General features: G+C 36.5%; 8 protein-coding genes across 8 annotated transcripts; 5 read left to right on the top strand and 3 right to left on the bottom strand.

Moving 5' to 3' along the window:
- Positions 1-1313: 1313 nt before the first annotated feature.
- On the top strand, positions 1314-55212 carry LOC6502351 (irregular chiasm C-roughest protein). Its single transcript, XM_001967513.3, has 6 exons — positions 1314-2323; positions 47804-48836; positions 49144-49246; positions 49380-49507; positions 49571-50666; positions 50905-55212. Exons 2-6 carry the CDS (start codon positions 47835-47837, stop codon positions 51462-51464), a joined length of 2889 nt encoding a protein of 962 aa, XP_001967549.1. The 5' UTR covers positions 1314-2323; positions 47804-47834; the 3' UTR covers positions 51465-55212.
- Positions 17336-22569, top strand: LOC123257680. Its single transcript, XM_044717505.1, has 2 exons — positions 17336-21981; positions 22077-22569. Exons 1-2 carry the CDS (start codon positions 17336-17338, stop codon positions 22567-22569), a joined length of 5139 nt encoding a protein of 1712 aa, XP_044573440.1.
- Positions 55213-55799: 587 nt separating the features above from the next.
- On the top strand, positions 55800-93557 carry LOC6502352 (neurogenic locus Notch protein). The gene is given in 8 exon segments (XM_032451944.2): positions 55800-55968; positions 70977-71067; positions 79894-80156; positions 80229-80433; positions 83081-83211; positions 87138-93053; positions 93056-93355; positions 93415-93557. Coding segments are annotated over 7 exon segments (6945 nt in total). The 5' UTR covers positions 55800-55811; the 3' UTR covers positions 93238-93355; positions 93415-93557.
- On the top strand, positions 93239-95215 carry LOC116655046 (neurogenic locus Notch protein-like). The gene is made up of 4 exons (XM_032452023.1): positions 93239-93355; positions 93415-93727; positions 93793-94050; positions 94869-95215. The coding sequence occupies exons 1-4, from the start codon at positions 93239-93241 to the stop codon at positions 95213-95215; spliced, it is 1035 nt and encodes a 344-aa protein (XP_032307914.1).
- Positions 95216-98533: 3318 nt separating this feature from the next.
- Positions 98534-99516, bottom strand: LOC6502370 (UPF0729 protein GD16342). Its single transcript, XM_001967511.4, has 2 exons — positions 99371-99516; positions 98534-99315 (listed from the first exon to the last, which is right to left on the bottom strand). The coding sequence occupies exon 2, from the start codon at positions 99236-99238 to the stop codon at positions 98918-98920; it is 321 nt and encodes a 106-aa protein (XP_001967547.1). The 5' UTR covers positions 99239-99315; positions 99371-99516; the 3' UTR covers positions 98534-98917.
- Positions 99517-99666: 150 nt separating this feature from the next.
- Positions 99667-101168, bottom strand: LOC6502369 (follicle cell protein 3C-1). The gene is made up of 3 exons (XM_001967510.4): positions 101110-101168; positions 100150-100790; positions 99667-99887 (listed from the first exon to the last, which is right to left on the bottom strand). The coding sequence occupies exons 1-3, from the start codon at positions 101111-101113 to the stop codon at positions 99702-99704; spliced, it is 831 nt and encodes a 276-aa protein (XP_001967546.1). The 5' UTR covers positions 101114-101168; the 3' UTR covers positions 99667-99701.
- A 240-nt stretch (positions 101169-101408) lies between these two features.
- Positions 101409-102471, bottom strand: LOC6502367. The gene is made up of 3 exons (XM_001967509.4): positions 102344-102471; positions 101854-102288; positions 101409-101754 (listed from the first exon to the last, which is right to left on the bottom strand). The coding sequence occupies exons 1-3, from the start codon at positions 102359-102361 to the stop codon at positions 101458-101460; spliced, it is 750 nt and encodes a 249-aa protein (XP_001967545.1). The 5' UTR covers positions 102362-102471; the 3' UTR covers positions 101409-101457.
- Positions 102472-102552: 81 nt separating this feature from the next.
- On the top strand, positions 102553-103735 carry LOC6502353 (thioredoxin domain-containing protein 17). Its single transcript, XM_001967508.4, has 2 exons — positions 102553-103207; positions 103439-103735. The coding sequence occupies exons 1-2, from the start codon at positions 103063-103065 to the stop codon at positions 103690-103692; spliced, it is 399 nt and encodes a 132-aa protein (XP_001967544.1). The 5' UTR covers positions 102553-103062; the 3' UTR covers positions 103693-103735.
- The last annotated feature ends 7264 nt before the right edge of the window (positions 103736-110999 follow it).

The following is a 110999-nucleotide window of genomic DNA, read 5'->3' on the forward strand; positions in this document are numbered from 1 at the left end:
CTTCAAGATCGCATGACTAAACGGAGAATGAGTCTGGGGAACAGTGAGTGCTAGGAGTTTGATATTTTTTTTCTTATTTATTTAAAAAATAATTATTATTTTTGGCTAAAAACTATTTTTAAAAAATATCTACGAAAAATACTATAATAAAAAATATCTACGAAAAATACTATAATAAAAAAATACTAAAATAATAATACTAGTCATATAACTTGTTTCTTTTAAACTTATTTTATTCTATTTTGGTAATTATTTTAATTATTTATTCTTTTTATATTTTAATACTTTCTTATATAGAATTTATTGTTTGTTTATTGGTTTTATTTATTTTAAAATATTATCCGAAACTAAGAAACTCCAAGCTTCTCTCTTAATTAATTTAATTTAAATGTTATTTTCCCCATTTTTTTGCTACCCACTGTGGGTGGAAATGGAAATGACTCTGCTGTGGGCCAGTGGCATGGCCCAGTGGCATTACCTCCGCCTCTGGAAGGGGTATTCTTTATGCCAGTTTGTCTTATCAATGTCAAGAGTTCGCTTTCCCATATAACACTTTTTCCCTGCCCCCCTCCCCCGATCGAACTGACACATACATGTCTCTCTATATATATATATATATATTATATATATTTTTATTCCGATGTGGGGCACATGCCGCCTCTCCTGTCACTTTTGTGTGGCACTTCCGCCGTTCTTCTGTTTTTCTGTTTTCTGTTCCCTGTTTTGTCGGGATTCCTGGGATATATCCAGTGGATATATGTCTCGTTCTTCGTTCTTCGATTTCTTGCATCTGCCGGCCACCAATCAAGATTTTAATGCGTCGAACCCGATGGCTAATTTATGCCGGGAACGGGGCTATAATATCACTTAAGCCCCAAAGGCCCTCCACTTCCAGACCCTTCGCCCATTCTACTCCCACTCTGCTACTGTTAGCAGAGTTCTGTTATGTCCTTAACATGAGACCCGAACGGGAGATACGACCTGGTTTTTGGGGGAAAAGCCGACTTCATCGTCGGTTCTCGGGTATTTGGGAAGTTCGGCTGATAATTTTAGACCAACTGGGGGGCGCATGGATATCCCGAAGATGGATATTATTTTTAGCAGAGGAGGCACGCGAACGCGAACAACAGTTTTGGGAACAGTTTTTGGTTCGTGGCCTCGGCTGTTGTGTCGTCCCCCTTTTCTGGGGATACTTTTTCAGTTTTATTTTTATTTTTTTTTTTCTGTTTTTTTTTTTTTTTGCATATAATGCGCGTGCCTCTGTTAACAGTGACGTCGACTGAGGCAGCAGCCGAGGCAGAAGCCGAAGTGGCAGCAGCACCAGAGGCAGCAGCAGCAGAAGCAGCAGCAGCAGAGGTACGAGACCATCAGCAGTTTTCCTATAACAAGTTTTTAGTACGTTTTCCGCCGTGTCAGCAGACAGTCGTGTAATTCTTGCAGCGTGCCGCTACCTAGCTCGCTCCCACGTCTCAGCTGTCTCTTTCCCACAACAACAACAACAACAAAAATACGACAACTAAACAACAACAAAAAATATAAAATAAAAAAAATATATACAAGCCACAAATAATATTTAAAAATTAAGAAAGAAATTAACAAAAATTCAACAAGAAATTCTACGAAAATTCTAAGCAAAAAATTGTATAAAAATTCTACATAAATTTCCTGGAAAATTGCATCTAAAATTTCCTTTAAAAATTTCCTTCAAAACTTTCCAAAATTTCTTGACAAAACTTCAAGCCAAGAAGAAAAAAAATAAACCCAAAAATCCTCTTGGAAAACTTGTAATTTTTTTTAAAAGTGCTTTGTGTTTTTTTGGTTCCTAAAAAAAATAAAATACATAATGAAATATAAAAAATAAAATGCAGTGAACCTTGCCTTACAAAAAAAAAATCAATTAAGAATTTAAATCAATTTAATTTATTTTTGTTTGTGTGCCTCTTCGAACGTGTTACTGTGCGAGCCACTTCCTGTGCAACCGGTCCAAAGGAAAAAAGAAATCAAGATATATATATCTATATATATATATATATGAGAATCTCATTCATTCAGCATCCGATACCGCAAGAAGTTGCACCTGCAACACATAACAACAACAACAACAACTACCAACAACAACAAAAGCAGTTGCCGTAAACCCGTTTTTTTTCCTTCAAAAAAAAAAAAATAGGAAAAGCATTGCCTCCAAGGCCAAACACACACATTAACACTCACACACACACACAACCACACACAGGACTTGCAAGAAAAAAAACCAACAATAAAAAAAAAAATATTTAAAGAATTTTCTTAAAACATTTTCCGGAAGACATATTTCTTTATGGTAAGTTGTAACATATTTTTGTCGCCTTTTTTTCGGGGGGAGCTTGGAGCTGAAAGCTTCTTACTTACCTCCTTACTTACCTCCTTACTTACTTTACCTTACAGTACCTTCTTTTTCCTTAAAAAACAATAAAACTTGCTAATTTCTTTGGCCATTTTAAGTGCTGCCTTCTGTTGAAGGAAATCATTAAGTGCCTGGCTCTACATTTTTGTTAAAAAAACTGAAAATACCTCACTTGTAGTTCTCGCCAAGGATCCGTCACTCCTTCCTCCATAAAATCTATAGTTTTTTTTTTATCAGAAACCACTCTCACTTTAGTTATTAAGTAATTTAGTTTACACTTTTTCATAAAAACCTTAGACTGCAGTCCTTTTCTTTTTGACATTTAAGTTATCGATAATAAAGTGACCACAAGAGGCCATAAAAAAGATATGGAATTAAATCCTGGCTGCTTTTTGGAGGTAATTAGTGTTGGAAAGTGATTAGTTTTTGGAGTTTGGAGTGACTAATTTCGGTTGTTTTGTTTACTTAAGATTTTTTAAACAAGTCATGGCTCAATCTTTATTGAAATTCTAAACAAGCTTTGATAAAGTTTCTTTGGAATGAAAAAAAGATAGAGATTTTAATTTTAGATAACTTTTAACACTAAAAAAGTGTTGTAAAAGTGATCAGTTTGATAATAAGTGATTAATACTATTATGAAGTGTTGTAAAAGTACAACTGTAATAAAGCTAAAAATAAATAGTATGAATTTTTAGCCTTCATTTCTTCAAGCAACCTTTGCTATTCCCAATAATTACTTTAAAAACTGATATTAAACTCTGACTTTCAACACTTTTAAAGAGTGTTGTATAGGTTTGAAAGCATTTAAAAGCCTTAATAGCTTTTCAAGCCACAAAAAACTCTCCAAACACCAAACTCTGTTTATTATTTCTTTAAAAACCTCTGTTATCTTTATATTTCGAAAACTGAAAAAGAAAACATAATTTTTATTCAAGTTTCCACCTCAAACACGCCACTGGTGGTTAGCTCTGCTACTTCTACTGCTCCTGGCTGACTGCTAGCTGGTCTCTGCAACTTTTGTGATCCATTAAACTTAAAAAAAGGCCCCGAGAAATGTTTGTTTTGCATTCAAAGAGCAAACTAAGCCGACATGCAAGGGGTTAAGAGCCAAAAACCAGTGGTGGATTGAGAGTGGGGGGTTGGGGGACTAAGCTACTAGCTTGAGGACTTTTTACGTTTTCATATTTCATGCAGCTAAGTATGCTATGCTTTTTTTACGACAGACTTCTAGCTCTGGCTCCTATTTTGTCTTGCATTTAGTTTAGTCCTGAGTGCAAATGAAATCCAAGCCTGACCAATCCGTCAATCCATCCATCAATCAATCAATCAATGCAAAATGACTTGAAACTTTTCGTTTCTTGGCGAAAAAAAAAAAAAAAAAAAAAAAATGTTGCAAGTCAATTAGAGGAGAGGAAGAGAGCGAGAGGAACCGCCCACGTCATAAATGGTCTAAGGGGCAGGGGCAGGAGGTCCTTAGAGGAGGTCAGAGGTCGTATTCCGCTTCCGGTCTTCGGCTAATGGAATCGCCAACCGCCCTCGGTGGCCTCAACTTTCACAAACTAAACACAATTTCACTTTGATGTCCGATCCGACATATATTTTTATTCATTTAATGCCAAAAGTTGGCTCCTAAGGTTTACGGGGGCTTTTTCGCAAATTATTTCATCAATTAATTATGAATTTGTTCAACTTTGTAATTGCATTTTTTGGAATTAAGGCCGGGGGGTTAAGTGAAAATCATGCCAATTAATAAATCATAAAGATTAATTGTTTCTTGTTGGATTTTTGTTTAAAATTTCAAGTGGGATAAGGAAATAGTTTTGGATCGAAAATAATAAGTTTTTTACAAGAACTATATATCCTATAAGAAAAAATACTATTTCTTCCAAGACTCTATCTAGTTTCTTTAGCAGATTCTTTAAAACTTTATTCTTTAAAGCCTTTTATGACCAAATTCCCCTTTAATTTCCCTATTCTCAACTCCAAGACTTTAGTCATAAGCCAACTATTACTTTTTCTTCCCAAAATCCCCAGAACTTCTCAAGCAAACTCTTTAAAATCTTTATTCTTTAAAGCCTTTTTTGACCAAATTCCCCTTTTAAATTCCCTATAAATAAAATCCCCATGAAAAAAATCCCCCCATACTAATGCCAATTAAAAGTGAAAACTTAGCTTTAAAAATTCTTGTGGCTTTTTTTTGATTTTTTTCTCAAGCCAGCTGAAGCTCAAGAATTTGAAGAATATTCTGAGGAACTAGCTTGTGGGTTTTCAGCTCTTTTAGATTCAGATTTTATTTGGTTTAGATTTGGAGTCTCTTTTCCAATTTAATTGTAGTTTCCAAAGCGACCAATCTACCCCATCTACCCCAGCACCACTCCATTAACTTTTAGCAAATTTCCCAAAAACAAAAAAAAAAATGTCAAAAATAAATCAAATTTTTCAAGTGAATACCACAACAAAGCGGCTCTGACGAGAGCCAGAACGGGTAATAGACAGAACCAGAAAATAAAGTGAGAAAAGTAAGAAGGAAAAATACCAAAAAGGGGGTGGGCGAGAAACCTCAACAAAAAAAATATTTCTCTCCATTATTTTAATTTTTCTTCATTTTTTTTTTTGCCTTCAAGTCATAAAATTTTTCGAATTTCAACTCGAAAAAGTTTTCTAATCAAATTAAGAGGTAGAATGTAGGGGGCGTTGCGGTAGGCAGTGGTATAGGGGGCGCTCCAGTGCGAGATGTGCTGTGAAAGTGAAAATTATCCAAGTCTATTTAGAGGCGTTGGAGAGGCGTTACAGCGCAGGTCATGAGGGTTATTTAATACCAATAAAAAAACATAATAAAAAATACTACAAATATTATTCATAAAGATTGGAGTTTCTAGAAAGAGTTTCAAGAATTACTTTGTAGATTACCCCTTAAATATAAACTCCATAAATCCCCCAAAAACAAAGTACTACCCACTATATATGCCAGAGACTTCTCAACTGTGATCTGGCCAGTGATTTAACGACATGAAACGCACAGTACTCGCCCATAAAAATGTTCATCATCATTTGTTGCTTTTCGCCCCAACTGCAAATGGGAAAAAGTTTACACATCTCAATGACCTTGGGTATGGAAACACACACACACACACACACCCTCTATACACCCACATCTACCCACTCTACCTCCTCTTTATTCTTTTTCTAAAAAAAAAAACATATTTATTTATAAATGCGATACGAAAATGGCGAAAAAGCGAAGCAAGATGCCAGAAAGCGTGGTGTGGAAAAAAAAAACAAAAAAATAGAAAAGTTTGGTGCATAAAACTGAATTACCGGAAATTGGCCAACAAAATAAAAGGAAAATAAACGGCAATGCGAAAAAATGTTTTGGAAGCTCAAGCTTTTTGGGCCAAAAAGTAGGTGGCCCAGAGACTGCTTCCCGGCCAGGCCAAAAACGACCAAGAAAACGAAATAAAACTTTTTCACCTACTTTGGATCTCTTTTTTCCATTTTTTTTTTTTATTGTTGTTGTTCAGCTTCTGTTTTCCGTTTTCCACAAGGAGTAGAGTCAAAAAAAATGTTAAATAAAAAAAATATAAATATAAGAATATAGGACTTGGAGTATAAATAAAATGGAATAAATTTAAATAAAACAGAAATCTAGCAGAAAAGTGTGGTATTCCTCTGAAGGACATGAAAGGAGGAGGCTAACTTGGCTAGTTTTTAATTTTAATATTTTTAAACTAAAAACAAATAATTAAATATATTATATTAATTAATTTCTTACTCCTAATTAATTAGTTCACCCCTTAACTATTTAATTAAATCCCCTTCTGGCCTTAATACAAATTACAAAAATATGTGCCCAAAAAAGTATGCTATATATTTGATTTTTTTTTCTTTTGCCCTTTTTGTTGCCAACTCCTGCCGCCTTTTTGTTGTAATTGCAAATGCGCCACTTGCTTTTGACACCTGCTTTCTCCTCCTCGGCCAGGTCCTGGGTCCTGGAGTTGGGGGCCAGTCATTTATTATGGCCAGCTTCTTGGCTTTTACCTCCCCCCCTCCCCTACTCACTCCTCTATCCACCCAACAAAGCCACTGCCTCGCTTTTTTTTCCTCCGCCGTGTTTCTTGCATTTGTTGCTGTTGGCTGTCGCCGTTTGTAATTGACATGAAAATTTAATGCCATAATTTTATTTTGCACTTGGCCTACACTCCACTCGGCTTTAGACCAAAAAGCACCTCTCCTCTCCCCCATCCCTACCCCAACCCCTTCTGCCTTCTGCTCTGTGCACTTTTTTTTTATTTTTTTTTAGATTAGAAAACTTTTGTTCTTGCTTGTAATTTTTTTTATTATTATTTTTATTTTATGTTCTTTTTTTCCTTTTGGCCACTTTTAGTCAGAAACCAGTTTTAAACAAGTTTTTGGTCAAGTCTTTGGCCAAAAATTAAAATATTAAAAATGAAAAAAAATTCTATTTCATTTAAAGATAATTTTTTCTTTTTTCTTCACTTTTTTCCAATCAAGTTATTTTTATTATTTAATTATTATATAAAAAATACTATTTATAATCTGTTCAATTAAATTAGTCTCTATTTCAAAGTTTTTGGGGCAGTTTTTCAAAGGTTGTTGCTTTTTTTATAGTTTTATGAATATTTTTTTCGTGATATTTTTTTTATATTATTTTTACATAAAAAAACATTAAACTTTAAATCAAAAAAAAAATGTAATATGCTTAGAAACTCTCTAAATAGTTCCTAAATAGTCTGTATAGTATTTTTATTATCCTCCCACCATTATCTGGTATTTTTTCTATCTCCACTAACTTATTTTCCTCCAAAACTTAATTCCACTTTATTTATTTAATTTAAAGCCCACTCCCCCCATCGCATACTCCCTTTTCATGAAAAACTGGTCCTTCCATTCAGTTGCAATCGAGTTGAGTTCTTCTCACTTTGCTTAATTTTCATTTATTTGCTGGAGGAGCCTTTTTTATTTTGTATTTTTTTACCCTGATCCCGATAAAATGTTGCTCTTTTTTCATTCAAATGTGACCAGAGTTGGCTTTTTTTTCATTTTATATATTTATTTTTATATTTTTTGTGGTAAAAATAATTTGTATACCCTTGTAGCTAGTTTTTGTTATATAATTTGCTAATTAATTAAATTAAATCCTCCAAAAAGTTGAAACTTTCGTAGAAAAAAACATATTCTCTTGTCTGTTTAACCTTATTTCCTTGTTCCCTAGTATTTTTTTCAACTGTACCCCTATTTTAGGGCATAGAATCTTCGTCTTGCCACCAAAATGTATCCTTCCTGCCTTGTTTTTCATTTTTGGAATCTTTTTTGTTAAGTTTGTGCCTCCATTTGAGCAGAAAATCGCGTCGCTGGCTGGCAGCTCCCCCAGCCACTGCCACTGGCTGCTTTCTGCATTTGAATGACCTGCCACGCCCCCTCGTCCTGGCAGCGAGAGAGCTTGCTTAATAATTCAATTCATAGGCTCAGTCACGAGAAGGAGTCACGGCATAAAAAAAATTTATATATATATATATATATATATAAACATATAAAAATAAAAATAAAAGAAAAAAAATAAAAAAAGGACGAGAGCGAAAAAAGAAGTCATCGTAGTCGCAGTCGTCCTTCGTTATCCCTGAAGGGGCATCCTTAAACAGAGTGACACCGTCCAGGAAGTGGCTTCTGCCCTTGTACACTCCACCTGACCCCCGCTTTGGTCCCTGTTGCCCCTTGGCCCGCACCTGTGACCTCCGCCTTCCTCTACCTCTGGATATTAGAAGCAAACACCAAAAATATATATATATTTTTTTTCTTGCTGCCTGTCTGTTTCTGTTGTTTGCCTTCATTTGCATATAAAATTTGTATACAACCTGCGAGCGTTTATTCGGCCCCCTTCCGCCCCCTTCTACAGCCCCCGCCCCTGGGCTAGGCCGCCATTGACTGCCTTTCATATCCTGCCCATGTCCATGCCCATGTCCATGTCCATGTCCATTTCCACGTCCGCGTCCATGTCCGTCTTATTGCGCAACGCATTTTGTTTTAGTTTGGTGGTCATGACCGCAAGAAGAAGGAAGGATAATAGTACAGTGGGACTTCGGGATAAAGGCTATGATAGACCCACATCAGAAAAAGGTATTTTTTTAGTCTAGAGAGGCTAGTAATTTTTTAGTTCTAGTTCTAGTCTGTGAAATAATGGTATTTCTTTAGTTCTAGTTGTGGTATTTTTGTTTTAGTATTTCATGGTTCTAGTATAGTTTTATTCATATTGATTCGAGTACTTTTCTGGTAATATTGGTTCTATTATTTCACAATTCTGGTGTTTCTAATATTCAATACTTCTAAAATTTTTATAGTTCCAGTGTTTCTAGTATTTTTCTGACAGCTCTAATATTTATATAGTTCTAATGGTTCTAGTATTTCTTAAGTTCTTGTGCTTCTATTTTTATGCATAGTTCTAAAGACACTATAAGTTCTAGTATTTTTCTGATAGTTCTAGTATTTATCCAGTATTTATACTTATAGTATTTTTTTAAATAGTTCTATTGGTTCTAGTACTTTATAATTCTTGTGGCTCAAGTATTTTTTTTAGCTCTAATCCTTTCAGTATATTTTTAATATTACTACAAAATAATATTCCTTCAAAAAATAAAAAAAAAACAATAAACCTTTAAAACTTAATTAAAAAAATCTTAAAAATTAAATAAAATCTACTAAAAAAAACCTGAAAAGCCCAAGTCCAGCCTTCAAAAAAGACTAAAACATAAAATACTGCCTTTAGAACCTAGAACTCTCTCTTGCCCCAAAATTAATACCAAAACTAAATGAAATTCCTCCTTAAATCCAACTCCTAAATTTAAATTCAAGACTTCTTCTTATGCTTTGTTAATTTAGTTATATGGCCGAGTATTAAAAAGAGATTTCCGAGCTCATTGAGTCAACTTTTCTGTGTTTTTGGATTTCTGTTTATGTTTTGCGGGCCGGGCCGTGCCGAGCCGGAGAGTTTAACAAACTTTCCCACACACATGCCTACACTGTCCAAAATCTTCCCGCTTCTTTTGAGTTTATTTTAAAAGCAAAAAAATTATAGAAAAAAATACTAACCGCAAGAACCAGTCGGAAAAAACGGAACAGTCCTGCCCCAGACAGGCATCAAAATAGTTGAAATAATATATATATATAGTTTTTATGCAAAAGGTGGTTTAAAAAATTGCTAAAAAAAAAAAAAAAGAAAGGGGGTAGGGGGGTTGAACCTCCGACTATCCAATCACTTACTCCACTCATTCATTCATTTCGGACGCTCGGACTCTCGGACTCTTGGACTCTCGGGTCGACTTTGCATTTAAATCAATTTAAGCGTTTTACAGTCAGTTGAACCTTTTGTGCTTCATGTCATGTGCACACCCACACACACACACACCATCACAGGCAAAGCCAGAGGCATAGAAAAGCATATGAATGTGTGGGTGAGCCGGGGGGCGGTGGCCTAAAAGGAGGCGTGCACCATTTTCTAGTCAAAGCCAACCGCAAAAACTAGACGTGCTCCAAAAAAAAATTTAGAGGGGGGGAGTTGTAGAGATTTTTTAATAAAATATTTAAAAAAAATATATTTTAGAGTTTTTTAGTTTTAAAAACATAATTTATGGCTAAAAAAGACTAAAAAAATCAAAAATATTCAAAATAAATACTAAAAAACTAGAATATTAAAATACTAGAACTAGAATAAAGTAAGAATATAGTAAGAAAAAAAATACTAAAATAATAGAACTAGAATGTGTTAAAAATAAGCAAATAAATATAGACAAAATCCTTCCGAGCCCCTATTTTTCATAAAAAAAACATACAAACTTGATTAAAAACCCTAAATCTTTATTTTAAGCAATTTTTAATACAATTTAAACCTAAAATTCAAAAAACCAAGTAATAAGACTTTAATTCTCTCAAAAAATCCCTTCATAATCCAAATCAAATATATATCTAGATATATCCCTAACTGATCTGACTGCCTGGAAATCGTTTCTTTATTGAACAGAAAAGCTGATTGTTATGCAATAAGGCGAACCTGAGAACTTTCAGCCAAATGGCTCAGATATTCATGGAAATGTTCCTCCTTTCTTGTATTTTTTTTGTATTTTTGTGGATTTTGTGGGGAAGGACGATTGTGAGATTCACATACGATTGCCATTTTGTAATCCCATCACGTGCTCATCACTAGGAAGCGAGGACGAGACAGAGACAACCAGAGAGTGGGGGAAGAGAGACAGGCATATGGAAGTGGATAAAGAGGCATTTTCTTTTTCTGCAAACTGTGAAGCCGAAAGCAAATTATGCAGACACTTAAATATGCCATAAAATTATTCGAATTCTGCATCAATTCTTCGCATTTATATTCCATCTACCCTTTTTTCCCCTTTATCTTTATATTTATATATATTTTCTTTTTGGCTTTGTCTTTAATACAAAAATTATGTAAAAATAGAGGGTTTCTTGGTATTTTTTTTATGCAAATACAGAAGGATTCTGTATAGATATTCCCCCTCATTATCCTTATTTTTTTTTTTGCCATTTAATTATTCATTTAATTTTTATTTTCATCGCTTTGAGGCACTGACATGTGTTTAACACATAAATATACACGGAAATTCATTAAAACGAACTGCACTGCCCAGAACACAGCTAACAAAGCAAATTAAAAAGTGTTGACACACTTCTCCCATCAAAATTGCATTTGTGCTTAATTTTATTTAACTAAAGAAAAAAAAATATAAAAAAAATATATATGTATATAGGAAGCTTAATATTTTACACGAGTGTCCAGCAGATGGCCATAAAAAATTTGTTATATCATTATAAATATTTAACAATTGTGACAATTGTGTTGCCGTGTTGCCTAGGACACGGACACATTGTCCTGTGCATCCTGTGTGTCCAGTGTCCAGTGTGTCCTGTGACTCTGTATATCCCTACACACAGCTGCACTTTTCACACGCTTGTTTGGATTCAACAAAAGCATAGCCCCTTGGTCAAAAAAAAAAAATAAAAATAAAATAAAAATAATAATAAGCAACGTGACAGTCCAGCCAACAAAGTGTATAAAAAATGTAATTTTAAATCTGTTTATCGGGCAGTTAAAATAAGAACTCAAGTTGACATTTCAGGGGATATAAAAGTGTAAAGCTCATTAGGGAAAGTGAGGTTAAAAAGGGGGGGAAATATAATATATATAATTAGTTGGGAAATAACTTCTAATAACACTCTTTTTTTTGAACTCTTTCTTCTTATTTCCCAAAAAAATACTAAAATATTTTTTGGATTAATGTGACCAGAGGGTGTGGCAGAGAAGAGTCATGTGCGGTGGGCTTCAAATTGAAAACCCAATAAAACACTCAATTTATTTAAATTGAATGCGATTGACAATCCGCACAATCGGGCACAGATGCATAACAACAACAACACACACTCGCACAACAAAAAAAATATATACATATATATATCGGGGGAAAAAAAAAAGGAAAAGCCAGCGGAAAATTCAGTGAAATTCATTTCATTTTATTCCATTTCACGGGGCTTTTCTTCCTTTTTTTTTGTCTCCAGCTCTCCAATGAGTGTGTCATTGTGTGCATTAGTCACTGTGTGTGTGAGAGTGTTATCCTGATTAGTTAAGCAGGACACGTAACGCTTGCCACAGCAAAAGTGACAACAAAAAAAAAAAAGTGACAAAGAAAGAAAGAAACACTCGAATATGAATGACAAGTCGAATAAAAAATGCAAAAAAAAAATATAAAGAAGAGAAAATAATAAAAAATAACATACAATACAAAAAAAAATATCCCCAAAGGAAAAAACAAAAATTGACAAATAAAAACGTAAGCAAATCAAAAAATTTGAGGATATCGGGAATGTCAGGTTTTTTTTGTTTTTTTTTCTTCTGAAGTGGATTTTTGGAAGAAGAAAAAAATTTAATAAAATAAAAATAAATGCTGATTGGACAAGAAAGTTATGGGTCCAAAAAGGTTAACAAAAAATTAGCAATAAGATTTAAGATAAAGGTTTTTAAAATTACAAAAATTAAATGAAATAATTAGTTTTTTCTTAAAAATAAAATAAATCAAGAAGTTCTAAGACTTGGCAGACTTTTAAACTAATTTTTAAAAAATATAAAAATAAGTAACTATTTCTAATTAATATTCATAAATATTCTTCTATTTTTTTATCAAAAATAAATGAATTTAATTTAAGGTTCCTCTAAAAGTTCAAGTTTATTCACTTTTGGTTGAAAAAACTCGAAATCTTTTCATGGAACAATATATCTCTGCAACTGCGGCAATTGGTGGGCGTGTTGGATGCCCCACCACACCCCCCACACCCCACATTACACTCCCCCTCGACCGCCCCGACTCCCTGGTAGCCCATTTGTCATAAAACATAACTCAGCAATTGCCCATGCCCCAATGAGCCCACGTACGCCCATCAATTGTCATTTTTATCAGCGTACCATGTCGCGAAATGTTGATTTTTTTTCGGCTTTGCACTGGAAGAAAAAAAGGGGGGTTTTCATTGTATTTAGTTTATAATTCTATAGGATATTAAGAGTTTAAAACAATGTATAATTATCTGGTCCAAAAATATCTTAATATTTATATTTTACTTATTTTCTCAAGGTTTATTTTTGCCTTATTTTTGATTTTCTTAGAGTGACCAGTCTCTTTAAAATAGAAATATTAAAAACTAAAAAAAATGCTATATAAATTATTTTATATATATAATTACTTATTTTTTCTTTTTAATTTTTACTATTTTTAAAGAAGATGTTTTACTATTTTTTACTTTATTATAAACTATGTAAACAACTTCCCTTAAAAATTATTTAATTTAATAATAATAAGGCCTCCCTCAAAATATTTCTCTCAGTGTCTTGTTACTGGCTTTCTTTCATTTTGCTTGCCGTCCTAAAAGTAGGCTACAAAAAGTGGGTCTCTTTTGGTCTGTGTGCCGAGCGGGTGGTCCGAGGGGGCCGGCTCCGGCTCTGGCTACAAAGTGCGTATTATTGACGCCCAGGACGACGTCCTTTCACTTCTTCTGCTTCTTCTTTTTCCTACCTCTATGCTCTCGCTCTGTTGCGTCTCTGCTACTGCGCTGCCACGGCCGCTTTTCACTTTTTTAGCAGTAGTTGTTGTTGTTGTTGTTGTTGCTTTTGGATGTCCTGTTCCTGGCTGTCCTGGCCTCGTCCTGGCTGTTTACTGCTGCCCGCTGGCAGCAATTCGCATTAAAATTTTAAAATGCGTGCGTATTTCTTTTCATTTTTTTTTCTTCTTATTTTTTTTTTTTCGTCCTTTCCCTCTCCCCTCCCCCCTTGTCCCTTCTGCTGTGGCGCAACAATTGCCTGTCCAGTGTTTTAGGTTTCCTTTTCTCTTCCTCTTGTTTGCCCGTTTTTTTAAAGGACTTTAAAAATAAAACAAAAAAACTACAAGACTCTGTACATTTATTTCAGATTCTTAAAGCAAGGATTTTGGGGGAATTTTAAGGATTTCTGACATTTAAAAAAGAAAAAAAGGACTTTATTTTAAAGGAATTAGTAAGAATATTTAATGGAAAAAACCTCCTAAAACTGAAAATAAATGTATTAAAAATACCTTTTACATTTAAGCACTTTATTTCGCATAACTTATTCATTAAAATCCCTGCCACATCATAAAATTTCCCTTTCAATTTCCAATTCATTAAAACCATTTGTTTTTTATTAGCAAAGTGCGACACTCTTTTAACTCTAACAATAAAATTGTTGGCAAAAATCTTGATTTGAAATGACAGAAATTGCTGGAGAAATGGTGGAAATGGAAATGATTACAACCTTAAATCTGTAGCCTTTTGTTAACTTGTTTTATGTTTCTGGGCTGTTGCTCTTCCTATTCCTATTCAGTTTCTATCTCAGTTGTTTTTGCTTTCGGCTTAACTTCGGCTAATCAAAAGATTATTTAAACGTGTGTATATATATTATTATATATACTGTATATTTGTGCGGAGTGTAGTATATATGGTGGAATATGTGGGCGTCTTTGTCTGCGGTTGATTCAACTTCAAAGCTGGCAGCAGCAAGCTGGAAAAGTTAAATATGCCGACTTGATACTTCTGACATGTGTGTTGTGTGTGTGGGAGTTGCTTTTGTAGCATTTTGTGGATTATTCAAATTAAAGACCAACAAGACGACCTTCACAGAAAGTTTAAAGCACCAAGCTTAGCAAATAGGTGATGAATTTCGGCTTCGATTTTAGTTTTAAATGGATTTATTTTATTTTTAAATATTATGTTTGTTTCGATAGGACAAGTTGCCTTTAAAATTATTCCAAAAACTAAAATTCAAGCCATATAATTAATATTTATTATAAAATAATTTTTTTACTCATAATATATACTAAAAAAATACTAAATAAAAATTATTAACAATTTTTAAAGGTTGATAACCTTACTTAAGACCTTCAATTCCATCCAAAAACATAAATAAATTAAAGAAAACTACTAAATATTAGTACAAAAAATACCAAATACCAACCACTATTTTTTCTAGGAATATACCAACTAAATACCAAATAAATAGCATATTAAAGTAAAGCTAAGCCCCAACTCTTTGAAATTCGAACAAGTGAGCCGAAAGTTTGGAAGAAAAGTAAATATTTTCCTTATGGTCCTGCCGGCCCTGAGGCTCAAGGATTTCCCCAAAAACCCCCTCAGATCTGGCCCCTCTAGGCTGCTCCTTGGCCAGCATATGGCTATTGTCCTGTCACGCCCCCTTAACCCGCTCCCTGGCAGGCTCATCCTCCAATTTCCCAGCCATATTTTCCAGCCACATTGCTCATTGCCTGCCTGCGTGAGGCATAAATTTCCCGGCTTCTCCCCGTCTCTTTCTGGTGGTCTGTTGCCTTCTCTGTCGTGTGGTAGCCAGCCATCCATGTTGGTCTATTTGTCAGTTCGTGAAACAATCATAACACCCCCTCTTACCCCCCCTCTTGCAGTCTTTTTTTGTTTTTCGGGAGGCGGCTTTGGATGTAACAAGCCTTCTTCTTCTTCTCCCCATGTCCTGGCTCCTGTCTCCTCTTCTCCTCTTCTCCTTAGTCCTTTACTCCTTCTCCGCTGCATACATTTGTTATGCTATTTGGCCAGGACATCCTACCCTCCTACCCCTCGTAGTCCTCTGGTCTGAAAAATTCATTGAATCATATGACAAGACAGAAAACGCATTGCCTTTTTCAGGGGGGGGTGGTGGTGGGAGGGGAGTGGGGGAGAGGGCAATGATAAGCAGGACTACACTGAGAAAAATAAGAGCGAGCTAGTGGGATTATTTATAGAATTCAATTACTTTAATTAGAATTTAAAATAGGATTTCTTTAAAAATTAAACAACAAAAAATCAAGAAAAATTTTAATAAAATTTAAAAAAAAAAAAAAGGCTAAAAAAAAAATAATAATAAAAACACACATTAAATATATCCTCAAAAATCATAAAAAAAAAAAAAAAAAAAAATTAAATACAAATCCCCTTAAAAAATAACCCCTCTCCCAGTGCCCAACAGATAGAAGCGCCAACATTTCAGCTTACATAACCAGCCACGCCCCCGACTGCCGTCCACCGTCTACCGCCTACTCCCCCCCTGCCCCCTGCGTTTTAAAGTGCGTGTTCTGTGCATTACTTTGGGGCCTGGTGCTGTCCTCCTGGCCGTAAACTGAAATATTGCGTATACGCAGCGTGTGCCCCAATGTTGTGCGAGTGTCTGTGTGTTGCTAGTGTGTGTGTGTGTGTGTGTGTGTGTGTGGGAAAAACTAACGATGCCCTAGCCACGACTTTGGACATCCTTATCAGCTGCAGCTGGGAAAGCAGAGGAGGAATCAAATGCGAGGGGGAGTTGGGGAGTAAAAGGGAGTGGGAGAGGAAGATGGGGGGGTGGTGGCAGGTCGGCAGATAGTTTTGAATTTCATGAGTCCTGTGGGAGGAGGGAGCGGGTATTGCACTAATGGTTTTTTGGGTCCTGGGCTCTATATGCAGGCAGTAATTATTAATGAGAGTGGAGATATGTGAGGAAAAAGGACAAAAAAGGACTAAACAGAAATATATACTTTAGGGATTTATTTTTTAAAAATTTTATAAAAAATTTAAAACAAATTATCAGAGTAACTAAATTATCTAGTGTCTTAACTTTTTTTTATAAATTTTTAATTCTATAAATCATATTTTTATTAAATTAAAATTTTTTATTAATTTTAATCTCTTAAATTACTTGAAATTTCCATCCTGTCTCCTTTTAATTTCCTACAATTTCAATTTCCTTTGCAATATCCTTTAATCAGATCCCCCAAAAAGTATGCTATAAAAAACCGCCATCATCCTGAAGCCTCCTTGTTGCCGCCGTAACAGAATTTTGATTTAAATTTGAATTGTTTAGAATAAGCACACATATGTAAACTTATCGATAGGTTTAGTAACGGCCAAAAGAAGGCAAAGCGTCGGCCATCGCTATGAGAAAGAAGAAGAGAAATACGGTGAAGTTAACGTGTGGATAAAACACGAAGTTTTTTAGCGCCCCTTTACACTTTTGTTTCAAGCTTTTGATTAATAAAGATTAATAAAGATTATTATTAAGGAACATTAAGTGTTTGCTAAAGAAACGTGGGGCCACACGTCCCGGAGACAACATTTCTAAAAAACTTCGTGTTTTAAAAAACTTCGAGTTCCAAAAAACTTCGTTACCTACGGATCAAAGCGTCGGATTCCCAGCAGATAACAGCTAGGTCGAGTTGATCACGTCGATTACAGGAACGAAAGGACTTTTGCGGATCAAGGCAGAGGTAAAGGCGTGGCTGCCCTAGAAAGAAAAGCTAGGTAAGCACGCAGATCGAACGAAGAAGCACACGTATACATGCAGACGCGTCAGAACACGCACGCCAGTTAGAGTGGAGCATGAACATAGAAGTGTGCCAAATTTGTGAGAACAAGAACGAGACAGCGTCAGAGAATTGGGTTCAGTGTGACGTTTGCGGAAGGTGGTACCATTTTGAGTGTGCCGGCGTAGAGGACGACATTGAGAGCAAGGACTGGAGTTGCGATTTCTGCCTTGCGGGTTGCAGCCACATAGCACCGTACGGCAGTATGCAAAGATCACCGGTACAGCCTCAAACACGCGAAGACGCAATGGCCACCCCCGAACCGCACGACAAAGCGCTGGCTGTCGATACTCTAATCGATATGGCCGGCAGCGGAGAGAACACACACGCGCAGGAAGGAAATCCGGAAAGGAATAGGAACCAATTGCTTTTAAAGATGCTAGAGGAGAAAAGGCAATCGGAGGCAAAGTTTATAGAAGAAAAGTATAAACTTCTCATGCAGATGAATCCCACTGATGTACCGGAAGCCGGGATGGTTCGAGCTACAGATTCACCAACGAGCAGTCAAATAGCGGCCCGGCAAGCTATACCAAAAGATCTTCCAACATTCAGTGGAGATCCGGAGGAGTGGCCGTTATTTATCAGCACGTTCGAACACAGCACCACAGCAGCTGGATACACCAACGTGGAAAACATGCTACGTCTGCAAAAGTCGCTTAAAGGAAAGGCTCGTGAACTGATTAGGGATAAACTTCTACTTCCGAACCTAGTTCCAGATGTCATCAGCACTTTGAAGATGTTCTTCGGCAGACCAGAGCATATCCTAGAAAGAATGGTGGAAAAGGTGCGAAGACTGGCACCACCCAAAGACAGATTGGAGGCGTTAATAGAGTACGCGCTAGCAGTTCGCAACGTCTGTGCGATTATGGAGGCATGCGATCTGAAGGCACATCTTAACAATCCAATGCTGGTTAAGGAGCTCGTAGATAAGCTTCCCAACCAACACAAGCTAAATTGGGCAATGCAACCTCGCGATGATAGGATAGCAGCAGTTAAAGCATTCAGCGATTGGTTGTACAAGATCGCAGAGGCAGCATCTTCAGTAGTGGCGCCATCGTTTTACAAATCAGGCGCAGTTAACACTCACAACAGTCGCGCAACGCAAGGACAAGCACGATCGAACGCGAGCCAAACGGAAGCAGCTCAGCAGCAAGTTCAATCGGGGTGCGTGGCGTGCGGCGACATCAGTCACCGCCCACCACAATGTCAGGTGTTCTTGAACCTCGACACGCAGCACAGGTGGCAGATAATCACATCGAGTAAAGCATGTTTCTGCTGCCTCAAAGTACATCGCAATAGATGCCGAACCGGAAACTGTGGAATTAACGGATGTACAAGGCGGCACCATGAGCTACTTCACACGGAACAAGGCAGTACACAAAATCTCGTGAGTACGCATCAAGACGACAACTACGGAAGTCAATTCTTTCGCATCATTCCAGTTAAGCTACGCAATGGCAGCAGGATGATCGAAATCTATGCATTCCTAGACGAAGGATCATCCGTGACTTTAGTAGACGCATCTGTATTCCAAAGATTAGGAATACAAGGCCAAGCTGCGCCAATGTGTTTACAGTGGACCGCAGAAACAACTCGAATTGAGAGCGAATCCGTAAAAGCATCAGTCCAAATCTCTGAAACCAATTCCGATAGATTTTATTGGTTGAACAACGTTCAGACCGTTCAGAACCTAGCACTGCCAAAACAGACAGTCGAGATGAAAGAACTACGTAGCAGATTCCAGCATCTGAGAGACTTGCCTCTAGAGTCCTATTCTGCCCAGCCGACACTGCTAATCGGGTCGAATAATTGGAAGCTAGCAGTCCCTCGCAGGATCCGAGAAGGGAAATGGAACGAACCGATAGCATCGAAGTGTATGCTAGGATGGACCATCCAAGGATCGACGAACCCCCAACGATCTATTGTCATGCATCACTGCGACTGCGATTGGCAGGAGCTTCATGACGACATCAAGGACCATTACAACCTCGAGACGCTCGTACCACGAAAGCTATATTCAGCCGAAGATAAGCTAGCAGTCAAAATATTAGAGACCACCTGCCAAGAGAAGTCAGGAAAATACGAAGTCGGTTTTCCGTGGCGTGGTGGCATCGACAAACTGCCAGAGAGCCGCGGTAACGCTCTGAAACGCCTTACCTGCATAAAGAAAAAGGTATCTCAGGAACCTGAAATGTACGACAAGATTGACGCCCAAGTCAGGAACCTTCTAGACAAAGGATACGCGGTTAAGCTATCCAAGGAGGAAACCTGCCGTGAGAACAGCCGTACGTGGTATCTGCCGATATTCATAGCGCGAAATCCAAATAAGCCGAGTAAACTAAGGCTGGTATGGGATGCAGCCGCGAAGTCACACGGATGTGCACTGAATGACTACTTACTTAAGGGACCAGATTGCCTGAACCCACTCATAGAGGTCTTACTAGCCTTTCGTGTCAACAAGATTGCGATTTGCGGAGACATTGCGGAAATGTTTCACAGGATCAACATCCGTGAGGAGGATATGCACGCGCAACGATTTTTGTGGTATGACAGAAGCAGCGATAAAGTAGAAACCTATGTTATGCGGGCTATGACGTTTGGGATCAGTTGCGCACCATTCATCGCTCACTTCGTTCGAGATAAAAATGCAGAAGCCCATCAAGAAGATTTCCCATTGGCCTTAAACGCCATCCAAAAGGCGCACTACGTCGACGACTACATCGATAGCATGAGGAACGAACAGGAGGCCATCCAGACCACCAGACAAGTCATAGAGGTTCATCGAAGAGGCGGATTCGAGATCCGAAACTGGTCTTCTAATTCAAAAGAAGTCCTTAAGAGCTTGCAAAGCAATGGCAATGTTGGTAGCCAAGAACCTGTGGATTTTTGTTCGACTGAAAAGATACTTGGTATGTCCTGGGACCCACATAAGGATGTGTTTAAGTTTCTCTGCAGATTTGCAAGACTGAAACGCGACGTCCTGGCAGAAAACGTAGTCCCGACCAAGCGAGAAGTTCTGCAAGTCCTTATGTCGATCTTCGATCCATTAGGATTCTTGTCGTGCCACACGATTGGGCTGAAAATACTTCTCCAGCGTATATGGCGGCTAAATATCGACTGGGATCAGGAGCTGCCTGAGAAGATTCTGGAAGACTGGCGCCTTTGGAAAACTCTTTTAGGGCAAATCAGGATTTTCGAGGTGCCGAGATGCTTCTCCCCAGACACATCAGATCCCCGCCAAATGGAGCTCCACACATTCGTCGACGCCAGCGAGTATGCGTATTCTGCTGTCTGCTACTTGCGTGTAGCAATGGATGCCAAAGTCGACGTCTCTTTGGTGATAGCGAAGTCGAAGGTGGCACCTTTAAAACCACTCTCGATTCCGCGTATGGAGCTGCAGGCAGCAGTTATGGGAACACGCTTAGCCCACAAGGTGATGAGCACGCGCAACCTGCGAATCGACAACGCCACATACTGGTCAGATTCAAAGACAGTACTGCAGTGGCTAACTATGGACCCCCGTAACTTTCATCAGTTCGTGATGCACAGAGTCGCCGAAATCCTGGAAACAACGCAAGTCGAGCAATGGCGGTGGGTACCCTCGAAGCTGAACGTAGCAGACGGAGCTACAAAGATCACCGACCAAACCCAGCAGAAGACGTGGATAACGGGGCCAGGGTTCCTAAAAGCTGAATCCAGCCATTGGCCAACATCGACAAAGCAGGAGAGCATCATCGATACTTCAGAAATACGGAAGCATGTGATGACAACGTGCGCGAGATCAGTGGTTATGTTCAATGCGCACCATTTCTCGAGCTGGCGGCGGATGTATAGAGCAGTGGCGATAATATTCCTGTTCGTCGATCGGTTACGAGCGAAATGCGCCAAGCAAGACATGCCAACAGCCACGACGATGGACCATGTGAGGAAAGCGAAAATACTACTTTATAAGCAATCCCAAGCCATCGCCTTCGCCGAAGAGTTGAAAGTGCTATCCGTGGGAGCGACGCTGCGCAAAGGAAACAGATTGGTCGGATTGAACGCATATGTAGACAACGATGGAGTACTGCGGACTAGAGGCAGACTGAACTCAATTGACATAGCTGAAGACGCAATTATACTAGCTCCAGGATGCCGGATAACTAACCTAATAGTGAGGAGCTTTCACGAGAAGTACCATCATCTTGCTCACGAGACTGCAATAAACGACATCAAGGCTTCGTTTTACATCAGCCGCCTCCGAGTGTTGTATAAATCCGTGCGGAGTACATGCCAACGATGCAAGGTTGACAGTGCAGCTCCCAGACCACCCCAGATGGCACCGATTCCGAGAGCGAGAATAGGAAGCTTCCAGAGACCGTTTACTTACACAGGCGTCGATTATTTTGGCCCGTTATTGGTGAACGTCGGCAGGCGCAAAGAGAAGAGATGGATAGCTCTGTTCACCTGCCTCACGTTGCGCGCGGTGCATTTCGAGATCGCCTATAGTCTGGACACAAGTTCATGCATCATGTGCCTCTCCAATTTTATGGCACTTCGAGGGACTCCGAAGGAAATATTCTCAGACAATGGTACGAACTTCAGAGCCACGGAAAAAGCCGTGCGAGAAGAGCTGAAAAAGATCGAGCACGATAAGATCACCATTAAGTTCGATGGCATAAAGTGGCGATTCAACCCACCAGGAGCACCACACATGGGTGGAGCATGGAGAGACTCGTCCGGACAACAAAAGGAATTTTGAAAAACATTTGCCCAAGTTACTCCTTCAACGACGAGGGCCTGAGAAACGCCTTGATGGAGGCGCAATTTATCATCAACTCGCGACCGCTCACGTTCGTAAGTCTGGACACTGAGGATGACGCCGCTCTGACCCCGAACCACCTACTGTTGGGGTCAGCGAATGGATACAAGCCACTGCCAAAAGAAGGGATGAATCTGCAGCGTAGATGGATTGAGACTCAGCGCTTCGGGGACCGTTTTTGGCAGCGATGGATTAAAGAGTATGCGCCCGTATTAACCAGGCGCACCAAATGGTTTGAGAAGGTACCTCCCATAACCATCGGGAGCATCGTAGTCATCGTAGATGAGCTTCTACCCAGGAACTTGTGGCTAAAGGGACGAGTGATCGACACAATGAAGGCCAAGGATGGACAAGTTCGACGAGTGACTATAAAGACCCAGCACGGCGTTTTGGAAAGACCAGCAACGAAGATAGCGGTTTTGGACGTCGGCTTGGAGGATGGTAACTGACCACGAACCGGGATCAATTACGGGGGAGGGAATGTTGCCGCCGTAACAGAATTTTGATTTAAATTTGAATTGTTTAGAATAAGCACACATATGTAAACTTATCGATAGGTTTAGTAACGGCCAAAAGAAGGCAAAGCGTCGGCCATCGCTATGAGAAAGAAGAAGAGAAATACGGTGAAGTTAACGTGTGGATAAAACACGAAGTTTTTTAGCGCCCCTTTACACTTTTGTTTCAAGCTTTTGATTAATAAAGATTAATAAAGATTATTATTAAGGAACATTAAGTGTTTGCTAAAGAAACGTGGGGCCACACGTCCCGGAGACAACACTCCTCTCTCCCTTTATCTATCCATCTATCAAAAAATTTATATTTCACAAAAAAAATAATAAAAAAGAAAAAAAAAGTGAGAATGAATATTGTTTTTGGTTTTTTTTTTCTTTTCTTTCTTTCGATTCCTTTCTGGGCCACCAAACGACGTGACATAATTAGCCGAAAGAGAGAAGAGGCAGGGGAAGAAGGCTGGACACGCCCCCTTTGGCAGACTGGCAGTCAGGCATTAGGGCGTAAAAATATTAATTTCCACTTAAATGAAAAATTATGCTCCATTTGAGTGCCGACGCAGCAAATAAATTCTCGGACATCAATTTCCAAGCGCTAATAACAATAACAATAATAATCAGCAATAATACGAGGAGTAGGAGGAGTGTCCTTTGATATCCTGATAAGCTGATGGGGGGAGGGGGGGGGGGGGGAGGGGGCGTGGCAGCTGGCTATCGTTGAACGATTAAAATTTTGTTATTAATTAGATGCGCTTCGGTGTCGTGTAATAATTCACAGCTCATCTATGCAGGCACATATGTGTTAGTGTCCTTTCTCAGTGTCCATATCCTTTTTATATATTATACACATATGTGTGTGTGTGTGTGTGTTTCCTGTTAATGTGTTGAGAATTAGCAAGTGTGTGTGTGTTTTGTTGGCAATTAAAGTCCAAAGTCCCAAGTCCGCAGCCCAAAGCCAAAATTGCCTCTTAGATTATGAGTTTCGGCATTAAATTTCCGTAATTAAAATCAGCAAAAACGATAAACGAAAATCGATAAGCAAATTAATCGATAAATTGTAATTACTATAACATTTATTCACTTTTCTTCACTCTGTAGCTCTATATTCTCTGTTTATTCTTTAATAAATGATGCAAAAAATAATAAAATTTGTCAAACAATCAGTTATAGTAATTATTAATCGATTCGATTAATCGATAAATAACATAAATCATTCATTTTCAAAGTAATCTTTTTTATTTGTTACTTTTTTGATGATTTAATTTCTTATTGGTTATAATTTTAATCTTTTTTTAGCTTCCAAGCTTAAGAATTATTTATAAACTATTTTTAGAAAGTATCGTTTAACCGATAACTAGTTTAAATAATAAATTTTCAAGATAATCTTGGCTAGTTGGCTAGGATTTAATTTAATGGCTTAATAGTCATAATATCATGTGTTTGATTGCCTTATAAGCTAAAGAATCATAAGTTACTAGTATAACTAATCAGTAAACTATCGATAAATCGATAACTAGCTTAAAATATGTATTTTCTAAGCTAATCTTGGCTAGGAACTACTTTGATTTGATTATTAATCTTAAGAATAATTAAAATTATAAAGAAGAACTATAAGTTACTACCATAACTAATCGATAAACTATCGATAAATCGATAACTAACTAAAACCATAATAAAATAAATCACTTTTCTTTGTTTATTTGCTATAATATTCAACATTTTTTCACCTTTTAGATAAATAATTAATTTATTTTCATAAAATACCTTAAAAAATCCGCTTAATAATTAATTTTTAAGCAAAAACCTTAACATTTAAGCCCAAAAACTAAAAAAACAAACACCTGGAAGTCCCCTGGAAAGTATAATGTGTGACTAAGCCGCAAAACTGAACAGCTTTACAGCATTTTGTGGCCTAAACGGCGCCCACTCCTCACTCCTCCTCCAGAGCCCAAAAATCATAGCCAATAGCCAGAAAGGACCTGGCTCTGGTCCTGGCCCTGGCCCCCTTCCCCTTCCCCACCCAACAGTCTCCACAAGCCAGCCAGCGGGTTCTATCAATTTCAATTGCTGTTTCGGCCGCTGGCAGTGTAATCAGTTTTTCGCTTATTGCCGCTAACTTTTCCCTCCACACAAACGAGGTCAAATCAGACATGACACGCCCACTCAACCCCAACAGCCCCTGGCGGCCTAGCCCCTACACCCCCTTCTCCACTCATTGGATAATTGGGCAATGTGGAAAATCATTCAACATTTTCGCTTCTTGTTTAAGCGTTTATTCCAATTTTCTTGCTTTTATTTTTGGACAATTGTTTGCACAATTTTATTTTATTTTTTTAGTTTAGTTTTTCGAGTGAGTCTCTCTGTCTCTCTCTCTATCTCTGTCTCTTTTGAAAAAATAACAAAACACATGTCTTTTGTACATTTTCGTGTTTTTTGAATGCAAATGAAATCAATTTGAAGTTCGGGCTCTGTGCGGGTTGAGTAAATAAATGGCTGGGCACTTTAGTAAATAAAATAAAAACCACACTCAAAAATTAACAAAAATAAACCGTACTCCATTTGAAATCGTGTTTTTAACATTTTTTTCTCTTTTCATTTTCAGGTGAGTTGACTAAACAGAGATTTCTAGTGTTTTTTCGATGGAGTGAGTAAGAAAATAATGTTTTTAAAGAGGCTGTATCATATTATGAGGGATAGGTTAACTATCGATTAGTAAACTATCGATTTCAGTGATAGATATTCAAAGAAATCTTTCTTAGCTCATGATTAAAAATTATTTTAGTTGTTTATTAGTTGAAATACTATAGAATTATAGAATTTCTATCGATAATCTTTCGGTTAGACCATCGATTAATCGATAAATAATTGAAAACATATATGTTTAAAGTAACCTTTACTTTTTTATGGCTAGAAGTCATTTTAATTATTTATTTGTTATATTATTATTATGAATTCTATCGATATCTATAAGATTAGACTATCGATTAATCGATAAATCATCAAAAAATTGATATTTTAAGAAATATTTACTATTTTATGGCCAAAAATTATTTTTAATATTTATTAGTTATAATATTATTATAAATTCGATCGATATCTATAAGATGAGGCTATCGATAAATCGATAAATAATTAAAACAATAATTTTAAAAGTTTTGGCTCTATTTTATGGCTTTTTTAGCTATTTTTTTTTTAGAGATATACTAAAAAATCATACATTTCCTTAAATACCACTCAGTTCTCATTTCTCCTTTTTGAAACATAAATAATTCTTTTATTTTGCTTCCAAGACAGCTGCGGTATGAGGTGGGATTCATTTTTAATTAAAAACATGCCAGGTCCACCGCAAAAAGGAGTGCAATATATACACAGAACCAGTGATGGAAAAATATAAACCAAAAAACCTCAACCTCCTTCAGTCAAATTCATTTCGAGTAGACTTTTTTTTCCTCCACTATTTCCTCTTCCATGGTTAGTCTTCTATTTTTTTTCTGCGACAGCATTTCATTTAGTAAGGCTACCCCTTTTTTTATCCTTTCTCTAGGATCCTTTTCTATTTTTTTTTTGTTTTTTTTTTCTACCAATGAAGTAGTTTCTGGCTTAATGCCTTCCTAATTGAAAGTTGCAAAAATTACAGGTGAGGCAGAAAACTAACCGAGAGAGAGAGAAAAGTAATCAAAACTTTTCTTAAATCAAATTATCTTGATAAAAAATTATTAGAGAAATAAAAATAAATAATTTTAAGAGATGGTCACTCTACTAGGAGTTGAATACAAAAAAAAATAGTGTGCCCTTGCCTTAAAAACTCTGTCCAAAATTGGATCTTTTTTGGTATTTTTTATTAATTATCAAATAATTATCAATTTGTAATTATTTCTTCGAGTGTGTAGAGAGCAAAAGGTAGATAGCGATAGCTGGGAACTGAAAGAAAAGAGTTTTTTTTCCCGGCAAACCTCAAATAATAACAAGAAGTAGAAATACCAGCAAGGGGGAACAAAAGGGGCTACAGGACGAGAGAACCCCTAATGGTGGGGGGCAGGTGTAGGGGCTTTCAAAGCCGCTGCCAGTGAAGCTATTGACTAGAAAAAATGCCAAAGGACGTACAAAAAAGGATAAGAACTCGAGAGAAAATTATTTTTCATGCAAATATAAGTTAGATATTTTTTTAAAAAATATTAAAAATATTTTAAAGCTTTTTAATGACAGCTCCGATACTCCTAACTCTCATTACTCTTTTGTCCCCTCAACTGACACTATTTGTATGACCCTGACTGTCGAATATGTGAAGAAAGGCTAAGCTGCTTATCTGTTCTGCCAATTGCATTGGAAATCGAGTTCGATTTCGAGTTCTCAATGGGGTCAAATCCTATCCCCCTCCCACTTGGGCGGCGAGAGGGGGCCATTTAATTAAGTAGGCGTGGCAATTGATTATAATCGACGGCCCGAAAGCGGCCAGCAAACAAATCCAAATTGATTGCCAAATTGGAGAGAGGTCTGAAGGTTCAAAAAAAAATCCTTTTTTCTTCTACTTCCTATTTCCATCAATAATTTATAACCAAAATATCCAGATTTTTTCCACATTTTTGATGAAAAAAAAAAAACAACACAAATGATAATCGAAATATTCAAATAATTGGAAAATTCATTTTCACGCCCTGGAGCTGAATGAAAAACACACAAGCTGCGAAAATTTCTGCATAAATTCCACGAATCGGAAAATCAAAATCCGCATTCTAATTCAAATAAATCGGAATTAATTTCGTATGTCAGAGATGCCCGCGAGACAAGTGCTTGTCACTTTTAGTTAAAAAACTGATAATTTAATAATTTATATAATAATTTAATTAATTAAGTAATTAATTGTTAAGTTTATGTCTTGTTCTGGCTTGTTTTATCCTGTTAGGACATGTTCTTACTGGCTCTTTCTTATTTTATCCTCTTAAGACATGTTCTAACTTGCTTAGACTTGCTCTATTTCTTGTTCTAACTTGATGTTCTAACCTGCTCTATCTTGTTCTACCTTCTTCAGACATCTTCTATCTTGCTCTTTCTTGTCTTATCCCCCTTTCCTGGCCCAAAAAAACATCAAAAATTGAAAACTTCTCAAACTGTCATAATTATTCAAAATATTTCTGCCCTTTTTTCAGCCCAATTTGAATTTTAGGACTTGTTAGGACTTGGCTCTCTTTTCATTTCCCCTCTCTCTCTCTCTCTCTCTCCTTTCACCTTTCTATTTTTATGGCTTTGCTGCCATTCGAAGAATGTCTCTCTTTTTTTCCCGTCCTCCTTTAATTTTGTTCTTGGCCTTGTCTTTGATTAATGGCTCCTCTCGCAATTGACAACAATTTCCCCGTTTGCCGTTAGGATAGGGCCTGTTACGATAAAATAAGGTAAAAAAAAAAAGAAAAAAGTCCCTAGGAAGGCGCAAAAATGCTGCCAAGAATTTTTGTGGCCAGAAGAGCCGAAAAGACAAGCGACAATAAGACGAAATTGTCGCAAATTTTTCTCTTTCTTTTTTTTTCCAAAAAAAAATCTTCTTTCTTCTTTCTATTTTTTTTTTCCTCGCTTTTTTTATTGTTGCGGCCCTGCGGCATTGAAATATGCAACAGAAGAGGAGGAGCCTGGAGTCTGGGCCTGTTCCTCGGCATTCCAAAGGTAGCTGCCAATTTATTTTGCATTTTCTTGGTCGACTTTTCCTCCCAGATTGTCTTTTTTTCTTCATTTTTTTCTTCCTCGTTTTTTTGGGTTTTTTTTCAAAGGGTATTTCTTGATTTTTTCTTTAAAAAATATATATATATTCTAAAAACTTCCAAGATTCTAGTCTTCTTTTTTAGATTAAGAATTATTTAATTTTTAAGAGATTTTTAAAGTAAAATATAAAAAAAAATAAAAGAGAAATCATATATTTTTCATTAAAAAAATAATGAATAATTATATAAAATTTTACAATTTTTTTTTTTTTAATTTCTCTTTAAAAAATAATTTATTTTTATTTAACTAAAAACCAACTTTTTCTCTCAAATTTTAACTTTTAAGCTCAGATTTTTTTCTCTTCCTATTCCCCCCCTCTTTTTGGGACATTTTTGGTGCAGCAATGTCTAGAATATATATATCCTTCTATATATAGACCCCCCCTTATAAAAAAAACCTAATATCGATGCAGAAGCAAGGCATGTTGGTGGTTTTTTGGAGGAATTCCTGCATAAATCGCATTGATAAGTTTAGAGGTTCTTTTTTTCTTTTTTGGCTTTTGTTGGCCACGTTTTATGGCCACGCCCACTAGCCAGCCAGTAGCCGCCTTAACCTGCACGTGATGCGAAAGAATCGCTATCGCAGCTGAGCTCTCAGGACGTGCCAGCATTGAGGTCGTCCTTTAAGCAGGAAAGAAAAAAGGAGTCAGTCGAAGTGCAACTCCCATTCGGATCTCAGTTGGAGAGAGGCACTAGAAAAAATAAGGGGGTTACTCAGTAATATTTTAGCAAAAATACATAATAATTATTATTTTTAGAGGCTTCTGAAGGCAAAAATAATAATTAATAATAATTTAAAACAAAAAAAGGATTAAAAGACCAAGCTTTTATTGTTATCCTTTTTTTTGCGAGGATTTTGGCTAGATCCTGGTTCCCCAGGACTCTGCCTCCGCTCCTGTGACAAATGAGCCAGCAGTCAGGACTCAAGAGTGCGGAAAGAAATGAAATTTTGTGGAAACTTGAAGACAGAATTGTAGTTTCTATTTTTTATCATTTTTTCAAGAAAAAATAGCAAAAATTAAAGCCAAAAAATGGCTTTAAATGTTAAATATTTATTTTTATATAAAAATTAAATGAATTATACTTTTTGGATAGAAAGTTGAGTCGCTCTAATGCCAGAAAGGAATAATTCAGAGTTCCTGACAAACTTTTCCTGGCAAACTGCTTCTGGGCCGTTTTTTTTTCGGGTACTGGAATTTATTTTTATGACTCACGCACTTTTGCGGCTTCCGCTTGGAGCCATCAACACCTGCTTAGCGGAGAAAGTGAAAGGACCTCGCCCCTGAAACGAGAAACACACATTTATTTCCCAAAAAACTTGGCGCTCTGGCTGAGTTATGGCCGGCAAGTCGGCGAAACTCAATTTGAATAAATTGTTGAAACAAAACTTACACACATCCCATAAAAAATAAAGAAAGCTACTCCCCCCCTTAACACACACACTCTTTCCCGAAAGGCGTAGGATGGATGGGCGTGGCAGTCTATACTTTCGACTTTAAAATCAAATTTACAGCGACAGGGACCCAAGAAAAAGTACTTTTCTTTCTTCTTTTCCAATCTTTTATTTTTTATGCTTATTTTTTTCTTATTTTTTTTTAGCCTTTTTTTAGCCTGGCAATTGCCAACAGTTTGAAATGTAAAGTGTACTGGGGACTCCGACTCGGCATGTGTGAGGAATCAAGACGCATAAATTCCCAGAACAAGCAAACAATCGGTACAGTGCGGCTGCGATATGAGGGATATTTTTTTGGGGAATTTTCAAATTCAGTTTGAGGAAATTAAAAGGCATTTTTTAAGAAAAAATGGCCAGAATCAACAAATAATTTATAAAAAATAATATAAGAATATAAGAAAGCCAAAGATTATTTTAAGCGTATATTTAAGATGAGAATTAAATTAAAAATTTAAGGGAATTTAAATTAAATTTTCTTAAGAAATTTTTAAGGGAAAAATATGAACAATAAATAGATAATTAGATAATAGATAATAAATTTTTTTACGATATATTTAAGATAAAAACTTTTTGAATTAAAAAGAAATATTAAAATATAAAATAAAGCCTAAAAAATTATATTCATAATTTTTATATATTTTATTTTTTTTTATCAGTTTTTATTATTTGTATTATTTTGAATAATATTTTATTATTTTTTATTATTTTTATTTCCCTTATCACCTTCCCTCTTAGCGAGTGCCTACTGTTAGTGGCAGAGCTCAGCCGGCTTTTAAGCTTATTTACTGCTTATATATTTTAACACTCCACCCCCTCCCGCCCACTCCACAATCGCCCACAATTCGAGGGATATGCCACACCCCCTATCCTACACCCCACACCCCCCCGACCCCGCGAAATGAAACCAAACAACAACAAACGATTTCCCCTCGGCCTTGCCGGCCCCCTTTCAATATATTTTATTTTTTTGGCAGTACTTCCGCACCAGTCACCTCCCCTGCCGCCCCCTCCCACCGCCCTTTCAGCATCCTGCATCAGGACCAGCATCCCCCCACCAGTCCCCCCCTCAACATGACAAATGGCTGCAAATCGTCTTCCTGTCGCGGCCACCGCGTTGACAGAAAATGGCAACGGTTTCAATTTTTTTTCCTCTCTAAGGGGGGCAGGGGGCGGGAGCTGGTTTATTTTTTATCTTTTTTTTCATGATTTATTTTTTTAGAGGTTTCTTTTTCAAAAATAGTACAAAAATTAAAGGAAATATTTAAATAAAAAAATATAAAAATGTAAATAATAATAATAATATATATAAATTATATAATAAAAATAAATAATTATAATAATGTAAAAAATAAAACTTACATGTATGTAAAATGTAAAAATCCTATGACAGTTCCATGTCCCAATCAGAATATCCGCGAAAGGCGATGAAAAGCCACAAGCGACAAAAAAAAACAGCGGAAGCTGCTACAAGAGAGTGGGCGAGAGAGCGCTCTTCAAATATCCTCTCACCTGACTCCCCAGCATCGATGTCGCTCAGTATCTTTGTCGCTTTGCCTCCCACCGCCTTCCGATTTCATTCTGAGCCAGGACTAACTGTAAACTGGCAATGCCCCCCACGCTGGCAATGACCGACGCGTCCCGACGCCAATTTAAACTTCAAATTTTTTTGCCAAATTCCGACCGAACCGAGCCCGATTTTATGATTTTTTAATTTAATTTATAGATATTTTTTATTCACAACACTTTTTTAAAGATATTTCCACTTAAAACACTTTTTTTCACAAAAAAAAATAAAAGAAAACTGGCAAAAACTTTTAATTTTCACTTCACCTTATAGCTATTTAATTTTTAAAACACTTTTTTCACTTTAAAACTCACTTTTTATCACTTTTATTATTTAATTTGAATTTTAAAAATCGGAAAGTACGGACGGATTAAAAGTGAACTGATCCAGACGAGCGATTGCGAGCGAATGGGGGAGGGAGAGTGAGAAGCGCAAGTGCAGTCGGCTTAGAATGGCGTCCTGTACTCCTGCGCCCGCTCTCCCTCTCATTCTAATAGGAGTACTCAGCAGGTTGCCAAAATCTATGAATGGCAACACCTGAGAGGGTGGGAGGCGCATTAGGAGAGCTACTTGATTCCGCAACCGTAAGTTCTGCGCTGGCAATGACTGACGCCTCCCGATGCCAATTTAAATTGCAATTATTTATGCAAAAAACTGTCCTAATCGGGTTTAATTTACTTTAATTTATAGCTATTTTTTAATTACAACACTTTTTAAGAGAAAGTTTCACTTAAAGCTCTTTTTTTTACAAAATAAAATTAAAAAATCTGACATTAACTTTTTATTTTCACTTCACTTGATCGCTATTTAATTTTTAAAACACTTTTTTAACTTTAATTCATGTTTTAAACACTTTTATTATTTAATTTGAATTTTTAAAAATCGGAAAGTACGGACGGATTAAAAGTGAACTGATCCAGACGAGCGATTGCGAGCGAATGGGGGAGGAGAGAGTGCGAAGCGCAAGTGCGGGCGGCTTAGAATGGCGTCCTATACTCCTGCGCCCGCTCTCCCTCTCATTCTAATATGAGTACTCAGCAGGTTGCCAAAATCTATGAATGGCAACACCTGAGAGGGTGGGAGGCTGTCTAAGAGAGTTATTTAATTGATTTTTGTTTAAATATAAATAGAGCAATTAAAAAGGAAAAAAATTATTAAAAATAAATTTAATTCAAACATAAATATAATTTAAATGGAAATTAATAATACTTTATATTTAATTCTTTGCACTAATTAATAGTTATTATTTTAAGTAGATAAGTGGTGCCCAGCCCCCTTGCTCCTCTCTCTTACTCCCTCTGACTCTGAGTTGAGAAGAAAAACTCTTAAAAAAAAGCCCAAAAAGCTCTTTAAAGAGAACAAATTAAGGCTGAAATGGAAATGAGGAAGATGTCTATTGAAGACGAAAATGGAAAGGGAAATGGAAATGTCCCTGTCGAGTTGGCGGGTTTGATTCGAACCGCAACCGCCCACTCTGGTTGGCCTCAATTGAACCCAAAATTAACCCCACGGGCCGAAAACCGAAAACCTTTTCCAAATTGCTAAATTTGTGCGAAATTCAAGCGTTTTGAGGTTTTGTGACCTTTCAACTTGCCTTTTGTTGTTATTATTATTATTGTTGTTGTTGTTGTTGTTGTTGTTGTTTGTTGTAACCGTGGCCCGTTGGAACGTCAAATGTCCGGGAGAACCGCAGTCTTGTCAACTTATTTAGTGCTCGGGCGCCGCAAGACCCAATCACACACACACCCACACACACACTCACACACACCCCCTATACCCCAAAAAGGGGGGGGGAGGTAATATGGAGAGTACATAAAAGTAATGCACTGGCAACACGCAAACCCAAAAACTGAACCTACACCCGAACAGAAGCTCAAAACTAAACTTTAGTTAAAGTTCAGAGGCGGAAATTTTGCAGCGACCGCAGAGCGACCAGAGAACAGAACCGAAACCGTAACCCGAAAAACGGGGGTTTCGGCATCAGAGGGTTAATAAGCGGGCAGACAAAAGGGGCAGACAGGGGGGTTAACGGAGAGGGCAGGCGCCGGCAGCAGCGACCGCCAACTAAACATTACGCATACGCCTTGTTGGCCGCAGAATTCAAGCAAACGCACACCATAACGCACTTTTCCACACAATTGTGCTGGGAATCACAAAACTACTCTTGAAATAATTATTTAAGAATTAATATTTAATGGGAATTAAGTTAAATTATTTATTAGAATTTTTTGAAATATTTTTAGCACAAAAATAAAGCTTGTTTTTTGGCAAGATAAATTCTGAAGTTGAGATTAAATATTTAAAGAAAATATTGTAAGAATATTTATTGCGATTTTTAAGTATTTTTATATGCTTTTGTCACAAAATCAAAGTTTTATTTTTAACAAATATAAAGAGACAAGAGATTATTCTCTAAAAACTTGATACAAATTGGGCTAAACTATTAAGTTAGGATTAAATATCTAATGCAAATAATTTAGAATGCATTTTTAAAGTTAAAAATATCAAATAATGTTTTCTTAAAAAATATCATAAAATAATAATGAATTCTCTAAAAACATGAAAGAAATGGTAATAATAATCCAAATGGATATATTTGTATATATTTCTTAAAATTAATATTTAAAATTTAATCAAAATACTAAATAAAAAATACTGCAAAAATTATAATCAAAATACACTGCCATTAATCCCACCTCGATTGTGAGGAATTTCTGACCATTTAAGGGACCAGACCAGTCCCAGCAGCTGCGAAAATTCTCACAAAAGAAACAAACAAAAGCGGAAGGAAGACGGAAGACGGAAGAGGAGGCACAAGAAGAAAAAAAGAGGAAAAAAAAAGAAAGTGGGCGACGACCTTTTACACGAAAATTCATTGTCAAGCCGCGTGTGTGTGACGAAAGAGAAGGCAACACAGGCGTAAGAAAGAGAGGGGGCTAGAGAGAGGTGGGTGGAAAAAGGGGGGTCAGGGGGGACCTGCACCTGACACGAAACTGTTGGCCACTTCAAACAGTTTTTCCCATTTTTTTTTTTTTCCTGTATTTTCCAGCCACCACCCCGAGGCCGTTTATTAAAACTAATTAAAATGTTTAAAACATTTATAGAACAAACGGAATGAAACGAAACGGGAACAATACACGGGCAAGGACATTCAAAGAGAACTCGGTTCTTAATTGCCGCAATTAACGTGGCCAACAACAGTAGGCCCCCGCTCCATGACCCCTGACCCCGCTTTTTACCAGAATTTCATTTTGATGGAGCAGTTTTGTGCCTTGAAAGTAAATTCTTTTGCCTTTAAATTAAATTGTTTCAACATTTCAAATACACTTGGTTGTGTAGTGTAGTTTTTTCACAAGACTGGGCACTCTAATTAAATAATACTAAAAGTCTTAAGGTCTTAGAGATGTGAGGGATAATTAAAGGAAGGTTTTAAGAGGGTTTCAAGGTCTCTAAACTCATAAAATTAAACTACAAGGCACTTCAGTGTATCTTTTTTGAAAAATAAAGGGCTTTGGGCACACTAAATAAATATTTTAAGGTTATAAATTGGTTATTTTGTATTTTATTTGAGTTTTTAGTTCCTTTAAGTCACAAAATACATCACAAACCTTCTGAAGTTAAACCTTTAGAAATTATAAGACTTTGTTTAATAAAATATACAACTTTGGGCACACTAAAAAGCTAAAAAAAAATATTCTTCATCAAATTTGTCATTAAATTTAATTTCAAGCCACTTTATATTTGTTTTAAAAACTAAAAATATATTAAAATTTAAAAAATTAATGCATAAACCAACTTAAAAAGTCTATAGCTTGTATTCCCCCCTAATATCCTTCATATTTCCCTTCAAAAAAACCCAGAAAACTCTCTTTATTCCTTCACTTTCTCTTCTATTGTTGAGAAAAATCCCTGGGCTTAGCCTAGATCCTAGAGGAAACTCGTCCACAATTCGCTTTCACTGACCTCGGATAAGTTTCGTTGGTGGATTCTCCCACTGGATTTCCGCAAAACACTCTCACACACACATATCCTTCAAAAATGACAATGAGATCTTTGTGCCATCCGGCTCTCCATCAATCTAAGTCGCGTTCACCATCTTGGTTTTGATTTTCTCAATTTTCATCGACTTTTCCACGCTTTTCCTGCTTTTCCACTTGCCCATATCCATTTCTGGGCTTTACCCAAAAAAAAAAAAAAGGAAAAGAAAAAGAAAAAGAAAAGCGAGAAAGAAAGAGTCAGAGCCAGTGATAACTTTGAGCGCGATTTTCCCTTCTTTTATGCCGCAGATTTTTCCGCTTTTCTCCCTTTCTCTGTGAAGGGTTTTCTTTCTCTTATTTTTTGGGTAATTCTTGTTTTGTTTTCAACTGTGCTGCTGCTGCTGACATCGAATTGGATGCTTTTCAAGTCCACAATTCTCTTGCAATTCCTTTTTTTCGCTTTTTTTTATCTCGATTCTCGGCTTCTTTTGTTTTCTTCGCGATTTTCATAAATTTTTTATTTTTTTGACCATTTTTTTTTTGGGTGGTGATGGTTGGTGGATATCGCAGAGCGACATTTGCATAAGCCCGCATAGATTCTTGCCCCCAATAAGTTGCTCTGAAATACACTGATAAAATAATAGGTACTTTCTTTTGCTAAATACTGTTTTTGAGTCAGAGGTTTAGGTTTTGCAGAAATATACTAAAGGTAGCCTCGAAAAATGATCAGAAATTGCTTCGAAAACCATTTTAATGGGAATATTTTAACTTTTAAGTTACTATAATTCTCAACTAGACATTTTGAAGCCTAAATTCTTAGATCTTACAGACTTTATTATGAAAAAATTATGTTTTCTTTACTAATTCTTTGCATTTTCTTAAAATTTTTTGTAGTTTTTAAATTCATGACTTCAATAACATTTAAAAATTATTTTTTCCTATAATTCTCAACTAGAAATTTATGATCTTTAAGGTATTAAGGTTTTCTTATTAAATATTCGATTCAAAAAATTAAAAAAAATTATTTTTTTACTCATTATATTTTAATCTTATAACAAAAATCATTTGGAAACCTTTTTCACAAGATTTTTTAGCTTAATTTGTTTAATTAGACTTTTAAAACCATCTCTTCATTAATTTTAAGCTCTTTTTTTCACAATTTGAAGATTACTTCTTAGTTGTTTAATTTTTTTCCAGTGCATATGCGTTATGTAATATATATATCAGCCACCTTACACCCATTGCACTTTATTATTTACTGCATTTCCAATATTGCTGCCCCCTTTCCCTATGCAGCTAGTGTCACCCATTATTGTCAGCCCCCACCTCCTTGAATGTCCTTGCCCCACCGACGTCCACTCATGCGCAAGGACAAAATGCATTTTGAAATTGATTGCGCCTTCAATCCAGCTCCAGCTAGATAACTAATCAATAGAAATATTATAGAAATATTATAGAAATATTATTGAAATATTATGCCAGGCTAAGCCAACAAAACTACCATCTACAAATCAAACTAAAATTATTAGAATTTAAGAGAGAATATTTTCTATGCTTTATAGTTTTCTAATTTATTTTTGAAATTTTATTCCTCTCTCTCTCTGGTTTATAATTTTTGTTATATTTATTTTCTTTGAACCTCCAACCGCTGAAATGTATGCAACATTTTTTGTTATTCAACTGCGCCAAATCATTTCGCAAAAATGGGAAAAAAATAAACAAAACGTTGCAAAAAAAAAATAGGAAAAAAAAATTGTAGAAAAACCAAATGCATGTCCTAATTGATGACATGGCAAACATGGGCAAGAAGAAGAGCCAATAACAACACAAAAATCGAAACTAAGCAAAACAAAGGCACTGAGAGAAAATAAGGGGTTTTACACAAAATTTAAATCTAAATAGGGCTTGAAAAACTATATTTTTTTCACAAAATAAGCAAGAAAATATAAAAGAAAAGTTTATTTTTATATAAAAAAAAGTACAAGCTTTAAAAATAAACAAATGTTGAAATTATTAAAAATATATAAGTTGAGGAAATATAATTTTTCATAGATTTTATTTATATTTTTTTTTAGTTTTCTAAGAAAAATATGAGTTTCTAGAAAGACTCTTCAAAAAATCAAATAAAATGTTAAAATAACTCTAATAATTTCTAAAAATAAATCCATAAAAGCTACTAATATTTCTAAAAAATTCTACACACTTTGTATGTTTTTTGTAAGAATTTTCCTCAGTGTCCTAACAGAAACAGAAACCGAAACAGAAGCAGAAAACGCAACGAAGTTTTGCACAATTTAGTGCACATTGTTGCCATTTATTGTTGTTATTGCTGCTGTAAAATTGACTTAACTGTACTGCAACAGCAATAATAGCAGCTCCCCCCCTTAGAGCCCCCTTTCTATTACCACGCCTCTGGTACAGAAATAAAAAAAAACATTAGAAAATCCCTCCTTAGGTCCTAAACCCTTTTTTTTTTTATTATTGTTGGCTTTGTATTGGGGTTTGAGGTTGGAAACTTTGTGCCCATTATTGATCCATTCTATGGAGGAGAGACTAGGACTAGGACTATGCCACCTTAACCGAGGGGCGTAACCTCGCTCAGCGAGCTCCCCCCCTTTAACACATGCCCTTGCCTAATACGAGTCTTTATTTAATTTTAATGCCATTTTGTGGCATTTTCTAACAATGACAAAGGGGTTGAAAAAATACAAAAACCAAAAACAAATTGTTTATAAATATATCAAGTCCCAGAAATAACTTATTATTCATAATAATAACAAAGTAAACAATAGAAATTGGGAGTTAAGGTTGGAATAATAAACAAAAGAAGCTTTTCAAGGGAATTTCATATTATTTTAGGCTATTTTGGATTAATTTCTTTGTTTTATTCTATTTTTAATATATTTTTGTTCCATTTTAGGGGAGACTATAAATATTTTTAGACTATTATTTATATAAAATCGAAATCATAGAGACTATTTATATTTTTCGACTATTATTTTTATGAATTCTAAATCAATAACTCATTTTCTTCCAAAAATATCGCATTTTTCTCTCTCTAAAATTATTTAAAAAATGTTTAAAATGTTTATAAAAATTGTTACTATTTTTTGAATATTTTTAAAGCTTTTTTATAAAACTTGAAAGCACCTTGCGTGAATGATTCATTTGACATCCACTGCAGTTGTTACTTTTCCCAGGACTAACTAGGGGTTCGACTAGGGAAGGACTCAGAGCCCCTTGGTTTAAAAAAATCAAAAAAAAAATAATACAATTTTTTTTCTCTAAAATATTTGTTTCAAAATGAATTCGCTATAAAATAGAGCTAGTAACCCCCTTTTAGAACCCCTTTGGAAGCCCCTGACTGTTATATATGTGTGTATTTTAAGTAAAAATTGTTTATTATACAGCACAAGGCGGAAAACTGATATTGCTATCTTGCTCGCCTGCATTCGCCTTCCACTTGCAACAAAAATGGGCAAAAAAAAAAATAAATAAAAGGGGGGAACACATGTCTGGCAAGACGCCTGTTCTTGCCACGCCTCCTTCCACAGCTCCCTCCCTTAAGTTAGACTCCTTGTTGCACATGAATAGACACGCACACACACACAAACTTACACACATGCAATTACCAACCCCCCCCCCTACATATGTGTGTTCTTTTTTTGTTAACATTTCTTGTGTTTTTTGTTGTTGTATTTTTGTACTTTGCTTAAACGTTTTAAATTGTTTTCCAACCTTTTACATTTTTTTTTCTATTTTTTTTCTTGCTACTTTTTGTAGGTTGTATCCCCCCCTTTTTTTGTACCTAAGCGCATTTGGGGAATTTAAGCTCATTTTGTGAGCCTTTTTGGTAAATCGCTTAGGACTACAAGCTTCTTGTCTGTAAATACTTGAAGTTTTCTATGAAGGGGGGGCTGAGGGAAAATAAATGAAAAAATATACAAGCTAAAAAAGAGGTTTATAGTAGGAAAAATATAGGTTTTAAAATATTAAAATGTAATAATTATTCAATTAATAAACAAAAAATAATTTATTTGTTGAGCTATTTTTATCAAATAATTATTAAAATCTAATAAATATTAATAGATAAAATAATATTATTTTGTTTGTTTTTCCTTTAACCCCTACCCCCCTTAATTTCTACTTGTTCAAATTAATGAATATTTTGAAAATAGCCTACCTTTGCTGGTAATTATTTAAGCAGCTTTTTAGATAGCTTTAATAAATCACTTAGCCTGGAGTTAATTACACAGTTAACTCCTTTCATTTACCGAATTCCAATTGAATCAATTTCCAATTAGAATTTGTGTATGCCGCAGCGCCATCTAGTGTCAATATTGTGCAGCTTGCAGTGGCGGGTCAAGAAAGGTCGAGAGATATTAAGGATAATTAAGGATAATTATTAAACAGGGGCGGCCTAAAGGGGGATTTTTTAGATTTAAAATTTATTTAAGATAATAATATTATTTAAAAAACTAGAACCCCTTCGACACCCCTGATAAAATTCAACCTATTGTATATTAGAGGTGCCAAAAGGGGGGTGTCTGCCTGTGCTAGGCAGGAGCGGAGTGGGTGGGTGGGTGCTTTGCTTTATTGTTATAGCGCAAACAATTTCGTGTCATCCGCAATTAGGCAGGCTTCAGGCTTCAGGCTCAGGCCCGGGCTCAGGCTCGCGTAATATCGATTTAATTGCGCCGGGACCGGGGCCGGAGCCGGGGATTCGAAAGGGGGGTTCCAGGGTGATGATGGCACCCAAGCATATATGCATGAGGTGCCCACAACAACCAACAACAATACCTAACAAAATAGCCAAAGCGAATTGAAAAAAAAAATAAAAATAAAAAGGAATGCGACACGCAAGGATTCAAAGAATGATTCGCTTTATTTAAATACCAGTCATTCAATTAATAATCCAAAAAAAAATAATTAAAAAAATATTTATGAAAGGTATATTTGTTGAGGCATTTTTTAACGATTTTTGTTGTATTTTTTTAGTGGAGAAATTTTAAAAGAAAAATATTTATTATAAGTTAGTTCAAAAATACTTCAATCTAAAATGTTATATTTTAATTTAAATTTAAATATATTAGAGGACGCGCTTCTTTAAAAAACAATACTTAAAATATTAAAATTATATTGAAATTTTGAGCTGAGTTTTTTTTTTATTAAACATAAATTCTATTAAAAAATATATTTCTAGTTCTAAGTATTAGAAATAAAGATGAAAAGTACCGGATATAAGATTCCTTTTTTTTGGTTTAGAATTCTAGAAAAAAGTCTAGAATTTCAAATTCTTTTTAAGCAAACAAATTCAAAATTAAACTGCCAAGTATTAAATTATTTTTTATAGTTATTTTTAAAATTTACTAAATAATATACCATCAATTATAATTTATAAATGATTCGCTTATAAACCTATTAATTTCAATCTCTTTCTATCTTTTCTTTACAGGTAAGCCTCAGATCTGAGCTAAATTTAAATAATACCCTAAAACACCTACCAATTAAAATTAAGATTTGGTAAGAAGTATAAAAACTTAAGTAAAAGAAATCATGAATTAAATTTTAACACACTGACTGGGAATTAAAGTGAATTTTTCGTGGGCTTCTCCCACTCAAAGGAACGAACACCAAAAAAAAAAAAAAGGACACGTTTCAGTGGGATCTTAATCCGCTATAGGATAGCCACTCCCCCCGAACCCCCACCACCTACTATCCCCCCCTTGGAAGCCCCATACACCACCCCCTACATGCATAATTGGATTTAGTGCCGTTTCCTGTCATACATTCGAATTCGCACTCCTCTTTGAACTGAATGAGGTTCCAATTTGATTGCATTAACATTTGACATCGTCAGGAGCGCAGGACTTTTGGCCAGGATATAGAGACGTGCCACAATACAAAGGCCGAAACTACACTTTCATATGCACAGTGAGAAATTATTAAAATTAAGTTTCCTCTAAGACTACTTTAAGAACTGAAGTTTGGAGTTAGAAGATTTAAAAAAAATATATTAAAAATATACTATAGGATAGTTTTTTGAAAATAATACTAATTTCTTTCAGTGGATGCTCTCATCCAGATGTGTGCATATATTAACAAAAGGTCCTTTCGCTCGTCCTTTCGACTGTTACGGTTTCTGTTTCTGGTTCTGGTCCTGGTCCTGGTCCTGGCGCTGGTAAAGTTGCTTTTGTTGTGTCGGCCTCTGTTTAATATGCAGGATTTTGTTATTAATATTCAATTAAAAGGCTTCCCAACTCAAGGATGCCAGGATGCTGGGGGCGTGGCATTTGCCAAGTGCGAAGGCGGCGCGAAAAGTTTTCCTTTAGCTCCTCCATGTTTTTGTTTTTCTTTTTTCTCCCCCCTCCTCCCCGAAAATTGATGAATTTATTGGCCTTGCCACGCCCACGCAACTCCTATGCCTCCCACACCCCCCTATATTTTTTTTGTGCCGACGCCTCTGGCTAATTTATGGCTGATACTGATGAGCCAGAAGAGAGTCCAAGAGGAGGAGGAGGAAACTGAGCAGCTGAGAAACATCAATTTGATTAGGATTTTCGGGTTGCTCCTTTTTTCGGGGGGGAGGGAAACTGGGAACAGACTTCTTCTGCAGTCTTCTGGCTCTCAGCTCTTCCCAGTTTCAAAACTTATTTATTTTTAACTTGTTTTGTAAACATTTCTTTACACTCTCTCTCGTTAATTCCCTTTGTTAAAGGTAAACTTCCGTCAGGCAAATAAAAGACAGCAGAACAAAAAAAAAAGGATAATAATCACATGACAATCCAGAAAGGACACTTTCTGCGGGTCTTTTAAACAGGGGCATGGCTTGGGGTCTTAAGGGGGGCTTAGTGCATTTTAAAAAATTAATCTAGGATTTTTTAGATATATTTTGTATTTGTAAAAACACTATTTAAAATATTTTAAATAAATTAAAGACAATATAAAACTTATATTACTTTTTTTTTTTAATTAAAATATAATTTGTAGACATTTTTTATATTTCTTAATCCTAAAATCTATATTAATATATATTTATAATTTAAAAAAATATATAAACCATATGAGAAAGAAAAAAGGTCTTAAAAATATAAATAAAATGAGAGAACTATTTATAAATATTTAATTTTAAATATAAACAATAAAAAAATAAAAGAATATTAAGAAAAACTATCTTTTAAATTTTGTATCTTTATTTTTTAGTTTTTCTTGGAAATAAAACCATTTTTTTATTAATTAAAATTTTAAAACCAACCAACATCCCTTTCCGCCTAAGCCACTGCCCCATACATGTGTGTTAATTTCAACGGATGTATGTATGTATGTGTGTGTGTGTGTGTCCCTGTGTGTGTGGCGTAGTTTTCCAAAGAAGGAAAAACTTTTGTTTACCCAATGTTGAGAATGAAAGATATTTCCAGCGAAAATCCTTCGTGAGGGATCTAATTAACATAATGTTGGGAAAGACACCCACACGCCCCCGCCACTAGCCACGCCTCCTCTTTCACTAGGATATGGTATGTGTGTGTGTGTGTGTGTGTGTGTTTGGTTGTGTGTGTCATTAGCGTTTTCGTGGCATGTGTTTTTCCGTTTTTCTCCCCCCCAACATTCCCCAACCTCCAGGTCCTGTCTTTAGCTTCACTTGTCTCTGTCGCTCTCTCGTTCTAACCCACCTATGGACTGTCTCTTTCTGGCATTCTTCTGTGGCACGTGCGTTAAAAAAAAATATAAAAAAACAAAACAACAACTAGATAGAGCTACAACAACAATAACGCTGACAGTCAGAAATTACAATAAACAATGGAGGATGGAGGAGGTCCTTGGGAAAGGTCCTTGGAGGAGGGAAGAGGCAGAGGCGGCAACAGGAAATGGGTTACTTGGAAAACACACAAAAGGAACACAGAAACTAACACAAAAAGTAAAGAGGCTGATACTGATTATGTTTATATTTTTGGGAGAAAAAAACGTACAGTCATTGCTTAAATAGCACGCCAATCGATAATTATCGATAACAAATGAGAGATTAATTATTAGAGGTGGGAAAAAATAATACCAATTTACGACAACAAATTATTAAAGCCAAAAAACCTAAAACAGACTTTAAGAAACTACCTTTAAAGTCCCTTTAAAATAAATAACAAAAAACCTATTAACCAAAACTCCATTTCCACCAAAACTCCCTATTACTGGAGGACAATTGCACTGATTATAGTAATTCATGATCCCAAGGACAATAAAAACCAAGTGACAGCGCGGACATAGCAAGTCCGAAAGTAATTTTAATGTCTCGCCTGGAACTACAATAACATAAAACTCTATGAAAAAAAAAAATATATATAAGGAGGGGAGTAGGGAAAAATAATGTAGGGGTTTGGGTAGTCTCTTTGACTATCGGGGAAGTGGTTTTTACTATCCAACGAGAATCTACCGCAACCAAAAACAAAAGTTATGTGTTCACCAAAAATCATGTCCAGTCATTTCCTGTACAACTTTCGGCCCAAGGATCCAGGACCCAAGGGTCTACAGGCAAAAAATACAACAACAAAAAAATAGAGAGGGTAGAAGGGGTAGTTGGGGAAGTAGACGGACTTTCGTTCGGTGGCCTTTTATGGTCATAAAAATTTTATTATAATTTTTAATAATTTAGGCAAGCATATTGCTTCCAGCAAAGCGAGCTATCCAAAGTTTTTACTTGGCCTTTCTTTACTTTTTTTTTTTTCAAAAAACAGTAGGGGTTAAAATATTAGGAATGGGATTTAAATAGAAATAAAAATAGGAATAGAAAATAGGAAAAGATAAATGAAAATATTGTGCAAAAATAGTAGCAAGAGAACTCCCTTATTTTTATATTTTAAATTCTTATAATTTTCTCACATATTTTTTTTAAATAAAAACCCCCAATATCTTGAACTTAGGTGTACCATAAGCCCCACCTTCACCCTCTTTCCACCTCTTATATCACCTGGCACATACGCACGCCGGGCATTTCCGGCTCTTTATATTCTCGGACTTTTCTGAACCGCACAAAGCGCACAAACACACACACACACACACACACACACACAAGCCCACAAACTGGAGTACGGACGGACAGGTTGGCGGACAAACGTACAAACGGACAAGCGGACAGACGGACGGACGGACACAAAAAAGCGGACACGGTTACGGACAAGAGGAACACAGTCGCAGTCAAAGTGCAAATGCCGTAAATCATGGCGCTGGTAAACAAGCAACAGCAAGGACCTCAAAACAAAAGACAAAGGACTTTCAAAATATACCCTAACTTTAAATAAAATTTAGGCTATAAATTACAGACAATTAAAAGATATAAACAGTTTCAGAAATATTATAATTAAACCTAAAAAAATAACATTTAAAAAATAAAATAAATAATATGGAACTCAAAATAAATATACCCTTAAACATAAAGGGTATAAAAATAGAAAAAAAACCGAAATAGCGATACGACAGAGTTATAGCCAAGACTATAGAAAAAACGGTACGGATTGGGTTTTGGGGGGATATATATTCTATATACGATACATATATCCCAGTCAGCTGTCTTTCGACGCGTTTCGTTAACTCTTCAACTGGTTTTTGTTTACTATTTTTTAACAAAAAGAAAAAAGAAAAATTAAGAAAGAAAAGGGAACTAATTTGATGAAATAGTTGGGATAACTTACGGCGAGGATTTTCGAAGTGGAAATAAAATAAAACAAAAACAGAAAAATAACACGCAAACTCACACGTGTTTAAGCGATAAGGAGTTAAAGGTAAAAATTGATAGCTGGCATTTAAGTATTAAAGAGCACCTGCTTAAATATTTTAAATAGAGAAAATTAATAGCAAGAGTAGGGGGCCATCAGAAAAAATTTCAAAAAATTCGAAGAAAAATTTCCTTCCCAGATTTTGATGCAGATCGATGGAGAATCGATTCACAAATCGATTAAGGTATTCCTTTCAAGAATCGGATGAGAATTGGCAAAGATATGGCCTTCGATCGGGGTCATATGGGGCTTTTCATGCATTTTATGAAATTTGAAGGGGACCCCCTAGAAAATTTTATAAAAAACTGAAAAAAAATTTACTTCCCAGATTTTGATGCAAATCGATGAAGAATCGATTCACAAATCGATTAAGGTATTCCTTTTAAGAATCGGATAAGAATTGGCAAAGATATGGCCTTCGATCGGGGTCATATGGGGCTTTCCATGTATTTTATGAAATTTGAAGGGGACCCCCTAGAAAATTTTATAAAAAACTGAAAAAAAATTTCCTTCCCAGATTTTGATGCAAATCGATGAAGAATCGATTCACAAATCGATTAAGGTATTCCTTTCAAGAATCGGATGAGAATTGGCAAAGATATGGCCTTCGATCGGGGTCATATGGGGCTTTCCATGCATTTTATGAAATTTGAAGGGGACCCCCTAGAAAATTTTATAAAAAACTGAAAAAAAATGTCCTTCCCAGATTTTGATGCAGATCGATGAAGAATCGATTCACAAATCGATTAAGGTATTCCTTTCAAGAATCGGATGAGAATTGGCAAAGATATGGCCTTCGGTCGGGGTCATATGGGGCTTTCCATGTATTTTATGAAATTTGAAGGGGACCCCTCAGAAAATTGAAAAAAAAATTTAAAAAATATTCCCTTCCCAGATTTTGATGCAGATCGATGGAGAATCGATATACAATTCTTTTAAGGTATTCCGCTTAAGAATCGGGTGGAAATGGACCGAGTTAGAACATTGAAACTTCGTAGAAAGTTCGCTGGGAAAGGGACTTACGGACGTGCGATTCAATCGACTCCTGAGTTGATCCCGATCAGGAATAAAAAAGTATCTTAAAGTGTGGCTGATATATCCTTAACACTTTTTGGACAGAAAAGGATTAAAAAGCGAGAATAAAAAGTGAAAAGCCCACGAAAAAAATGCGAAAAACAAACAAAAGCCACAAATGCCAAGGCCAAACACAGACTGACAAGGGAAGGAACAAGAAAATGTGGGAACGGAGGCGTAAGGGCATTGTGGGCGTTTGTTGGAAAAGTGGGCGGTAAGACGCCCCTATCGCATATGTCATACATATGTTTGGCGGCCTGTTTTCTCTGTGTGTGTGGGTGTGTGTGTGTGAGTTTCCATTCAGCCGAGAGGGAAAACGGCAAGTGGAAAAGCGAGGAAATGTACACAAGCCAGCGGAAAATGTAAAAAATAGGCGACAAAAAAACGCGTAAAAAATCGTACAAAAAAATAAGAAAAAACTACTATATAAGGGACAAAGAAAAGAATATAAAAAAAATACAAAAAAGGAAGCAGCTCAGGCGAGAGAAATTCGTGCAAAGTCGGTTGCAAATATGTTTCAATTTTGGAGAGAGTTGAATTTACAGTTTCAGGGAGTAACATCATTGAAGATTTTCCACTGATGTAGTTAAAAAAAATTAGAGGGGGTTTCTTGATACATTTTTAATTTATTTTTATAGAAGACATTAATGACATTTTTAGACCTCAAACATCGGAGTACCTCTTAATTTTATTTTAATCAAATTTTTTAAATTCCTTAAGAAATATCTTTAAAAAAAGATTTTAAAAAAATTATAAATTTAAAAATTACCTCCATGTATATATATATATTTTTACAGACATAGTTTCAATAACTTTTTAATAATTTCACTCTCTAGTTATCCCTCCCTAATTTCTCTCCGTGTAGACCATACAGCTTAACGCCAGTAGTTACGAGTTACGTTCCCAGTTACATTTATGGCATCTGCAATTGCAGTTGCAGTTTTCAGTTGCATTTGCACTTGATGGCACAAATCCAGACATCTGACAACCCAACTTTTGTGCCACACACTCTCAAAGGTTTTTTGGCTTCACAGACCCATTTTTTTCCCCACTTTTTTATTCATTTTATTTGTACATATTGCAGACACATGTTGTTTTAAACTTGACCCACAAAAAAAAACTGGAAAAAAAGGTGAAAAAGGGATTTTTAATTATTTTTGACGGCATCTGTTTTCATTTCGATTTCATTTAATTAAAAACTATTGAATTAAAAATGAAACCGGAGAGGTTGCATTTTCTGTTAATGAAATAAATTGTATTTAAATAAAGTGAAATGATTTATAATTTACTTATTTTTTAATTGGTTTTTTGAATGAATATGTTATACAAATATAAAAAGCGCCATCTGTATGGTAGTTTTGTTTCACAAAAGCCCTCTATGGAGTGGTAGGAGAAGCTCGAACGCCCTCTATGGGCTGGTAGAAGAAGTGCCGCTCTCTTTTTAAAGACGACTCATAGGTGGCGTTTAGAAACTAAAGCAGCTACTAGAGGGCCTTATTTCTATTTTAATATAAGTTTTAGTTTTAAATTAAATAAATTATTTAAAATTTTAACATTTTCTAACCATATTCTATAATTTCTCTCTCTCCCAGACCAGTTAACAAAAACCCGCTGATAAAAAAAATGAAGAAAATGCGTCAGAAAATTCCTCTGATCCTGCCGATCCTGGTGATTGTCCTGCTGCTGATCCTGCAGCCCGTTGCCGTCCAAGCCAAAAAGAACAAGAACAAATCGAATCAAAATCAACATCACAGCGACTCCTCGTCCTCGAACTCGCAGTCCTCATCGTCCTCGATGGACGAAACAAAATCAAAAAGCGGCGACAACGGCGGCCAACACTTCGCCATGGAGCCGCAGGATCAGACTGCGGTGGTGGGGTCAAGGGTCACGCTGCCGTGTCGCGTCATGGAGAAGGTCGGCGCCCTGCAATGGACCAAGGACGACTTCGGTTTGGGGCAACATCGTAATCTCAGTGGATTCGAACGATACTCGATGGTGGGCAGTGACGAGGAGGGTGACTTCTCGCTGGACATTTATCCTTTGATGCTGGACGACGATGCCAAGTACCAGTGTCAGGTGGGTCCTGGACCGCAGGGCGAACAGGGCATCCGGTCGAGATTCGCCAAACTGACAGTCCTTGTGCCGCCCGAAGCGCCGAAGATCCTGCAAGGCGACTATCTGGTCACCACCGAGGATCGTGAAATTGAATTGGAATGCGTCTCAGTGGGCGGGAAGCCGGCGGCCGAAATCACATGGATCGATGGCCTTGGGAATGTCCTCACCAAGGGCATTGAGTATGTCAAGGAGCCACTGGCCGATTCCCGAAGGATCACCGCCAAATCCATCCTCAAACTGGCCCCCAAAAAGGAGCATCATAATACCACTTTTACGTGTCAGGCCCAAAATACCGCCGATCGAACATATCGATCGGCAAAGCTACTGCTGGAGGTCAAATATGCGCCCAAGGTCACGGTGTCGGTGGTGGGTGGCGCCCTGGCGGGTGGCAAGATCCCCGAGGGGGCCGAGGTCATCCTAAGTTGTCAGGCGGATGCCAATCCTCACGAGCTCAGCTATCGATGGTTTATCAACGATGAACTCATGACGGGGGATTTTACTACAAAAATGGTGAGTTTTTTTTCACAGGTATCGATAAATATCGATAGTATTTCGTTATCTAGTTTCTAACAATTATTATTTACTATTAACTTGAGAAATTTATTTAATTTCTTAAGTTTTCGATAACAATCGATATTCTTATCTCTTTATGTTGCTATCGGTTGGAGTTTTGTTTAAAAAATATCGATATTTTAGAAATTTTAGCTTATAGTTGCGTATTTCTTTAATTTTCTTAAATTATACAGAAGTTTTGTTAAGTTTTTCTTTTGTTTTTGTAATAAAGACATGTAATCGATAACTATAATTTATTTTACAGATCATTCACAATGTGACCAGGCAGTACCATGATGCGATTGTGAAATGCGAAGTCGTTAATGCCGTGGGAAAGAGCGAACAAAGCAAGACTCTGGATATAAGCTGTAAGTTTTTAAAAAAAATACCAAAAATATTGAAACTATCGATAGGTCTTTAATCAGACTTTGATTGCCAAAATCGATAGTTTTTCTTTAGTTTTTAAACTTTTCAACTAATTTTTTACAATTATTTGATTAGTTGGTCCAGTTTTTCGACAACGTCCTGTGAGTGTGGAAGCCGATTTAGGAGCTACTGTCAGTATGCGTTGTGAAGTGGCCGGAAACCCACCTCCCGAAATCGAATGGATCAATGAGAACAACGATCAGGTAAGTTACTTTCTCCCCATAACTATATCTGTTGATTAATTTAAATTCTTTATCTTCTATTAGATTGTTAGCCAAGAAGCTGAATTAAAAATAAAAGTAAGCAGCGAGACAGCCGGAAGATATTTCTGCAAGGCTGTGGTTAATGGATTTCCGGAAATTGGAGCCGAGGCTACCATTTATGTGAAAAGGGCACCGATCATCACCTCCCACAAGGTCCAGTTTGGGGGCGTGGGAAGTCGCGTGAAAATTGATTGTTTGGCATTCAGTATCCCCAAAGCGGAGCATATCCTTTGGTCCTTTGAGGGCAAGGTCATCAACATGAGCAGTGCCGATCCGGATATTTACATTTTTGAGGAACACCACTTGCCGGAGGGTGTGAGGGCCGCTCTCATAATCCGGGATAGCAAGGCGTCGCACTTCGGCAAGTACAACTGTACGGTGATGAACTCGTATGGAGCTGATTCTCTGGTGATTAGTTTACTCCGAGAACCCGGAAATATCCCTGTTCTATTGGTCGTAATGGGTTCGATGTTCTCCGTGGCCATTATCCTCATGATCGTGATGATAATTATCGTTTATCGAAAGCGAAGGAGTCGCAAGAAGCCGATGCCAGCGGATGTGATACCAGAGGCGTCCCGCGGTGGGGATAAACTAAATGAACTGAAATCGGAACTCAGATCGAAGGCCTATGATGTGGAGTACTCCGAGGCGGGTGGTGATGGACTGGCCATCAACTTGAATCAATCTCCTATGCCTGATGTTCAGATGAAGGGCGCCACTTTGGGGGTACCTCTGGCCGGGCCCGTAAAGTTCGATGAACGCTTCTCCGGGGACTTTGGCGGCGATCGCTATAATCGCCAGTGTCATATCAAGAATCTGAAGAACCAGCAGGAGACCTCCTACAAGGAGACACCACAGGCCAATGGCTATGCCCACTATTTCGAGTATGCTCTGGATTACAGTCCTCCGGGCGAGATGGCTGGGAAGTCGAAGAACGGCGGCATGAACTCGGCCACCTTGCCGCATTCGGCTGCCTCGGGAAATGGTGGCACTAGTGGTGGGGCAGCTGGAGCAGGAGCAGCTGGTGGTGGTGGTGGTGCCAGCTTGCCGAGAAATCAGCGCCATGAACTCCAGCAATCTCAAGCAAATGGATTCCTAGGTAAGAATTCGATTGAAAGTTCAAGATTTATCGATAAAAGTTAGAAATAAGTCAGCTGATATCGATAGTACATATCGATACTGTCATCAAAAGATCCTTTTTTGAATAAATACCATCACTAGAACTAATTTTGAATAAATACCATCACTATCTTTAATAAAATATCGATATTTTATCGATAGTTCTTATTAAAAATAATCGATAGTAATAATAATAATTTTTTAATTACCATTTCCAGGACAACCTTTGCTACAAAATGGCATCGACAGTCGCTTCAGCGCCATTTACGGGAATCCCTATCTCCGGACGAATTCCTCCCTCCTGCCGCCCCTCCCGCCACCCAGCACCGCCAATCCTGCGGCCACACCCGCCCCACCGCCATACCACGCCGCCCGCCACGGCCACGGCCACGGCCATCACATGAACGGCGGTCTGAAGCACTTCGGCAGCGGCAGCGCCGCCAATGCCGTTCTCAACACGAGTCCGGTGGGCAATTTAACCGGAAGCGGAAACGGAAATGGCGGATCCTCGACTGCCGTTAGTCTGGCCAGCGGAATGGGCGGCATGTCCGGCATGGGTGGCGTTGGGATGGGTGGAATTGGGGGCGGAGCCGGTGCCGGGGGCAGCGTTAGTGGCAGCAGTTCGAATTTAACCGCCAGCAGTAATACATTGGCGGCCACGCCCCAAGCGGGAGGCGGCTTGGGGGGTCAGTGTGCCCAGAGTCCGTCCGGGCAGTTCATCCTGCCCAACAATGGCAAGGGGCACACACAAAAAGGACCTCTCGCCACACATGTTTAAATTGGCGAATTCCTTTGTAAAACGATATATATCGTACGATATATATCGATAAATCAGTCGATTATCGGAATGCATATACACCCTATAAATAAAACGCATTATAGAGCCATTAGCCATTCGTAAATGTATTCTAATTTGTAATGAAAATAGTAATTCAAAAAAACAAAAAAAAAAAGCGAAAAACTGAAAAACTTTTAGCCAACTAAGAGAAAGTGTGTATGAATGTTTTTTTTATCGATTATTAATCGAAAGTAGCATAATAATCCTCAAGTTTATAAGCTATTTTTGTTTTCTAAGGCTGGTAAATATTTTTTTATGCACTGAAAAAAAATACTTATAATTTATAAGCAAATTTTTTGCACAATTGTTCCTAAAGGCAGCCAAATTTTTTTGAAATTTTTCAAAATATTTCCTGCTATTTCTTAATTTTTTGTTTTATCCCCAAACCTTGAAAGAAAAATAGTTTATACAACTTGAGAAAAAACTTAAAAAATATATATACATTTAAAAAAAAAAAACAAAAACAAAAGATAAGAAAACAAAAACCGTATTGTGATTTATAGCGTTAATTATTTTATGGCAAAACTCGATGAAAAGTGAGATGGCAAATTATATCAACTAGTGCAAATTTTAAGCTACTTATCGAGTGGGTCTATGGGACCTTGTCCCCCAAACCCCCTAAAAAAAACCAAAAAAAAAAGGAATCATATATCAATTAAACGAAACGTATCGAACACTGAAAAAAAAAAACAAAAAAGAACGACATTTCAAAAATAAAACCAACTACAAAACTTCAAAAGTTAATTTTAAAACAGCGCGTTGCATACAATTTTAAAAGAAAACAAAAACAAAAAACCGAAAATCAATTTAATTCAATATGAAAATAATTATAAAATGCCTGTAGTTAGTTCCAAGTAAACTAAAAAAAAAACTAAAACACAGAAAGCAGCAAGCAAAAAAAAAACCATTTTCTAAGCCAAAATTTATCAAATTTTTAGACTTAAAAATATATAAAATATATATATTATGTGGAAAACTGAATGCAGTGAGAAAACTTTTAGAGTAAGTGCTGAATTTGACCTTTTTACCCGGTCAAGATAGGCCAAAATAAACAAAAAATGGATAGCAAGTAAAGACAGAAAGTAAATATAGACAGAATCTCAAAAATATCATTAAAAAAAATACTAGTAAACTGGAAAGTTTACTTTGAAAAGCCCCCCATTTTTTTCAAATTCACAAAACACAAACTAAAATCAAATATTTAAATGTAAAATATTGGTGTTATTTCAAAATATATATCACAAATACATATAGCACCGAAAAGAAAACTTGATCGGGTTCTAAAGGCCACAGCATCCCAGCATCCATGTGAAAACGTAAAACTTTTTTTGTCTAGCTCTTAAGCAAATAAATTAATTAAACTTTAAATCAATTATGTAAAAAAAAAAAAACAAAGAAAATATTGTATATCGTATATATATATTTAGAGCATAAATGTGTAATGTCAACGCTTGAATTAAAAATGACTAGCTAAGATTTAGAATGAATGATAAATTTAAACAAATTTTTTTTTTGTGTTTTTTTTTCTGCTTAGTGGTTTAAGCCTATTTATAAAAAATATAAAAAAGAAAACGAAAAATAAATGTAAACAGTTTTAAAAATAAACAAAAAAAAAATTTGAACAAAACAAGCTTAGCAAGAATTTGTAAAACATTTGAGCGATCTACCAAAAAATGAAAATTGAATAAAAAATCGATAAGTAAATGTAAAGCGTAAACATTTTAACACAAAATGCTGCCTTATGATTCCTTCTTGGGTTCTTAATTCATTAAGCCAATTTTTTTTTTGTCTATAATATAAAAAATACGTATTTATCTAGATTAATATACCGTAAAAAAAAAGAAAATGCTTTAAATGTTGTTCATTTACTTTCATTTTTTTCAATCGAATCTATTCTATATTCTTTCCTTGGGCTATTGCGCAGAGCTTTTTACACAAAAAAAAAATATTTAAAAATAAAAAAACACAGGATAAATCATCAAATAAATCAGAGTTGAAAACAAAAATCATGTTCAATTTTTTTGGATAAATTGTCAAACGATTCAATTAAGAGTTCAATTACATAGATGTTAAAAATGAAACGATAAAAGTAAAAAACCAAAAAAAAAAAAAATTAAATGAAAATCCTACTAAGCCAAGTAAATTATAATGATTACCGAAAAAATTGTAATTGTGAAGTGCAAAATGCAAGGAAACGGAAAAAAGGACGAATTGTAAAAGAACTAAGAATGAATTGCGGGCAAAAGGCAAGGAAAATGAGGATTACATTAAATCTTAAGTCGAGAAAATCTCAAATTAGTTGAAATAAAAATACATGAAAAAAAAAACGAATGAAATAAAATATTTCAAAATGCTAAAAATGTGGATGTTTTATTTGGGTTATTGATCTTTATAGTTTGAATTTCCCGCTACGTATTTCTTATCGATATTCATCGATAGGCATAAAGGTATGAGGGAGGCAAGTGCACCTCAACTTTAAGCCGGGAGTTGCATGAGAGAAAACCAGTATTTCAAAGAGAAAGCCAGAGAGTCAGAGCTGTCAGCCAAGATCTTTCAAGGAAATTAACAATTTTTAAAGAATTGAAATAATAAATAAAACAAGTGTAAATTATTTATATCTATTTATTTTTACATTTAAAAAATATTGTTTCTTTATTTATTATTCCTTACTTGTTTAATACATATTTAATTACGGCAGTATGGATATTTCTTAGGCATTTAAAACTAAAATAATAATAATTCTCATTATCTTATTATATTCTTAAGGCAAAATATATAAGCAAAAATGTACGACTTATTAAATTCATTTGTTTATGTTGCATGTTGTATAAAACACCTTTTCTTTCTTGCAGAAAAGATTTAAAAAAAATTAATTTTCAAAATAAAACAAGCATTTTTGTTTAATAAATAATAAAATCCCTAAAAAATATGCTAAATATAGCGGAAACAAGTAAAGCCGCGCAACACTGATAGAGAGAGCCTGCTGTTTAAGCCTGAGAGAGCGGGAGAGAGAGCATTCGGCAAGAGTGCATGCAAACGCCAAGCGCAGCCGCAGCGGCAGCGGCAGAGCGAGAGAGTGGCCGCGAGAGAGTCGGATCGGCGAGAGAGAGAGAGAGAGAGCGCCCGTGCTGCAAGCTATCGATAAAGCAGTATTCCTCTCTCGCTCGCCCACAGCTGCACCATACACAACGTGTATGCGCTCTCTGAGAGAGCGAAGAGAAAATACCAGAAAATACTGCAGATCGGGCAATCGATATTTCGATACAAACAGATGGCAGACGTGCCGCTCCAGTGTTTTTTTTTCTCAACGAACTTCGGCGCTGGCGGTCGTGTGTGCGCTCGTTTGAAAAGTAAAAACCACCAAGCACAAAATTATTTGAAACAAAAACACACGCACGGATAACACAAAAATTAAGAATTAAATAATAAAGCTAATAGCGCAATAAAACGAATAAACCAAATAAAAAATATATATATTTTTTTTTGAAAGTGATTGCACAAAGGATAACGAATTACAAACGAAACGAAAGAGGCGAAAAAAAAAAAAGAAACAACCGACAATCAACCGAAACAGGAGCCAGAGAATATGGCGTTTAAAAACGCTACGAAAACGCTTCCAAAAGCGCAATTAAACCAAATAAGTCGCTGATTTTAAATATAAATAATTCTTAAAAAAAGGATATAAAAAGGATTTACGGAAAAGTGTCTACTAACTCGGTTAACAATATTTTATTTTGTTGGTCGAGTAACGCGGCGGTGTGTGTGTGTGTGCGCCCGGACGCGTGCGTGTGTGTGAGAGTGTGCGCGCTAGAAAGAGAGAGCAAGCGAGCTAGCATCTCGTGTGGCGTCGGTTTGAATTTGAATTTCAACTCCGATCCTCACAGCAACAAAAAATATAGTAATTCCCGAAAGGAAATCCATCTATCAAGGAATTTAATATTATTTTTTTTTTACCATTTTTTTTGCTGTTTAAAGTTATGAGATGAAACAGAAAATGTCGCCATCGTCGGGAGAGCGTCTGCTTTTAATTTATCAAGTTAAATAAAATATGAAATAAAAAAAAGGATCTCCCACTAAAAACAAGTGTTTTAAACAATAAAATAAAATATTTAAAAAAAAAAACTTGAAAACTAAAACTTCAGCAAAAGAATCTCAGAGTGTGGAAGAGGAAAAACAAGGAAAAAGCATAAAAGACGAAACAGAAAACAGAAAAACTAAGAAACAGAAAGAAAGAAAAAAGAAAAAAAACGAAAAACGAAAAACTGGTAAACTGGAAACTGGATTACAATGCAGTTGCAGCGCAGCCGACGTCGCAGTCGAGCAGTAAGCACCTGGATTCTTAGCAAAATGTTAGCTCTGCCACGGTCGGCGTCGCTGCTGCCATCGCTGCTGCTGCTGACGCTGGCGTTTGCGAATTTGCCAAACACCGTCCATGGAGGAACTGGTAAGTAAATCCGCAAAAACCCACGAAAAATCACAAAACAAATGCCTCTGCCAGCGATCACGAAGTGCAGGATCAAAAGGGAACACAGGATAAAGGTGGTGAAGGCGAAAGAGAAAGGGAAACAACAGAAAAGCGTGGAAATATTGCGTGGTTTTTGGATTCATTTTTCAGATATTAGTTTCCAATTGTTTGGGAATTTTTATGAACTTCAGAGATAGAAGTTGGGAGAGTTTAAGATATGGGGCTTGGAAGTCTTCTAAAGAGATTGAGTATCTTAAAGATACTCTTGAGAACCAATATTCTAGTATCTTAGCTTCTTATTCTAGAGTTTTCAATTATTTTCATAATTATTCGATTAATTTCTCTCATACTTTTTAGTTTAAATATTTAAATTAAAGGCTTTATTTAAAGGATTAATATTTTAAATGTTTTAAATTCCTTTAGTTATTTTTTTAAATGTTAAAAGGAAAACAAAGCAAATAATATTTTAAAAATATTTAAAAACTTCAAATTAAATTTTATAATATTTTGAAATAGGTTTTAAATATTTAGTTACTTTATTTCTTTGTTTCCTAGTCTTAAAAATTCGAAATCTACTTTTCCAACTGTTTTTTTTAAGCCTCAAATTTGTAATTAATTTTTTTGATTGTTTTAAAAAAAAACCCTTAAACCCCAAAATCCTTAAATCTTAAACCACTTCCTTAATACTTGAATTTTTAAGCCTTTTTCTGGTTTTTGCCTTTTTCTGTTTCCCCCTTTTTTTGTGCCTGCTCCTTGCTTCTCCTGTCCTTCCCTTTCCTATTCAGGCCTGGCCATGGCTTGTATTCTTCGGCTTCCTTTTCGTATCTTCCTTCGTTTCGCTTTGTTGCCAGTTTCGGACAGGTGGTCGCTCTTTCATTCCTTTGCTCCTCTCACTCTATTTCTCTCTCGCGTGGTCTCCTCTCTCTCTCATTCTCTCTCTCTCTCTCTCTGGCTTTTGCTGACTGCGCATGCTCTCTCAGATTTGTAAGCCCACCTTTTTTTTTTTAGTTTTTTACGAAAAAGAAAAATTAAAATGGATTTTTATTGAAGTTGGCGATTTTGATTTTTTACCGACGGCATTTTGAATTATTTTTTCTTAAGACTTAAAAGAGTTAGTAGAAGAAGATGTATCTTAAAGATACTTTTTTGATCCTTAAAATCGTCTTCTTCCAATCTCTGATTATTTTTCCATGAAAGCTTAGTATTTACCTTCCAATGGCTCAACTTCCTTTCAAACCTAAATACTGGAAAAAAGTATCTATTTATCTATATATTGTTATGTAAATACCACGTAAGTTTCTATATCTTGTATTTGACAAGTTTTCGAAAAATGAAAAGGAAACAGAAAATGGAAAAAAAAAAAAAAGAAAACATTAAACCGAAGAGGGTGAAATATGTATTATTTGCATATGGAACGGCTCTGGGGGCTCTGACTCTGACTTTGTGGCCCTCTTGTCTAATCATAAAGCAAATAACTGTTGTAGGTGTACTTTGGGTCGATCGCCTGCCTTTCGTCTTCAAATGTCAACTTTCCGCGGAACTCTGGCTTCAAATTAACTGGAATTGTCGTTCAACTTTTCAAGAAAAACGAAGGAAATATACATACTTTGCCCATCAAAAAATGATATAAGAAAAAATACCCAATACTACTGACTGTTTATTTCATTTATTCATCAATCACTGGTTTAGATCTTCATTTTTCCCAGCAATTAAATAATCATTTTCAGAACCCTCTTCTCTCGTTTTTTGTTCCATCTGCCTCTGAAGATCATTGAACTATTATTTCTTTAACTTTTACCTGGGCACTTCCTGAACTCTCTCGAGTTTCCGCCTCCTAAACTCTTTTCTTTTTTCCTTTCTCACATTTCTTTGATCGACTATTTTGCATTTTTTTTTATAAATCATAAAAATGCAAGAAATTAGCCAAAAGGAAGTTGGAAAAAAAGTAAAAAAAAAGAGGCAATATTGAATCAAATTATCATAGAGAGAGGAACAAATTAATAGTATTTTAATGGGAAATATTATCTTAGGATAAGAGATATGTATTAGGATTTGGAATAGGAGAGAAATAGTTGGAAAAAGGACTACTTTTAGGACTAGTTTTTCTTATGTTATTTATACATTTTAATATGATCTACAAATTAAACCCCAGAAACACCTCAAACAATCATAAAAACATAAAAATACGATCTATAACTGATCTAAAATATGATCTAGAAAGCATATCTTATACTATTTATGATATAATCTATAATCTGCTCTATAATATGATCTATTATATAATTTTTTTTACGATCTATGTATATCATACAATCTACCACTTTTCTTCCTAAAATATAAACAAAAACCACTGATCTCTAACTTATCAAGTAAAAACTCCTCAAACAAATGCCTTAAATTTCCCCTTTAAAACTCTATCTACTTGAAACTCATAAACATGATCTGTAAATTATACCAATATTTCCGCTCGATTTGCTGCAATCTTGAAAGTTTATTCAACTTTTAAAAAGGTAGTTTTTTTTTTTGAGGCGTGTTGGTTCTTCTCTTTTTTGTTGATATTTTTTGGTGCCGCCTGCATTTAGGAAACATTTTTTCGCAGGTTTTAATATGGCAAACGTAACGGTTTTCCGAACCAACCACCGCATTCAATTTCAAGGCATCAGGCACAGAAAAAATAAAAAAAAAATATAGGGATACGTGTTATATGTATAGAGTATGGAATAAACGACAGCTGTGCTCCTGGAGCCAAAATTAAAACAGCAGGACAGCAGGAGGAAGGACAGGAGAGCAACCCCTGTGTTAGTGCCTGTACTGTGGCATATCCTGGCATATCCTGGCTGGCTGGCTGGCACATATTGCACATGCGCGTCCTTTTTACGCTGTTTGCTCAAAGATCAAATTACGATAATGCGTCTGTGGAGTGACTGAGATAGCTGGAGAGTGAGACAGATTGATTTTTTGTGAGCCTACCTAGAGCCAGGAGGAACCTTTTCAAACTCTCAGATACTCCGATGATGGCTTGTATCTTTTGCTCCCTTTTTCAATGTCGCTTCTCTCTAGCTATTTCCTGTCTAGCTATATCCTGCACCCTGTAAACTACCATATATATACATATATAGTTTTTGACTTTTGTAAGTCACGCACACGGCGGCGGTTCCTTAATTAGGCCCTAGGCCCTAGGACCTACTCCTAGATACTCTCCAACATGCTTATGGATCGTAAAATGTACATTTTATGATCATATCCACATAAAGTTGCATTGCTCGGAACTGTAACTAAATTTAATGGTTATAAAATGGGTAGGGAGGAGGCGGGGAAGGGCATTTAAGAGTTTTTAAGGGGGTTTTCTATTTTAAAGAGTATTTTATAAAGTGAAAAAGGGGCTAGGAAGAGGATATTGCACTTATCGGGGTCTTAGAAAGGGTTTTTATGACAGTTATATAAAGAAAATAGAAGTATTTTTAAGGAAATAATGATTTTTTGAGTTTAAAGTGACCAAAGTTGTAAGAAAAACAATATTGAAAAAATAATAATTAAATAAAATAATAAAAAGTATGGAAAGTAGTTTTCTTTTAATAGTTTATGATGTTTTTATGATAAATAAAAATGTATTAAAAATTAATGTGACCTTATTTATTAAAAATCTTCTATCAAATATATTTTATACCTCTTTAAAACCAACTATGTGCATCCTGTTGCTAAATTATAAATAACTTTTACTTGAAACTATTAATTATCTAATATTAAAGAATTCTTAGCCACAACTGGAATAATAATTAACCCATGAGTTGCTGTAATATGCATTATTAGAGCCAAGAAGTCAATTACTTGACGTTTAATTTGCATAATTTTTGCATAAATTTGTCATTAAATGTGGAATTCATTAATTCAAGTATCATGTGGACTTCAAAAAAAAAATAAAAATACTTATTAAAAGCAAATCAATTCCCACGATTCATAAACCTTCAAGGACGCCGCCTTAAAAAATTTCTCCTCTTCTCCCAAAACAAAGAAATATAAGCTGATCTCGTTTTTTTTTTTCGGCATTTCAATTAATTTCCGAGACATCCACTTATCGACCATTTACTGTCACATTTATTAATTAATCGACACCGCCGATGTGGACCAAAAAACAAGAAAAAAAATTACAAAATATATATAACTTTCCCATCAGTAACTTAAGAAGACTTAATTAAAAAAAACGGTATATGAAATCAAGTGGCAGGCGATGCTAATTTCTCAAGTGTTAAACTCGCTGTTGCTCCTTTTCCTTTTCGAACAGAAAATAAGAAAGAAAAAAACCAGTAACTGATTAAAAAAAAATTATGTTTATATACATATATGTGAAGAGGAATCTTGTTGGCCTGGTCACTTGATATGGCTAAAAAAAAAATATAAAAAAATAAGGCAAAAGCAGTTCCGTTTCTGCGAGGTGATCCTGTTTTTGTTTTTCGGGACACACCTTGAAGATTGAGAATCAGGTAGAATTTTTCGGTATATTATTTAGTATTATTTCCCATCGAAAAAGTCCCATTGCATAAACATGATAAATCATGATCGTCATTGCAAAAAAGAAAAAAAATGGCATTTTCCCAAGCTTTTTCCTCTTGGGAAAATGCCTCAAATGGCTCGAAAGATGATGGTCTCTCCGAAGAAATGAATTGAGATTTTTCCTTTTCTTTGGGTTTCTTATTTAATTTTTTTTTTTTTCAAACTTCTCGCTAAACTAATTATGAAAACAGTCATCACATCGGAGTTGGAGTTGGAGTCTGTGTGTTGCAATTAAATCCGCTTAGAAATCCATGGATTCTATGGATTCTAAAAATCTCTTTTTCTTTTATTCTGTTTTTTTTTTTTCTTTCTGTTTATTGACTTTTAATGATGGCCTGAACTGAACTCTTAACTGAGGAAGGAGGCAGCGCAGTAGAGAGAGAGACCTGAAACTCAAGCGAATTAGTGCGCCCTGCCATGGCCAGTTTAATGAGTTTTCTTTATGGTCGACTCTCTGGTCTGGTCGGTACAGATACAGATACAGATACAATTGAGCCAGCCGCCTTGTATCTACAAGATACATACAAGCGGACGCACTGACCGAACAAGTTTTTATTTTTTTTTCTTCTTCTGTTTGGGTTTTCTTCGTCTACACTTTGTGTGTCTTGTTCTTTGAACACGATCAGAGCCAGGGGACAGGAGCAGAAGAACAAGAATAAGACGGAGATGAAGAAGGCAAAGAGCAAGAAAAATAAGGCAAAGGTGTGCACAGAAAGAAAATGGGAGTAGTGGAAGGTTATTAGACTGAAGTAGTGGGTATGAATAGTTATCTTTATTTTTTTAAGCAAATTATTTAAAGTTGAGGCTTAAAAAAATTCAATTATATTCTCAAGTGTCTTAGTTAAGGTCTTAAAAAATTAACCATATATTTTTTAATCTCGTTTATTTTTTTTAATTAACAAAAACTATTGAAAAACTTGGAAATTTGGGAAAATGAGAATATGATTTTATAAAATATGTTTCGAAGCTAAAAAATAAATATTTAAAGCCTAAAAAAATTTAAAAAAAAATCCTTACAAGCTTTAAACATAAACAGCCTTATAAACATAAATTTATTTTCTAACAATTTTTAAATAATTTTAAAACATGTCTTAAATGATAAAAAAATAAGTAAGCTTTAAGAGTTTCTCATATATATCTCAAAAATATATTTAAAAAATGAATCAATGCCTTTTCCATACAATAAAATATTAAAAAACAACCCCTTTATAATTCTTAGTGTATTTTCTTAAAAAAAAAAGGCTGACAACCTCAAAAAGCCAAGAAAACGACACAACAAGAACAAATGAACGAAGCAAAGCGAAATGAACCGAACAAACCCCTCCAACCTTCTTGTTTCTTATTTCTTCCCTCTTCGCCGTCTTCTTCTTCTTCTTGTTCTCCTGTGGCCACGCCCCCTCCACCCCGCCCTTGTAGTGTAAGTGTGTGTGTGTATTTTTTTTTTTCCCAAGCCCCAAGCCGAAGCCCGAGCCCGAGCCCAAGCCCTGGTCCAAAAGCCAACAGCCCAGACCAACAACAATTTTTATAGATATTACCCAAAGTGTCTTGTCTTGTTTGGTTTGGTTTGGTTTGGTTTCTTTTCGGCCTGGTCTTGTCTTCGTCTTCGTCGTCGTCTTGTTGGCCATCTTCGTCTTGGCCAGGGCCAGGCCAGGCTTTTAGGCTGGCCAGCTGCCACGCCCCATTCGCCCCGATCGACTAAATGCACGCGATTTGTTGCCATGGGATGGGATGGGATGGGATATCTCTTGTGTTCCGTTTTCTTTTCTTTACAAAAAAACAAATATTAAATAGCTTTTGTTGGTTAAAGTTTTTAAGGGAAATTGTTTAAAATTAGTATTTTTTTTAAATTTCATATTTTTTTTAAATTTTTTGTTTTATTTTTTAAGTTTTAGGAATATTTTTAAGCTTGTTTTATGGAAAATGGTGGAAAATTAAACAGTTTATTTATTAAGTTAGTGTTTTAGGCTTTAATAAAAAATGTTTATGAAAAATAAATAAAGGGAAATAGTATTTGTAGAAGCCTTAAAAAATTATAATAAATATTTTTTAGAACCTTATTTGTTTGAAATATTATTTTTACTAATAGTTATGAGTTCTTTAATGATATTTTTAGTGGTTCTTTGTAAGTTTTTTTAAAAAGGCTTAAAAAAAAGCTTCAAATATTTTATTTAAATATAAAAAACATATTCTATAACCATGTAAGATGCCATTCAAAAATATCCTACAAAAATATATAAAAATTATTAAGTTTAGTTTTTATTTTAATTTTTTGAAATATTTGTATCAAGTATTCCAGTCCTAAAAATGTTATCCAAGTATTCTTAAATCTAATAATTCTGATAAAATATTTTAAAAATTCCATACAAAAAATGTTAAACAATTTTTAAACATTTTATTTTTAAGTAAAACCTTTTTAACTTCTTAAAAGAAAACCCATTTCTTTCTGATCGACTAACTCTCTTTCTTGAAAACCACTATTAGACAAATTTACGATTTCCTGGCCGCAGTCTTCAGTCTTCAGTCTGCAGTCTTCAGCCACAGTCTCTCCTGACTTCTTGGCCAAGTTCTTTAGCCTCCGCCCCACCTCTCCACCCCTCTCTATCATCCCTGGCCACGGAGGAGGCAATGAAAAATGACAATCATCATTATATACACTTGAGCGGATCGACGACAGTCGCCGATCGTGTGCTCCTCCTCGTCGTCTCTGAAGTTGAAACTGAAATTGCTGCGACTTTTGGTCTGGTCTGGTCTCTGGTCTCTGGTCTTCTTCTTCTTGATTTCTCCATCGTCTTCTGGCTCACAAATCTTCAGAAGAGTGACGGGGAGGGGAGGGGATGGAGAAATGTGAAGCTCAAGTGAGTGGTTGACTTCAAGTGAGGCATAGATACTTTTTGGCTTGCATAATCTGTTGCGGTCTTCGGATATCCCACAGATACGATACGGGATGATATGACCAAAATAAGATACATTTTCTACAGGGTGGTCCTCAACAAGCCATTCAGGATGCATTAGCAAATCTATCTCAAGAGAGTATCTTAAAGATATGAGGGTCGAAGATGCTTTTTAGAGGGGAAAAGATAGTTCTTTGGGTTAAAAAAGGCTTTAAAAAATATAAATTAAAATTAAACCTATAGGATATCTATAGGATAGGAAAATACATTATCTCTTTCATTAGAAAAGTCCTTTCTATCTTAGTATCTTAGTCTTTTTTGGGGCAACATACTTGAACTTCATCTGAGAAACGTCACTTAGCACTGATTAAGCTTTTGTATCTTGCGGATGCATCTTTCTCTTTGCCTTTTCCCTTAGCACTTGCATTTGCATAAAAAGAACCGTTTCTCTGAAAAGTGACAGAGAGAGAGAGAAGAATTAGCAGACTTGTTAACTAAATATGAATCGAATATATATCTTATTATTATTATTATTTTTTTTTCTTCTCTTTTGGAACTTAAACTAAACATTCACACGCTGTCCAAGTTGTTGTTGTCTGCCGGAAGTGTTAAATGCTTCAGTTTATTTAAAGTATAGAGAGAGACAGGAGATGGTTGGCAAGAAAGAGAGGGGAACAGAGAGAGAGAGAGCGAGGGTAGAGAGTAGAGTTCATTTAATATCATTCATATGCCATTATTTTTATGGATTTTGAAGCAGCGAGCAACCCTTTTGAAGAAGAGACATCCTCTTGTAACTAAAAACTTCAATACCTATGTGTGTGTGAGTATCTGTGTTTGTGTTTGGAGTATCTGTATCTGTTAGTGCGCCTGCTCGGCCTGCTTTCAAAATTGGCGCGCATTTTTCAGCCTTCAGTTTCGACCTTTTGAACTCTTCCCACAAAATGAGGGTGACTCTCTCTCTCTCTCTCTTGCTTTTTCCCCCCTCTCTTTCTAGCGAGGGTGTCGCATATGTTTTCAAGTGCACTTCAATTACAAAAAAAGAAAAAAAAGGAAAAATAGAATACTTACAACTGCAGCTGTATTTTCCAAGGGCTGTTTTAACCCCCACCCACTATATATGTATACCCCCCCTCCCCTCTTAGTGATCATGCACTCGATTACATCGTAGGGTAGGTCAATTATTTTCCATAATATTATCTTTCATTTGGTTAAGCATTATGCTAATCATCTCCGAGCTTCTCATGTGAACACAGAACAGGGTACAGAGGGAAAAAAAAAGATACAAAATGCAAAAGAAAATGTACTTACTATATAAGGGAAAAGGGGAGGGAGGGTGAAGAAGGGGGAAGACGGGAAGACCAGAAGACTGGAAGACCAAGACGATCATCATGTGGAAAACGTCGCTCAACTGTGAACATTTTTCCTTCTTTTTTTTTCACTTGGCGGTTCACTTGTTTCTTCAAAAACTCTTAATTCTAAAAAAAAAAAAAATAAGAAATATTTATACCAGGTGTTAAATAAATTATAATTCTTTAAAGGGTTTAAGAGTATTTTTATTTAGGATTTTTATAGGGGGTTATAGAGGTTTTTATTTTATATTTTAATATTAGATGTATCCTTTTTTATTTTTAGTATTTTAATAGTGGGGAAAATAGTCTTTTTTCTGGTATTTAAAAAAAATATTATTTTTCTTCTAGAAAATTTTAAAAAATATTTAGAAGAAAAGTATATTTGAGCTCTTAATATACCTTTAATTTTTTCCATATTTTTTACTCAATAATCTCCTATTTAAAATCTCCTAAAAACAAACATAAATATCACTCATTATATTCCTAATTTTTGACATTTTCTGCCTCACTTTAAATTCCTTAAAAAACAAAAACCCTGAAAGACAAAAAACAAAAACCAGAAAACTAAACCATCAATCAGTAAAAACCATAAACCACATTCCCAGACCCCCTCCCTAAAATATATAGTACATATTTCAGTTTCCTTAACAATATCCCTCTAATCCGAAATCTATTTCAACATATGTTGCAATAACAATTTTTTTTCTAATTTTTTTAGACCACAGAAACCACAAACTTCCTCCCTCTATAAGTTCCATGCAACAAATTACAGGGGTGGGGTTAGAAAAAGGGGGGTGTCCAACTAAAGAGATATAACATTTAATTTTCTATTATTTTATTTTTTATTATTTTTTTTTTATTTATTTTTTTTGCTATCACTGGCGACAGTGGCCTATTAATCTATCAAAAGCTTTCAGGCGCTTCAAAGAAACATAGATAGAAAAAGCTAGATATATAGTAAAAGAAAGAGAAAGAAAGAGGGGTAGGGAGGGAGGGGGGAAGGCAACAAAAATTCCATGCCACATAACCCAAAAAGAGCAAAGAAAGAGGTTTGCTGCCTCAGCTGCTGCTGCTGCTGCTGCTTCTGCTGCTGCTGTCTTGTCGTCGGTTCCCACACTCGTTTATTCGTTTTACGACTTGGCTGCCCCTGCCCCTGTCCCTGCCCCTGCCACAGCTCCAGCCATGCCACGCCCCACTGCTCCACCGCCTCTCTTCGAGACGATCGAGCTGCGGCTACTTTTTCATTAACACTTTACAATCTTTCCGCATTTTGTTGCCTTGCTGCCCCCCCTGCCTCTGCTGCTGCTGCTGCCTCTGTTGTTACAACGCCTCTGCATGCCACCATATATCTCCCTTTTGGCGGTGCCCCCTTTTGGCCACCTCGTCTATTATCGGCTTCTTGAACAATTGTGGTCAAAATAATAATACAAAATAATATACATTTTTTAGGGGGGTTTTTAGGTCAGAAAATGCAAAATAGAGACAATTACCAAGTTTTCTAAATATTTAAACTATTTTTAAAAAAAATTTTATATTTATTTTTAAAAGATTTCTTAAAGAAAATATTGAAACATAAAAATTAATCAAAAATAGCCAGAATTTGTGACAAAAAACTAGACTGTTTTTTTTAATCAATATTTTATATAAATTTTAAACTCACAAGAAAAATATTTGTAAAATATTTAAATTGCTTTTTTTTTTTACATTTTTAAAACAAATTAAGGTTAAGAAACCTATATTTTTTTTTTATTAAAAAACACCTATTATTGCCACCCCACTTGTGTATTTTGTTCTCCATTCTTTTCTATTTGCCATTAACATTACATTTATGTAGGTAAAGTATTTATATACTTCACCCCCGCATCTTAATTTTTTTTTGTATTTTATTTTTATTACTCTTTTTTTATGCGACACACCCACGCAGTAATTTGTAAACAATTGATGAACAATTTTGTTTTTTAATGAATGGGTCGATGATCGTTGAAAGCTTGGCTTCTTGGCTTGGAAAATGGCTTATCAAAAAAATGCATTTTTATATTTTGCGACGCAAAAATGCATTCATTATCTTACATACTATTGTTTATGCATTAAAAGCATAAAGAATAATATTAAATGATAATAATATTTAAATAATACTATTATTTAGAGGCAACCTAATTTCACAATTATTTTTTGATAAATTTTTTAATTGCAATTTTTGACGAAATAGTCACAAAACAAAAATTAAATAATAATAATTTTAAGAAAAGGAAGCCTGAGAAAAAAGTTGAAAATTTAAGATAAGACTGGGTCGGGAAGCCTGCGGGAATTATGATTGTTTATGGAAGAAAGATAACACTCCCCCCAGGGATCCAATAAAGTTTCAGATTTCAGTAGCATTTATAAAAAAATTTATAGTAGCAGTAGTAATAAAAAAAAAAAGGAAGAATTTCTACGAAAATATTTATATTTTTAATATTTAATATTTTCTCATATTTTGTATTTTATCTATTTTTTAAAAAATAGTATCTGCACCACTTGTTGGCATTCTTGCTGATATGTTTTTATTTATTTTTTGCTTATTTATTTTATATATTTTTTTTCTGTTTATAATTTTTTTTTTTCGCTAGAGAAAAGCGTGAGAAATTTTTGGCCGTGGTTTGGTTTTTTGTTGCTGTTTTTCTTGTTTTAGTTTTCTTGTGTTTGTTGTTGTTGTTTGTTTTAGTTGTCGCAGCTGTTGTTGCTTATTATGCTGATAGCGTTGCTACTTTTTTTTGTTTTTGTTTCTTCAACCATTGTTGTTTTAAATTCATATTACTTTTTGTTGTAGTTTTTTTTTTAGTGCGGTAATGCGAAAAATTTAAATTCGATAAGCGCCGAACTGGGTCTGACTTGATTATTGTCTTTAGGGCTTTGAGGTTTTTGTTGTTATTAAATTGAATAAAAAAGAAATTAATATAAACAAAAAATGTAATAAAAAACTTAATGTATGTTAATTGATTTTTAGACAAGTTGTAATTATCACAAAGGGAAGCTTTTTGGTTTTTTATTAAATGGGTTTTAATTTGGACTTATTAGTGGTTAGTTTTGGGTAAGGATGTTTATGAAAATTATGAGATTATTTTAAAATAATTTCTTTTACATTTATTTCTGTCTTTTTGCTTCAGAAACACTTTATATTTCGTCTTATAACTTCTAAGAATTGCTTAAAAAACTGCCTTCCTTCCTCTTATATTTCATAAAATTATCCTCAAAAGCTTCATAATGTTTTCTCAACAACCTCTATAAAATATACCATTATAATACCTTTTAAAAATTATGCAAAAAAAAGTATAACATTTTCCTGGCTTCAATCACTTTTTCATTGCCTTGAATATCCACTTTGTAAGCTCTGGTAAAAAAAAAATGGAAATAACTTGGTTTTATTACTTGCAACATTTAGTGGGATTTCCTGTCATTTTCATCGATCACAATCACGGATATTTGCAAGTCACAGTCACGCCTGCTTTCATCGTTGATTGTAAAATGTCGTGACTCGATTTTCCGCCCCACAACAGAAACAAAAAAAACAAAAATCAAACTAAAAACTAAAAACCAAAAAAAAAAAAACAAAAAACAAACAAGAAATAAGAAACCAACGAACCATCCATCTAACTAAGCAAGTAACCATCCAACTAACTACATATCTCCATTACACATATCGCTGAGCAGGTTTAATTAGGTCTTAACTCGGTTCGGTTCGGTTCGGGCCAAGTCAAGCAATTAACAGCTCATTTGTTCGCAGTGCAGGCATCGCTGTCTGCTTAAATGCCGCATAAATACCAGCCCAAAAAAAAAATAACAAAATACGTTAATTTTACATGTGAACTAAATCACACGCAATAAAAAAAAAATCAGACAAAAAAAATGCTAGTACCTGAAAAATCTTTTCACGCTCGGTCGATGAAGCGTTTTAAGCGCCGAAGCTTGTTGATGCCAGAGTGGCTTTTTGCTGTCTCTTTTTAACAGTCATGCCCACCTCTCTTTCACACTTTTTTTTTTTAAATTGTGTGTGTTTTTTTTTTCTGCCAAATTAATTAAAGAGGAACCACACCTATTTAAGCCTAGTTCCCTAATTGTTAAATCAAGCGGGACAGTTGTTTTTATTTTAAGAGGGTTTTTTTTTTGTATTTTATTTAATAGTTCAAGAGGGTTAAAAAAATTGTAATTTTAACAGAAAACAAATCAAGGATTTAAAAACCAAATTTTTAAACTAAAAAAGGATATACAATTTACAATATTTCTTAGAAAGAAAAGTTGAAAAAAAAACTATAAAAAATATATACTTCTAAAATATAAATCAAAGAATGAAATCAACTATAAAAATGGAAAAATAAATATTTTTTAGACCCCCTAAAACTTGATCCCAATAAAAAATAGCAATTGCAAAGCCAATTACATTTTATGATTGCTCTTTTAGATTTATGTCATTTTGTTTGTTTCTTTTCACCCCCTTATTTTATTTTTTGCATAATTTTTTTTTAAAATTTTTTTTTTTTTTTTTACACTAATTGAGGTCAATTAGTTTACACACAAAAAGCCACAACACACACACAGTGAGCTGAAAAAGTCAGTGAACAAATGAAGACAATCAAATGCAGAGCATGCCACTGCAACCTCATATTTTTTGCATAAATTTTTGCAATATTATTATGCACACACGGCCTGTGACTCAATACAGTTTTATATATATATTTTTTATTATTTATTTGCCTTCTTCATCGGTTTATTTATGTATTGTCATTAGCCTGTTAATCAGGCCCCCCTTTTTATTGTCCATATATTGCATATATCTTTTGTAAGTATCTGTTTGTGCTGAGTATCGGAGTATCTGTATCTTGGAGATTTATGCCACGTCTTTTCCACAAGCCATCGATCATCAATGTTTCAAGGAGTCAGACAGGCACTGAGAGAAAATTATAGGAAAAAATATACATATATTTTAATAATAATAAAATATTAACTTGAAATATTCCCCTTTAAAACATCTTTTTATTTAATTTATAAATTTTATTTATGAAACTACTTCAAGTTTAATATATTTATGACCATAAATTGTTTAAAAATCACTTCTTAATAGCAAAAATAAATATTATTTAATCATAAACCTAAATAAATAAAAAAAAATATTTCCCAAAATCGATTGGATTTTCCGCAACTCCCTGAAGCTTTAAATTCTTGTGGCTTATGCCCAGGGACAGTGGCCACTCATTGTACCCTCCTGGGGCGGGAGCATGGGTTAAGGGGTAGAGCCCTCCCCCCACCACCCATGGCTGTGTCGGCAGACAAAGCGATTTATTTATCTCCGGGCTTGACGGGGGCAATCAAAACTTATTGTCGTCGCCTCGAAAATGAACCCGAGAGCCGCTGATTTGGGTTTCGCTTCTCCTATAATATATATATATGTGTTTTTTTTTTTTTTTAGCAGGGGCAGGAAATCGCCACACGCCCAATTAGCAAACATATAGCCCCGCACACACATATCTTTATAAATAAATTCATATTTATTTTTTTTTTTTTTTGTGGAAGAACCTCCAGAGGTTGGCGCGGCTTCGTTTGTTTAATTTTCTGTGTCTGTTGTCAGATATTCGTATATATCATTTTATTTTTGCATTTATTTTTTTCAATGGAATAAGCATAATTTGTTCTATTTATTTGATTTCATTGCACAAGTTTCAATTTACACTCACTCGCAGAGGGAGCCAAGGGGGGGGGACTTACTTTCTTATCCGAAAAATACGGAATATTATATAGAATTTCTGCAACGCTGGCGCAGTTCAAGTGCAGTGAACTTTTCGTCTGTGATTGCCACTAGTCGTAGTTGATTTTCTTTTTTTTTTTTTATAAATAAGAGGAGAAAAAAAAAAACAACGAACAATGATGACTTTGACATGCCGCCCGTTTGCCCTTAAAAGGCATCTTACAGATACAAAGATACTCGCCACAAAGATACAAGAAATCTTCTCCAACAAGTAGAATGTTTTCCCTGTCTTGTCTTCTGTCTTGTCGTTTTCTGCAACAATGTGGCATGTTAAGTAGACATAAATGGGCGACAAGTTGGCCAGAACCATAGAGCCACAAGAGTTGGCTTTTCTTGACCATATTTCTTGACCAAAAAAAAAAAAAAAAATTTATCAACATTTTGTATTAAAAGTACCATCTCTAATTATCCTTTTAGATACTGCCCTGGTGTCCGTTTCCTGTACGAGTGTTGGCTGCCAAAATGGCGGCACCTGCATCACCAAAAACAATGGCAAAACATTCTGCGCGTAAGTACCTCTTCTATCCTATACATTTCATAAGGAATATTATCCGATTTGCATACGTCAATCAAAAGACACTTCAAGGACACTCTCCGAAGACAGTCTTCGGATGAGAAACGCACGACAAAATAATAATAAAAAAAAAACATCGAAGAAAATGTTTATACAGACTTTCAATTTAAGTTGAAATTCGTCTAGACGGGAAGAGACAAAGGAGGAAGAAATAAAAAAAAAGAGGCAAGTTTTTCAAAACTGGCCAGACAAAGGCGCCCGCACAATCCTCGATGGATGTGATGTCTTTGATTCAGGCACTGAGAGAAAAGGGGGGCAAGGTTGTTAAAGAAAAAGATAAAAGAAAAGTTAAATAATGTTAGAGTAATAGGCATAACTCTTAAATGAGTTGGGGAAAAGCTTAAAAATATAATTTAAAATATTATATAAACAATTTCCGAAGAGAAAAATAAATAAAAACTTAAAAAAAAGTATGAGAAAATGTTTAAAAAATAAATAAATAATTAAAAATCCCTATAATTAAGCTTAGGCCAAGTTTACTTTTTATTCTTGACCCTAGAGTCCTAGAATTCTCAAGCAGTTCTATCAGAAAAGGTTTTATTTTTGATGTCTTAGACCTAGACCCTATGATTCCCAATCGCTTCTAAAAATGAGAAGTTTTAAGAAAAAATCTCTTGAAAAAGGAGCTACTTTTAAAGGTTGTCTTAGGAAAAAGTTTATATAGAAGTCTAATACTTTTTTTTATGATTAATAATATCTTTTATTTTTCCCTGTGTATTACTTTTAGAGTCTTTCGAGTCTCTTAGTTTGAGTTTTTAGCTTGCAATCTCCTGTGTCTTCTGTGGATCAAATCAAATCGGGCTCGTTGTCGAGCGACATTCCTGGCAAATCGCTTTGAACCCAAAAACGACTCAGTCTCTGGGCTCTGGGAGTCTCCTCTGTATTTTTTTTATTTTTTTCTTTTTAAAGTTCGTGCCTTGGACGGGGTTTCGCATGATTTTTCACTCGTTTCGCCTCGTTTTTGGGTTTCTACGTATATATTCCCTCCAGTATCTTGTTGTTTCTGTTGTCTTATTTGGACGTATTTGTATTTTTTGTCTATTTATGTGTTTTTTTTTTTTGTGTTGTCTCTGCAATAAATCAAATGCGGCCAAAAACAAACGGCACGTACGCAACGCATAACTCTGCTTGAGTTATTATAAATAGAGAGTCCATGTCCCAGAAGTTCGGGTAGAGAGTTGGCGGGTTAAAACGATCCGGAGCGTATATATCCATATCCATATATTTTGACAGACTGTCGTCAACAATTTTTACGAGTCTGTGAAGCGGGCCACAGTCCTCAGACCCCAAAAAGTCAGTTAAAAAACGGTCAAAAATACAAAAATACTGAAGGAGAGGCAGAGACGACATGCCATGGCATGGCATGGTATAATTAAAAATCATTGCAAGAACTCACATAACGTATAAAAAACGTAATAAAAACCATAAAAAACAGATCGAATTGCATTCCATTTGACAGAGTCATGATCGGTTGGTTCTGTCAGAAGAGAGATGGAAGATTATTTTATGGATCTTATAAAAAATAGATAGATTTTAGGGCTTAAAAAACTAGAAACTTTATAGTATTATATATTTTATTATTTATTTTATGGGAATAATTTCTTCAAGATGAACTCAGTCTATGCTCTGTTCTGTGAAGATCAAATACCGTTTTCTAAACAAGGCTTCTTTCTTCTGACCAATTCTTCTCTGGTAGCCGAGATTACACATGTCAAACGATCTCCGTTTCTTCTGCAACTATCTTTGGGCAATTACATAAAAGCTTAGCTCTAACTCTAAACTCTTAGTGTCTTTGCTTGGCTTTCTTGGCTTTTTAAGTCTTTTAGTCTTTTAGTCTTTTATTTTTTTTTGTTTTTGTGATGATCATCAAAGGCACGATCAAGCCAATGGCCATGTGTATATATTGCCCTCTCTTTCAGATGCTATCGCTCTGCCTCTTTCTCTCTGGCTTTCTGCATGATCGGGATTGTAGTTTTATTTTTTTTTCTCCGATTTTTTTTTTTGTTTTTTGTGCGAGGCGATAAGATCGCTTTGAACTTTTGTCTTGAGCTTGAGCTATTAGTGGCCTCTCTTTCTACCTTGTATACCTCTCCACTCTCCACCGTCTCTTTCCCCATCGGATCGTATTTTTAGTTGATCCATGTTTGATCCATTTACCACATTGTCTTGATTTGGAATTGCTCTGGTTCAGAGCTCAATGATTATGTTTCCTTTGGCTTTTCTTTCTCTCGTATCTCCAGTTTTTGGCCAAAAAAAAAAAAGAGAAAAAAAGTCTTATTTGGCTTTTACGATCAAGAGAGGTGGATAGTTTTTTTTTTTCTTTTCTGTATTTTTGTTTTGGCTGTCTTCTTGTTTGTTTAATTGACTTGATTGCTACAGTTTGATGCAGTTTTTCACGACAAACGTCCATTTTTGTTGATTTTTTCCCCCTCCCCCCCCCCCCCTGTTGTGGCTTATCCATGTCAAATGTCATGTCTTCTCTTTACTTTTTTTTATTTTTTTGTTCAATTATATGAGTCTCGTTCAGAACAATGAGTTTGATTTATATGGCAAAATGAGAAAAACGGTTACAAAAAAAAAACACCGAACACAAAACCGAAATAAAAAAAGCCACAAAAGCATTTCTTACTTGCGGTTTATGACATGTTAATGAGCAGCAACATTTCTACTTGAGTCTTTTGGAGATACATCTTGGGCGGAAATTTTCGTTTGATGTTCGAAAACGATCGCTGCTCTAACTGCTTTTTATTTGTGGCTTTATGATGAGTCAGTTGGCCAAGAAAACAAGAAATGACAGAGAAAGCTAATAAAAAAATGCATTTTAAAAAATGTTTAAAAATTATTTTAAAACTTAAAAAATAGAAATTTAATTTCAATATCCTTTATCTCTTTAGTTTTATATTTTATTTATGAATTTCTTAAGCCAGAAAGTGAATTAACTTTCTTGTGAGAAAAAAAAAATTGTTCTTCAATAATTCAAGTTCGTTGCCTAAGTCTTTTGTTTAATTGCACTTTTAAGTGCTGCTTCTTCCTATTATTTTTTTTTTCTTATTTTTTTTTTTCAAAACACACACACACTACACACTCATACACTCTGAAAACAATCCAGAATAATTTACGTTTTTTATTTGAACTCTTCGCTCACACGCCTTTGCACTTGAAAATGTTCTTTTGCTTTCTTTTCTTCTACCTACTACCTACTTCTTCTTCTTTGATTCTTTTCTTTTCTTGAAAAAGAAAAAATAAAGAGGGAAGGTAGAAGAAAAGCATTATTTCCAAGCTGCAATTACTTTAATTAACTGATCATTAAGCACATTGGACATGGAGTTACGGTCGAAAATCCAAAGGAAATGACAATGGAAAATCGTATTCAAGGAAATTTTCATCCCAAATGTGGATGACACATTTTATTTTGTAGCGGCCATTTTTTATTTAATATATATATAGTTTATATATATATATTTCATCCTTTGGATGCTTAAAAGTTTCGAAGTTCGAACTGAAAACTTGTTTGCAACCTGCTCTGATTGCTTTTCTGTGTTACACAAGTTGCTGCTCCCAAAGAAACGGCAAAAAAAGGAGGGAAAAATAAAACTAAAAAAAAAAAACAAGGGAAGAGTGCAGGCCATCCAAGGAGGAGATCTTGGAGTAAAGGGAGAGAAATATTTAGGAGAAAATATATATAAAATATTAATAATTTTCAAAAAATAAATAGTTCTTCAAGTTTGAACCAGGCTACTACTTTTTGTTTTAATTTAATTTTGTTTTATAAATTTAATTGAGTTTCTCCCCTTTAATTTCTTCAAGTGTCTTCCAAAAGCGTAGCGAATATTTATTGTGCTTTCCGTTTGCATTTTACATTCTTTTCTTTTTTTTCTTGTTTTTATTTTTAAAGTTTTTTGTTGTTTTGGAAACCCTTTTATGCTCTACGTTTTGCACCCATTTTGTATTTTTTTTTTTTATATTTATTTTGCAGTCGAGGCGTTGGCGTACAAAATTCCTTTAGCCAGGTTTTCGTTTTTTTTTTTTGTCGGTTTTTTCAGTTGGCCTCCTCTCTTGGCCAAATTAAAACGTTTTATTGAAACTCAATTAAGTCGCGCATTCTCACGAAACTCTGGAAATCATTTCGATGATGAACACAATAATGATGATGATGGCCAGAGAAGAAAAAAATATAAAAAAAAAGAAGGCAAAATGTTAATTATTCGAATGTGGAATGATGCATTACATAAAAATCTGTAGCTTTGGTAGCTTTTGTGTGTCGTCGCGTCTTCTTCTCTCGTCATAACTTCCATAACTCAGGCGAAAAGATTTTCCCAGGCTTACATCTCTTAATTATGCACCACGAGCATGGGTATTTCTTCTCTATATGGAAAAAGTATTTTCATTTCATCACACCCAGTCACAGATATCGAAATTTGTTTACTTAACCAAGATAATTAGTGTTTCTTTAGATATTTTTTTGAAGGTGTGACAAAAAATTAGAAGGGAAAATAGGTCTGGGAAGAAGGTTAATAAAAGAGAATATTATTACCAATTTTTAGATTTGGAAACTTTTAAGCTAAAAACTAAAAAAGCATAACTATAAAAATTATCTAAACACTACCTTAAAAAGAAAGCTTGAACCTCTTCTCCCAAAACTACATTTCTTTTATGATTATGATTGCGCAATGGAATTTGTTCAGGTTTTTAGGGGAATCTACAACCTGTATTCTGGTTTAATATGTTCTTTGTATTCATCATGTGTACCTGGCTTCGAAAAATAAACCATTTGATGGAAAAATGTCAGAAATGCATGTCTTCTTACCTGCCACAACTGAGCAAACAATGGAAAATCAAATACAAAAAAAAAACCCTAAATCTTCGAACAAACAGCAGCTGGAAATCGAAATGGAAAAGTGGAAAAATAGAAACAGAACGGAAAGAAAATTCTTTTGGCTGTAAAATTAGTCAGGGGGTTCGAGTTCTCCATTGTTCTGATCTAAGGGGAACAGCTAAACAAATACCGAATGTCTGGATGGGAAAGGAGAATGGCTGATGAAAGTGAGGGGGAAAAGCAAAGGGAGAGGATACTACGTTTCGAGTCTTGGGCGTGTTGCACCTGCGCAGGAAAAACAAATGTGCTTGCAGGCAGTTTTCACATGAAAAACTAGAAAATAGATAAGCCAAAAAAATAGGAAAATTATAACAGAGGTTTATAATTTTTTTATATATTTTTTTTAAGAGATTAAGGTCTGAAATATATTAATAAATATTTAAATCACCTGTTTCTGGGAATAAAAACAAAGATTATTTAGTTTATATTATTTTCCACTAATTAAATAAATCATTAAATAAATATAGAAAAATTCCCGAAACAAATTCATTTAAAAACATTGTTGCAACAGTTTTTAAAAACATCTCTCTGATCTATTAATGAGATCAAAGTTTATAAACTGCAGAAGCTTATCAAAAATGTTTCTAATTAGCTTAAAACCAGCATCATGTTTGTAATATTTTAGTCTTATCAGCAAAATGGGAAGTCCCAATACAAAAAATGCAAAAAAAAAACCTCTCTCTGAATGCAAAGTCTTTGAGATCGAAGTGTTTGATTTGTGGGAATTATGCTTTAATTGGATGCTTTTTATTTTTTTTGTCCGAGCACTTGGCTTGGCGATTTTTTTTGCAGCGATAAGCATTTTCTCCCTCTGATTTTTTTTCCTTGGAATTGTTTTTTGCAAAGATCAGCTAAAAAGCATTTAAAGATAGCTTTGTTTAGAAAACAAATAGAAATGATTTATTTTTAGTAGAAAAAAAAAATAAATAATAATTTTTAACAGTGCATTTGGAACGTGTGAATTGTCTTGAGTGAAATTAGATACTCGAAAACATAAAACCCATAACGAGATGTTTTAGTTTTTGTTGTTTGTGTGGCTCTGGAAGCCATATGTTCAAGCTGCATAGATGAATGATCATCGGGCGATGACATTAAATCATTTGGCTCGAAGTATAGTAGTAGCCTCCTAGAAATCCCCACAACCCAAATCCATTCGATACGAGCTGCTGTGGTTACCCATTCAGATTCATTCAATCGAACGATCGTGAGAAGCATAAAAATAACTATATTTATATTGTATATAAAAAAAAAATATATCTATATGTATTAGTATAATTCATATTCACTCTGGGGCATTGGCTCGTTGGGAGTTATGATTGTGAATAAACCGCAAATTGAGTTGCGAATGGAGAGAGATACGGATGCAAGATACAAGAGTGCTGCAGACTTGCATACACAGATACAGATACAGATACGATCTGAGATAGATCTATGAACCATTTTCTCACGAGCATAGATTTTTTTTAGTTCATTGATTTTGGTTAGTGAGTTATTTAAATATGGATTATAGTTTTTAGAGAGGTTGTAGTTATTAAATTCAATTTAAGAGTGACCAATTTTGGAGGAAATCAAAAAAGGACTAAAGGATCTATGTTTTAGAAGAGCATAGAGTGACCAGATTTCAGTAAGGATTAAAAGGGACTAAAGGATTTGTGATTTTTTGAGGACTTTTATTTAAAACTTTATTTCTTTTTCCTATTAAGGCTTAAATTTAATAATTATCATTATGATTGCCCTAAAAAAATTCCATTTTCTTCACGTGACAAAGTGTGAGTCATTCCTCTTGCCAAGGAGCTCTCTAAAAAGACCAAAAATGTGAGCCAGCTGAGGACAAAGGGGGCCTACAATGCTTAGGAGATAAAAAGCCAGGGAAACACACACACACACAGAGGCACAACACCATAGCACACCCAGTGGCTGGCTGCCTTGGTTTATTTGCCAATGCGAGTCACGTTTTCTTCGGTCTACCTGTCTCTTTCACACCGCTCTATACCCGTCTCTATCCAACCTGCTGGACTTTAAAAAACGAGTTACCAACAACTTCCAACTCTTAACTTGAACTAAGCACTCAGATAGGCTTGTTTATAAATTATTTTAATCATTTTTTTTTCATTAATTTTTAATTTAAGAAATTTTTTGCACTAAAAATTATATTTTAAATATATTTAAAAAAAAAAAAAGAAAACGTGAAAAAAACAGAGAACTCTCATTTCTTGTTCAGGTTTTGGGACATTTTATTATTTATTAATTTTAAAATATTAATAATATTTTTTTTTTAGTGTAACATAGTTTCTTCTTTCACCACAGCTACTGTTATTTTTTTTTGTTTCTACTCGTAATTCTCTCTAAAAATTTCCAAACTGTCTTCGATTAGGATCGACAGACTTTAAATTTTTAGGCAGGGCCCCGCCAAACAGATTTCCAGATCCCCTACCCCTACTTCCACCACCTGCCCCCCGATTGCTACAAATTAATGCTAAATCTAAAGCATTTTCACACACTTGTAACGGGAAGTAGCAGCAGCAAAAAATAAAAAATAAAATAAAGGAGAGAGAAGGAAAAGCTGTTTTTCCTCCGATGGTCCAGCAACTACCTCGGATTTCCCCTCTCGAGTAACATCTTTGGCTTTTTTTTTTTTTGCACCACCAGGTTGGTCAGCAGCCGCCTTAATGATTATTCATTGCCTGTTGGCTCTGTGGCTGCTGTGCTGCTGCACTGGAAAAAAGGGGGTTTTTAATAAAAGAAATTAAACTATATACAGTAGGGAGTAATTATGGAGGAGGGGATATGATTAAAAAGGCGAGAAAATGTGTCTTATTTTAGTCCTAAGGCTTAGGGTTCGACTCTGCTTTGGTTAGATTTTGTTTTTAATATTTTAACCCTTAAAATTTATAGTAGTATACTGAGTAGTATTTTTTTTATTAACTTTTTTCCCTTAAAAATCCAAATATTATTTTATTTTAAGTCTTATTCTTTACCCCATTTTTTTCTCACTGCACTTGCAATGCGTGTAATTTTCTCATTGCAACCAAAAGTGGCATAAGAAGAAGAAGAAGCTGTTGGCCAAGAAGAAGAGACTTTGTTGAGTGGAGCGTATGATAAAAAAAAAAAAAAATAAAGAAAAAAAATTTAATATGCAATCAAGATCGCGCACAAATTACCGTACATAAAAATTGTTTTCTCAAGGGAAAAGTAACAATAACAACAACTGGGAGTGGAGAATCACCGGAGAAGAGAGTCTTCAGAGTCTTCAATGGTTGTGGAAGTATATTGTTCCATCATAATGTCATTACTCAACCAATTTGTAGTAGTTATTGTCTTGTATTTGTGGGAAAAATCATTGATCGTGTTATAGAATGATTTTCTAATCATTTCTTCTTATAGAAAAAAATCGCAAAAAAAAAAAATTTTGATATCTTTTGATATCTGAAAGCCTGTCAAGAGCGATATGAAAGTGGTTAAAGACTTCAAGGAGCTGGAGGCAAAGCTGGACGGAAATGAGGCTACTTTGTCAGCTTTAACACCTCGGAGCTGAGAAGTCCGAAGCTTGGGATTTATCGGCCAGCGCCGATCTGGTCGAAATGCCTCTGAAGTTGGAAACGGCGACGGCGACTAAGCCGACAAGTCCATAAAACTAACTAAAGCATATGAGTGTTGAAAGACACTGAAAGAATATATATTTAATTAATTTTTATTTATCGATATAATCGATTTAAAATCGATTTCTTATTGATAGTTTTGTTTTTATATCTTAACCTTAAAATAACCTTAATTTGGATGATTTTTTTTCACTGTTTTAATTTGAATCCCCCATCTCTAGCTATAGAAAACCGCTAATCGCAACTGTATCTAAATTTTTGTATCTTTTTTTTTCGCCTTTCCAGTTGCGATCCACATTATGTCGGCGACTACTGTCAGCACAGGAATCCATGCACTTCGGTTCGCTGCCAGAATGGCGGCACTTGTCAGGTGATCTTTCGCAACGGTCGTCCCGGCATCTCCTGCCAGTGTCCTTTGGGCTTCGAGCAGTCCTTGTGCGAGATAGCAGTGCCGAATGCCTGCGATCGTGTAAGATGCCAAAACGGTGGCACTTGCCAACTGAAGACCCTGGAGGACTACACCTGTTCGTGTGCTAATGGTTATACAGGTGGGGTTTTTTTATTTAAATTTATAAATCTATATTATATTTTTATATATTTTCTATTAATTAATATTTTAGGTGATCACTGTGAGACAAAGAATCTGTGCGCTAGTTCGCCTTGTAGGAATGGTGCCACCTGTACCGCCCTGGCCGGAAGCAGTAGCTTCACCTGCACCTGTCCGCCAGGATTCACGGGTCACACCTGTTCCGAGGACGTTGAGGAGTGCCAATCGAATCCCTGCAAGTATGGCGGCACCTGTGTCAACACCCATGGCTCTTACCAGTAAGTGTGACCATCTTTTTTTTTCAAAACAGCCTTAACAAAAACAGCCAGACTAAAGCCTTAACTCGTAAATAATTGAATTCCAATTAGTTTCGTTTGTTTAATTCCCTTAATTACATGAACAAAACACTCGTAAAATTCAATTTGAATATCAATCGATTTGCCGCCAAAAATCCGATCACCGATCGCCCAATAAATCGAAATGTCAGCGGATGTGATAACTCAACTTCCAGTTGACAAGTGCAAATTGTTTTCCCTGTTCAACAAAAGATCAAACACGTCTGATTCCTTACTCTTCTACCCCCAATACCCTCGAAAAACAAAAAAAATTAATCGATAACAAGTCATTTGCGATTTGCATATTTATCTAAAGCTATTTTTTCTTTTTTAAAGCCGCGCTGGATGGCTGGCTTGACTAGCTTCCTTTAATTAATGGCAATTTAAAACTAATAATTTATAAAATCGCATTCAAAAGTTGTTGCTTTTATTTTCTGGCTATTTGCATAACTTATTGATTTTCGTTTAGGCCAAAAGATACAACAAATTTCCACTCTAATTAAAACACACAACAAAAAATCGACCTATTGAAAATGGTATTTGGACAAAAGATCTCAAATTTCCGGCGATCTTTTTGTTTAAAAACAACAACAAAGTTTACTCTTTATTTGTATTTTATTTTTTTTGAAACTGGTTCGTTTCGTTGAGCCACGTAAATTAAATTATTTTGGTTGTGTGTTCGGCATCATTTGCATTTTTAATTTGAAACACACAAATTATCCAACAAAAAAAGAAAAAAAATAAATAGGATGGTGGGGGAAGGTCTATATGTGTATATATTTTTACTAAAAACCATTTGAGCCGAAAAGTGCGATGTGAACATGTGTTTGCTGTTTGTTTTAGTTTAGTTTGACTGTATATTTGAAGTCTACCTGTCTGACATTTTCAAAGCAATTAGCATACACTAAAAATAAGTTTTTTTTAAAATATTTTTAAATAATTTTTAAAAGTATATTACAAAGAAAACACCCTTAATCCTTAATCCTAATCAACTAAAGACAACTCTTAGTCCTTGATCTCTATCCAAAAGAAGAAAAAATAATAATACTGATAGAAAAATTAAATGCCAGAAGATAAATCGCTTCAGAGTACAATGAATGGAGAGATCTAAATGATCTTCTGCCACCGTTGAATGGTTTACTGGACAATTTGCATAAATTTCATATTCGATTTGTGGTCTTTATGATGTTTCTATGCTAAACTAAACCTGCGTCCCCAAAAGCTTAGTCATGCTTTAGTTTATGAGGTTTAAGATTATTTTTTTTTTTGCTGCCTTTTGTATATTTTTTTGGCAAAGCGAACAGCGATTTTATTTGTCAACTGTCAGTTGGTGGGAATTTATTAATGGAAACAAACTGTCGAACACACACAAAACGAATAATTAAGTGAATAGTCGATTGGGTATTCGTAATCGTGATTCGATATTCATGGCGATCGGAATGGGCTATTGAATAATTGAGTAAGGATTTAACAATTTTGGATGAATAGTTCCATGGGAGTCGGTCAAAGTTGATCAAATATATCGATATATTATCGATAAATAATTGTCTGAATATTTCTTTATAAATTTTTGGCAAGATTTCACTTGATCATTAAGTTACTCACACCCACAAAAAATAAATGATAAAAAGAAAAGAAAACAGAACCCAAAAATTCAACGAACCCCTAAAAAAAATATATATAAAAAAAAAGCCCTTAGGCGGCTATTGGCCTGTTGGATTTCACATGTCAATCAAAAATCAATTTTTTGTTGGTCTTTCTGTTGTTGTTAGTTCCAAAGGTAATTTTCAATTTGATGTAATTTTCTCCCTCCAAACCTTTGAGGCAAAAAAAATAACCGAAACCGAAACAAAAAGTTGAGTGGATCCCCAAAGAGTTGAGTGATCTCTTTTTTTTGTATTTTGTGGCTGTGGAATTCAATGTTTGACTATTTTAAGAGTTTTGGGTTGTGGCTGTGGTGGCTTTTAATTGTTTAATTTAATTAAATGCTCTTTAATGGTCTTAATTAGCGCTGGAAAGGGGCGTGGTTATGTCTTTTTGGCCTTTTAAGGTAACAATACGAAAACCAAACCCGTTTTAATGGCCAGAAACCGAAAAAAGACCTGGAAACATTTCTCAAGAATCTCATTGCAAGAGTAGTTGCGAGTTTTGTATTTTTTTTTTTTTTGTCTTTTACAAAAACAAATTAAGTTTAAATCACATTAAAAATATATACAAGAATAAACGAAGAAGTAAAAAATCTCGGCCCATAAAAGAGAGTTGAGTAGAGTTTTTATGTTTTGTATTTTTTTTTTTTTTTTTTTTGTTACTAAAAAACCGGTTAAAACTCTAAGAAAATTTTGTGGCATGACCAGAAAGAGACACATATCTGGGCTATCTGACTCACTCACACCGATTTAAGATACAAATCTAGATCCGAATCGGAATCCGAATTCGAAATATCCCCGAACGGAAGTTCAAACCCCAGGGACAAATTTTATGGTTTCTCTGGTAGAGTTTATATCTTAACTTTTAATTACTTTGTTAACCTGCTTCTGTTCTATGTAATGCTCTATATTTATGGTTTTTTGTATCTCTCTTTTTTTTTTAGATGCATGTGCCCTACGGGTTATACGGGAAAGGATTGCGATACAAAGTACAAGCCGTGTTCGCCATCGCCCTGTCAGAATGGTGGAACTTGCAGATCAAATGGATTATCCTACGAGTGTAAATGTCCAAAAGGTAAAAAAATGCATTTTATTTAATATAATTAACCAAAAATATCCCTATACCAAGTTTCATATAATTTGAGCCATAGAAAGTCATGTTACGAATAGGTTTCTTTCCCAACTTTAATCATTGAATTCCTTTTTGTGAAACCCGAGGCTTTCGGTTCTCAGCAATCAAATGAGTTGGAAAATTGAAGCAAAATGCTTTTCACGCTTTCCGATGAGAACGCTTCTCTCAGCACCTATCGATAACCAGTTATCGATGCCGGGTGAGTCATGACTGGCCACGAGCCAAAAAAAAATAAAGGAAAAAATTAAATAGTCGCCCACACAGTCGCAATGGGTATCTGAAGTAGCTGCCACAAGGGGCAAACTCGTTTGTCAGCTTACCTCCTCCTTTATATATTTTTTTTTTTTAACAACCAGCCAGCCCAGCATCATTCATCAGTTATTTCCTTTTTGTTTGAATGCAACTTTTACATTGCAACCCATTCCATTCCATCAAATTTTTAAAGATCGTGGCTTCTTTCTTCTTGCCTTGCGTCTTTCTTCTGGCGGTTTCTTCGCTTCAGTTCGGTTCGGTTCGGTTTCTTTAGATTTCCTTGCTTGATTTTCGATGTTGATTGTGTTGCATGACCTCCTTAGGGCGTAACTGTGCTCAACCATTCATTTTGCCTCACGGAGATCGTTTATTTCTTCCCCCCCTTTTTTTTTTTAAGTGTGATGGAGCTGGGAGGATAAATTGGGTTTCATGATTTTTTTGGTTTTTGGTCCAACAGAGATTGCACATAATAGTTTCTTTTTCTTTATCAGTGTGACCATTTAGCTTGAAATATTCTCAAGTGTAACCTTGTGGCATTAAGAGAATAAAATGTGTGACCTTGTACCTTGAGAGAAAAGGAAAATGTTTTTTTTTTATATAAATTCCCATGAGAGGCTCTTATGTTATTTCCCTGACATTTCGCATTTTCTGTCTTTTTTTATTTATTTTTTTGCATTAGCTTCTTTAACCTTCTCTGGCGTCAATTGTCGCCCATTCAGTGTTTTCCTTGTTGTTGTTGCACCACTCACTCTCCGTCCATCATGTAAATAGCTTTTGTGCAACATTGTACGACTGTATGTGTGCAATTTTCAATTAATTCATTTCAATTGATGCGAATTGCACACGACAATTTACAAAAGGCTAAAAGAACTGCAATCGAGGGGCAGTCTGACCTTTTAATTGCGTCCAATCAAAAATTCTAATGAGCTCCACAAATAATCATAAATACACAATGTGCGTTAAGAAAAGGGTTAAAAAAAACAACAACAAAAAATGTAACATTAAAGGGATCGTGTGAAAGTGTGACCAAAACTGAAAAAATTGCAATATTTATTGCAATGGGAATTTTTTTAACGCCTTTTTCGCAGCCTTTTGTTGTTGGTTTCCGTTGTTGTTATTATTATTTGTTATTTTGTTGTTGTTGGCTAATGTTGAGCAATTCCAACCGAATTACAACACAAAAACAACAACGAAACTGACACGACACGAATCGCCCTGTGGACATCACGTTGCAAAAAAAAAAAAAAAAACGAAAAAAAAAATTACATGGGAGGGTTAAAAGGGGGCGGAGTTGAACTCATTATGCAAAATAAGGCAAGAAGAAGAAGATGAAGCTATAAGCTGGGAAACAAGTTTAAATAATAAGGAAGAAACTAAAAGTAAACATGATTTATAAAATTTAATGAAAATAATTAATAATACTAGGTAAATATTTTTTTTATAAAAGATTTCAAAAGATTTTTATATATAATTTTGTTATATATATATTTTTAATAACAACCCCCCTATTAGAGTTGTATAGGATTTAATGTATGGCAAGTTGAAAGTTCACTAAGTGACTGGGTGAAAAAAAAAACAAAAAATGAATATAAAACATGTGTCTGTTTTTTTGTTAGCACATGTTGTTGTTATGTTACATCTTCTGGCTTGTTTAATTTATTTTTAAATTTGAAAAAAAAAAAAATAGAGTGAATTGGAGGGTTAAACTGAAATGCCACTTTTTAGACACTTATTATTCCTCTTTTGTTTTTTTTGCTTTATGTGCAACAAGTTGCAGTTGCAAATAATAAAAATAATAACAATAAATGTATGAGTGTGTGGGGGCCCTTCTTTTGTGGCAACTTGGAACATAAAAAAAAACCAATCCAGCAAGAAAAATCATTAAAAAAAGCAAAGTCTCGTGGGCGAGACAGGGAAAGAGAGAGCTTTAAAAAAATATACAAAAAAAAAATAAAAAATAAAAAAAAAACAAGAAATACCATTGCAGCCACATAAAGTGCGATTTAATTCCTCGAACACACACACACGCTACACCCATGTGTGTGTGTGTGTGTGTGTATATAAGTAAAGCGCAATGAACGAAGTCCAAAAACTCGATCGCCAAGAGAGCCGAAAAGCCCCCAGAGAGAGAGTGAGAGAGAGCCCCAAGCCGAGCCGCCATAAGAGAGAGAGCGTCTCAAATGGGGGAGAGCAGCAGCATATTTTCATTGGGGCAGCAACGGCGACGCCGACGCCGGCAGCGTAGATATGAGACCGTGGGAAAGAACAACCAAAGACGTGTTGTGTGCACATGTATGTTGGCACAGCAGAGGTTAACAAAATAGAGCTACAGATGGGATAATTAAAAGGTGGAATTATAATCAAATAATTATTTTTTCATTATATATTTAAAATTAAGACAGGCAACGTAATACTTTATTAAACATTTTAAATGGTATTTCAATATATTTTTTCCTAAAATATAAAAGATTTAAATCTCTATCTTTATAATTTTATTAGAGTTTTAAATTGTTTTCCATATTAACTATTTAATATCGCATTATTTGTTAGAAACTATTAGTTTGCCCTTAGCTGTAGGTGTGTGTGTGCGCGCTTTTGCCTTGCCTTGTCTGTTTTCACGATACACTATGTTTGCCCATTCGCTTCGCATGCGCAGCCGCCTCGAGCCCCAAGCGACGCGCCGACGTACAGCTGTGATCATGAAAATAGAAATGAAGCACATAATTCTTTATGACGGAGGGGGGATAAAATTGATAAAAATATTTCCAATTTGATATTATGAAAAGGATATTTAAAAGAGATCCTTTTAAAAAAAAAAACATGTCAAACTAAGTTAAAATTCTTAAATATTATATTCCTGAACACAACTGTCTCCTTGCAGTGAGTCTGGGAAGAAGGGGAGCCCGACAGAGAGAGCCCCACAGCTGCAGAGCATTCCTTGGCAACAAAAACAACAACCATTAAGCGGTATTTGCGTTTTGTGCGGCTCCTTCGTCTTTTTCTGCCCAGTGGTTGTTGTTGTTGTTATTGTGGTGGTTTCTCAACCACTTTTTTTTGTTGTTGTTGTTGTTATTTCAATCGACACTCAATCCCCCCCATCCGCATCTCCATCCCCTGATTCCGGCCCACAACCTTTCAGCATTTTAATGTTGTTGTTATTATTATTGTTGTTGTTGTAAACGTTTTCGTTTATTGAAGCATTTTTATGATGTTGGCCATAAATCTGTTTATGCACTTCATTGCCCCAAAAGAGAGAGAGCGCGAGAGAGAGAGAGAGCGGGAGAGAACTTCCCCACTTGATCGGAGGTGCCAGTGTGACCTTTGTTGTTTCTGACACAAATGAGAGGTCCTTTTGAGGGTTTTTTGTTAGAACATTTAATTATTCTTTATTTCTTGCTCATTTTTAATAAGATTTCTATAGAAATCATTTAAATAGTGTGACCAAACTTGTATTTGATTCATAACTTGACAGTCTTTGGAGGTCCTTGTCAAATTGAAACTGTTTTTGACTTTAAAATTATAAAAAAAATATTTTTAGAACTAATATCATTAGAAAAGTGTGACCAATCTCCTATTTGATTCAAAACTAATCACTTATCTCTCTTTCTATATCCCAGGATTTGATGGCAAGAACTGCGAACAGAACGTGGACGACTGTCTGGGACATCGCTGCCAGAATGGCGGCACCTGCGTGGACGGCATTTCCGACTACCGCTGCCAGTGCTCGCCGAACTTCACAGGACCCTACTGCCAGCACGACGTGGACGAGTGTGCCCAGCGTCCTCCGGTCTGCCAGAATGGAGCCACCTGCACCAACACCCATGGATCGTACAGCTGTATCTGCGTGAATGGCTGGACAGGACCCGATTGCAGTGAGAATATCGATGATTGTGTCCAGGCGGCCTGCTTCTATGGAGCCACCTGTATCGACGGCGTGGGGAGCTTCTACTGCCAGTGCACGAAAGGCAAGACAGGACTTCTCTGCCACCTGGACGATGCCTGCACCTCGAATCCCTGTCACGCGGATGCCATTTGTGACACGAGTCCCATCAACGGATCGTATGCCTGTTCGTGTGCGCCAGGATACAAGGGTGTGGACTGTTCCGAGGACATTGACGAGTGCGACCAAGGATCCCCCTGCGAACACAATGGCAAGTGTGTGAATACCCCGGGTAGCTATCGGTGTAACTGCTCCCAGGGATTCACTGGACCCCGATGCGAAACGAACATCAACGAATGCGAATCCCATCCGTGCCAGAACGAGGGCTCCTGCCTGGATGATCCGGGGACGTTCCGGTGCGTTTGTATGCCAGGATTCACGGGCACCCAGTGCGAGATCGACATCAACGAATGCCAGTCGAATCCGTGCCTGAACGATGGCATCTGCCATGACAAGATCAATGGCTTCAAGTGCAGCTGCGCCCTGGGATTCACGGGCGCCAGGTGCCAGACCAATATCGATGACTGCCTCTCCCAGCCGTGTCGGAATCGGGGCATCTGTCATGATTCCATTGCTGGCTATAGTTGCGAGTGTCCGCCAGGATATACGGGATCGTCCTGTGAGATCAATATCAATGACTGTGACTCGAATCCGTGTCATCGGGGCAAGTGCATCGATGGCGATAATAGCTACAAGTGCCTCTGCGATCCGGGATACACCGGCTACATCTGCCAGACGCAGATCAACGAGTGTGAGTCGAATCCCTGCCAGTTCGATGGCCATTGCCAGGATCGGGTGGGCAGCTACTTCTGTCAGTGCCAGCCGGGAACGAGTGGCAAGAACTGTGAGATCAATGTGAATGAATGCCACAGTAATCCGTGCAACAATGGTGCCACCTGCATCGATGGCATCAACTCGTATAGCTGCCAGTGTGTGCCGGGATTCACGGGACAGCACTGCGAGAAGAATGTGGACGAGTGCATCAGCAGTCCGTGTGCCAACAACGGGGTCTGCATCGACCAGGTGAATGGCTACAAGTGCGAGTGTCCTCGCGGGTTCTATGACGCCCACTGCCTCAGTGATGTGGACGAGTGCGCCTCGAATCCGTGTGTGAATGAGGGAAGGTGTGAGGATGGCATCAATGACTTCATCTGCCACTGCCCGCCGGGGTATACGGGGAAGCGGTGTGAACAGGACATCGACGAGTGCAGCAGTAATCCCTGCCAGCACGGAGGCACCTGCTACGACAAACTGAACGCCTTTAGTTGCCAGTGCATGCCGGGATTCACGGGCCACAAGTGCGAGACGAACATCGACGACTGTGTCACGAATCCTTGTGGCAACGGAGGCACCTGCATCGACAAGGTCAATGGCTACAAGTGCGTCTGCAAGGTGCCGTTCACGGGTCTGGACTGTGAGTCCAAGCTGGATCCCTGTGCCAGCAATCGCTGCAAGAACGATGCCAAGTGCACACCCACTCCCAACTTCCTGGACTTCTCCTGCACCTGCAAGCTGGGCTACACCGGACGGTACTGTGACGAGGACATTGATGAGTGCTCCCTGAGCTCACCCTGTCGGAACGGAGCCAGTTGCCTTAATGTCCCTGGATCCTACAGGTGTATCTGCACGAAGGGATACGAGGGCAGGGACTGTGCCATCAACACGGACGACTGCGCCTCCTTCCCGTGCCAGAACGGTGGGACGTGCCTGGACGGGATCGGGGACTATAGCTGCCTGTGCGTGGACGGATTCGATGGGAAGCACTGCGAGACGGACATCAACGAGTGCCTGAGCCAGCCGTGCCAGAATGGAGCCACCTGCAGCCAGTACGTGAACAGCTACACCTGCACCTGTCCCCTGGGATTCAGCGGGATCAACTGCCAGACCAATGACGAGGACTGCACGGAGAGCTCCTGCCTGAATGGTGGATCCTGCATCGATGGCATCAATAGCTACAATTGTAGTTGCCTGTCCGGGTTCACGGGCGCCAACTGCCAGTACAAGCTGAACAAGTGCGACTCGAATCCCTGCCTGAACGGAGCCACCTGCCACGAGCAGCGGGATGAGTATACTTGCCACTGCCCCAGTGGCTTCACCGGGAAACAGTGCTCCGACTACGTGGACTGGTGCAGCCAATCCCCCTGCGAAAATGGTGCCACCTGTAGCCAGATCAAGCACCAGTTCAGTTGCAAGTGCTCGGCGGGATGGACCGGGAAGCTGTGCGATGTCCAGACCATATCCTGCCAGGATGCGGCCGATAGGAAGGGTCTGTCTTTGAGGCAACTGTGCAACAATGGCACCTGCAAGGATCACGGCAATAGCCATGTCTGCTACTGCTCCCAGGGATATGCCGGCAGCTACTGCCAGAAGGAGATCGACGAGTGCCAGTCGCAGCCGTGCCAGAACGGCGGCACCTGCCACGATCTCATCGGAGCGTACGAGTGCAGTTGCCGGCAGGGATTCCAGGGCCAGAACTGTGAGCTGAACATCGATGATTGTGCTCCGAATCCCTGCCAGAATGGCGGCACCTGCCACGATCTGGTGAACAACTTCAGTTGCAGCTGTCCGCCCGGCACTCTGGGCATCATTTGTGAGATCAATCAGGAGGACTGCGAACCGGGTGCCTGCCACAACAATGGCTCCTGCATCGATCGGGTGGGTGGCTTCGAGTGCGTCTGCCCGCCGGGATTCGTGGGCGCCAGGTGCGAGGGTGACATCAATGAGTGCCTCAGCAATCCCTGCTCCAATGCCGGCACCCTGGACTGTGTCCAGCTGGTGAACAACTACCACTGCAACTGCCGGCCGGGCCATATGGGTCGCCACTGTGAGCACAAGGTGGACTTCTGTGCCCAGAGCCCCTGCCAGAATGGTGGAAACTGCAATGTCCGCCAGAGTGGCCACCACTGCATCTGCAACAATGGGTTCTACGGCAAGAACTGTGAGCTGAGCGGCCAGGACTGTGACTCCAATCCCTGTCTTGTCGGGAACTGTGTCGTGGAGGACGATGGCTTCGGCTACCGGTGCGAGTGTCCGAGGGGCACTGCCGGGGAGCACTGTGAGATCGATACGATGGACGACTGCCAGCCGAATCCCTGCCAGAAGGGAGCTGCCTGCGAGAACCGACTCGGTGACTTCGAGTGCCTCTGCCCGGCCAAATGGCATGGAAAGCGATGCGATATCTACGATGCCAACTACCCGGGATGGGGTGATGCTGGGGGATTCATGGGCAGTGGAGTTACTGCCTCCAGCAAGGATCGATATGCCGAGGATCTGAAGGTGCAGCGGGCGTTGTGCGTCCAAAAGGGATGCACGGAGAAGCAGGGCAATGGATACTGCGACCAGGAGTGCAACAGCTATGCCTGCAACTTCGATGGCAACGACTGCTCCCTGGGGATTAATCCGTGGGCCAACTGCACCGCCCACGAGTGCTGGAATCTGTTCAAGAACGGACGCTGCGACGTCGATTGCAACAATGCGGCATGCCACTACGACGGCCATGACTGCGAGAGTCAGCTGAAGAGCTGCAACAGCCTCTATGATGCCTACTGCCAGAAGCACTACGGGGACGGACTCTGCGACTACGGCTGCAACAATGCCGAGTGCAGTTGGGATGGTCTGGACTGCGAGAACACCACCCAGACTCCGGTCCTCGCCGAGGGCTCCATGTCCATTGTGATGCTGATGAACGTCGACCAGTTCCGGATGATACAGGCCCAGTTCCTCAGGAATATGAGCCATATGCTGAGGACCACTGTCAAGCTAAAGAAGGATGCCATGGGCCAGGACATGATATTCAATTGGAGGGATACGGTCAGGGTGCCGGATATCGAGGATTCGGACTTTGCCCGGGAGAACAAGATCATCTACACGCACAAGGTCTACCAGACGGGCATCCAGATCACCCTCGAAATCGATAATCGGAAGTGCACCGAGTGCTTCTCGCACGCCATGGAGGCGGCCGAGTTCCTGGCAGCCACGGCCGCGAAGCATCAACTCCTCAACGACTTCCCGATACACAGTGTCCGGGGAATCAAGAATCCGGGCGATGAGGATCTCGGAGAGCCATCCGCCAATGTCAAGTACGTGATTACGGGCATCATCCTGGTGATCATCGTGCTGGCCTTCTTCGGCATGGTCCTCAGCACGCAGAGGAAGCGGGCTCATGGTGTCACCTGGTTCCCGGAGGGCTTCCGCGCTCCGGCTGCTGTGATGTCACGTCGCCGCCGAGATCCGCACGGCCAGGAGATGAGGAACCTCAACAAGCAGGTGGGATTACAATCCCAGGGCGTGGGTCAGTCGGGAGCTCACTGGTCGGATGATGAGTCCGATATGCCGCTGCCGAAGCGTCAGCGCAGTGATCCGGTCTCCGTGGTGGGTCTGGGCAACAATGGTGGCTATGCCAGTGACCACACGATGGTGTCCGAGTACGAGGAGGCTGACCAGAGGGTGTGGTCCCAGGCCCATCTCGATGTGGCGGATGTGAGGGCGATTATGACGCCGCCGGCCCACCAGGATGGCAAGCACGACGTGGACGCCAGAGGACCATGTGGCCTAACACCCCTGATGATAGCCGCCGTTCGCGGTGGTGGACTGGACACCGGCGAGGACATCGAGAACAATGACGACAGCACCGCACAGGTGATATCCGATCTGCTGTCCCAGGGAGCGGAACTCAACGCCACCATGGACAAGACGGGCGAGACATCGTTGCACTTGGCGGCCCGATTCGCTCGGGCGGATGCCGCCAAACGCCTGCTGGACGCCGGAGCTGATGCCAACTGCCAGGACAACACCGGAAGGACACCGCTACACGCCGCCGTGGCTGCCGATGCCATGGGCGTCTTCCAGATCCTGTTGCGGAATCGTGCCACCAATCTGAACGCTCGAATGCATGACGGCACCACGCCCCTGATCCTGGCCGCCCGCCTCGCCATCGAGGGCATGGTCGAGGATCTCATCACAGCCGATGCGGACATCAATGCGGCGGATAATTCCGGCAAGACGGCACTCCATTGGGCAGCTGCCGTAAATAATACGGAGGCGGTGAACATCCTGCTGATGCATCACGCCAATCGGGATGCCCAGGACGACAAGGACGAGACGCCGCTGTTCCTGGCGGCGCGCGAAGGATCGTACGAGGCGTGCAAGGCGCTCCTGGACAATTTCGCCAATCGGGAGATCACCGATCACATGGATCGACTGCCACGGGATGTGGCCAGCGAGCGGCTGCATCATGACATCGTTCGGCTGCTGGACGAGCATGTGCCACGATCGCCCCAGATGCTCAGCATGACGCCGCAGGCGATGATCGGCTCTCCGCCGCCGGGCCAGCAACCCCAGCTGATCACCCAACCCACGGTGATTACGGCGGGAGCTGGGAATGGGGCCGGGAATGGTGGCAACAATGGTCCTGCCAGCGGGAAACAGAGCAACCAATCGGCCAAACAGAAGGCCGCCAAAAAGGCCAAACTTATCGAAGGTTCCTCGCCGGATAATGGCTTGGATGCGGCCGGCAGTTTACGGCGGAAGGCGAGTTCAAAAAAGACAAATGCCGCCTCAAAAAAGGCAGCTGCCGGTGGCCTAAATCCTCTCCAGCAGCAGCAGCAACAGCAACAACAACAGCAGCAGCAGCAGCAGCAACAACAGCAGCAACAGCAACAACAGCAACAGCAGCAACAACAACAACAGCAACAGCAACAACAACAGCTGGCAGGAGGAGTACAATTGGGAGTCCATTCAGGAGGCGGTATGCTGGACGGTTCACCGCAACTCCATAGTATGCCAAGTCCATATGAGACCACATCGATGTACTCCAATGCGATGGCAGCACCGCCACCGAATGGCAATGCCAATGGAGGAGCAAAGCAGCCACCCAGCTACGAGGATTGCATCAAGGTAGGTCCATGAGGTCCTGGACTCAAAATCAAAAAATAATTTATATTTCTTCTCCTTAGAACGCTCAGTCGCTGCAATCCCTGCCCGGCAATGGCCTGGACATGATCAAGCTGGACAACAACTATGGCTTCTCGATGGGCTCGCCCTTTCAGCAGGACCTCCTCAACGGCCAGGGACTGGGAGGGATGAACGGAAATGGCGGCGGTGGCCAGAGGAATGGCCCCGGTGTCGGTGGTCTATGCGGCATGGGCGGCTTGACGGGATCAGGAAATGGTAATAGCCATGAGCAGGGTCTCAGTCCGCCGTACTCGAATCAGTCGCCGCCGCATTCGGTCCAGAGCAGTCTGGCGTTATCGCCGCACGCCTATTTGGGTGAGTGTTTCATGTCCTTTGCGGGGGATTATGTCCAGGACTAATGTATCCTCTCTTTTTTGTAGGTTCTCCCTCGCCGGCCAAGTCGCGGCCCAGCTTGCCCACCTCCCCCACCCATATTCAGGCCATGCGGCATGCCACACAACAGAAGCAATTCGGTGGCAGTAGTCTGAACAGCCTGCTGGGCGGGAATGGTGGCGGCGGAGTCGGAGGTGGAGGTGGTGGTGGCGGAGGAGTTGGTTCTCCGGTCAGTTTGGGAATCATCTCACCCACCGGCAGCGATATGGGCATTATGCTCGCCCCGCCCCAATCCTCCAAAAGCAGTGCAATAATGCAGACGCTCTCCCCCCAGCAACAGCAGCAGCAGCAACAGCAGCAGCAGCAACAGCAGCAACAACAGCAACAACAACAGCAGCAACAGCAACAGCAGCAGCAACAACAACAGCAACTCGGAGGCATGGAGTTCGGTTCAGCTGGTTTGGACTTGAATGGATTTTGTGGATCTCCGGGTAAGTTCCTTACAGTAGTCCCTAAGTTAAGATCAACGATTTCAAGAGGTATTCTTTCAAAAATAATACCTTTTTTGGAAAGTGTTTTGAAGAAAAGTGTGGAGAGAAAGCAAGAAAAAGAAAGAAAGCAGACAGGAGAGAGAGGAGTCTTCAAAGAAAGTCCTTAAAAGGTTGTCTTAGAACGTGAGTTCTCGAAGAGGTCCTAGAACGAGTCTTAAAAGACAGTCCTACACTGGAAATCCTAAAAAAAGACTGAGAAAAATTATATTTTAAACTTCAAGTCATAAGAAAAATGTCCTAAAAAAGTCCTAAATGGATTTTTTTAAACCAAAAGTCCTAAAAAAGACTTCAAACAAGTCTTAAAAGGATGTTTCAGATTGGTAGTCTTCAAAAAACACCCAAAAGAATGCCTACAAAGTCTTCAAAGTGATGAAATTTTCAAATCACGGCAAACGGCCGTCCAAGTAGGTGACGAAACCCACCCGTTTTCTGCCAATGTAAGAAGAGAAGAAGCAGTTCTAGTTTTTTAAGCCAAAAATTATTGTTAATGAATTAGGTTTTAAGTAAATTAAAATTAATCAAAGAGAAAGACAACCACTAACCTGACTTTTTTCGTCACAAATCTTTTATAGACTCATTTCACTCGGGTCAAATGAATCCGCCCTCGATACAAAGTTCAATGTCCGGCTCCTCGCCGTCGACCAACATGCTGTCGCCGTCGTCGCAGCACAATCAGCAGGCCTTCTATCAGTACCTAACGCCGCCCAGCCAGCACTCCGGCGGCCATACGCCCCAGCATCTCGTCCAGACACTGGACAGCTATCCGACACCGTCACCAGAATCGCCAGGACACTGGTCATCGTCGTCGCCGCGCTCAAATTCGGATTGGAGTGAAGGAGTTCAGTCGCCGGCAGCGAATAATCTGTACATTTCTGGAGGACATCAGGCCAACAAAGGATCCGAGGCCATTTATATTTGACCATAAGAGAGAGACAGAGAGAGAGAGAGAGAGAGAGAGAAGGATAAGGAGAAGGACTGGCTCTGCAAGGATCTACAAGGATTAAGGCGATAGCAGGAGGAGGAACTCCTAGAGTTCCTACTTCAAAATAAGCCTATATATAGCCTATAATCCCACCCCCCTCCCCCCTCTTTTTCTTTATTTTTTTCGTAGGCTTTTAAAAAAGAACAACTTTTTTTTTTTTTATTATATTTTAATTTAATAATTACGCAACGCAATTCCAGCGTAGAAGTTAGAAATTAATTTAAATTATTCAATATGCTTGTTGTAAAATATATATATAAATATTATATATGCCAGTTAAGAGCTTTTCGTCTTATTTCTTGGCGTAATTTTTAATAATTTTAATATTATTTGTCGTAACGTCAACGTAGCTTCCAGATAAAAAATAAAAACATAAAAAAGAATCATAAAAGACATCTAAAATTAGCGCAAATTCCGATTTCAAAAGACAAAAAAAGCACACATTTTTTAATAGAATTTTAAGATCACAACAACCGACAGTTATTTTCGTAGGCCTTTAAGCTTTAAGATTTAAGATTTTTTCAAGTTATATAATATAGAAATTATATAATCGCCCTAGTTCTGTAGATTTCGAAACTGAAGTGCTTATATACAATACAAAAAACAAAAAATAAGAAACTAAAAATATAAAAGAAAATTGTTAGAAACGTACTGCATCAAAACAAATTTTTTTTTTTACACAAAAGTTTTTTTTTTTCTATTATAACTATTATTATTATTGTATGACTATTATGTATTATTACATATTATTTAAGCTAAACTGTAAAAAGATTCTCATAACTGTTTGATTTAAGTTGACAAACAAAAACCCCCACAAATTATACGAAACTCTCCAACGAAAAACGTATAATTAATAAAATATAATAATAATAATAATAAATATAAAACGAGTTATATAAACAACAAAAAAGGCATAAAACAATGATGAATGATCGAGGAACCAGCCAAGTTTTCTATATATATAAGAAGACCCCCCCCTATTTACCCCAAAATATTCCCCAACTTTAGATCATAAGTCCGAACGATAATAGATATTTTCAAAAAATATTACAAAAATAGACGAAACACGATTGCGATTTTCTTGTTCGATGTGCTCTAATTTTAATAATTTTAATTTGAAATGTAATGCTTTCTCGTCTATACAGATTTTGTGTGTAAGCTTTTAATGTGTAAATTGTAAAATTATTTGTTTTCCTAACTTAAAACACGGCAAGACAGCATAACTGACATGCGAACTTTTTTGACATAAATAATAAATATTAAATAATTATTTTAAAAACAAAAGAAAGGAGTTTTCTCTCGGTGGGTGCCTCTATATCGAAAATAATCGACTTTTATCGGAATTATATTTTAATTTAAGCAAAAATGGGTTTCTAATCGAAATTTTATTCAAATTTGTATTTAGTTTTAAGATTTTATTTATTTTATATTGGATATATATATATCATGGACAATTTCCATCCGATATCTGCGAGGAATACCTAAATCGATTTGTATATCGATTTGCCATCGATCTGCATCAAAATCCGAGAACAAAATATTTTTTCAAATTTTTTCATATTTTTCCTAGGGGGACCCCTGCAGAAAGTGGGTTTTTGGCTTGTATCCCCCTGGGACGGCCATATCTCGGTCAATTCTTGTCCGATTCTTGCGAGGGATACCTTAATCGATTTGTATATCGATTTGCCATCGATCTGCATCAAAATCCGAGAACAAAATATTTTTTAAAATTTTTTCATATTTTTCCTAGGGGGACCCCTGCAGAAAGTGGGTTTTTGGCTTGTATCCCCCTGGGATGGCCATATCTCGGCCAATTCTTGTCCGATTCTTGCGAGGGATACCTTAATCGAATTGTATATCGATTTCCCATCGATCTGCGTCAAAATCCGAGAAAAAAATATTTTTTCAAATTTTTTCATATTTTTCCTGGCGAGACCCCTGCAGAAAGTGGGTTTTTGGCTTGTTTCCCCCTGGGACGGCCATATCTCGGTCAATTCTTGTCCGATTCTTGCGAGGGATACCTTAATCGAATTGTATATCGATTTGCCATCGATCTGCGTCAAAATCCGAGAACAAAATATTTTTTCAAATTTTTTCATATTTTTCCTAGGGGGACCCCAGCAGAAAGTGGGTTTTTGGCTTGTATCCCCCTGGGATGGCCATATCTCGGCCAATTCTTGTCCGATTCTTGCGAGGGATACCTTAATCGAATTGTATATCGATTTGCCATCGATCTGCGTCAAAATCCGAGAACAAAATATTTTTTCAAATTTTTTCATATTTTTCCTAGGGGGACCCCTGCAGAAAGTGGGTTTTTGGCTTGTTTCCCCCTGGGACGGCCATATCTCGGTCAATTCTTGTCCGATTCTTGCGAGGGATACCTTAATCGATTTGTATATCGATTTGCCATCGATCTGCATCAAAATCCGAGAACAAAATATTTTTTAAAATTTTTTCATATTTTTCCTAGGGGGACCCCTGCAGAAAGTGGGGTTTTTGGCTTGTATCCCCCTGGGATGGCCATATCTCGGCCAATTCTTGTCCGATTCTTGCGAGGGATACCTTAATCGATTTGTATATCGATTTCCCTTCGATTTGCGTCAAAATCCGAGAAAAAAATATTTTTTAAAATTTTTTCATATTTTTCCTAGGGGGACCCCTGCAGAAAGTGGGTTTTTGGCTTGTATCCCCCTGGGATGGCCATATCTCGGTCAATTCTTGTCCGATTCTTGCGAGGGATACCTTAATCGATTTGCCATCGATCTGCGTCAAAATCCGAGAACAAAATATTTTTTCAAATTTTTTCATATTTTTCCTAGGGGGACCCCTGCAGAAAGTGGGTTTTTGGCTTGTGTCCCCCTGGGATGGCCATATCTTGTCCGAATCTTATAAATATATGTTATTTTTGTAATATTTTAATGTCTACTTTAAACGCCCCACAAAGGAAACACTTTTATTTGCATTTACTGTCAAATTGTACTATATTTGATTTTGTTAAATTATTCATAAGAAAACAAGTCTTTTTTAAAGGGATAAAGTTGTAAGACTAACTTGGTGGATACGTTTCAAAATCAATCGAAATAATATCGATTTGTAACCGAGAATTACAGTAGTTTTTGAGTAAAAAAAAATTGATTAGTAATTGGAATATTTTTAATGGTATGATAGTATTGCAATATATATCGTTGATTTTTTAACCTCCGACCTCTGACCTTTAACCTTTAACCCTCCCCTTAAAAAAAAAAAAAAAATACATTTCCATTTTCTATCGTCCAGTGATACAATTTTAATTACATTTAGTGGATTGTTAAGCGTACTTCGTCATCAACATATTACGTCCTTCACATTAGCCGTTCCATTTACAAGCGCCTATGTCCTGGCGCCCCACACGATATGAACATATTCTCCAGTGTATTCCAGTATATTATTTTTTTTGTTGTGTCACATGTTGATTGCGTGTTGCATGTGGGATTGGTTAGGATGTTGAATGTGTGTGTGTTTATGCCCCTTTTTTTTTTTGCCTTAGTATTTTTGCCTGTACATTTTTTGTCTGCGTCGTCTGCGATGTCTTCTTGTTTTCCTTCTTACAACATAAGGAAAATTTTGTGCATTTTTGCTATTTTTTTGGTTTCTCGTCGACTAGATTTGCTTTTTGGTTTCATCTTCAGGGTTATTTGATGTTAGTAATGCTTCCGTGTCATTATGAGGATTCGCCGTCAATCCATTTCCCTTGTCATCCTGATCATTATCGGCGTTAGAGTCGTTGGACTTTTTCGCACCCGGTACGAATGGACATACGCCGCCCTTGCACTCGAACGGGAATTCGGGGGCTTTCTTAATAACATTCCCGTCTGCGTCCTTTTTCTCCCAGGGATTCCAATATCTTAGGAGTATCGGTTGTACGAATTTATGCCAAATATACAGCAACAATGGAATGATAAAACACGGAACACACACCATTTTTTTTCACTAACTTCTATTTTTTTTTTTTGCTGAATTTTGTGTTTATTTTTTTTACAGGTCAGACGATGTCGATTCTAGAATAGTCCGAAATAGAATGAATTATATGGAGGTCGGCTGCTCAATTTATACCTTTATCCAGCCAAGTGAATTGATAGTTTTTCCAACGGTGACTTTGTTTTCTTTCGTATTAATTAATATTTTTTTTGGAGCAATTTATGCTGTCAGCTGGCCTTCTGAGGTTCCGATAACAGGGCACTAGTGCGATAGTTAGTTCCTCAACTATCGATAGCTGTACTGTTGATAACATAAACGGTTAACATTAACGGTTATGTTAAATATAACATAACATTTCCGTTTACATTTTCGTGGCTAACTTTCTTAACCCATTAAAAATCCTTTAACCCATGAATATTAAAACATAATCATTAAATTTTTTGTATCATTTTTTATTAACAATTTTTTAACCCATCAGTGGGCAACGGTATGGTAGTCCTCCCCGGCAACAGTATTCCCTGCCTGCCTGGAGATTGGTATTAACCCATTGGTTGTGACAGTTTTTGATGAACAAATAGGCCCGTTCCTTGTGGCAATCATGGCCCAAAGCGGAGCAGACTATATTGGCGGAGTTGGGCAAGTGCTGGACGATCTGGAAATCGTGTAAGTGAAGAATTTTTAATTATTATTGATGATATTGAAGAAAAAATCGATAAAAATCGATAAGATAACAGTTATTTCAAATTATTTGAGAGAAAACTCATAGAATTCCCTTAGAAGATATTAAATACATCATATTTTAAATCAAAAATAGATAGATAACTAAATATATTACTTAAAAAATATAATTATTCATTAAAATCTCAAAGATATCGAAATAATCGATAGTTAATCGTTTACTGTACAGTACTCACTGCCTCTAAGCACTTGGTTTGGCATTGTTTCCTCCCAATAGCATTGCAGGGAAACATCCTGTCCAGTTCCTGGTGAATCAAAGGAGCTGTGAGCAGGCCATTTTGGATTTGGGAGGAGAGGAAGACGCCACAGGTGCAAGGAACAGGCTGATTATCCTGGACAGATTCGGGAGTCGGTGGCGAAGGAATCGTGTTGATCAGGCTACTCGAAGTGGTGGTGGTCATGGGGAATGTGCTGGAAACTTCATTGGAGGCCTCCTCCTGGGGGGGCGCTGCCACCTCTCCAGATTCCTCGATCCTAGTTGATCCTGTCTCAGGAGTAGTACTAAAAAGTTCCGTCGAACTGCCATTTCTACCATTCCATTCGGAAGTGTTCTCGAGGATAGCTTTGTGTGTGGTTACAATCACAAATTCCACAGGAGCTGGCCAGTTTTCTTCGGTGGTGCTAGTGGATGTGCTGGTGGAGGTGGTTGTGGTTGTGGAGGAGGTAGTGGTTCCTTCCTTGATTGGTTTGGTTTTCACTCGCTTGTCCTTGATAAAGTTCGATTTTCCGTAGAGGGGTTTCTTGTAGGCGATCTTAGAGGCCTCCAGATGTAGGGCCAGGAGTATCACCACAACCAGGAGGGAGTTTTTAAAGGCAGCTTGAAGAAGAAAATTATTAAAAATTAAAGTGATTTGTCTGAAAAACATTTTTAAAAATGATTCCTTTAAAATACAATAACAATAAGTATTGTTTCAGTTTCATAAACAGCCTTGGTCATACTTTATTTTAGAAACTGGTTAACACTATAAGACTTGGTCACACTTTACACCAATCAGCTGATTAAAAAATAAAGAAAAATCGAGCTACTGTCAAAAAAAGTTCCTTAGTTCCTTTCGGTAAGAGTTCTTTCCACAATTTTCCTTAATTTTTGTTGAAATATTTTCCTTAAAAATATACAATCCTCTACTTAAACTCACCCATCTTGTGATATATCTCAGATAAACTAATTACTTTTGCTCTTCGGTTCAAGCATTTTATAAATAATTATCACTTGGCTTGCACTTTTTTGGGCCTTGTTCATTTTTTAAGACCAAGAAACGACCATCAATGAAGTTCAAGTTGTGAGAACCGACAAACTCGGTCAGGGTTCTTGCCGATTAGGCAGAAATATTCTAGACAAGCTTACTTAGCAGTTCATTCATTTTGTAATACCTACTTCCGACCTTTTAACATTAATATATTTTATTTAATTACTTAATATAACAATTGAAAAAAAAAAATTCCTCTACTTTAGTTTAGAACTAACTATTAATAAGAGCTGCTGGCTAATCATCCTCGGAATGCTCGATAATCACCTTCATTAGTTTGTTTCTCAGTCTCTTGCGCTGGCTGGGATTCTGGATGGACTGCATCTCGGCCTTGATCACCTCGCCGAAGGCGTCCACATCGGGGGAGTATCTCTGGCGCTGGGCCAGCTTCTGGAGGGCATCCTTGGCTATGTTCAGGATCGGTTCGTATGGCGACCGCTCCTCCGATGGAGCAGGATGATGATGACGCTGCGGAACGAAGCTAATGTGGCTCAGTTCATCGTCCTCGGAGCTCTCCTCGGTCAGGGGAAGGACCTGCAAAAGGTAAGGGGATTATTTTTGTACCAAAAGGCTTCAAAGAGTGTTTCAAGCTAGGCAAGCTTCACTGTACTGTACAGCTCTTTAAAAACCAACCGCATTATTCTCCTTGGTTCCTAAAATTGAATCCAATGCCTCCAGGTGGTCATCCTGCTTGAATTTCTTGGCACTGCTGCCCAGATTTCCGCCACCGCCCTCGTCCACCCGCATCCGGATGCCACGGATGTGTGGGCGCAGGAACTCCATATGCTCATACCAGTAGGGAAGCTGCAGTTTACTGCCCGCCGGCATATCCGAGGCATTGCGGCGATTCAAAGCCAAAAAGTGACTCCTGAGGGCGCCGTATTTGATCTTGATGTCCTCCACGGTGAGGTGGGGGCACTTGGGACGCAGGGCCGTTAGGATCAGTTGCAGGGATTCGCTGCGAACTCGCTTGTCCTGGTAGAAGATGTGCTTGGGGTCGTACAGGTTGGGTTGCTGTTTCAACAAATCCAGCAGGTGTTTCACCAGCTCCGGCTTCCAATCGATTTTCTGCCATTTTAAAATACTATCTATAATTTAAATAATCTCAAAAACCAACAATTACCTTGGTAAAAGTCGACATTATCCTTTATTTTTAGTATTTTAGGGCTTAAAATGTACTTTTGTTTACATTTTAATTTTGTTGATGCGTTAACAGAGGCGCCGATAACAGTTAACAGATATATCGATACATTTATCAGCGGTTAACAGTTCAAATGAAAAAAAGAAAACATAGTAAGCCATTATTTCATAATCAAATGTTTTATAAAATCATGTTTCGAAATCATGTTGGATTTTATATAAAAAATAATTAAATTATATATGGTTTTAAAGTGAAATTAAATGTTGAATTAACAGCGTTATTGGCGTAACAGCGCACAGTGCGCCCAACAGCACTGCAGCGCTGCGGTGCCGGCTGCGGTGTGGTGAGGTGAGTTTTGGCGACCAGCGACGCCAGTGCGTGTGGTGAATTTAGTCAGATGCCGGAGCAAAACAATAACAACAAGTTGTATAAATGTGAAAATACATTGAAAAGTACTCTGAATTTGAGAACGCTGATAATAAACGCCTGATAAACTCCCCCCCGATGGCCGATAAGTGTCGGCTAAGAACATCATAAACCCACCGGCAATTAAATACCAAACCGATAAGATCAGTGCCACAAAATCGGTTCTTTTTGGAGGAAAGTAAGAACTTCGCACATTTTTCTCACCACCCTCCTGGCGTGGGCGACCTGAGTTTGACTTCTTCAGCGGAATAAGAAGACAAGAAAACGGATAAATAATGCCGGAATTTGTGCCAGCACGGGGCTTCATTGAGATGGAGAAACTCCTGAAACTCTATGAGAATCAAAAGGATCCCATTTACATATATCTGTTTGGCGAGAAGGACAAGCAAGGGCGCTCCTGGTGTCCCGATTGTGTGGATGGTGAGTACGGTGGGGGGAGGGGGTGAAGTCCCGTTACAGAGGGGCACACATATTTCTGGCACAGTGGGAGTAAACGACATTGTGGCGGTTTAAATATATTAAATATTATTTATGATTTTTTATATAAAATATAATATTATTATTATTTTTTTATTTTTTATTTTATAGTAAAAAAATCATAAATAATATATTTTCTTGAACAAAAATAATCGAAAAAAATGTATTTTTTAGCTGAGGAGACCATCATGACTGCATTCCGTACTAACGCCCCTGAAGAATCCGTGATCCTTATGGTGGATGTGGGCAATCGGGAGGCCTGGATGGATATTAAGGATAATAACTTCCGTAAACCACCGTACAATGTCGATGGCATTCCGTCCCTGTTGCATTGGAAGGGCGTGGAACGCCTCGATGGCATTCAATTGACCAAAAAGACGCTCCTGGAGCTATTCTTCGAGGTGACCGATCCGAAACAGAAAGACTAAAATTACACTCGAAATAAATGCCGGCTTGAGTGAAACTCAAAAAGCAGCTTTTGCGCGGGGGGATGATGCCAGAAATTTACAAAAATAAGGATCCAAAAAATCCTAAAGTATGTAATTTTTCTAAATTTACATTTTTATTTTTTTTTTTTGTTTTTTTTTGGTAGTTTTGAACTAACAAAAGTTGGAAGTTATAAGCAAGCGATAGGATATTATTATCCTAATTTTTTCAATTGCTTAAAATCTTTCACAAAATCATACTTCAAATAATTATATTCCTATTTAAAAAATATGGAGTATTTTTATTAAAGGTTTTATAATATTTATTTTTTATTTATTTCAATTTCCTTTTTTTTCCTTTTTGTTTTTATTTAAATTTTCAATAATAAAATTGTAAGAACTTGTATATTTGGAAAATATTTCATAAATATTTGAAAAAAAAACTTTAGATAGACATTTTTACTGTGATTATATTTTTAAAAATCAAATTTACCAAAAAAAAGAGAAATATTTCTTTAAAAAAGAATATTTCTGCTATTTTAAAAACTAAAAAGTTTAATTTTGATTTTAAAACTACTGAGAAAAGCCCAAAGAATACTGTTTTTTGAAAATTATATAAAAAATTGAATATTTTAAAATCTAAAGAAAAAGACAATAATAATTTTAAAGCTATTCTTATTTTATAATAGTTAAAGTTCTTATTATAATCTTAATCTATATATATTTTTGAAATATTTCAAATAAGAATTTAAAAACAAAAATTGTAATATTCCAAATAAAAAATATAAAAAGAAAAAGGAAATACTAAGACTATTTAAGTATTTAAAAAAAAAATCTTACGATTTATTTAAGGCAACTATCTCAAATATATTTTTAGTTTTAAAAACTAAAATAGCTTGAGATATTTAGTTTAGAACTCTCTTTGTAACTGAGTGAAATTTGCATGAAAATCACTCTTGAAAATGCCGGTTTGAGTCTTGAGTTTTCACTCTTTTGAGGGCTTTCCCTTTTTCCGGCACTCTCCACTCAACGGAATTTCCGGATGGAATGGGTGTTATTGTGCGGGGGGTGGGGAGGGGAGGGGAGGGCTTTGAGCGCCGGAGCCGAGGGGCTTCGGGCCGGCATCGGGCATCGTTCCGGTATCATCGGCATTTTGGCCGATTTACCGTTTTGGTTTTTCGTATTCGATTATTTGCACGCATGTCGTCGAGCAGGACTAACGGTAAACGCATAGCAAGCGGGACTAACTAACGGGGCGTTCGTACGGTCTAACGGTAAACATACGCGGCATCGCCATCTCGCTCGCACGCCACAAAGCCGCGTCTTCATAATAAATTTCATAAATCTTATACTTTTTTTTTGCCAGTGTTTTTTTAAATTAAAAATAAAAACAAATTATGAGAAATTATAACTCAAAAAGAAAAATATTTTAAAGTGGGTTTAATTTAATAATAAAAATATATAAATGCACACACGCTTCAAGAGATAAAAACCAAAAATATCCAAAGAGAGAGCCTTTCGAAGGAAACCCTGTTGCTTCCAAACAAAAAATACACCGACTGTTGCTTAGCCGGCAATTTATTTGTTATTTTTTTTTTATTGTTGGTCCGAGCTTAATAAAGAAAAAAATTAATGTTTATGAAAAAAATAAAGATAGAGCTATTTGTTAGAGAGAGAAATGAAATGGCAAAAACGCGATCCACTTGACGGAATAGTGCTAATAAAAAATACTATGAACCAGTCGAAGCGAATGGGTAAATGAAAAAGTAAAACACAAATAAATTAAATTAAATTGACATTCGTTGATCGAAATTGTACAACAAGAAATGAAAGAGATGGGTCCATCGGACAGAACATGGCTGAGAAATAAAGAAATATATTTATGAAGGTTATCCAGATGTTAATATTTCATCAGAAATTGAATGAGAATGCGAATAAAGAAGTATTATTTATGGAGTTTATTAAATAAATCATTAAATAAACTAATTAGCAATGTTTTTGAAAACAAAAATGTTTTGGAAAATAATATTAGAAGAAAATTATAGTGCTTTTTTGTATTTTTTGAAATTCTAGAATGTTAAAAAGAAGGTTTTCGAAAAGATTTGAAAAGATATGACCTAAAAACCCTCGATTAACGTTTCTTGTAAAAATAAATACATAAACCCTGACATTAAAACTCAAAATTTAAATTCAAAATTATAATAAATAGAAAATAGAATACATATTTTTCAAGTATAAATTTTTGACCCTGGGGTAAGATTTTTCGAAAAATTTAATGAGCCGTCAGAAAGCATTGGAAATTTATAATAAACGAAAATCAAATTTAAATTTTTATGTCTTATTCTTATTTCGATTTTTGGCCATCGTTGTTGTTGTTGTTGTTTTTGTTGCTGTTATTGTGTCAATTAAAAAGCCAAAAAATTCTTAATGAGGCACGTAACAAGCTAGACAGCTGACCCCCCCTTGATGGGACGCCCCTCTTTCGTTTTTCTTTCAACCAAAATCTGCGAAATGTCATTAAAGTCAGATCGTAAAAATCTGAAAACAAAAATTGCAAATAAATTTTAAAAAAAAAAGAAAATTATATAGAGTATATATAGAGAGTGTATAGATTTTTATATAGATCGGTGGATTAGGGGGGGGTTAATCCTAAATCTTTTAACACCATAATTCTTATTTATTTTTGTTTTCGGCTTTCCATGCACCTGCAAGTATTCAACGGCCGATTTTTAATTCCGAAAAGCATTCGAAAAGCATAATTTATTTATAGATAGATAGAGCGGAGAAGATATATATATTTCTCTATACCTTTCGATCCTCTCCGATTTATTATTATTATTTTATTTTGCCTTTTTTTATATTTAATTGACGCATTTAGTCTATAACAACGTGTAGCGCATATATCATCGATATGTGGAAATTATATCTATAATGATATAGGCTGATATATATATATCTATAGACGTGTGCACATATTTTATATCTACTGATACATATATGTACGCGGGTCAGACCTCTCTATATAGTATAGATCTATCGAATTTTTATACGCAGTCAAAAATAATACAAATAATATAAAATATATGCTAAAATCCAATCAAATGTCACGATGAATTTAATTTGAGGAGGATGTGAAGGAGGTGGGTTCTAAAAATCAAGAGTGTGGCATGAGAATTCAAAAATAAAAAAATTTATCTATTTAAATTTGTAGAAAAGAAAGGTATTCAGGAAATATTGTTCGATAATTTGCATAGAATTTATGAAATCCAATATTCGACAGCTTTCCGCCATAATTTAGGTTTCAGTTTAGAAAGTTATGGCTTTTAAACTTGAAATTTTAAAATCTATACACTTTGTTTTGTGTAATAAATTATTTAATAGGATTATCTTAATACGTCCCGGCATTTAGAATTATTCACGATTTTATTAGTAAAATTTATTTCTCTAAAAATATCAATAAAAGTAAGCCTCTGTAATTTATTGGACACTTTAGGGTTTTAAGGTTGTAATAAAAATGTTTAAAAAACATTTTCCTAAAGCTTTCAAACTATTTTATGGTTTTGAAAAAGGAAACATAAACTTTTACGATTTTTATTAACTTGTGAAATGTAAACACCAATTAAACAATAAATCTGTTTATGAAATAAATGTTTATTGAATAAAATTTATTTCTTGACTGTTTTTTAATTAGATACTATGGTTGTTAGATTTATTTTAAAAATATAATTTATGTTTATTTTATAATATTCTATTTATAAACTATCGATAATTCCGATAAATATTTCAATTAATTCTATGAATGGTTTAAAAATAAATACAAAAAATAAAATAAAAACAATCATTAATTATAAAAAATATAAATAAAAACTAATCGATATGATCGATAAATCCATAAATTTATAAAGTATTTTTTTTAATAAAACTTTAAATAATAAATGAATTATATTTTTTAAAACTCCAATCGTGTAACTGACCTTCCTTGGCCTGATTTTGGAGTTTCCAAACATCGCAAGTTGGAAAAGAAAATAATTTCATGTGAGAATCTTATCGGAATGCTCCAATTTGTTAATGGGCAGCGCCTTGGGCATTAAAACTGACCGATTTCTGAAGCGATTGCTATAAATTAACATGCCAAGATGGGTGGGGGGTGTAGGAGGGTGGCAGAGTGTGGGCGGGAGAGTGTGGGGGTGATGGGTGTATAATTCTTATCAGAATATGCAGAAGTTCCAACTGATAGGGTGCTGGGGCAAACAAAAACCGAAAAAAAAAAAACAAAACAAAACAAAAACAGAAACAGAAACCAAACGAACAAGACGAAAGTCAAACAAACAGCAGAAAATAACAAAAATTTGTTTTTTTGTTTTTTTTTTTTCATAGCAATGTTGCTAATGACGACACTAAACAGGGACGGGCGTTGAAAGGGGGTCTTCCAAGAGGGGTCTCGAGGGGGGGTGGTACTACTAAAGCAAACTATTTGAAAATCGTTAACAACGTCAATGGCAACAAAAATGCAATTTTTTCCAGAAAAAAAACACTTTTAAAAATATACAGTTTTGAAATAAATGTTTTAAAATATTTAAAATAATTTCTATTTAATTTGTATCCTAAAAAACTGTTTCTTAATTGATTTATTCTTTATTTATTCAATTTTGTTAATACCTTGAGTCTTATTTAAAACTTTAATTCCTTAATTTATTTGCTTTATCATTTTATTACATTTCACTTAATGCCACTTAATATCTGTTCGATCGTTGGGCACCAAGTTTGTGTTTAGACAATTGATAAGATATGGGGGGGAATACATATTTATTTAATTTGTATGGATAGGGGATAGGGCATATTGGATTTGGAATAAGGTTCTTAAGGTTAATGGGTAGTTTTGGGTTGGTTTTATTTTAATATTTCTTAGTTATTTAATTTGTTTATTCTTTCTTCTGTAAAAATTTATAATTTCAGACTGAAATCTGTTTATTTTTAAGAGATATATGTATATTTATTTAATAACAATATTTGATATTTCTGCTCTCTAGAATTACCTATAACTTCCCTATTTTTTACTATATATTCCCCTAAGTTTGTCATTTATTTTAGGCCTTTTTTGTGTCTTTTGGAAGGAACCCCCGTCAGCAAAACCGCTCTACATATCCCCCCCATCGGCTGTCACCATAACCATCCACGTCGGCTTTGTTGACGTTGGCCTGACACTTTCCGATTCCGACTATATCCGACATACGACTTTCCGACTTTCCGATTTCCCCTTCCGAGGCATCAACGTTCCGAGGTTCCCTATATATATAGTTTTTTTTTTTTGTTCTAGGGGGTGGTGGGTGATAGAGACGGGGCAGCCCCAGCCCCCGATGTCTGTGGGAATCTCGGGCTTGGGATTCAGTCGGTGACCGCAGCCGGTTCGGTTCTGTTCGATTTTTTCGAGGGTCGGCGTTTTGTTTTTGGGGTTTGGCAGTCAGACTCCCTCCCCCTCGTATTCCGCGAAATTCTGATCGGAATCGTATTCCGAATTGGCAGCGGTTTCGGTTTCAGTTTCGATTTCAAATTCGATTCCGTTTGTTAACTGTTCATTAACTGGCGGTCGGCAGTCGGCAGTCGGTCGTCGGTCGATTTTAATTGCAATTATAATAAGTAATATCAAGCAATGGCAATACCAATAAAAACAATAAACAATAAGCCATAACAATAATAATAATAATAACAACGATTGCGACAACAGAGGCAGGCAATAAACAAATTTATTTTCTCATTCCCAAGATCGTTGCACTGCAAGAAAAATGTGCATAGTCTCTTAAATATTTCATTTTTAATGGAATTACAGTTTGAAACGAAAATATTAATTTATGAGATTTTATTTGGGAAATTTAGAAGGCTTTTAGAATATGTTTTAATATTTTTCAAATATTTTTCACAATTTCCAGTTCAAGTTGAAGTTTTTTTTTTTAAATATTTCTCAAGTTTTTAATATTTTTATTTAGGTTAATTTCTATTAGTTTTTTAATTAAATATAAAATATATCTAAAATCTATATCTATAAAAAAAATAAAGTCTAGAGATTTCTTTAAAAAATTGTTCGAAATTAGTCACTTCTATGGGAAAAATATGATTTGAAAAATTAAATTTATATAATTAGAATTAGAGTAGATAATGAATTTTCTCCAGTGCATAATAGAGATAGAGACAGAGCTAGAACCATTAGAACGAGATGGACGAGTGCAATAAAATCAAATGAGAAAGAAGCTCGTGATTGTGATCATCATTGAACATCCACGAATAATGACAATCAAGATCGAAGATCGATCGGGCCATCGGGCCATCGGGGGAAAACTGTTTGCCCTGCTAAATGATTTCGTCTATATAGTATATACTATGTTGATTTAGGTGCGGCATGTGACTCTTTATTCAGATCGATTTGGTATTAAGAGAAAAAAAAATAATAAAAAAGAAACTTATATTTTCATTTAAAAATGAAAAGTTATGCGATCCGTTGGATATCTTATCATTTGTTCATCTTTTGATAGTGCTATCTTGGGAAACAAGGTTCCCATAACGATCATTAGATGATTTTTATCTTCCATTCTGATAACAATTGAATTGGGGTTGTCTGGGAAAAGTCTGAAAGAGTACTATATAATTACTATACTTTTTTAAAATAGTTAGTTTATTTTATTGTCCGAGTAGACCACTTAATTGGATAGTTCAGGTAGTTCCCCCTCTCAAGTTAATCAATCAATTATTGCCGTTTTTGTTTGCCCAAATAGTTAGAGCTTCTTGATTGATTATTATTTGATCAATGAACTTGAATAAATGTCAATATTTGGACTAAAATACGTTGTTGATTCTTCAAAAGATGTTTTCAATGATTTCTCGATGACTGATCAATTGATCTTGTTCTGATTTTCGATGTTTGATCTCTTGATTTGTTTGTTATTTGCTTTTAATTTCCTGGGGGGATATTATTTTAACTTGAAATGGATTTAAGGGGAATTTTTATAGGGAATTTTAGGTGTTTTTTTTTTGCCTTTTTTTGGGTTTAAGAAATTGAAAAATATTTATTTTTAATGGGAGAATATTTTATTATCATTGTTTTTTTATTTGAATAATATTTTATTTAGTTGCTTATTTATTTAGTATTTTTTCTAGACTTATATTATGAAACTTTCTAATTTTAATAATTAATTTTGAATTTTATTTAGTTGAAATTTGCACCTTTTTCTAGTTTCCTTTTGAATATTCCAAATTCAAAAATCATATTTTTAGTTTTCTATATTTTCCACTTAATTTCCTGCAGTCTCCTCTGCACA

Source organism: Drosophila ananassae, chromosome XR (assembly GCF_017639315.1).
Source record: "Drosophila ananassae strain 14024-0371.13 chromosome XR, ASM1763931v2, whole genome shotgun sequence".
In the NCBI taxonomy this organism is placed as follows: domain Eukaryota; kingdom Metazoa; phylum Arthropoda; class Insecta; order Diptera; family Drosophilidae; genus Drosophila; species Drosophila ananassae.

Bases quoted from the DNA above. Each gene is read 5' to 3' on its own strand.
- LOC6502353 (XM_001967508.4), top strand. From the start codon at position 103,063: ATGCCGGAATTTGTGCCAGCACGGGGCTTCATTGAGATGGAGAAACTC. The intron at 103,208-103,438 runs GTGAGTACGGTG...TGTATTTTTTAG, and splicing joins GTGTCCCGATTGTGTGGATG to CTGAGGAGACCATCATGACT.
- LOC116655046 (XM_032452023.1), top strand. From the start codon at position 93,239: ATGCCAAGTCCATATGAGACCACATCGATGTACTCCAATGCGATGGCA. The intron at 93,356-93,414 runs GTAGGTCCATGA...TCTTCTCCTTAG, and splicing joins GCTACGAGGATTGCATCAAG to AACGCTCAGTCGCTGCAATC. The intron at 93,728-93,792 runs GTGAGTGTTTCA...TCTTTTTTGTAG, and splicing joins ATCGCCGCACGCCTATTTGG to GTTCTCCCTCGCCGGCCAAG.
- LOC6502367 (XM_001967509.4), bottom strand. The intron at 101,755-101,853 runs GTTGGTTTTTAA...TACCTTTTGCAG, and splicing joins GAACCAAGGAGAATAATGCG to GTCCTTCCCCTGACCGAGGA.
- LOC6502370 (XM_001967511.4), bottom strand. From the start codon at position 99,238: ATGGTGTGTGTTCCGTGTTTTATCATTCCATTGTTGCTGTATATTTGG.
- LOC6502351 (XM_001967513.3), top strand. From the start codon at position 47,835: ATGAAGAAAATGCGTCAGAAAATTCCTCTGATCCTGCCGATCCTGGTG. The intron at 48,837-49,143 runs GTGAGTTTTTTT...TTTATTTTACAG, and splicing joins GGGATTTTACTACAAAAATG to ATCATTCACAATGTGACCAG. The intron at 49,508-49,570 runs GTAAGTTACTTT...ATCTTCTATTAG, and splicing joins TCAATGAGAACAACGATCAG to ATTGTTAGCCAAGAAGCTGA.
- LOC123257680 (XM_044717505.1), top strand. From the start codon at position 17,336: ATGAACATAGAAGTGTGCCAAATTTGTGAGAACAAGAACGAGACAGCG. The intron at 21,982-22,076 runs GTGGCGATTCAA...CATTTGCCCAAG, and splicing joins ATTAAGTTCGATGGCATAAA to TTACTCCTTCAACGACGAGG.
- LOC6502369 (XM_001967510.4), bottom strand. The intron at 99,888-100,149 runs GTGAGTACTGTA...CACGATTTCCAG, and splicing joins AAACCAAGTGCTTAGAGGCA to ATCGTCCAGCACTTGCCCAA.